Here is a 144,179-nt window from a genome sequence, read left to right as displayed (position 1 = left end):
TGTAAAAATACATCTTTGTTGTATCTCTTAACAAGTTTGTCATTTATTAAGATCTTGGTTCTTGTCTTAAATCCTTCTTTCTCTGATTTCTCTTGACAAATACAATTAAATAGCTCCTATGTGTGGTATTTTGTAGAATCCCTTGAGAGAAATACAAATGTATCTAGCTTAGTTATAAAATATAACACTAATCTTGTTATTATATAGCAAAACAGTCCGGTTACATTGCTTGGGTGATAGAAACGTTTAGTAAGATAGTACTTGTCGTGGTAATTACATGGGCTAGCAGGGTCCATTTTGAGCACAAAAAGAGGAAAGTTCTCATGAAAGCTGAGAGAAAACTGAGAAGTAAGGCATTTCTAGTCCTTCGAGTAAGTATTTTCAATGAGGTAGTCCTCCCACTGTACCAAAAACCTCCTAAACCTTTCTCTATCTAGCAACTTCGGCTCCTTCATGTCTAGAATTTTTCCCTAGCTCCTTCCTCATACTCTTCCTTAGCCTCGAGAATGGGAGATTGTTGATTTCGGTCACTAGCATTCAAGGAAGCAAAGACATTGGCTTGTTCATCTATCTCATCCTTTGCTAAGATAAAGTTTATTGTTGTTGATCTAGGTGGATTGACGGTTGGCCATTGAGAACGAAAATGAGTGGTAAGGGGAGTTCTTGCTTGGGTTGGATTTCTTCCTCTTGCTCCAAGGTTTTTGAATGGTCCCCCTTGATTAGGTGGATTCCGAAGGTTAACAGGGAGGCTTGAATCACTAGGGTCATTTCCTTTAGGGCACTGGGCCTTCTTATGACCAAATTCCAGGCATTCATAGCATTGAATTTTCCTTCCACTCTGAGTGACTGGAAGAGCATTCACACGAACAAAGTGCAGTGGTGATTGGGGTTGGAGAGCTGGTTTTGTTATAAATGGTCCTTTGGTTGCTTGACAGGGTTGACTAGGGTAGGAATGAAATTCTCATTTCCTATTGGTTGTAGTGCCTCTCTGAAAAGGCTCTTATGCTTTGACTTGGCCCGGATTAGAGCGTTTGTGAGTGAGGCAGGTCGGAGGGACTCTACTTCAAGAGCCAAATCTTCTTGTTAGAAGCTGGACACACCCCACGGCATCTAACTACTCGGCGAACTATTATTTTTTGTAATTATTCATTCGTTAAAGAAAACCCGATTTTTCACCTTGTAAATATTGGAACTTACAGAAGTTTCTAGCTTGTATCCCAGTTTTGATAGTTAGATGGAGTAGATGGACGATTTTGGAACTTTAGGGTTTGAGAAGTTGTAAGGTATATATACCACTTTTTGACCTTAATGAAAAACCCCTTTTTGTCATTTTAAAAACGAGTTTAAGTCTGTGAGTGAGCATGATGTGTACGTGAGAGAGAGTGTGAGCTTCGTCTTGACGCTACGTGTGCTACGGTGGTCGGAATCGAGTGCGGAGAAGTGCAACGTGTTGCCCCCGACTAGAGCTACGAGCCGATACCAACATTGCGCGTGTACGGTCCGGCTTTGGGAGCTCCTTCTACGAGCTTCATCGGTTGTTTGGGTGAGCATATGTTATCTGATTTTGCATTGCAGCATATCCACGCGTTCACATTGAGTAGAGCTACACATTAGGCACTTCAAATTTCGGAAACGAAGACCTACAAATTTCGGCCAGACATCCTACGTGTTTCTGCACCGGGTGTTTTGGGTCGTGATTTTGGTTCATAGACCTTAGGGAGAGCGGCCTATAGGTATTAGTAGGGTCTCCTTCAAGTTCTATGGTGTTTCGAAAGTGTTTGATGGGTGTTCGGCTCTAGCGAGCGTTGTAGGAAGAATCCTCTTTTGCACTTTTGAAGACTGTGACTTAGACAATTGGTAGGGACCTCTGTAGGAATTAGTTAGGAGTCGGTCGAGTGTAGGTTGACACCTTATGCTTGCTTCCACGCGCCTGCGGGTCGAGCTTCGTCCTTAGCTGACATTACTTGTTAGGTGAGTTCTCACTGTGCTGACGTCCGTCACGGCGTATCCGTCCAACATTGGCGCCGCTGCCGTGGACGAAAACCTTAGGTAGGTGACCGAGACTAATCCTTGAGTATTGGGATTTTTGGCTCGCTTTACATTTAGATAGGATCAGAGGGTGGAGGACTCTCTAGGTCTTAGAGGGAGTCTAGGAAGCGTGTGTCTGGCTTAGATCCTTCGACTTGGGTAGAGGAGGTAGACTTAGGTAGTTTTAGGTAGTAGTCGAGTTCTAGAGTAGGAGTGGGAGTGGTAGAAGCGGTGAGAGGAGAGCTTGAGAGTCTGGAGAGGCCAAAAAAGCAACCAAAAACACCATTATCACCATTTCTTCATGATAGGTAGGAGTAGAGTAAGTAGAACATCATGATTCAGATCTAGAGCATTTCATGTTTGTACACTTGCTTGGTAGAATCATTACAAGCCTGTAAAAGACGCAAAAGTGTGGTTGAAAGCCTAATTGAAGTTCAAAAGTTACTGTGAGTGTTTCTGATAGGTCTACAGAGCATCAGGAGCATTCCTGTCAGAAAAAAAAAACTTTAATTTTAAGCCAGGAGACATCCTACGCGTAGGATGTCTACAGGCCAATCTGGGAGGAATTTTGGGATTTTGAGTTGACCAGTGTGTTCTGAAGGTAGGGTTTACCCTAATTTCAACTGGAAAGTGGAAATTTGGCCATCTCTTGACAGGATAAGGCCAGAAAGACTGAAATTGCTAGACATCCTACCCAATTAGTGCCAAAACATTAACTTGAAACCAAAACCATAAGATGGTTGCATGAGTGTGTCTTGCATGATATATTGAGTGACTGAAAGGGGTTTCACCTCATTCGGGTAAGAAAATTGGGTTCAAAGTGGACTTTAGCACTTTTGACTGAAAAAGCAAAAACAGCTGAAGTTTGGGACTTTTTGACATCCAAATCAAGATCTAAGCATACCATTGGGATACTGACATCAAGGGGAAGCTGTGGAACAAATCTGGGGTCAAACAGGCCAAAAAGACATCCTATGCGTAGAATGTCTTCTGAGTGATTTGGGACTCCAAATTGAAATCTGAGTATACCAAGGTGATCAGCAGCTCAAGGAGAGCTTAAGTCTTGAGTTTAAAGCCATTCTGATGAAAAAGACATCCTACGCGTAGGATGTCTAATGCAAGAAAATGAAGCCATAATTTGACTTTGAGCAGTGTAAGGTGTTATATAGCCTAAGGCAAGCCTGCTATACAATTTTGGTCCAATTTGGAGTTGATTAGACTGATCAATACCATCAACAAGCAGTTGGAACAGATTTCTGACTCATTGACCAGCTTATAGAAGTCTAAATCAAAAAGTAAAAGCAGTTGTAAGCTCAGCACAACAAGGGGAAACAACAGTGCAAAAATCCAGGCAAAATACAGCAGGAGACATCCTACGTGTAGGATGTCTATTGGTCCATACTCCAGAGAAAATTTGACCTGGCCTAGACAGTGAGGTTCCATTTGGCTTAAGGGTTCCAGAACTTCTTTCAGAAGTGAATTTGAACCTTGGTTGCCCATTTGACAAAGCAAAGACTGAATTCAGACTTTTTCGCGTAAATTGGCCAACATCAGAGAAAAGTACTGTATCATATTAGCAACCTAATCCGGAACATCGGCAGTGTATAAAATACAGTAGTGGTTGAGATTAACTCTCCAGTTATACCAATCATTACTAAGATAACCTCTAGCAGATAAATGCTTTGATTCAATTGCCGAAATTAAAACTCTTCTGTACATGTATATTCAGCAACAAAGCAAGAAGTTGTGCAGAAACTGACCCATTGCCAGGTGAGTGGTTGGAATTGTGCTAAATTTCATTGATAAGTTTGATGAATTTAAGATCAGGAAGATACATTGTTAGAGACCAGAAGGTGGCAGGTGACCAGGGTAGCTTAGTGTCCACCGAAGAGAGTGTAACTCAGGCAAGGTGAGATCCGCTAGCACCGATTATTGAGGAAGGTAGTGATACTGACACTCCGTCAGACAAATCTTTCTTCATGATGGGTAGTCAACGGGCAGGAGGTTTCACCTATGATGGACCTATGTGAGGAGGAAGCACCCCCCAAAATCCTTTGAATGATTCCAGGCTTACGGTGATCTTCTTAGAGGGAACAAACTCAAGAGGAGCCCTAGTCTATTCTGACTATCGAGGCCGCGAGTGCATTTGTATAGAAGAGAGGCCAGCACAAAGATTCGAGATAATCCGAGTGTATGATGATGGAGATAGATTCCGAGACGAAAAGGGGAACCACTATTTAATAGTTAGCAACCCTGAAGATTATAACAAATATGGAGACAATGTGGCTAAAGGGAAAACGGTTTCAGAAACTCAAGAGCCGCCACCAAACATTGATCGACACGGAGCTATTTTTATGTACGATGAGAAAACAATCAGGATTCCAACTTATAACGAGAATGTGGGAATCTACAAACACGAGAGCGAGGGTATTGTCTCTTACTTTCGCAGCAAAGAACCATACGTAGACAAACTAAGCAAAGACAAAGTTCTTTACTTATTCTCTTATGAAACTACTACGGGGAAGGGCATAGTTTTTGTTGATAGATACGGAAGAGAATACCAACGTATTCTCCCACAGGAAGTAGAAAGAGCAACAGGTCCAGGAGCATCAGCATATGCCCCTGAGAAAATGCCGAGAGCCGCCCACACCCCAAGCAAGTCAACGAATCCATTTGCAGATGAGTATGACACTACATCACATTCCACCAGACCGCAAGCATTCAACAACCAAGACCAACTAGCAAACCAGCCATCTTTGCAGGCATGGCTTCGACAAAGTGCAACAATGGAACCAGACCGAAACCGAGATGGTTATCCAGTCGCACGAGGGCTCAGAGATTTGCAAGAACCACCACACTATTCAAGGTATCAAGCAGAGAGTAAGCCAAAGACACAAGGGTCGACCGAGCTTGGAGGACCACCCATGGAACGAGTTCAAAGAGAAGAACCACCTCCAGCGAGAACCGTTAGAAATTATGGCTTAGGAGCACCGTTGGGCGAGGAACCAACCTATTACAGAAGGCCTGAGGAGGTGTATAGACTTGGACGGGGTGATTCAATGATGAGGTTTGTAGACCATCGCAAAATTAGACCTTCTCAAGTGCAAAAATGGGTAAACAAGAAATACACAAGAAACAGAGACCCAAGAGATCATGTAGCAGCCTTTGTGCGTGTAATTAGAGCCGAAGAGGTGTTAGACTTTCCTACCCAATTTGCAAGGTTTTGACTAACCCTAGAGGATGATGCTGCAACTTGGTTTGACTCTGTGGAGCGTAGAGACTTTGAGTCGATGGAGGAAGTGTTTGACGAGTTTATTGAGGAATTCTCTCAAAGGGGAATAGCTCATAATACCGTCTCACAAATCCATAAATTCAAACAAAAAGATGGGGAATCTGTACAGAAGGTAGCCCTAAAACTAAAAATTAACACGGGCCCAAGCCCAAAGAAGGACGAAAGAACCCATAATAGAAGAACCAAAAACAGATGCCCAAAGTTCAGAAACGAAAAATCAGAGAAGCACTTGGAAAGCGAGAAAGGCGCGTAGAAAAGCCAGGAAAGAACGAGAGCAAACAGCCCTATCTGATGAGTTGAAACATACAAAGAACAGATTGGAGCGGTTAGAAGATCTAGCTAGCTTAAGCTCACACACCACAGTAGCCATAGCACCTAAGGAAATGGCAGAGCCCAAAAGTGCAGGATCAGGAGGATCCGTAATGGCAGACAAGGTAAACGTGTAGCTGCATGCGCTTCTAAAAGCTTATGAAGCTCGACTTTAAAAAAACCAAACCCAGGAGCAAAGGTGGATGACATATCCATATGCGGAAATAGAAAAACAAAGGTTGGATATGTGTAAAAAGATGATCGAGACGGCTCAATCATTGATGGAAGACCCATTGGGTAAACCGACAAATTGCCATGACGCACCAGCTCCAACCCCTATCCAACCAACAGTAGAGAGACATGAAGAAAAAAAGAAAAAACTCACTAATGATTATGAGTCCAGAGGAGAGCTTATCATAGTGCCAAATACCACCGACGAGGCAAGTGACGGAGTCCATCCTAAAATATTGGCAGAAATGGGAAAGGACGGTAACGGTCTAGATGATCTGTGGAAGCAAATCCGAGAGGCCAACGAGGCTAATAGGATGAATGACCCATGAATAGCACGAGAAAAGAAAAGAACGTGATCTTACCTCCTATTGAAGAATTTGAGGCAAGATCACAAATGAACTTTGAGAGACATTCACAAGGGGGAGACCAAGGATCTATTAGTTCGGGGCACAGCCAACCAGACTCTTTGAGAACTTTGCCCTCTTACCTAGGAGAATATGAAGCTAAGTCGGAAGTGAGAGCACTCCCAGCTCAAAGACTTTCTTCTAACGAGGTGATGGATTCACAAGGATTGATTGAGCTGTTATCCACCCCGGTGGCATGCACAATCACGTTAGCAGAACTCCTAAGGTTAAGGCCAAACATGTGGACCATAGTAGGAAAATGCCTAGAAAAATTTGGAGTGAAAGACCCCACCTTGAAGCTACAAGAAGGAATCAGGGAGTTGGACAGGCCTAACCTAAACACTAGGCCGGTACCATTGAATAAGGTTGGAGAATATTGTGAGGGAGAAGACGAAAACACGACGCTACCGATAGAATTCCAAGGAGTAGTTTCCAAATCTATTCTTGACAGTGGAGCGGGAGTTGCTATCGCCACCAAGGAAATCTGGAAAAAACGCGGAAAACCAGCTCTGAGGGCTACCAGGATGAAGCTGCGGTTGGCAGATGGGTTCATGGAGAAGCCTCTCGGACTCTTGGAAAAAGTAATTGTCACTTCGTGCGGGATCGAGTATGAGCATACATTTGCAATAGTCGATTTTGACAAAAAGAACAATTATGAGATAATCTTGGGACGACCATTCATGCGACAACTTAAGATGGTCCAAGATTGGGGCTATGACCACATATACCTCAGACATGGTGAGACGACAACTAAAATACACCTAAAAGATCATAGTTACAAAGATGTAAACCAAACACCTGTGGAAGAATTTGATTCGGCTACAATAGCAGGATCAGAACTACCAGCATGGTTAGGGCAACCAAAAGAGCTATGGATGTGCGGAGCTTCACATTGTGGAAGATTAAGAAAAGAGGAATGCGTCTTAGAAAGAGCAATTGAGGACAAAGAGTATATTCCGGAACCTTTCCCTGAAGATGCCTTGGAGCCTCTAGAATGGGAACACATACTGGCAACATTAGATGTCTGTACCATTACCGACAGTCCAACAACAAAATTTTGCGATAAGGATGGCTACAATGTGCTACCCTATTACATGGTAAGCGTTGTGCCAGAAAAAGAGACGGTAGAACCCCCGGCACAAGAAGAGTTTTACAATTCCTCTGAACAATTGGAAGTAAATGATGAGGCAGATAATGAGTGTTCAGACACCTCCAGTGATTGTGGGAATGAAGCCGAGAATATCAAGTTTTATGATTTTGCTAATCAACACCCTAGACGCCAAGAACGCTATAGGAGGAAAAGAGCCGGAAGGCAAGCGAGAGAGAACATGATGCCCAGGATAAAAGGTAAAACTCACTATTTGATGCTTGTAAAAGCAGAGGATTGTGTGAAAGATCAAATATCAGGGAAAATCTCAGAAAATCGAAAAGAACGAACGCGAGAAGAAATAAAACAGGAAAGAAAAGCTAGAATCGAAACAAAATCACAAAAATCTAAAAAAAACAAAAAAAAGAACCAACAAAAGACCAAGAGTGGACCAAACTGGAGCGTAAATAGAAATACCAAGAACTGAAACGGTCTTTGAGAGAGATATGGACTACTGAAGAAGATAGTGATGGTAAAGGGGAGTCAGAACAGGGCAACATGAACATACCACCACACTATAGGAAATTTACTATCCAAGATAGAAAAATCATCATGACACCACCAATCAAGGAGATAACCAACCAAGAATCTTACGATGGGCCTGAAAATGCAAAAAGAATAGACCTCGCAGAACCAGGTGAAAAGCCTCAGCCGGTCTATATAGCTAACGATCTAGAGCCTGAGAAGGAAGCGCAGCTAACACAACTTCTCACGAAGTATAAGGATGTGTTCGCCTGGTCCTATAAAGACCTCAAAGGAGTTGATCCATTGATATGCCAACATACAATTCCTTTAAAATCGGATGCAAAACCTAGCAAACAACGTCCTTATACATATAATGACACATTTGCCAAGCGAATCAAAGAAGAGATTGATAAACTACTGGAAGCAGAGTTCATCTATGAAATTGAACATACAGATTGGGTTTCACCCATTGTGGTAGTTCCCAAGAAGAACGGAAAACTGCGGGTGTGTGTCTCAAAAAGGTGAATGCACCAACCATAAGGGATAATTATCCCTTGCCAATCACAGAACATGTCCTTGAGCGAGTGGCCGGGAAACGGGCTTATTCCTTTCTGGATGGGTTTTCAGGATACAACCAACTGGCAATAGCAAGGGAGGATCAACACAAAACAGCGTTTGCAACAGAATGGGGGATTTATGCATATCGAGTTATGCCATTTAGCTTAACAAATGCACCAGCCACTTTCCAGAGGTTAATGACTCACGCTTTCAAGGAATACCTAAGGATATTCTTAGAAATTTACATGGATGACCTGTGTGTACACTCTCTTCTGCGAGAGGAACATATTGACCATCTGCAAAAGGTCTTTGAAAAGTGCAGAACATATCGAATCTGTCTAAACCCGGAAAAGTGTGTATTTATGGTTAAGCAAGGACGAATCTTAGGACACATTGTCTCAAGAAATGGCATAACCAAAGACCTAGACAAAGTCAAAGTCATAGTAAACCTGCCCAGGCCTACTAATGCGAAACAAGTGCAATCCTTCATGGGGCACTGCGGATATTATCAAAGATTCATATACATGTATGCGGTTATCGCACAACCTCTGTATCGTTTGCTAGTCAATTTTGAATAGACCAATGAGTGTGAAACCTCATTCCAAAGGCTGAAGGAAAACCTTATATCCGCACTTGTATTAAAGGCACCAGATTGGGAAAAGATATTCCATGTGCACATTGATGCTTCAGCATATGCCATTGGAAGTATTCTAGCTCAACTTGGAGACGGAACAATGGATTTTCCGGTCTGCTATGCAAGCCGACAGCTAAACAGTGCAGAAAAGAACTACACAACCACCGAGAGGGAAGGGTTAGGAATGATTTATGTTGTAAAGAAATTTCGACATTATTTTCTTGCAAACAAATTTGTGTTCTTCACGGATCATCAAGCTCTTTTATACCTAGTAAATAAACCTTGCAATACAGGGAGAATCGTACGCTGGTTTATTATATTGCTAGAATTTGACTTCACAGTGGTGGTCAAAAAGGGTAAAACCCATCTGCGAGCTGATCATCTTTCAAGAATACACAACGGGGAAGCTCCTCAAGGGGTAGATGATGACATACCAGATGCTTATCTTTTCAACGTTGAAATGATACCCAAATGGTCTCAGGAAATAGTTAGCATTCTCTCCTTTGGAAGTGAGTTTAATAATACAGGAGGTAGATCCAAACAGCAAACAATTCAACAAACAAAAAACTTTCAGTTGATAGCAGGACGGTTGTATCATCTTGAATCTGACTCAATCCTACGATTATGTATAAATCCGGAAGAATTTGAGTTCTACCTTGAAGAGGCACACGTCCAGGGTTGTGCATTTCATTGTTTAACAGTGAAAACACACCAGAGACTGAAACAGTTAGGGGTTTATTGGACAACTATGTATGTGGATACACATTCTTATGTTACCAATTGTACAGTATGTAGTGCCAAACGACCAGTGGATCACGCAACTTTGTTTCGGGTGAACATAGCACCTGCATGGAGTCGATATATCATTGACTTCCTAACCACTAGAACGTTCCCTGAGAACATTACAAGAGCACGGGAAAAAGCTATAGAGTTGGAAGCTCGTGACTTTCAGTTAATTGGAAATCAACTCTATAAGCGGGGAAAGGACAATCAACTTAGAATCTGTGCAAGTGAAAACGAATACCTGCTGATTCTCGAACATGCACATAGCGGAGTAAGTGGAGGCCACTTTTCGGGCGATAAGACAGCAAAAATTGTCTTAACCGCAGGAATTTGGTGGCCTACATTGCACATGGATGCCGATGAGTTTGTAAAGCGTTGTGATGCATGTCAACGCACCAAGATACCAATCAAAAGAGATGAGATGCCATTAAGGCCAATGATGGGGGCAAGGGCATTTGCAAAATGGGGCATTGATTCTGTGGGACCTATATCACCCCCTGCATATCGCACCCATACCCAATATATCATTGTGGCTACGGACTATCTCACAAAATGGGTTGAAGCCAAAGTACCACAAAAAGCTGATGCACGCACCACGGCTCAATTTTTGTATGAGAATGTTTTTGTACGTTACGGGTTACCAATAGAAATTGTCAGTGACCGTGGAACACACTTCCTCAATGAAGTCATTGAATATCTACTAGAGGAATTCATGGTCATACATAGGAAATCAGCACCATACCATCCACAGGCCAATGGGCAAGCGGAGGCCACGAATAAAACACTATGCACGGTTCTCACTAAAATAGTGTCAGAATCAAGAACCGATTGGGATCAGCAGCTACACTCAACACTATGGGCATACATGGTAGCTTACAAAACCTCAATAGGAACAACACCATATAACATGGTGTTTGGGCTAAATGTTATACTACCCATAGAGTTTTTAATCCCAACTCTACGAGTAGCAACAAGCTTGGAATGGACAGGGCATGAACTCTCTTCAAGAATTAATGATCTTGAAAAGCTAGATGAACTCTGCTTACGAGCTGTCGCTTCGATCTATGCTAAAAAGAGAAGACAAAAGGAATTTTTTTACAAACATGTGCGTACCGAAGAGTTTAAAACAGGTGATTGCGTACTTGTTTATACCTTGAAGCAACATGCAAAGAAAATTAAAAAGCGAGGGATGGGACCATTTGTGATTCATGATCTATCACAAAGTGGAGCTGTCAAGCTTGCTACATTAGCAGGTGAAGAAATGCCAAACTGGATTAGTGGGTGTCGACTAAGGAGATATCATCTACCACTCACACAGGCGATGCTCCAACAAATTCATCAAGGAAAGCAAAGAATGAAGGAAAAAGAGAGAGTACGGGAGGAAGCGCAAACCGAATCACAAGAACGCATTGCAAAAAGACGGCTTCTGCGACAACAACAACAGAGTAAACCATCATTGAAAATCAATGCCATTCGACTGATGAACTTGGAGGAGGAAACAATCGAGCCAATAATTACAGTCAAAGTGGGCAACAATCAAGTTGAATCAACAGCCTTGCTCGATTCGGGTGCTCAAGCAAATTTGATCTCTTACGGATTATACCAACAGCTCAAAGTCACAGATCAACTTCATCCTACTCTCCAAGTGCTAAAAAGTAGCACATCACATCCATTGAAAACATTAGGATGGACTATATTGCATGTACAGCTACATCAATATATTTACCCACACAAATTCTATGTGGTGACAGATGAAAGCACACAACAACCAATGATGCTAGGGCAACCTTGGCAAAAAGCATACAATGTCCAAATAGACTAGAAAGCAGAGGCAGTCAAAATTCAGCACGAACATGAACAACAGGTAATAGCTTTTGCTCAGAAGTACCATCATGATCAACTGCAAGCCATGCAATCACTAGAAACAAAGACAAAAGAACAAACACCATCAAAGAACAACATGAAACCTAAGACCCACAACCAAGTAAAGGCCAACCATGCTAATCACAGACAGCTAAAGTCACCGGCTACACTGCAAAAATCTAGGCTACCAAAACAAGGTAAACAAGTATGGATGCAGAAGGATAGAAAGGCCATGGCAGGAAGGAAACAATGTAACAACCGGATTCCAACAAAGCAGACGGTGCAACCCAAAACCAAGATAACCATGCAGATATGGATCCCAAAGAAAATGCTTAGCCATAACCTAAATGTCACTCACATTTGGATACCAAAGCAAAAGACAAAGGAAATACTTACGGTACAAGCCACAATAGAAAGCAGACATCTGTAGGTCAACAAGGATAACCGTTATATGTGGATGCCGATGACAGACAAATGAATGGCAAAAAAGAAAGTGCCAAACCATCTACAAAAGTTGGCAGCACCAAACTACCAATGGAAAGCCAAGGCCATAAGGCCCATAGCTATCACATCCAGGCCATCTCTTTCCTCAGATACAGATACGACTCCAACAACAATGTCGGTAAAGCAATTGCCTCTTGCCAAAAAGACAATTAAACAGAGAGCAATAGAGTTACAGCAGCTACTTGCAAAGAAAGCAGGAAGCCTCGACGGCGAATGCCAATAAGCATCTTGCTTATTCCCTTCTCTTGCACAGCATTAATTTTTCCATGCATTGACCGAGTATGCATAAAATAGGGCCACATTAATTGGCCAGGCATTAGCATGACTTTTTCAACCTATACACGGCACATACTCCGAGGTGAAACCTTGTCGTCCGGGAGGACTCCAAATAGGAGGGGGGGAGGCATTCTCAATGCGGAACCAATAACAAAAACAACAAAAAAGGGCATGATTTTCGACTATTTTAAGGGTTGACGTTTGATTGCAAAATTTTCTGGAGTAACCCAAGTATATATGCCCTTATACAGCATGAAGCTACAGGTATATAGGGCCAAACACCAAATCAAGCCCCTAGGTGTGTGTATATAAGTAGAAATAGCCATTTTTTCAGGCAAAATATTGGTAAAACGGAGAAATCCGGCCATAAAAATTGCATGTGAGTGTATATAATGTGTTGCGGTGATGTTTGTGATCTATTATGAATTTTGGGGATTTTCTGGGTTTGATTTGCTATTTTCCTTTTAATTTTGCTAATTTTCGGCAGAAAAAATTCAAAAATACAAAAAACAAGTGAAAAACAGTCATAATGAAAAAAAAAATGGGGATGACCAGTGACCAAAGAACAACCTATGGTACAGTGGGGGTGCAATTATGAGATTGGAGCGGAAAGCGTGTTTTGGCCAGGTTTTGACCGAAAAGACAAATTTCTGGTAAACAGAGCAAATGGAGTCCAAATCAAGAAATTTTTAAGCCTAAACTGCATCTTGCAGAAAGATAGGAGCACATGTCAAATTTCATGAAAAATGGTTCGGGGACTTCCATTATAAGAATTTTTCACCCCATTTTTAGCTCATTCTCACTATTGACCTTGTGGAGAGAGCTTCTGCCACCTAGAGCGGATCGACCTTCCAGCAGCTTCTACGACGCGCACATCTACCCGACCAGCTCCAGACATGAGAGGTAGGCTCACCACCTTGAGCTTTTCGCGCATGTTTGTCATTCTGTCACGAAAACTAGCGTAGAGGTCACATACAAAGCGAGCGGTAGAGACCTGCAAGTAGAAACTGTGGCCTAACGGCTAACCCGAAAGCAACAAGACTTCATCGGCAGCTTACCCTAGTCTAGGAGACCAGTCCTGGATAGTCAAAGGCAGTGGGAAACCATTGGGAAAAACCCTAATTCCCAGAAACCCGCAAGAGGCCACCAAATGGGAAATCGGCGAAACGACGACCAAATGCTACCAAAATTTATGGATAGGGGCATCTCGACATGCTCGACAAGTCCATATGACCCGCATGACCAAAAAGTGACCCGAAGCGGCACTAAACCTTAGAAACGGCATCAGACACACAAAGCTTCAAAATGCACTTGTGGCCAAACCGCAAGTCCGTTTGCCACCAAACTTCACAAGCGGCTTTCCTAGACCATCAACAACCAAGTCCTATGGTGGTAGACCACCACAAATCATCAAAGGTATGTAAACGCAACCACGGGCACTTCTAGAGCGACAAATTGCCAATTGGAGCTCCGGTGAAGCCAAAGTCGACAAAAACCATACGGCAAGGATCCCCAAGGGATTGGGAAGCTATGGAGACCAACAGCGAGGAATTTCATCGCCAAAAAGCACTCCAAAAGTCAGAAAACGGCTCGGAGGCTCTGAAGTCCACACAGAGAGTTATACTCTATCCATTTGACTTTTTTGTTGAAATTAGGCTCAAAAGGGACTTAGGGGGGCAAAGGGCAAGCACTGGGAGCACTAACACTGGAAAAATCATCAGGAGACATCCTACGCGTAGGATGTCTCAAGGGCATTTTTTGGCACAAAACCCAACAATTCTTGTCATGCACATGTTCTGAATGACATTTACAAGCCCTACACCAAGTTTCATCACATTTGGATCAGATTTGACCTCATATGCATGGAAAAACGCAAAGTTAGGGCATAAAGGCACTAATGGGCCATTGACCTACCAAATCTTGTCCAAATCTCATGAAACCTGCACAACACATTCACATACACATAAGCTAACTTTCTGTGTGGTAAGGGAGTAAAAATGAGGAATAAGACATCCTACGCGTAGGATGTCTAATTGACCTTCTTGGCATGGGGGGGAAGTTTTGTCATTCCAGATTCAATTACCTCATTAGCTAGAGCCCATATGTCAAGTTTGAAGCTATTCTAATCACTTTTGACCCCCAACACCTTCAAGATACACTTTTTGAGCCCAAAAACACCTCATAGATCCCTACAGGCATCAAATCTTATCCAAATGCAAATCCAAGAACATGGCCATGTTCCATAGGCCAAGGACAACCCACAGAACAAGTTTCATGCAATTCTTATGAAATAGACATCCTACGCGTAGGATGTCTTAAGCTTGAATTTAGCCTTCTGTGCAAGAAATGACATCATAGGAGCCAATACCATGATGCATTGAGCCCATACACCAAGTTTCAACCCATTTGGACATCAATTGCTACCCATGATAGACAATCTACCCAAACCGTGACCTAAAGACTAAATCAGCCCAAAAATCCACTTTTTGACATTCAAATTCAAATCCAAGCTTATAACCATGTTCCATGAGCCTTACACTACCTACATGTCAAGTATGAACCAATTATGAAGAAAAAGACATCCTACGCGTAGGATGTCTAGATGGATTTTTTTGGCCAGATTTGCATTGTGAGCACATGCACAGCTTCACAAGTTCCTTTTAAGCTATAATTTCAATTTTCAAGTCATTTGGATAAGTAAAACTCAGTTTAGCAGCTGATATGGAAAAAATGCCAACTTTGGATTGCTGAGTGCAACAGGATCTATGGTAGCCTCGAAGTCACCGGCAAAGAAGAAGAGAATGACAATCAAAGATTATTTGGACTAGGTGGAACCTTTTGTCATTCCAGAGGGAACACTAAAGCCCACCAGCACCTGGATACAGGAAGATCTGTTAGAGTCAAACGACCTAAAGATCTACCAGGGGGTGTTCAAAGACAATGACGGCAATGTAATAGAGCTGCCAATGCTGCCAAGAGAGCTCAATGAATTTGTCCGAAGCAAAATGGCCGGCTACTTGGAGAAAATTGACCTCCATAACTATTTCGAAGCAATACCAGCAGGAGTGGACGTCAAAAGAGTATGGGAGTTTGTAACAAGCATCAAAGAGGATGGAGTGGCCAAAGTGACAGATTTGCACGGCAGACCCGATACAAAGATCATTATCACGGAGCGGGTTGTAGCCCATGCACTAGATCTTTCCAATCAGGGAGACAGTGTGTCAAAGAGAAGGGATGAAGTCAAGGTGTACAAAGAGAAAAAGGCTAATTACACCTTCGAAGACATCGCCAACCCAAAGGTGGCGATCATGAGCCAATTGTACAACGAGTACTTCCACATGTGCACGAAGAGGCCACAGAAGTACAGGATGCCGCCATGTGCAATTGCCACAACGTTTACTTGGGCAATGACAAAAGGCACCCCAAAGATAATCAACTATGCGGCATACATACATGATAGCTTGGTAAAAATGGGAAACAAAAAGCCAACCTACATAGTGCCAGGAGAAATGATAACCAAGGTAATTTATGCAGCACTACACGCCAAGGGAAGGTGGCCTGACCCCCCATCTCAGAATGATTGGCTAACGGTAAAGGAAGACAAAGAAGACGAGCCACAATGAGCACCAAGAGTGGCTACAAGGTTGAAGAGACGGCTAGAGCCAATTGCAGAGGAGCAACCTAAGCAGAATAAAGGAAAAAAGGAGTCTGCTCAAGTGCCGGCCAAAGAGACAAGATCACAAAAAGCGGCTAGACTCGAGAGGCTAATGGAGAGTTTCCGAGCAGAAAGAGCCCTCAAGGGTGATTTAAACGAATTATGGAAGCCATCTCTCGATTCTATGTCCGGATCATCCAGAAGAGTGTAGAGGGACCACTTTGAAGACTATATCAAGAATTTCGAGATTCTTGATGCTGCAGCGGAAAACATTCCCCATGTCCCTTTCACCGAGGAAGAAGTGGAGCATATAAGGCAGACATTGCTAGATGAACAAGAACACCAAGAAAGGGAAAGAAAAACGAAAGCAGACAGAGACTTTACGGGCAAACCTGCGGCTTTACCAGGTAGCCCAAAACCCAGCCCACAGCCATCACCACCTCCTAGCAGCCCTCCACCAGAAGATAAGGAGGCTGAGGACAATCAAGAAGAACACCAAGCTGAGGAGCAAGAGAAAAGGAAAGAACCTGAGCCCAAAGAAGAGGCCAAGCCTGCGTCTGAGCAAAAAGAACTAGAGGAGGCATATTATGCATTTTTGGACCTGCTAGCTGAAGGTTATACAAGGGAAGAAGCCGCCACAATCGCCTTCGACGTGGCGAGGACAGGGCATAAAGAACAGATGCCAGGCATCCGGCTAGTTGAGCTAAAGGAAATTGCTACCGACACGGTAGACCTGCACCCGCCCTCTAATGATTGGGACGTGGTGATGACAATGCTAGCTGGAATAAGAGCACAATCTGTGGCATCAGACGAAGAATTATTAACTCTAAAGGCCACCGAAGAAAATACCAAGATGGAAAGGGATACTCTGCAGGCACAAAGCCAAGGACAAAAAGAAAGAGAAGCTGACCTCTAGGCCAGCTTGGCCACGGCTCTACAAAACTGCCAAGCAAAGGAAGAAGCAACTGAGGCAGCGGCAAAAAGATTGCAAGCAGCTGAAGAAGAGTGTCTGCAACTCAGCAAGTCATTGCGAGATGCCAAAAAAGAACGGGATAATCTGACACTCCAGCTAGCAGAGGAAACTAAAGAAGTAGAGGCCATGAGGAATGCCAAGGAAAAGGCAGAGATAGAACAAGAAGCAAGCCTGGATGAAGTCCTTGAGCTCAAGGACCAGTTAAAAGTCAAAGATCAAACCATCTAGAGGCTGCGAGCATCACTTGCGAGAGTTAGAGCTACAAGCTCGACTCAAATCATTTCCGAGAGTCAAATATATGAGGAGCAGATGCAAGAACTCCAGAAGGAGTTGACTCTCGAGAAGAAGCAGAGGTTGATGATGGCTGAAGGTTCTATCACAATGCAAACCAGAATGGAGGACAGCCAAAAAGCCCTACAAGAAGAATTGGAGAGCATAAAGATAAAGCTCGAGGAGGCTGAAAAGGTAAATGCTGAACTCAATGACCTCCTCGTGACTATGGGCGGAGAAGCCAAAGCGGAAAAGCAGACACTCCTCAAGCAAATAGAGGAGTTGAAAGGCCAGCAACAAGTAGAAGCAGAGAGCTCAGGGCCAGCTGCCAATGAGGGCATTGACCTCGACAATGTGGCAGATCCTGTGGACACACCCATGCCAGAGGAAAGCATAGCAGGCTCCTCTCAAGAGCCCCAGGATCTAACACAAGAAGAGGAGGAAAAATTGCGTAAAGCAATAGAGGCAGAGCTTAGAGAAAGCACAAAGGAAGCCTTGGAATGGGAACAGAGGGTTTTCAAATCTATGACAATTCAGAAAATCGATGCCAGCAATCTCAGGCGTGAATGGCTTCAACCCTCTCTCCCATATCCATTGCTGAAGTATGAGGCAGCAACAATAAACAAGCGAATCAGTGAAGAGCCAACGGTCCCTCTCTACAATGCAGACACCTCAAGGCCAGAAGGAGTAAAGCTAATAGTGGATTCTCAGCCAAAGTAGAGGAAGGCTTGGCTTACCAAGTACCCGCAATACCTAATACACTTGGTAGAGGCACCTAAACACATCAGAGATAACCTCAGCTTCTGTCCTCTACCAAGGGTTAGGACGTGGAAAGCACAAGAAATCTTACAAAGAAGCCAACACACTTGGCTAAACTACCCAAAGCTGCCAGGCATGAAGGCAGGTGAGAGAATAAGTGTACAATACATGGTGAAAACCCTAATGGGCGCCATAAAGTTGTTCACTGGCTCACCTTACCTTACATGCATTATGATGAGAAAGATCTGCAGAACCATCCTAGCAGTGTTTGAGACCTTTGTTAGTGCCTGATTTATCAGGGCTTTCAGGGCAGTCAGGCTATTACTTTTTGAACTGTAACTAAAACCTTTATCTTTGAACCTTAGGGATAAGTGAACATGGGTATTTTATATTTTGGGGAAGTTAGTTGTGTGTCTCGAAAAATCTCAGGACGAGAAGCAGTTATGTCTATGCCTGTTGATGCAGTTGGCTCTCTCCTGCATTGGTTCTGTGCTTTCTCCTATATTTCTGAATGATGATGATGAATGGCACACTATCTTCTCTTTATCTCTGATGTTACATACCTGTCTTCTTTGCAGTATGGTGTTTGAAGTATGCAGTTTCCTGCTTCCTGTTTGATATGTACTATATGTTAACTGCATTGGTTGTTTGTTATGGCAATGTGTGCCTAACATTTGGCGATCCTGCAATTGGTTCGAATTTCGCCTAAAACCATATGGGTGCTAAGGAATGAATCACAACGGCGACCTGTTCCCAGATAGTGACCATTTGCGGGATTTTGCGAACTGGAAAACACCGGGGGAAGAGTCTGAGGAGTATGCATCACAATTCTTGAAAGAATTCTACCCACAACTGCCCAGCGAAGTCAGAATTCTCATTCTCGAAAAGGTAGTTACAAAACTGTTACCCTTTGGAGCCTGTAATTTACCTTCAAACTACAATGTGCATAATCAAAGAATGCTAGTACAGTATTTTAGACAAGGGAGAAGCAGCAATGCATGAGTAGATCAGGGCAAGGGTCCAATGTTCCACAACATTCATATGGAACAAGGTTTAGACTTAGAAGGGAATTATCTGCAAGGGGGAGACAAGGAGATGAGTTAGATGGTGATGATCAACAAGAACCAGTAGGAGAACTTGCTGCAGGGGCAGAAATTGTTGGGGAGGGGAGTGAACTGCATGAACCTGAAAACAGGCTGCAGGAAACCCTACCTGCAAACCAAGAATGCCAACAAACAACTCATCCCACATCAGACCCACTTTTGGGACCATTGGTCAATGTATTGTTAGCCCAAACAGTTTTGAAGTCTCTGTACAGTTTCTATGCAAATTATGTGCAGTTTGTTGCAGAATGCAGTTTCAATTTTTCAGTTTGCAGAATGCACTTTCAGTCTTTCAGTTTACAGACTACAGTTTCAGGTATTTCAGTTTGCAACGCAGTTTAAGTAGTTTCAGGGTTTAAAGAGGTACAAATGCTCTCTATTCTTTTGATGGGTGATTAATGGCAAAGAAGAAGAAGAAAAAGTGTACTATTTGTCAAAAAGATGGGCACTCTGCAAAGCAATGTCCTTACGTGTGCAAGCCATGTCAAAAGGAAGATGTATGTGTCAAATACTGTATGCATAAACTGTGCAAGAAGTTGTATCGAATTGTCAGATCTTTTCGAGATGCATCAGATCATGAGGAACTATGTGATGCACAAGAGGATTTGGATGATTTTTCTAGTCTTCTTGACAAGGTAGAAGACTGGCATGAAGGTCGTGAAGGAAAAAGAAGAAAGTCGTGCTCTAGTATGCGCAGGATACAGGTGTTGCAAGAAGCGGTTGAAGGTCTTTCAGAGAAGTATGAAGATGAGTTTGATGATTACATTAGTGATGATGATTCCGAATGGTGTTTGCAACAACCTGTTACTGTTTCCAACCTAAAACAACCTCAAGTTGTTGGTTTTCAATTACCAACAATTTTTCAGGCACCAGCAGTTTCAAAAACTGAAGTTTCAAAGCCTGAATTTGAATTTTCAGCACCTGAAGTTTTTCAACCTGATTTTGATGTTCTTGAATATGGGATCAAAGTTGTAGATACTCAGATTATTGAAGAGAAGAAGTTGATTCAGGAAGGAGAGTTTGTTCAATGCAAGGGAGATATAGTCCAAATGATGATGAAGGAAGAAGGAGGAAGCTAGGAGCAACTCATGAGCCAAAGGAGCCAAGAGGATTGCCAGCTATCCCCAAACCTCACATCGAAGAGACTCACCTCTTTGCAGGAAGAGAAGGACAGTTGCCCAAAAGAAGAATTACTAATTGAGAAGAAGGGAATACAATTGGGAGTGAGCGAAAGAAGACACCAATATCCCATACAAACCCATATACCAACATTTGACATCAATTTTGAAGATGTTGAAATTCAGGGAGACATCAGATTTCAGCGTAATGCAATGGAAGAGCTGAAGATAGATAAAGACATAATGTGTGCTAATGATGAGGATGATGTGATGAATCAGTTTTTGATGAATCTTGATGAGGAATATGTGACAGGTGACAGTCCAGAAGGTGTTTGTGTTGATGGAGAAGAGTTTTTTGGAGTTTTGAAGAGTGAAAGCCAATTTCCGAGAGTGGATATGAATTATTCAGGTTGTGAAGACAAGGATCTTCAATTTCAGATCCCTGAATTACCAGTTTTGATACCAAAGGTTCTTGATTTGCAAAGTTTCAGAATTCAGGTCCCTGATCCGCAGATTCTTGATTTGCAAAGAAGTTATGTACTTGAACTTGCTGAATTTCAAAGTCTTTTTCTTTCTCAAGTGAAGATGATCAATAATCTCTCATTCGAGCTAGAGAATGAGAGGCATTCAAGTATGGTTGCGGCAAATGAAGCGCTTTCCAAAATCAGTCAACTTCAAGAAGAGAAGACATCATTGATGGCGGAGATTTCTCAGGTTCAAACTGAAGCCAACTTGCATATTTCTTACTGTTATGAAGTTCATGATGCTCTTAAGCAAGTTGTTTTGAACAAGGATAATCAAATTGAAGACTTGAAGCTTCAACTTACTCAAATCAAGAATGTGGAGTTTTCTTTAAATCTTGATGTTACAGAAGGTTTCTTGAATGATGATGTTGTTATCAATGATCTGTATGATGTTGGTTCTTTTACAAATTCAGTCAAGGATATTGGAAGTTCATCTGTTTTCAAGGAAGTTCACTTTCTTGATGATGTTCTTGATGATTTATACCAAATTTTTGATGTCAATGGTTTTGTTGATGCTGAGGAGATGGTTTTGACTGATGATTATGCAAGTATTTTGGAAGTTCTTGATGATGGTGAAGTGGATTTTCTTGGAGATTGTTCTACATTTCTATGTGACGTTGTTGATGGAGGAGATGATGTTGATATTCTTATATCTCATTGGTTTTATATCTTCATGCTTTATGACATAAGGAAAGTTTTTCAAGGAGCAGAAGTCAAAAGTTTTCAGTTTCAGGGAGATATCACTGATTGGACAGTTTTGCAGCTACTACAAAGTGGATTTCTTTCTATTTTCAAGGAGAAATGGAAATCAATTGATTTGGCATGCGGAGTCTAAATCAGGTCTTCGAGTGTTGCATCTACATGCAGAGATATTGGATGTGTTCAAGAGACAGTGTCTAATGGTTGAAAAGTTTACATCCTACCTTGAATCTTTCTTCATTCTTCTTGAAGGGAAAACTGAACCTGAACGTGAACCTGACCCTGAACCTAAACCTGAACTTGTTACTGAATTTGGATATGTATTTGAATATGAAAATGGGCCTAAAGATCTAAAATCACTTGAAGAAGAGAAGAGTTTTCTATTTTGTAGAAGGTATCTCAATTCAACAGATGTGGAGAAAATGAAGACTGAAGAAATGAGAGATTACATGAAGGGGATCTGGGAGCATATTAAAGTAAAAATGTATGATGTTGTCAGCAAGCCCTACCAAGTGTTTGCAGAAGAGGAAATGAAGGAGGAGAATGTGTTAATGGAGAAGCAGAATTCTGAGCTTAAACAACAATGTACTGACCTGACACAGCAGTTGGAGACTTTGAAGGAAAAGTTGCAGCAGCAAGGAGCAAATCAACCTGACCAGGTGATTATTACTAAAGATTCTGACATGTTTGCAGGGATTAAGGATGCAGCTACCATTCAGGAGCATGTTCCTGAAGATTCAGGGGGAGCAGTAATTGCAAGAAAAGATAAAGTTGTTGAAGTGAAGGATCTGGAGGTTGCTGGAGAGGAGCATAGCTTAAAGGATTCAGTTCAGAACATTGTGGCTGAGATACTTTCTCAGGAGACAGAGAGTGCTAAGGAAGCAGTTACAGTTCAAGTGGAGGAAGATTTTGAAGAGCCTGACAAAGAAGCTGTGACTGCAGCAACAGTTTTACAGGGAAGTGAAGCTAAAGACAACCTCGAGGATGAAATTGCTGATCAAGGGATGGGTTCTCACAAGGTTTGAGAAACCTTGCCCACCAGGTGTGCCAGGTGTTAGTGCCTGATTTATCAGGGCTTTCAGGTCAGTCGGGCTATTACTTTTTGAACTGTAACTAAAACCTTTATCTTTGAACCTTAGGGATAAGTGAACATGGGTATTTTATATTTTGGGAAAGTTAGTTGTGTGTCTCGGAAAATCTCAGGACGAGAAGCAGTTATGTCTATGCCTGTTGATGCAGTTGGCTCTGTCCTGCATTGGTTCTGTGCTTTCTGCTGTATTACTGAATGATGATGATGAATGGCACACTATCTTCTCTTTATCTCTGATGTTACATACCTGTCTTCTTTGCAGTATGGTGTTTGAAGTATGCAGTTTCCTGCTTCCTGTTTGATATGTACTGTATGTTAACTGCATTGGTTGTTTGTTATGGCAATGTGTGCCTAACAACCTTCAAGCCAGGACACGTGACTGACAACATATTCTTCTTCCAGGACAGATACAGATGTGCTTATGATATGTCAGGTCAGCCTTCCAAGGAGGTGATACATACGTTGTATCAAAGAATTATGTTTCTCCCATCCTATCACCTCTAGGCATTTGAGGAAGCATTCTACACGGGGTTCTTCACCATGTATACAGATATCTTTGGCCCAACAATGCTAAATCTACATGCACGGTACGAATCACTGCTAAAGATGCGGGAGACCATAAGATGAAGCAAAGGATCAAGGCCATGTCGGGGACGACATGAACAAGGAGGGGGGGGATGTTACAAGCTGGACACACCCCACGACATCTAACTACTCGACGGACTATTATTTTTTGTAATTATTCATTCGTTAAAGAAAACCCGATTTTTCACCTTGTAAATATTGGAACTTACAGAAGTTTCCAGCTTGTATCCCAGTTTTGATAGTTAGATGGAGTAGATGGATGATTTTGGAACTTTAGGGTTTGAGAAGTTGTAAGGTATATATACCACTTTTTGACCTTAATAAAAAACCCCTTTTTGTCATTTTTAAAAACGAGTTTAAGTCTATGAGTGAGCATGCTCTGTACGTGAGAGAGAGTGTGAGCTTCGTCTTGACGCTACGTGTGCTACGGTGGTCGGAATCGAGTGCGGAGAAGTGCAGCGTGTTGCCCCCGACTAGAGCTACGAGCCGATACCAACATTGCGCGTGTACGGTCCGGCTTTGGGAGCTCCTTCTACGAGCTTCATCGGTTGTTTGGGTGAGCATATGTTATCTGATTTCGCATTGCAGCATATCCACGTGTTCACATTGAGTAGAGCTACACATTAGGTACTTCAGATTTCGAAAACAAAGACCTACAGGTTTCGGCCAGACATCCTACGTGTTTCTGCACCGGGTGTTTTGGGTCGTGATTTTGGTTCATAGAACTTAGGGAGAGCGGCCTATAGGTATTAGTAGGGTCTCCTTCAAGTTCTATGGTGTTTCGAAAGTGTTTGATGGGTGTTCGGCTCTAGCGAGCGTTGTAGGAAGAATCCTCTTTTGCACTTTTGAAGACTGTGACTTAGACAATTGGTAGGGAACTCTGTAGGAATTAGTTAGGAGTCGGTCGAGTGTAGGTTGACACCTTATGCTTGCTTCCACGCGCCTGCGGGTCGAGCTTCGTCCTTAGCTGACATTACTTGTTAGGTGAGTTCTCGCTGTGCTGACGTCCGTCGCGGCGTATCCGTCCAACACTTCTCCAAGTCCAAGGATAAAGCGACATAGCTTTTGTTCCTTTGTCACGAGAGGAGCATATTGGGATAATCAAACAAACTCCTCATAATAAGTTTCGACAGTCCTGCTCCCTAGCTTGTAAGAAAGAAACTCATTCATCCTAGTGTTGGAGTAGTCGAGGGGGAGATATCTCTCCTTGAGATGATGTCATAGCTCTTCTCAAGTCTGGGTCACCTCTAATACTTGGCGAGATTAACAATATAGCTTCCACCATGTTTTCGTTGGTCCTTCCAGTTTGGCTCTCCCCATTATCCCTTGAGCTACTGAATTGTAGCCAGCAAGAGAAAAGTAGTCTTCCATCTAAATCATCCATTCTTCTAGTAAAGTAGGCATATCATCACTCATGACTAGAAATGGATGTAGTTGAACAGTTTTGAGAAGGGCCTTGAGATCCTTGTCATGTCCAAAATCTTCTACAAGTGTTGTAGCAAGCGACATCTGATTTGGTACAAGGACAACTTGAGGTGTAGTGGCACTTGTGTATCAGGAAGCACCAAATCTGAAGTGTTAGCTACAGGCGAGTCCTGAGAAGCTCTATCTCTTGGGGGTTTACGTGGCATATTTTATGGCTATGGCAAACAAAACTACTTCCTCTTAGCGATAGGTTCATAAATATCATAAATACACAAGGATCTCTTAAAAAGTCAAACATTTCAAAAGATGGATTCTCTTTATCACGTCCAAAACTACATTTGGGGAAATAATTAACGATCAATAGAAACACCTCTTTAGCATTTTTTAAAAGCTAAGTTTCCCCATTTCATGCTTTTGAGAGGACTTCCCTTAAATCTCTAGGGTTCACAGTTACCCAAAATGTAATATTATAGACTACGATTAAAAAAATGACTTGCAAGCCCAAATTATAATGCCAATTTTCTTCAAAAAGGGTCCAACAATAATATTTGGAACCTACTTCCAATTTTTTTTTATAAAAGATTCTATCACCATTTCTAGAAAAAAATTGTCCAATTCATAGTCATGGGGTCCAAGGCAATATTCAAGATATATTGTACTGGGTCTCCTATCTTTGCAGATTTCCGATTCCCTCTTTGGTAAGAAAGATAAGGTAGAAAAAGTTCTGTATCATGTCCTCTTTCTTTTATTCTTTATTTTCTACAGTTGTTATCTCCATTTATTCTTACACAAAGTGGCGATCTTTCTCTTCTTAATATTCCCATCTCATTTTTGTCAATACCTCACTCTCTTTTATTGAAAATATTTGTCCTGGCCATGGATAGAAACTACGCTCTAATACCACTTGTGAGAGCCATGCATGGGGACCATCGGTTGTACCATCTCCAAATGGATACATTGTGATCTCCGGCATCCCTCCCGCTTGAGACCGACACCAAGACAGGACTCCTCCTACTCTTTGATGCCAACTCAAGGGGGTGATAACATTCACTTTCTCTCGTATGGATCCCTTAGACCTGAAGCACCATTGCTTACCAATCGAAGTCATTAGACTAAATTCAAGCTCAACCTTTCAGGTCAACTGGTGGGAGTTCTCTAGTTCACCCTTGCTTCAAGGTCACTGACACTTTTTTCTCGGTTATGGTCGAGCACAGCCGTCAGTACATTCCCCTAATATGAGTAGAATTACTAGCTACACAAATCCCTCGTTCCCATGTGTGGTTCCCGCTTCGTAGATCGGATTCCCTTTCCCCATACTTGACTCAACTTACTTGACAGCATAAAATTGGGCTCAACTTTTTGAGAGACAAATTAACCCTCTGGAATCCACCCACCCACTGAACCATTTGATAAATGTGCCCTTTCAAGGTAGTACTATGATACTAAAAAACAATATTCCAAACATGTCAAACCAAGAATACATTTCAAGCATTCAAAAACAGCATGCAAATTGTTGCATACCCTTGCAAGTGTGCATTTATCAAGTCGTTCCCACCTTTTTCTTTTTTAGAATATTTTACTTCCTTTTTCTTTTAGTATTATTAAATTTATCTAGCTATCTCTCAAGCAATCACACATACTTCTCCAGGCATATCTCCGCCACGTGTGGAGGCGACATCTTGACACAATTTCCAATTCTTATTTTTCTTTATCGTGTGTGGAAAAGGCTTACAAAAATATTCTACTCTAGATTCTTTTTGAATCAATAATCCGAGAAGCAGAGCGAAGATCCGGTTGATGAGGACAATTGCGGAATAGCCCATTTAGGTTCCTAGCCTTTCCAAGGTTCCTTTTTACCAGTTAATTTGAAGAGTTCCTTAATTAAATCACATCCTCCTCCCTTCCTGATCTCTTCATGGATCCATTTTCCTTCCTCATTTTTTCGTTGGCATGAGGCCAATCTGGACTAGTCAGATTTCCAGATTCATCCGTGGGTCCCTATCACCCAGCCAGGACTCACTCCCATTCAATCCCATTTCTAGGGTAGTGAATGAACCCAAGCTCAAAACTTAAACCAACGGTTATCAGTCCTAGCCGAAAAGGATCATTCCCCATTGTATCCCACAGGTAAACACTTGCGTCGGTCTTTTCCAAGCATGTAAGACAAAGTTCACACTTAAATCTTCTATGTTATGCTAGGGCTATCCACATCAAATCTTCTCGATAAACTTTTAATCATAGTTTAAATTTAGATTAAATCTTAATCCTAGTTCACACTTAAATCTTCTATGTTATGCTAGGGCTATCCATGTCAAATCTTCTCGGTAAAGTTTTAATCCTAGTTTAAATTTAGATTAAGTTCTTTGAGCTATAATCTCTTACTTCCTAGTTCATTTTAATCTTTAATCAAACAAGACCTTAAGAAACACAACGAGTCTTTTGGGAGTTTAAAGTTTTGTTTCAACGTAAGTTTCAAGTTAACCCTGACTTTGACGAATCCCATTTTGGTCCCTTTGCATCATTTGCCATCCATGGATCATCTCCATGGAAGCAATGGGATTTTTATGTTCAAGCAACACGATCACGACATCTATGAAGCTATCCCCTTACTCCCCCTTCGAATTTGCAAACAAACTTGAAAGTAGAAAAATCTGAAATGAACAATGCACATGCTTTCTACAATGAGTTTTTCTTTGGTATGATCTATGCATGGTAAACACAAAACTTTGAAATGCACCAACTTGTAATCTTGAGACCAATAATCAAAAAACTTCCTTTGAGTGTTTATGCAAGAGTGAAACCCTTTCATGCATGGTAGTGTAAAAGTGAAAATGCGACATTCCTAAGAGTAGACATGCTAGTGTAATGAAAAATGCTCATGTAATAGTGTATGAATGATTAACAAATTCTTCTTTAAGAAGGGATTAGGCATACCTTTGCTACCGTGGAGAGGATTAATTATGTAGCTAGAAGAAGCTTATGGTTTTGGGACTTTCCAATTGATAAGAGGAGAGATAACCTTAATTGGAAGGAAATTTCCACTTCCAAGGAAAAACTCCTTTGATTAAGATAGAGCTACCCTTCAAAACTTAACTCTCCTTGAGAGAATTAGTATTAATTTATTTGTATCACTAAACAAATCTTACACACATGCTCTTTTTCTCTTTGAAATAAGAAAATTCCTATTTCCTATGGTTAAAGAGAGTGCTTTCTACTCTCTCTATGCCATATTAGTCTGGTAATCTAGAGAACTTGAAACAACAGAACTTGAAATAACATCGGAGTTAGTTGTTAGCAACATGGTTAGTTATGATTAGTAATGAACCATAATTAGAGGGAAACAACAAAATTAAGTAGTTATTTCTTCTTCCCAAGCAAAAGGCTTGCTTGCGAAAAAATGAGAGCTTAAGCATAAATTTATGTAAGCATGAAATTAAATTGCTTTCAAGCAAATACAATAGCATAAATAAAACAAGAAAACATTACCTTAGTGTGTGTATGGTCTAGTCTTCTTCTTGCTTTGGATGTAGTCGACTCTTCACTTCGCTTGAAGACCCCCAATTGGCTACTTGGAATGAGAGAATGGTAAGAGGCAAAGGGGATTCAAGCTATGGAAATCTTGAGAATTAGGAGAGAGGAGAGGGAGAGTGTAGTGTTAAGAATAAGATCAAGTTTTTGACAAACTTGATTAGGATTTTGGCCATGGCTTCTCTTGGAGAGATGCATGTGAATGTGTAGGAGGTGTGTGTGAAAGAGGTTTATGAAGGAGAGAAGAAATGAGAAGAGAAGCCCTCTTTTTTATGCACATTTTTTTATAAGTGCTTTCACTTATCTTGATAACTTATCTTCCTGATCTTGATAACTTATCTTTCTTTGATAACTTATCTTACTTATCAAAACTTTCTCAACAAGTTACTTACTCACCTTATCCTTATCTTCTCTTTTCTCTCTTTATATTTTTATTTTTTCTTTTTCTTTTCCCTTATCTTATCTTTTCCTTTATGCTAATTTTTCTCAAAATGAAAAGCTTCCTATGCATTGGTCATGTCCATGTTCCCATGGCATAAGCCGGAAGTGTCTTGTGAGTATACTTTAGTGCTTAAATTGAGTCAAATTTTCTAGAATACTTTTTTTTTCTTTACATTATTTTCTTTTTCTTTTTCTTTTTCTTTTTCATCTTTTAAGTCGGTGGCTTAGATGCGTTGGCCTTGCATAAGGGCTAGGAGAAGGCCTTACATGGTGCTTTTGCAGTTCCTTACCCTACCTATGGATTTGATGGTTGCCTTGTGTTTTTGCCCCTTTAATCCAGATCCAAAGCTGATTTTTGTGTGCTTGGCATAACTCTTTGGCTACCCAAATTTTCTTTGTTGACTTGGTTGGTTGGGGATTTGCTCTAGACCCCACTTCACGAATGCCCTTGCTTCCATCGTAGTGGCATCACATCTCTTTTGATAGGTACCTTGGTATGCTGGCAATCATCACATCGCTTAACATATTCATTCGCATCCATGAGAAATGTAGGCCACCATATTCCCGCAATTAAGACAATCTTCGTTGTCTTATCTTTTGAAAAATGGCCTTCACTAATTCCTTCGTGTACTTAATCTAAGATAGGCAAATATTCGTTTTTTGTTGCACATATTCTGAGTTGGTTATCCTTCCCTCTCTTGTAGAGTTGATTTTCACTTAGCGTGAAGTCTTGAGCTTCCAATCCAATGGCTCTTTGTCTGGCTCGCGTGAAATTTTCAGGGAATGTCCTTGTTGTAAGGTAATATATATTGACTCCATTGAGGAGCGACGACTATTTGAAACAATGTGGAATATTCCATCGATGGATTGTTCTTGGACGTAGCACAATTTAAAACATATCTATATATATCCACATTCATATCAAGCGACCAAACTCCAAGTTTCTTTAGGCACTAGTGTGTCTTCCTTCGAGAACAATGGAAGGATATGTTTTGTACATGAGCTTCCATGAGAGAGCACTCATATTTGTCTAGACTAACGTATAGTCGTGGTATTCCTTCGGAGCCTAGATGGTACAAGCATCCGCCTACAAGCTGAAAGTTTTTAGCTTGCATGATTTTTTGTAGCTTATGGGTTTGTTGTGTATTATCAAACTCGTCACCGTAAGTCAAAAGAGTCACTATCTCTTGAGACTACTTTGGAACCATCTCGATGTTGAATAGGTAAGCATTGGGTATATCATCATCCACTTCTTGGGTGCTTTTCCATTGGGTAACCTAGAGAAATGATCTACTCTGAGGTGTGTTTTCCCCTTTTTTATCACAACCGTAAAATCAAACTCAAGCAATATGATGAACCATCAAACAATTATTCGTGTATTGCAAGGTTTGTTTATCAACTACAAGAGAGCTTGGAGATCTGTGAAGAAGACAATTTTTTTGGCCAAAAGATAATGCCTAAATTCCTTTACGAAATATATCATTCTTAACCCTTCTTGTTTTGTGGTTGTGTAATTCTTTTCCGCAGTGTTCAACTGTCGACTAGCATAGCAGACTGGGAAATATATTGTCCCTTCTCTTGGTTGAGCCAAGATACATCTTATTGCAAATGCCGAGGCATCAATGTTCAACTATCGACTAGCATAGCAAACTGGGACATCCATTGTTCCTTCTCCTGATTGAGCCAAGATACAACCTATTGCAAATGCCGAGGCATCAATGTGAACATGGAATATTCTATCCCACTCTGGTGCTTTTGAGTATTGGTGTTGATATAAGTGCATCCTTAAGTTTTGTGAATGACTCCTCACACTCTTTTGTCCAATCAAAGACAACTATCAACCTATACAAGGGTTGTGCAATAAGTGCATACATGTGTATGAACCTTTGGTAGTATCCTCAGTGTCCCATGAAGGGTTGTACCTGCTTGGCGTTAGTTGTCTTTCACATTTCCACAATCACCTTGATCTTGTCAAGATCCATAGATATACCATTCTCAGAGACAATATGTCCCATGATTCTGCCCTGTCTTACCGTGAAGACATATTTTTCAGGATTTAGATAGATTCTATAAGTTTTGTACTTCTTGAATATTTTTCTAAGATTCTCTATGTGTTTTGCCCTGAGGATAGAGTGAACACAAAGGTCATCCATGTAAATTTCTAAGAATATTCTCAAGTATTCATTGAAAGTGTGCGTCATTAGCCTTTGGAATGTAGCAGGGTGCATTGTTTAAGCTAAAAGGCATTACCCTAAAAGAATAGATTCCCTATTCCGTGGAAAATACCATTTTGTATTGGTCTTCTATCATAATAGTCGATTGGTTGTATCCTGAGAATCCATCTAAAAATGTGTGGGCTTGTTTGCTAGCCACTCGTTCGAGCACATGTTTCGTGATTGGGAAGGGATAGTTATCCCTTATTGTTGTAGCATTCACTTTTTTGAGGTTCACACACACGTACTTTCTCATTTTTCTTGGGAACAACCACAATGGGTGATACCGAATCAGTGTGTTCAATCTCATAAATCTCCTCTTTAATCCTTTTGGCAAATGTGTCATTATAGGTATAGGGATGTCGTCTGCAGGGTTTGGCATCAAGATTCAAGGGAATCGTGTGTTAACATATCAAAAACATCTCTATACTCCTTGAGGAGTTGGATAAGCAGCTCCTCTTCTTTCATGTTCAAATCCGTTGCTATGTAGACAGGTCTTGCAACCTCTCCAGGTTTGCTAGGTCTATTCGTTTTGCGTTTTCTGGGCCATCATAAGATTCATTTCCCTTTTTCTCCCTTATCGGGTGAGTCATCACTATTTTCCTATCATGGATAGTGAATTTTGGATAGTGGGAAGGGACATCCATATTTTCCTTTTCAAAGCTCTCTCCTTCCTCATTTTCTATCTCCATTGTCCATACTTCTTTTAACGTTCTCTTAAGTTCTTGGTATTTCTTTTTACGCTTGACCTTGGTCCATTTTGGTTCTCCAAACTCATCCATCCCTGGTTCTTTTGGTTTCTTTTGTTTCGTTTCTTTTTCAGTCTTTTGATCTTGCTTCCTCAAGCTCCTAATACCCTCTTTTGTTTTTGTGTCCTGTGTTTTTATGAACTAACCTAAGATTTTGTCTTTTACACAATCTTCTGTGTTTACAATCATCAGGAATACCTTTTACTCTTGGCATCAGATTTTCTCTAGCCATGTTTAAGGCTCTTTTCTTCGTATAATGTTGTTGCCGCCTAGGTTTTTGATTTGGAAAGTCATAAAACCTGACATCCGTTATGGTCTCTTCTTGATCGCTAGGGTTGTCAGAGCATTTGTCATCCGCATCATCATTATACTTAAAATGTTTCGAAGAGTTGTAAATAATTTCTCTTCTCCTTCTTCATCTTGCTTTCTTACTTTGGGTTCTTTTGAGGCTTGACTCTCACCCACTTCCTCATCTACATTGACCATGTAATATGGGATCACGCCATAGCCATCCTTGTCATAGAACTTTGTTGTGGGATCGTTAGCCACAATGCACACATCCAAAGTTGTCAAAATGTGTTCCCATCCTAAAGGCTCTCGTTCTTCCTCTGGAAAGGGTTTTGAAATGTAGTCTTTGTCTTCTAAAGCCCTTTCTAAGATGCACTCAAGGTGCTTTAAGCCTCTACAATCTGAAGCTCCACACATCCATAGTTGTTTGGATTGACCCATGTTAGAAGTTCAGATCCGGCTAATGTAGTTGAATCAAACTCCTCAATAGGTGTTCTAGTTACATCCTTGTAACTATGGTCTTTTAAGTTTATCTAGGTTGTTGGTTCCATGTTTCTCAGGTATATATGGTCAAACCCCCAATCTTAGACCATATTTAATTGTCTCATGAATGGTCTTCCAAGTGTGATTTCATAGTTGTTCTTCTTGTCAAAATCGACCATAGCAAATGTATGCTCATATTCAATTCCACAAGAGGTGACAATTACTTTCTCTAGAAGCCCTAGGGGTTTCTCCATATACCCATCTGTGAGTTGTAGTTTCATTATTGTTGATCTTAAAGCAAGTTTTCCATATTCTTTCAAGGTTTCTTTTGTAGAAATGGCTACCCCAGCTCCATTGTTAAGAATTGCCATGGTGGTGGTGACACCTTGAAATTCTACAGGAAGAGTCGTGTTGCCATCTTCCCCTTCACAGTATTCCCCGACTTTATTGAACGGTACTGGCCTAGTGGTGGTAAGGTGAGGCTTTTCGAGTTCTTGGATTCTCTCTTGAATTTGTGTTGATGGGTCTTTCACTCCAAACTTTTGCCAGATAACTTCCTAACACCATCCACATGTTTGGTCGTATTCGTCATAGCTTAGCTAACGTTATTATGCATGTGACTAGTGTTTACAAAATGTCTATCAGACCCTTAGAGTCAATGACTTTCTTGGAAGAGAGTGTTTGGGATGGGACTGCGACCACATCGGATTTGGCCTCATGTTCTCCCATATAGGACGATAGTGCTCTTAGCGAATGGGGTTGATTGTCTATAGATTGAACAGATCCTTAGTCTCCCCAATACGATTGAATCTCTAGATTCATTTGAGATCCAACGTCAAATTCCTCTATCAGCGGAAGAAACACTCCTCTCCCATCGTTGTTCTGATTTACACATTTGATTAGCTCACTAGCTTCATTAGCCTCTCTGACTTTTTTCCATAGTTCATCAAGACCATCTATTTCTCTACACTCCTCTAGTAAACCTAGGTGGAATCCCTTGGAAGAGTTATCCATGGTATTTAACACTATCTTTGGTTCAATGCTTGGTCTTTGAGTCCCGATCAGTGCTCTTGACTAGAATCTGGCTCTATTCGCTCTTGGTTTGGTGGGATATTGGTGGAACAATTATCACATCCTCAGGTTTTTTAACTGGAGGTTCTAGTAAAGCTTGGACTGTTTGAACCATTTTTTGGCACATTTCAAGCCTTTGCTTCTCTAGCTCCGCATACGGATATGTCATCCACCTTTGTTCTTGCATTTGATTATTTTTGAGCTGTGAATCACAAGCTTCAAGGAGGACGTCTAATGGTTTGTTGACCTTTTCTACCAATACAGATCCTCTTGAACTAGTCCTCTTGGGTTTTTCAACTATGCCTGGCTCTGGTACTACCTCAGGGTTTGTTCCCTTTTCCTTGTTTATTCCTCCTTCCAGATTTCTCAGTTTTTCTCTTGTTTGTTTCAGCTCTTTGGCTAAGGATTTCTGTTCGCATTCCTTCCTAGCTTTCATTGTAGCTTTCCACGAGTTTTGCTAACCTATCTTATTCAATGCTAGGTGCATCGGTCTTTGGTTCTTTTATGATGGGTTCGTTTGCCATTTACTAAGCTTGGGCTCTTGTGATCACCTAGATTGGTATCACATTTTTGTTTTCAAACCCACTACTAGATGGTATTGCCTCTAGTATATTCTATGTTACTTTTTCTCCTTTGTTAAGGTTCTTTGGGAAATCAAGGATAAAACGAGTGATCCCACACTCAAGGCAATATGCATTCTCTCTTATGATTTCATTGTGAGAACAATCTCTCATCAGGTGGTCACCACCACACTTATAACAAGGTCCCTTGGGTTGTTGAGGTGCTCCTTGAGTAGCCCTTTGTTGTTGATAAGCAGATCTTGATCCCTCCAATCCCCCATTTGCTATGAACAGAAATGTGCGCTTGTCCAATCTATCTACCTTCTCCTATAGCATGTGCAGCAGTTGGTGGTCCAACCGATCCAATCATGCTTCATGGTTCCAGCGCTTTTGGTTCCTTAGGTGGATAGTACCCCGTTTTGGTCACATATCCACTAGGTTCCTCGTAATACGCTAGGATTGGCACAAGTGCTTGCTCCTCATGCTCTTCTATAGTTGGTGCGTATCTGAATCTTACAGGTCTCGTTCCTGGTAGTGGGTGTTGTTGTCCTAAGACTGGTTATGGTCTTTCAACTCCTACTGGTCTTGAAAGAATTCCCGTTGTGTATCTTGGCATTGGTGGGGCTTGTGCTTGTGCTACTTGGGCTTGTGGGACATAATGTAGTTCCTTTACGTATCCCTTGTTGTAATATTTAGCACTCCTCAGTCGCATGATTGTCGATTTCTTCTCTATTGCACACCACTTAGGCTACTTAACATGCGGCTTAGCAAATGGATTGATCCTCTTGAGCACCTTTCAATGAGCCGTTCTTGATTTAGCGGAGATTCATATTTTTTTATTGCCTTGGCAAATTTTGTTCCACTATGCGGTGACAAGGAATCATCGTCTAAATCCTTGTATTCTTTTTCCTTGTAGACATCACAATTATCTACCAAGTAGAGAGCTTCTTTCATCAACTCATACAATGTTGGGCTCCTTCATGTGTTGGTCTTTCTAGAGATCTGTATTCCTCAGTCCTTGGATAAAAATGAGCATTAACCTTGACTGGGTTGGCAGTTCTTATACTGGATAGAACTTCACGTATCTCTTTAGCCATAAGGATGCTTTTTGTATGGATTCCCCTTCTTTCTGCTTGAATTTGTGGATTTGTGAGATTGTGTTGTGAGCTATCCCTCTTTGAGATATATTTGTCAAAAAACTCCTCAACCGACTCAAAATCCCTACGTTCTACGAAATCAAACAAGGTGGCAACATCCTCTTCAAGCGTTAGTCCAAATCCTACGAATTGCATTGGAAATCTAGGACTTGCTCAGCTCTAATGACACACACAAATACTGCCACATGGTCCCTCGGATCTCTGTTCCTGAAATACTTCTTGTTTACCCATTTTTGGACCTGGGATGGTTTGATCCTACTATGATCTATCAATCTAAACATAAGGTCTCCCAGTCCTCCTCTATGGGCTCTTTTTGGCCTAGGGTATGATAAGTGTTCTTCCCCTAGGGGTGCTCCCAATCCATAATTCCTGGCTGGTCTTGTAGGTGGTCATTCCTCTCCTCATACCCTTTCTTCTCGTTCTTGCTCTATGTGGTGCTTCTATCCTGGTTGGTATTGACATTGTTGTTCTACTCTCACCTTAGTGGTGGTATTGGTGGTGCTCCTAGCCCTGACATGTCTTGATAACCACCTCTGTTTATGTTCTGTTCTGGTGTTGCACACTATTTGATCCATGCTTGAAATGATAGTGGTGTGGCTTGTGGGTTCCGAGGGTTGAGCAGTGGCTGTCCAGTGGTATGTGAGGTCGTGTCATAGTCTTTGAAGAAGGGATTTGTGGATTTGCTAGGGGTATGTGTGGGCTTGTGCTTCTCTTCACAAGCTTGTGTCAATAATTCTGGTGTTATCACTCTTCCTACATCCCTTGGATGGATTGGCTCATATTCTCGTCCGTACTTATCGTCAAAAATGATATTGGTTCTTGTTGTTGTGTTATAAGAGAACAAGTAGAGGAGTGTGTTTTTGCTTAATTGGTTCACATGGGGCTCCATGCAATGGTAGTAAGAGATGACCCTTCCATCCCCGTGCTTGTAAATCCCAATGTTTTCATGAGTTGTAGCCGCTCTTTGACACTCTCTTGTCATGAATCTAAAAGGCTCTAGGAAGGTTAAGTTTAGGAGGTAGTTATTGGGTCTCCATGACCATATTTCCTTTTGCCACGTTGTCTCCATACCAATTGTAGTATTTTGGGTCTCTAATAATGAGGTAGTGGTTCCCCTTTTCATCGCGGAATCTATCACCATCATCGTTTACTAGCATTATTAATCCTCTATCGGGCCGTTGTTCAATACCTATGCATTGCCATCCTTGAGCATCTGCATAAACTAGGGCTCCATGGGTGTTTGTTCCCTCTAAGAATATTCTTGTGTATTTCGGTGTGGTCAAAGGGTTTTGGGAGGTGCTACCTCCTATAGCCCCTTTTTGTTGGAAGCCTCTTAGTTGTTGGTTAGCCATCCAATGATATGATTTGTTGGAAGAGGTGTCAGTATCAGTGCCCTTTTCTATGATTGGAGCTAGGGGATCTATCTTGACTTGGTTTACACTCTCCTTTGTTGACACTAGACTCCCTTAGTCTGTCGTTACTCTACCATCTCTTAGAAGATACCTGCTCAATCTCAAATACATGAAAAAAAACACACACTCTTGCAAAATCCCAACCTCTTTCTTGTGAGGTTAGCTAGCTTCTTGTGTAGCCTTTGCTCTTGGCAACCTGGATACATGTGTACACAAGATCAAGCACTTTGCCTCTTGGCCTTGAGTAATTAGAGCAATTTTCTCTCTGAAATCTTTACTGAAATTCAAAAAATTGCAAAAATTATTAGACTTAAGTCAAGAGTTTGACAAATCAAAGCCTAATATTTAACAAGGTCTTTGAGAGTGATTCTAGAGTTTGTTTGGTTCAACCAAGGTATTTCTAAAAACCAGGCGAGATGGCCTACAAGCTGGTATGGTCTAATTTTCAAGGTGGGCCAAATGGCTACAACCGCGGTTAGTGACACTGGTAAGCTTTTTGAGCCTAGTCAATTCCTATTGGTTGGCCTCTGTTTGTGAGTCTTTTGACACTTTGTATGAAGTGTTTTGACACTTTTCAATGCCTGTTTGGTCAATTATCAGATTTTGGCTTTTGACGTTCAGTTTCTTGGTGATTATAGGGGCTTTTACTTGTCCAAATGAGTAAAGGAGGGCATATTTGGGATCCTTATACTACTAGGAATCAAGTGGTTCCAACCTGGTCCCAATTTGGCAGATATGTCAACTACCACGGTAGTTGGCTTTGGAGTGATTTTTGAATTCCGGCACTTCCAGTGGCTTCCCAATCACATGTATAGTCTTTTGCACCTATGTGTCACCTGTCAAAAGTCAAGTTAACTCCTTGGGCCTGGTCAATTAAGTAGTTTTGGTTGATTCTACCCAATTTTTTCACTTACTCCACCTTCATTATGTTAGAGTTATGGCATCTCTTTGGATTCTTCTATTGATCCCAATTTCTCCCATGGAAAAGTCTTAGGGAAATAAGGCTATTTTGTGGCTGTGCACAACCAAATTGAGGTATTTTTCTCATGTTGGGACATTTTCAGCCATGTGTAGCCCAATGTTTTAGGCTCTTAGTTGCTAGTTAGCCACTTGTAGCCCTAGATGATCTTTCCTCTAGTGTCCCATGAGGCTCACCTGCCTATTTTCCCACTTTTCCTATTTATCCCCATTCATCTAGTTGTGAGGGTTGGGAAAGTGGGTTGTGTAGCCTCCTTGCTAAGGTATATATGCTTATAGATGAGCCTCAGAGGGGGGCACCCTCCCTTGGACGCCCTAGAGGGCATGCAGAGGAGACCAGTGGCTAGCATGCAAAGGGGGGTAGCCTAGAATTTTTGGGCAATCCTAAATTTGTGCTTTTGGCCAGCGAGTCTCATGAGCAATAGACAAAAGGCCTAACAACAGGAGGTCTTCCAATCAAATACTCGAAGGTTCTTCCACGGTGCTATAATTTGTTCTCCATGCACTCAGAGCAGCATTACCAAATTTGATGATCCTCACATACATCTTCCCTTTGCCAGGGGGTGGTCTACATTTGTTGTTCCTCATGCTTGCCTGCTTGGTTCCCATTTGTTTTTGCCAAAGGTCTCATGTGTAGGAGCAGTTGCCAGTGTTAGTAGTAGTAACAAATGTGTGTACCTTGGGTCTATCCATTTGGGCATGTCAAAAACCACATTTGGTTACTTGTTTTGGTAGTTTTTTATCAGCATGGAGAGCCTTTCCTAGATCTCTCTCTCTCTCTCTCTCTCTCTCTCTCTCTCTCTCTCTCTCTCTCTCTCTCTCTCTCTCTCTCTCTCTCTCTCTCTCTCACACACACACACACACACACACACACACACACACATTCTCACACGTCCTCTCTTTCTACCTTAGTGATCTCTCTTCTTCATCATGGCCTTGTTCATGTATGTGGCATTGTAGGTGTTCCCTAGTGTCATAAAATCTTATCGGACTTGAGCCAGATCGGAATCGAGTTGTACACATGATCGGAGACCAATTCTCATGTTCTTTGCATCTTTTGTTGCCACCTTGGATGCTCGCTACTAGTGGAGCCAATGCCATTTTGGACTTGATTGAGAGAGAAGAAGCTTGCCGTTTTTTTCCTGGTTTTTCTCTCGTTTAGGGTTGGTTTGGGTATGTGGAGGATATGGAGCCTCATTTATGACTTCCTTGTATTTTACCCTTGATTACACTGACCTCTCTTCATTGAGGGGAACCCGATGGAGGTTACAAGATGTGAAGGATTACTAGATTGTTCCGGTCTTCCCAGATGGAGGTTTATTTACATGCCTTCTTGCAAGGGGAGCATGCAACGGCCTTTGGATCCATAGGGGAAACCGTTTCATTTCTGGCCTTCTTCTTCAGAGAGAAGCTTTTGAACAATAGTAGGATCTTCTTCAACGCTTCTAGATCAAGTTTTTATGGCTGTGTTTTTTTTCAAGGAGATGGGTTGGTAGATTTGCCTTTTGCAGTTGCATCTCTTTCTTTGAATTGTCGATGGGGTTATCTATTGTGGGTAGCAAGTTGATGATTTGGTTGCACTTTGTACCAGATCGTGGATTATGGATGACAAAGGGGGATCTCTTTCATCCTTGAAGTCAAGGATGCTCTTGAAAATGTTTCTTTTCCATCCAAGGATAGAAGGTTGATTTTGGCTTCAGTTGACACGTGCTCTTCCGGTATGCAACAAAGTAGAGGCATGTTCCAATGCATGTGTTGAAGATGGCTTTGATAGGCAGAGGAGGATTTATCTATCCTCAATACCACTTATTGTATGATAATATGACTTTAGTGGATAAGAATTAGAGGTGGAGATGTATTGCCCGATGCTTACCAACAATGATAAAAATTCAAGGAGGTTTTGTCAGAGTGTTACTTCTATCTCCATCTTCTGTCTTGGTGGTAGTGTGGCCCGATAGATTTAGGCATTCCTTTTGCCCTTTTCTGAGCTTGTCAGTACCAAGTTGTTGAAAAGGTTTGTGATCTCTTATGGGCAATATTCTTGATGATCGACATTTGCATGATAGGTTTGCACATAGTGTCTACTTGGTGAGGACACCTGGTTCCTACTTCTTCGAAGTCAATTTGGATGCTTCTCACATACATCCCTTAGAGAGCTCAAACCTTGGGGCAACGCATTCTAATATTCATTGTCATGTTGTAGTTCCCCTAGGTAATTCCATTACTCTCACCTTGCGTATTCATATTATGTTGTGTATTGAATATTGATTCCACATTTCAATGGTGGATATATTCTCTTTAACACAAGTGGTAAGGACAATCATTAAAGATCTTAAGGAAGCAAGTAACAAAAATGGGAGTATATGTGCTCTTTCAAGTCTGTGTGGAGTTTGGCAAATTGTATTGGATTGTACATGTGGTGGACATGTGATTTGATTAAGGGGAGTTTGCTTGAGTAGGTAGGTCCTATTGGACCTCGACATCTTCTTTGCCAAACATGATCCTCAGGTGGATCTTTCAAGTCCTCCAATTCTTAGTAGTTTGAGTTTATTGATGGTGTGATCCTCTTTGGGTCTCAAGTTTTTTGAGATTCAAGTTTTTTTATTTAGTTACAGAGGAAGTAGTTCTACTCTAGGTTGCCTGATATTTTGTTATGGTGGTACGATTTCTCTTCTCCTAGGATTGAGCCAAAAGAGGGGATAGTGGTCCTTCTTAGACTAGGAGCTACTTACATCTAGCCATGCATTCTTCAAAGTTGGGAGATGTTCTTATTGATTCTCCCAGATTTGGTTGCAGGTTCCACAAGTATGTTTTCTTTCGGATTCACCTACCTTAGGCGATCCAGCTAACAGAGGTAGAGACTATTGGAGAGTTATGGTAGGTATGCATGGCTCTGGTGCTCTCCCTTCAGAGGGGGATGTGGAGTTAGCTTGATGCTTAGTTTTTACGGATGAATTCTTTTTGTTTCTAGTGGTTCCATGTGTAGTAGATAGGATTGATAATCTATTTGGAAGCTTTTCATAGAACCTTGTTCTTCTCTTGCAGAGCTTGGGTGTCAAACAAATTTTTTATGAGATAAAATTTAGTGCTTGCAATCTTACTCTCATAAGTGGTGCATAACTTCTACCATAAACATAGAGTAGTAGCTTCACCAACAATAATGAAATAGAATGACTCCGCAAGGTGCAAACAAATCGTTGACCTTGCTTTTGCATCAAGCATCTTCCACTCTACTTCTGACATGCCATCATTCTCTTCACACTCAAAAAATGGCTCTAATCAACCTTTCTGAATCAAAAAGTCTCGGATTTTATCCTTCCAGATAAAAAATTTTGTGCCATCAAACTTATGAATTTTATAAACATCTTTCTCAAAAGAGAAAGTCATGGATGTCAAAACACAAAACTATGGCAAGATTCTAGAAAAAATTTGGCGAAGTTTTCCCAATAAATGCAACAAAATCGAGACAAATCTCAAATATGAATGAGTCAAAATCAAAGCAAAATCATTGACTAAAGCATAGAGAGTGAGTCACTAACTAAGTGCGAGTGTGTCTGATAACATTTGATCACAAACGACAAGCCAACATGAGCTGTGGAAATTCTTGCTCCTGCTCCTTCTCTGCAAAATCTAAAAATGACTTATTTTCCAAGCTCTACACAAGATGAAAATACATCCCTAAGCTCAAATATGTAATTTAGGCTCCTCTTCCACCGTAATGTGCATGCACACATGCAATGATGTCAAGACTACCTGCCATTGACGTGGCTCCCCTCGAAGTTGGGCTCTGATATGAGAGTGGTGCTCCCCTTTGTGTGTGTGCAAGGGGGGAGAAGAAGATGTAGATACACAAGAGATGGGTGGAGCTTCTCACAACAATGTGATGTGCTCCTTATTCTCTATATTATCCAAAAGAATAAGCGCTTGGGATCCCAATTTAGGATGTGATTCCAACATGGAATGCATTACCTTAGGAGGATGGAATCAATAAGGAGGATCTTGTCGCATTGCATATACTGTAACGCTAAAGAAGGATTGAAGAATTGAGACTATAGTAAAGCGTTTGAAAGAAGGAAGACCAAAGAACAAAGGCATGTTTGATAATAGACACAAATTTAGACTAAACGCCATCGAAGAAAGTGATTGGGTATTGATGTATGACAGTAGCCTTGATAATCAACACACCACAATGCAAAAGTTTTTGAAAAGATGGTTTGGTCCATATTGATGAAGCATTTGCATGAGAATGCTATGTGTACATTGTGTGAGCTTAATGGTGCAGAGATAAAGATACCAATTATATGAAAAAGAATTGAGTTCTTCAAAAGAAGGAGTGAAAATGATCCATTTGATGCACAATATTATCAAGAAGATCCTCCTTGACAATGTGCTAGAAGAGGATTAAGAAAGAGGATGAAATACCACAAAATCTAAGTGATAATGAAAATGAAGTGCATTGTATGTTGACCTTAATAGATTCGCCTTGCAAAGAGGATTCTGTAACACGTACCGCAAGCAGCTTTAGAGGGGGCGGTTTTCCTATCGTGGCATACCCATATTGAGAAATAAAGTGAATATCATCCTTTTAAATGGTTTTGGATGTATGGGAATGGATGCCATAATGTACATAGTATACATGTGCTTGTTAGCAATAGCCTTCTTGGGAGTTGGAGCCTTGGATACACATTGTTGGTGTTTTATGGTTATAGATCATGGATATAGTAGTTTTTGACTGTGCATAAGTGGTTTGCATCATTGTAGTGTACATACCTTGCCTACAAAGGTCGATGCTAGGAAAACTACCGAAAATAGTGATTAGCATGCGCCACCATCACAAATTTGTCAAAGGGTCATGAAAAGTTGAAAAATTAGATTTGAAGTGAATTTGTAGTTCAAAGGAAGTTTCCCACAAATTTATAAAATTTCCTAGCTCGTTTGGCTTTTTAATGCTTTGAATGAACAAAAATTGTATTAAAATTGACGAAAATATCCTTTTTCATGGGAAAGGGCCAAAATTTGACACATCATCAAGGTTGTGGGGAAGCACGAGGAATGCTTGCTTATGGCTACAAAAACATTTCCCCTTTTGGTGTATTCTCTTCATGCATTCTCTAGAGCGCAAGACTTGTCTCTACCATCTTGTGTGCAGATGTGAATTAGGGCATTCTCTTCTCAATTTCATGTGTGGGTTTGATTATTAGAGGTGCCTAAGTCTCCCCACAATCAAAAGATTGAGTGTTCCAATCATCAAATTGACGTTATAATTGTGCAATTAAAACGAGGGCGTAAGATTCCATGATAAAGATTGGGGTTTCAAATGCATTTTTATGCTTAAGTATGTTTGGAGCCTTCATGGATGAGCATAAAGTGTTTGTACTTGTTCTTTAAACAAATTTGATACGTGAGCTAGTGATTTTCTTATCACGAACTCGTTCAACACTACAAGCAGTTTGAGGAAGAGGGTTTGTGACTTCCTGTCACGAACGTTCCTACAATTGGAAGCATCTTTAGGGAGAGGGTATTCACAAACTCTGACAACATTTGAGTGGGATTTTTGTCTTGGGTGTTTTTGGGGAGTGTTTGATTTAGTTTGAATGCTCTAGACCAAAGAGTGTTGGACATTTCAGTGAAAAGGCATCCCTTTGAGGACTTCAATTACCCTTCCGCCTACTATGTACTATTTGATCGATTGATGCTCACCCGTTCAGAGGTTTCCAACATATTGAACTAAGAACCAAAAACCCTATGTTCCACCAAGAAGATGATATGCTGTCTAAACTAGAATTTCTCTATGGCAGAGAGAGAGAGAGAGAGAGAGAGAGAGAGAGAGAGAGAGAGAGAGAGAGAGAGAGAGAGAGAGAGAGAGAGAGAGAGAGAGAGAGAGAGAGAGAGAGAGAGAGAGAGAGAGAGAGAGAGAGAGAGAGAGAGAGAGAGAGAGAGAGAGAAGGACCACAAGTTGATTCATTGCCATTGAGTACCACATCTACTGCTAAGAAGTCGGCAACTTCACATACATCATTATCATTGATCCTGGAAGAATTTCCAAAAGATAACCTGCTAGGTACACCTTGAGATCAAACAAATAGTCGTTGGGGAAAGGGATCAAGATAAAGACAAAGATGATAAAGAAGGTTAAGAACAAAAAAGCAAGGATAAAGCAATTAAAGACAATGAACAAGGCCAAGTGGGAACACTAGCATGTATAAGATCATCTTCTTGGTGGAACAACGGTTTTTGGTTCTTACATTGAACCCACGACATTTGGCAGTGTTCTTTTTTAGGAAAATTACCAAAATACCCCTCTAATTTGTGGAAATTCCCAAAATACCCTTGTATTTATTTTGGTTGGATTGTTCAAGATTTCCTAATCTTTATTCCTTTTTGAAAATTGAGATCCGTTTTTGAGCGCTTGACATGTAGTTTGTCACAAATTATCTGGCAAAAAAAGGCAATTATGTCTAAAAATAATGAAGCAATTCATCTTCAAAGCCTACATAACCAGCTCGAATTCTAGTTTTAGCATCTTGTATGATAGACAATTGTCTTCTTATGAAAAGCTGCAAATTTTTTTATTTTTGGAGAAATCTACTCTCACAACTAGGAAAATTTGAAGGGCATTTTGGGAAAATACGGGGGGAATTTAGGGAATTTATTAAATTTGATGGGTATTTTGGTAATTTTCTCTTTAATTTTTTTTTTGATTTTCGACATGAAGGAAGGCCAGTGAATTCTTTGAAACCTGTTTGAAAACGTCTCTGTGGCGAGCTCTTGTGCCTCTTCTGCTGCTCGTACTAGGCGCGGATCGAAGAGAGAAATGATGGCAACACTGGAGCCTTCCGTGAAGGTTGAATGTGCTTCTTGTGGGAGCACAAATGAGATGTACTTGAGCCCTTGTCGCCACATGAATGTATGCGTTGCGTGCGGCAAACGTATGATAGAGAGTGCCACACCTTGCACCGATTGTGGAGTTCCCCTCACTCGTCTCATTCGCGTAAGTCATTTCAGCTCGGCAGATTACAAAGTTTTCTCTCTCTCTCTCTCTCTCTCTCACACACACACACACACACACACACACAGAGAGAGAGAGAGAGAGAGAGAGAGAGAGAGAGAGAGAGAGAGTTTTTTAAGTTGGCAGGAATATCACACATTCTGTTGGTGTTAAACTCTAGACATTGTTGGGTTTAATGGTAATGACGAAATGACTTACGAGAAGTTTTTGTGCAAAGTCATGATGTCTCCTCTAAATGGACATCACATATCACCATAGAAGGCTAAATGTTGATAGATGTAACATGATTTATCTTGATTCTCAGTGTGTGTAGACTGGGTAGACGGATTGATCTCAGATACAAAACAATTAGAGATGTATTGTGAGCCTTAGTATGTGCTGTTGGCAGAAGGATGGTCTCGTACAAAAGACACTTCTAAGGTGTACGTATATCCAATAATCCAGGGATCATTATTCTTTGAATGTCTTCACAGTGTTATTATGATACAATGCTCAACCATAAGGTGTACATATATCCAATAATCCAGGGATCATTATTGTATGAATGTCTTCATAGTGTCATTATGATACAATGCTCAACTCTAAGGTGTACATATATCCAATAATCCAGGGATCATTATTCTATGAATGTCTTCATCGGCTATTCAAGGGTTGTCTTTCAGAGGACAGACTTCAATCTATATTCCTTTTCTTTCATGCTAAGGGCTAGTTTTGTTAGAGTCTATCACCTACCGGATGGAGCTGTTGATTTGCTCAACTCTAAGGTGTACATATATCCAATAATCCAGGGATCACTATTCTATGTATGAATGTCTTCATCGGCTATTCAAGGGTTGTCTTTCAGAGGACAGACTTCAATCTATATTCCTTTTCTTTCATGCTAAGGGCTAGTTTTGTTAGAGTCTATCACCTACCGGATGGAGCTGTTGATTTGCTACAATAACTCCCAAGCATGTGGCTATGCTGGCTGGCCATGGCAGGTAGTCTTTTCTCACTTAAGCTAGGTGTGCCTGGTGTATGTGTGATGGGAATGTGTGCTGTTATTGGGCAGGACTCTACGCGTTTCATGTGGCAAGAGAGCAGGGATCGTACAGACTTTATATGCCCGCATTGTATCTGACAGTAGAGGTCTAGCCAGCATTTTGGACCGTCTCCTCTTTCTTAATTTCCATTTCTCTCTCAGCTCAGCAGGCTGGTGTGTTATCACCTTCCCTTCTCTCTCTCTCTCTCTCTCTCTCTCTCTCTCTCTCTCTCTCTCTCTGTGACATGGTATTAAAGCTCTGGTGCTGATTAGTCAAGGAGTTTGCAATTGATTGTGGAGGCTACATCCTTGTTTGGCCACCCAATTTTGGGCCAGCCACCCGTTTTATGTTTGTTGCCTGCTTTGGCCCTATTATTTTCTTGGTGCCCCTTTTTATTTTTGTAGGATGGCTGGGTTGTTTTGCCTTACCTCTACGTGTGACCCCTAAATGGGTACCGCGGGAGGTTTAGGGTGGCTATCTGTGGTTGACGGTGGTTATGGGGGCTGGTCGGTGATTAGCCCCCTCTCACATTCCTGGTGCTTTTTGTTTGCTCTCTCTCACTACTCTCCTCTTGACGCTTCCGCACTCGAGCACTCACTCATAGTAGGGCTCTATGGATCCTAGGCCGGGCACACTATTTGGTGACGTGTTTTCTCTGCAAGGGTTAGCTCCACTAGCGTTTTCAGTTCCAGAAAAGGGGAAGAGGGGAGGGGGGCGTCATCAATTGATGCCGTTTTGTCGTAGAGACCTGGTTTCTCTTGCACGTTTGCAAAAGACCTTAGCGTTTTGACTTCCAAACTTAGCCATACTCATTTCTTGGAGCTAGCGTTGGCATTTTGCTTTTCATGTAAGTGCTCTAGGATAGGCCAAGGGCCTTTAAATCATAGTCACATGGGGACGGGGTTGGGTCTCGGGGACGTGCGAGATCCTTGGGATGGGGATGTGACAAAACGAGGAATTGGGGACGGGCCAAGGGACGTGTGTTAAAAAAACACTTCTTTGCAAATTCAATACTTGACAGACTAGACAACACTAAGAGCACAAGATTGCAAAGAAAAAGTGGATTTTGCACTCATAATACCAAAATATGACATGTGGTAAGAATGCGGCGCGCCACGTCTCGTACGTTGACGTGGTGAATCAAAATTACCCAATTCCGCCCCCAACTCCTCTCACCAAAGAGCACTCCCCATCTCAAAGCGAGCTCGTTGTGCATCCGACATGTGACAAATTTCTCCCTTTCCATTCCTATAGACATTAATTTGCTTCCGAATCTCAGTCCTTTCCTTGCGATCGGACACAAGGCGCCCAAGCATTTTGGACCATCTCCTCTTTCTTAATTTCCATTTTTCTCTCAGCTCAGCAGGCTGGTCTGTTATCATCTCTCTCTCTCTCTCTCTCTCTCTCTCTCTCTCTCTCTCTCTCTCACATGGTATCAAAGCTCTGGTGCTGATTAGTCAAGGAGTTTGTAATTGATTGTGGAGGCTACATCCTTGTTTGGCCACCCAATTTTGGGCCGGCCACCCGTTTTATGTTTGTTGCCTGCTTTGGCCCTATTATTTTCTTGGCACCCCTTTTTAGTTTTGTAGGATGGTTGGTTTTTTTTGCGTTACCTCTACGTGTGACCCCTAAATGGGTAGTGTGGGAGGTTTAGGGTTGTTTTGTCAATTGTATCAGTTGCCTATTGGCTATCTGTGGTTGATGGTGGTTATGGGGGGCTGGTTGGTGATTAGTCCCCTCTCACATCCCTGGTGCTTTTTGTTTGCTCTCTCACTACTCTCCTCTTGACGCTTCCGCACTCGAGCACTCACTCATAGTAGGGCTCTATGGATCCTAGGCCGGGCACACTATTTGGCGACGTGTTTTCTCTGCAAGGATTAGCTCCACTAGCGTTTTCAGTTCTAGAAAAGGGGAAGAGGGGCGTCATCAATTGGTGCCGTTTTGTCGCAGAGACCTGGTCTCTCTTGCACGTTTGCAAAAGACCTTAGCGTTTTGGCTTCCAAACTTAGCCTCTCATTTCTTGGAGCAGGCCTAGCGTTTTCAGCATTTGCAGATCAGCCAGCGTTTTGCAGTTGCAGATCAAGCCCTGCATTAGCAGACCCAGCAGAAGCCTAGCGTTTTTGCAACAACCCCAAATTCAGCCCTAGCGTTTTTTGGTTTGCAGATCAGCCTCGGCATTTTGTAGATTCATCGCGACAAGATCACCAATAGCTTCAGCGTTTTCAGCTTTTAGCATCAAAACTCCGCAGCAGAACCCCCGAACCTTGCAAATCTCACCTTCCCGCAGCAGATCCTCGCCGCACTGTCAGATCAACGAGCGTTTATAGTTTCAGCTCGGAAAACACAGATTTCAGCATCTGCGTTTTCAGCGCGTCGTCGTCATCGCCGTCGTCACTGACATAGAGTCAGAATTCAGTAGATAAAGATTTGCAGATTTAAGCCATTAGCGTTTTCAGATTTCAGCCCGTCTCGTCGTCGTCCTCATCGTCGGCAAGTCCATTGCATTGTAGAGATTTGTGCAATCAATAGTAGACCGCTCTCGCCATAGAGAGTGGGGCCTTCGGAGGAGGGTTTGACAACATTCTGGTGTCGTATTCTTCTCTCTCAGTCTCTCAGTCTCAGCACCTTGATTCACAGTGTTTACCACTTTGTTTGTGACCATTTGCACTCTCTCACTAAAGGAACGGAAGGCTCTCCCTTCCGTAAGTAAAAGGAACCTTGAGCAGAGCTCGGAGCACTCATCTTGAGCAACGTTTAGCAATCACTTCCGCTGCACCATACATTGGTATTAGAGCTTTGGCAGTGTTCTGTATCACTCAAGGAAAGAACCACATAATTTTTTTGGCTTGTTGAGGTTGCACGTAACCCAAGTCCTCTTGGACGTGTAGATTACTAATCGTGTTTTTGAAGTGATAGGAAACCCAAGAAAGAAGGGCTTGTCCAATCTCTCCTTGTTTCTCTTTTCACTCATTGAGAGCGGACCGTGCACTTAGTAGCCGGCCAATTGACGTGAGGTGGGAAAAAGCAACTTGGTGTGAGCGCAAGGCCCCCAAGGGTGCGCCTGCGGGAAAGAGAAGAGCTCGGGTAAGAGAAGATCCTTCTCTAACACAGATTGCAAGCTAAAGAAGAACCTCAAGAACCTCAAGGACCCAAGAACCCAAGTTCCTCGTGAACTTAAGAACCCAAACTTCAGTGTATTGTCATTACCCAAAGCGGAATGGATACTTTGCATGGAGGTGATGAGCATGGAAGAGGCAAGTTAGGTTTTCGAGCGAGCTCAACGGAGCGAGCTTTGGAGCGAGTTTTTTTTTTTTTTTGGAGGGCCGTCCTCCCCGTCCTCCCTACTTCCCCTTCCTCCTCTCGCCGCCCATGTGCTTCCTCCTCCTCCTTAGCCTCCTCCGTCTCCTCCACCCCCTCTCTCCATCTACTCCTCTAACTGCCCTCCCTTTCTCCATCTCCTCCTCTAGCAGCCGCCATCCCTTCCTCAAAGTCCTCTTCTCCTAGTCCCTTCTTCCTCTCTCTTTTCTTGTCACTCTATAACCCCTATCCCTCTCCCTCCCCCCCCCCCCCCCCCCCCCCCCCCCCTTCCTCCTATCTCTCTCCCCCACCACCCCTCTCTCTTATTGTCTTCCCTCTCTCCATGTGTGTGTCTCCCACCTGCCACCTCTCTCTCTCTCTCTTCCCTCTCCCTTCCCTTTCCTCCCATCCTAGAGTGAGCTCCAGCCCCCGTTGCCTCTCTCTCTCTCTCTACCCTTGCCACCATGCCCTTCCACTAGTAATTTTGATACGATTTTTTCTAATAAAAAAAATCTCCTCTCCACTAGCTCTCTTTCCCTCTGGTTTATTTTAAAAGAAAACAGACACTCTCCATCTCTCCCCCTCACAATTTTTGCTGCCCCCTTTTCTCTCTCCCTCTCTCTCTCTCCCGTTGGCCCCTCCCTTTCCTCTCTCTCTCTCTCTCTCTCTCTCTCACACACACACACACACACACACACGCACGCACGCACGCACGCTCTCTCTCTCTCTCTCTCTCTCTCTCTCTCTCTCTCTCCTCCTCACTCTTCCCTTCCCTCCCATCCCAGAGTGAGCTCCACCCCTCAGGGTGAGGGGCGACCTTGTGGGGTAGGCGTTAACGCCTAGGTCAGCCCGAGCAAGATCGAGGAGACCTTGCTTCTACACAGAGGCTCACTAGTTCAGCCCGTCAGGTTCTCTCCCTGTCAGCGCTTGTCAGGTTCGTCAACGGCTAGATCTACACAACGCACAAGAGTAAAGCCCGTCAGGCTCTCTGCTCGTCATCGTTTGTCAGATTCGTCATGGCTCAACAAGTTCTGATTTATGTTCGGTCCATGTTTTGAGCCTTAGAGCTCACGACCACAGGCAGTACTCAAGGTACTCTCAATCAAAGGAGGTTCAAGGTGCTCTCAAAACGGGCACTTCGAGCATATTGTGGAGGAACACTTAAAGCAGAGCAAAGTGAGCACAATATGGAGATACTTGGAGCAGAGTCTACTTAGAACAGAGTCTTGAGGCACATTGGAGGAGAATCTATTCGAGTTTAAGGATGACAAATTCTCCGAGGACCCCTCTCAGAGCACGATCGACTTTTGCCACAGTGCTAGCAGCCCCCAGTAAACTCGACTGTATCACTCAACCTCAAGTGGCTCTCGATCGAGTCATGGAAGAAGACCGTGACCTCAAAACTCGCCTTAGCGAGCTAGAGGCACGCTTTGATTCCATGGTCGATCTCGCCAACAACAAGGTCAAGCAATTCGAAGCGAAGGTGTGCCAAGCTCACTCGGCGACCATTGCCAAGGTGCAGACTTGTGTGTCAACGGAACTTCACGAGCAACGACTACAGGAAGGAAGAGAATGTCCTCAAGGTCCGGATCGGTGGGCTACCCTCGCCATGGTGCACCACCAAGGATACACTCGAAGAAGCACTTGTTAAGCTCAATGACATTATTCAACCAGTTAACGTCAAGCTAGAAACCATCTCTTGGATCAATGATACACATAGGCATGTGCCCCCTGAGCATTGTGTTCTCACTTTCAAGGATAAAGAGGAACAGATTAAGTTGCTACGCCAGTCGCACGCCCTCAAAGGAACAAATGTCTGGATCAGTGAGGAACTGACTACAAATCAGCTCAAGTTTAAAAAACAAGAACTCAAGAAAGTGCACGAAGTGCGCAAGCAAGGTAAATGGACCGTCTACAGAGGTGGTAAAGCCATCATCCAAGAGTTTCGAACTCCTAAAGGGACTCCCCCCTCACCTGACTCCCCTTAGGCTTTTCTTTTCTTTTACCCTTCTAGCGGACCTTCGGTCCTTAACTGATATGTATCCGACCAAAACCCCTTCACTTAGAAGGAGACTTTGTTATGTTTTGTATGGTCCCATGGGTCATGTCTGACCTTCGTGGACGATAATTCAATCTCTCTCTCTCTCTCTCTCTCTACCTTTGCCACCATGCCCTTTCCTTCCCTCCCATCCCACAAACAGAGAAAGAGAGGGGGGGGGGGGGGGGGGGGGGGAGAAGGGATCCATTGAAAATTAAAAAAAAAGGACTAGCAGTATCGCTAGTGCCTGTCCTTTTTTGTAAAAGAGGGAGAGCAGGGGAGAGAAAGAGAGAGCGATAGCGGGAGGAAGAGAGAAGGGGGGTGGGATTGGGACCCTCTGCTTCTCGTCACACTGCCACTTGAGTCCCTTCAATTCCAAAGAGAAATGAAATGAAATGGAATAAAAATGTTATATTGATTGTCTTCAAAAGACCAAAATGACCCATGAGACCAAACTTATACAATATTGGTGGATCTAAAACAATGTCTGGGTACAAAATAAAATGTGAGAGAGAGAGAGAGAGAGAGGGAGGGAGGGAGGGAGGGGAGGGAAGGGTTGGTTAGGGGGGAGGGGGGGGGACAAATATTGTGAGAGGGGGAGAGTGAAGTGTGATGTTTTTTTTTCTAAGAGGAAAAGAGAGGGAGTGCAAGGAAGCTTAATAAAAAAAAAGAAAGAAAAAAAAATCCTCAAAGCAATAGCGATATCGCTATTGCTTTGAGGACTTTTTTTTTTCTTTTTGTATTTTAGCTTCCTTGCACTCCCTCTCTTTTCCTCTTAAAAAAAATAAATTGTCACACCTCTCTCCCTCTCACAATCTTTGCCCCCCCCCCCGTTCTCGGCATTATATGAAGACGTGGTTTGGAAGATGGGATGCCTCAATAGACTTCCTATTGAATGAAGCTTTTATACAACACCAATGTATTATGGCCCAGGAGAAATTCGGGGGCTCACGCTTCATGCATTACACCACCTTTATTGTCCCCAACTACAAAACCATATTCTTGCCGAGAGAGGAAATTATACTCACCCTTACATGCTTGATATGATCCCCTTGTCAGCGATACACACTATCGCATCCATTTCAATTAGCTCCCACTCCCTTCAATGCAAGAAAGGGCGTTGGGACAATGGAGAAGAGTCGAATCGAGTCTGCACAAACTTTCCTCTCCCAGCCATAGTGTGGGCTCTCCATTGCGGCTCTCATCACCACAATTTTGGAGCATTGAGAATCACTCATCAGTCACACACATACTACATCACATGTAACGTCATTGGTCATATTTGATGTTCAAAGATGATAATAAAATCTCTCTCTCTATTTCTCTCTCCCCCGCCAACCGCTCCATTCTCTCTCTCTCTCTCTCTCTCTCTCTCTCTCCCCCCTCTTTCTCTCTTTCTCTCTCATGTTATTTTGTACCCATGCATTGTATTAGTCTTTAGATCCACCAAGATTGTATTAGCTTGGTCTCATAGGTCATTTTGGCCTTATGAAAATGCTTAATATAACATTTTATTCCATTTTGGTTAATATAATATTTCATTCCATTTTGGTTAATATAATATTTCATTCCATCTCATTTTATTTCTCTCTAGGATCGGGCGGTGTGGTGGGGGGAGAGAGAGAGAGAGAGAGAGAGAGAGAGAGAGGGAGGGAGGGAGGGAGGGAGGGGGAGCCAATTAAAAAAAGTGAGGCACTAGCGATATTGTTGGGGCCTCTTTTTTTTAGAGAGAAGAAGAAGAGAATTTAACGTCGTAGGGAGACCTTAAAGATCTATCCGACGAGGAGAGTTGAACTCAAGATCTGTTATTCAAGAGGGAAATGGCATAACCAATCTACCACACTTGGGTGATAGAAAGGTGATAAAAAGTTTATAGAGAAGGGGGGGGGGGGAGAGGAAGGGGAAGGGCCAGAGAGAGGGAAGATGGAGGGCCGGACGTAGAGAAAGAGGTGGGGGCCAAAGAGAGAGAGAGAGAGAGAGAGAGAGAGAGAGAGAGAGAGAGAGAGAGAGGGAATGGGTTGGAGGAATCATGAGAGGGAGAGATGGGGAGGGGTGAGGGGGTTTGATAAAAAAAAAACCGAAGGCATTGGCAAAATCGTCAATGCCTTGGGCTTTTGTTTGTGAGAGAGAGAGAGAGAGAGAGAGAGAGAGAGAGAGAGAGAGAGAGAGAGAGGAGGTCCTTGGCTACTCCACTGGAGGGAGGGGTGGCAATGGGTGATGGTGGTAGAGTAGGGGCGGCACATGGTGGTAATAAGCTAGCACCACTAACCACCAATGGTGGGCTAGGGTGGTGTTGGTGATGGTTGCTAAGGGGCAGCAATGGGAGGTAGTGGTGGTGGAATGAAAAAAAAAAAAGCTCGCTCCAAAGCTCGCTTCGTTGAGCTTGCTCCGTAACTGTCCCCGGAAGAGGCGAAGAAGAATTTTCCCCACCAGGAGGTTTTTCTGACCCTCCCCCTTCCCCATCTACGCCAAGGAGTGCACTAACTCCTATGGAGGCTTTCGACAAGATGATGATGGACAAGAAGAAGTTACAACAAGAAGCGCAACGTGCCGCCTTGGAGCGCGAGCGCAAAGAAAGAACAACAGAAAGAATGGCAGCCATAGAGCGTAACTATGAAGAAAGAATAACAGCCATAAAGCGTGAGCGCTAGCAAGCACGCTTGGAAGCCCAAGTACGACAAGCCGAATTGGATCGTGAGCACAAAGAAAGAAAAGCGATGAGCGACCAACAAATGAAAGAGTTGTTGCGACTCTTTTCTAATGTGCAAGCGTAGCTTAAAGAGATTCAGGAGGAGAAGACTCTTAGTTTCTTCTTTTCCAAAGCACGACACACATGATTTGCATGATAATGATAAGCGAGATGATAAGCATGATGATTTGTATGATCAAGATTTGATTATTCACGAGCATGATGATTTGCATGATCAAGATGTGATTACTCACAAGCATGATGAGTTGCAGGATAAAGATGTGATTATTCACAAGGATGATGGTTTAGTTGATACTTTGTCTACTGAAGCTAACCTCATTGCAGATTCGATCAATCAAGAAGAACCGATCTTGGCTCTCGAGTCGAGTTTCCAAGAACCCCCCACAGGAAGTATCATGTGTTCGAATGATTAGTTAGCACGCATTGTTCGAGTGTTTCATTCGTGATGCTTTCTTGTATTTTAATCACCGTCCTTATGTGATCCCTTTTCACAGGCATGCCATCTTGCACGATGAACACGATTTACTCATGAATGAGCATGGATGTATGCGGATTACTCATGAAAAGAGGAAATGTTTGCATTCAAGGAATTCACATTCAATGTCTCTTCCTTAGTATGACACAGTATCTGAAAGAGCACAACAAGGATTGAGCATCAAGCATCGACATTTCCATTATGATTTGCCACAGTTGATTGATTTAGATCAGAAAGATAAGTTTCGATTCCATTGTTTGCGTGTGTTTGATGAACGGTTGGCACTCTGTCTATATGTTCATATACATTGCATGCACAGTCCTTAAAGAAGACTAGAATTTTTCCATTCACTCTACATGGAATGGGTATGTTCATGGCTTTGTGTTGGAAGTGGTTTCAAGAATTTTAATCCTCAAAGATTCTTGAAGAAGGTAGAAGACGCATGACTATAGACGAAGTTGAAGCATTGAAGGAGCCACATATGACTGTGTCGCTTTTGGCGCGGCCCATAGAAGCAAGCGTTGCAGACCTTTATGAAGTTGAAGTATCCATGACCCACGCATCAGAGTGGGCCGGCGAAGAGTCCTTTCTAGGATTCTAGACACTGTTGGCGATCTCCCTCGATGCCATACAGTTCGGTAGCAGTATCTCACTTTGAAAAAGGAGGGGATGTCACGTGCACATCTAACCCTATGTGTACGTGAACAAGCTACTTCATGTCTAGGGTTCAGTTTAGTTAGCTTAGGAAGTGTTTTGGCATTTTTGTGAGTCTGTTTGCAGACCGTGCATGTTCAGGCACTTAGAGTAGATGCATATCCTCTGGTTGCACACAACATGATCATCAGATTACAGTCAGAACCCATCAGGAGCATTTATACAGTGCATAGACCTATTTTCTCTATTTTAGCTATTTTTCAATAATTATTTTGAAGTGACTTTTGTTGGGAACTAGGTACGGCAATTTTGATAGCCAAGTATATAAGAAAACCTAGCGCTAGCATAATCTGGCAGAAGAGGCAGTAGGAACACAGAGTTCAACAATGCACCTTCTCAGCAAGACCCCCCGGCAGGAGACATAGCGTTTTCAGCCATCTAGAAGGCCTAGCGTTTTCAGCATTTGCAGATCAGCCAGCGTTTTGCAGTTGCAGATCAAGCCCGACATTAGTAGACCCAGCAGAAGCCTAGCGTTTTTGCAACAGCCCCAAATTCAGCCCTAGCGTTTTTGGTTTGCAGATTAGCCTCGGCATTTTGCAGATTCATCGTGACAAGATCACCAATAGCATCAGCGTTTTCAGTTTTCAGCATCAGACTCCGCAGTAGAACCCCCGAACCTTGCAGATCTCACCTTCCCGCGATAGATCCTCGCCGCACGGTCATATCAACGAGCGTTTATAGTTTCAGCCCAGAAAACGCAGATTTCAGCATCTGCGTTTTCAGCGCGTCGTCGTCGCATCGTCGTCATCGCCGTCGTCACCGACATAGAGTCAGAATTTAGCAGGTATAGATTGGTAGTTTTCAACCATTAGTGTTTTCAGATTTCAGCCCGTCTCGTCGTCGTCCTCATCGTCTTCGACATTGTCGGCAAGTCCATTGCATTGTAGAGATTTGTGCAATCAGTAGTAGACCACTCTCGCCATAGAGAGTGGGGCCTTCGGAGGAGGGTTTGACAACATTCTGGTGTCGTATTCTTCTCTCTATCTCTTAGTCTCAGAACCTTCATTCACAGTGTTTACCACTTTGTTTGTGATCATTTGCACTCTCTCATTAAAGGAACGGAAGGCTCTCGCTTCCGCAAGTAAAAGGAACCTTGAGCAGAGTTCAGAGCACTCATCTTGAGCAAAGTCCAACAATCACTTCCGCTGCAACTTACACCACCCATCCACAGGAGGGATACCCCATTCTATCTCCATGAAGCCCTTGTGGATGCACATGCCGTCTCCACAATCGTCTCCCTATCAAGAAGAGTGGTGTGCAAGCTCTCCAGAGAGGGAGGCACATATGTGGGTCTAAACTTTCGGATCTTCCGTGCCATTTCTTTACAATAAGGAGACCTATTGTAAAAAGAAAGCATACATTAGTGATGTACATACTACATATGTCACAACCATGAAATGTATCTACTAAAGAGTAAAGACTTAAAACTAGACCTTACTGTGCCGCATTGAAAGCAATATGGTCGTGGTACAAAAATCTTGCGAGGGCCACATCTATCTCATCTTTCAAGGCGGGTTTCCAACTGTCTCCAAGAGTGGCTTGCCGCTTGTGCGGACGAGAATGAGGGAAAGACGAGGATGAAGGGTCGATAGTGGGTGGTCGCCATTGGTGCTGATTGATGCACAAAATGATGCGGAAGAAGGGGATGTTGATGCTCGAATGAAAGCGGTCGTGGTCATCTCCTTCGGATTCATCGTGTGACACTTGTTGCGATTCTTCTTGGCCTCTTTGATCTCCTCAAGAGTCTTCTCAAGGTGTAGGAGCTTTTGCTTCTCCTCATCCGAGACTGTTTGTGAGCTAAATTGAACTTGATGTCCTTTTTTCATGAAGGAAGTGGGCTCGTACCTTCCTCACGGAACCGTTGTGTTCGTAGCCACAACGACGGCACTTCCATGGCTTGCTTCCACCTCCAATACCGGCCTTGGAAGCAATCACCTCATTCCACCATGTCCTTGTGAAGTTGGCGGTGGAAGGGGGTTGAGAAGCCGTGGCTGGGCCGGAGTGAGGAGGAGAAGGAGGGCTTAGAGAAGCTCCAAATCCATCTTGGGATGCAATAGGTATGTAGGCTCTAAACTTTAAAGGAACTTGGAGTCTTGGACAATTGTCAGGTGTAGCTGAATCGAAATGGTGAAGATCAAAGTTTTACACTTCCTCAAATCCCTTTCTTTCTTTCCTTGCGTTAGTGATTCCTTTTAGCTTGAATGATGGTTCCCTTTACTTTTCCTTGAAGAGAGGGAACGAGAAGAGTGCGGTAGAGATGTGTAGAGAAAGAGAGCTAGAGAGAGAAGAGGAGAATGACACCCGATGGGGTCCTAACCAACCCTCTCAAGGGCCCCCCACACCGTTGCCGATGTGGTGTTTGCTTTAGATTGCGTAAATGGAATGTATACACAATGCAATACCTCAAGGGCTGACTCTTTTGACTCGAACGATGATTGTCGCCATTGTAACTCCTCAAGATGAGGCACCTCCGGGGCTGATTTGATGCACCTTTGGATCCTTCTCGATGTGGGATTGCTGACGACCACCAAGGGGTAGATTTGGGACTGAATTGCTCTTCCAATGTGAGGAATGAAGGGCTGAAAACTGGCTGCAAAAAGGCAGATTATAGCGTAAAATGCATCAGATTTCTCGCGTAAAGTAGGGCTGAAAACGCAGATCTCGATGATGCTGATGATGGACAGAATGTGAGCACTCGATGACGGGGAGGGAATGGCCGATGTGAGGCTCAATTGGTTGTCGAAGTATTGGACCGCAACGAGGCTGGCTAGCGATCGCAGATCCGCGCCAATCCGGCGAGGAAAGGGCTGAAAATTGAAAACACTAGGGCTGAAATCTGCAAACGCTGGTTGGTTTCATCCAAAAACGCTAAGGCTGACCTGGATCTAGGAAAACACTAGGGCTTGCTGGTTGAGTGCAGAAACGTTGGCTCTCTTGCAACTGGCGCTATGTGTTAGTGACTGAAATCGCTAGGCCCTTTACTCCCTTTATAGGTGAGATTTGCTGTAAGGTGCAGCGGAATGAGTGTTTGAACTTTGCTCAAGATGAGTGCTCCAAACTGTGCTCAAGGTTCCTTTTGTTCTTATGGAAGGGAGAGCCTTCCGTTCTTAATGAGAGAGTGCTATGATCACAAACAAGTGAATGGACACTGTGCGTGCAAGTGTATGAGACTGAGAGATAGAGAAGAGAATACGACACTAAAGACGACATAAAACCGTCCTCCGAAGGCCCCACTCTCTATTGCGAGAGTGGTCTACTTATGATTGCACAAATCTCTACAATGCTTGGACTTGCCGACGATGTCGACGATGACGAGACGGGCTGAAATCTGAAAACGCTAAGGGCTGAAATCTGCAAATCTTGTATCTGCTGAATTCTGACTCTATGTCGATGACAACGGTGATGACGACGATGCAACGACGACGCGCTGAAAACGCAGATGCTGAATTCTGCGTTTTCCGGGCTGAATCTGCAAACTGCGCTGGATATGACCGTGCGGCGAGGATCTGTTGCGGGAAGGTGAGATTTGCGAGGTTCAGGACTTGCTCTGCAATGTCTAAGGGCTGAAAACTGAAAACGCTGGTCCTATGGTTGATTCTGTCGCGATGATCTGCAAAAACGCTAGGGTTGTTCTGCAAACCAAAAACGCTAGGGCTGAATACTGTACTGCTGTCGCCGGTGGTTCTGCAAATGCAAAACGCTAGGCTGATGTGCTCTGTCGTGATGACGCCGGGGCTGATCTGCTGTAGGTCCTTGTCGCTGAAAATCTGAGGTTCTTAAGGGATGAAACTGTTGGTCTTTCTGGGCTGAATCTGCTACTCTTTAGGGCTGAAGCTTGCTATGACCAAAAACGCTAGGCATGAGGGTTCTGTTGCCGACGACAAGGGCTGAAAATGCTGATGTTTGCAGTTTTGCCTGCGATGGAGCTTTACAAAAACGCTAGGCTTGGGCTTGCTTGCGGTGAAGATCTGCTGATGCAAAAACGCTAAGGCAAGGGACTTGCTGGCGATGATGCAAAGGTTGAAAACGCAAGGCTGATGCAGATGAAGAAAACGCTAGGTTGAGTCTTGCTTGGAGGGGAGAACTGCCAAGGTCTTGTTGGAGAAGTTGCCTGCTGAGCTTGGCTCCTGTTGCCTCTTCTGCCATTTAGTGCTAGTCTAGGTTTGCTTATATACAAACTTACTCAATTTGCCCTACCTACTTTCCAACAAAAGTCACTTATAAATAATAAGTGAAAAATGTCAAAATAGGGAAAATAGGCTAAATGCACTGGAAAATTCCCCTGAAGGATTCTGATGGGAGTGCTTATGATCATGCTGTGTGCAACCAGAGGATATGCATCTATACTAAGTGACCGGACATGCACGGTCTGCGAACAGACTCACAAAAGTGCCAGATCACTTGCTAATCTAGACTGACTGGACTGATTGAACCCTTGTCGTGCTGTAGCTTGTCCACGGACACACAGGGTTGGATGTGTCACGTGACATCCTCTCCTTTTCAAAGTGAGGTACTGGTATCGAACTGTATGGCGTCGAGGGAGATCGCCAACAGCATCCGGAATCCTGGAAGGGACTCTTTGCGGGCCCACTCTGATGTGTGGGTCGTGCGGTACTTAAACTTCATAAAGGTCTGCAACGCTTGCTTCTTTCGGCCGCGCCGAAAGCGACACAAAGTCTTCTGTGGCTTCTTCAATGCTTCAACTTCGTCGAGAGTCATGCTTCTTTCTTCTTCAAGAATCTCCATGGCTGAAAATTCGTGAAACCATTTTCAACACAAAAACATGAACATACCCATTTCATGTAAAGTGACTGGAAAAAATCTTGTCTTCCTAAAAGACTGCATGCAATGTAAATGAACAAAGAGACGGAGTGCCAATACTGGTACGGAACTGTATGGCGTTGAGGGAGATCGTCAACAGCATCCGGAATCCTGGAAGGGACTCTCTGTCGGCCCACTCTGATATGTGGGTCGTGTGGTACTTGAACTTCATAAAGGTCTACAACGCTTGCTTATTTGGACCGCGCCGAAAGCGACACAGTCTTCTGTGGCTCCTTCAATGCTTCAACTTCGTCGAGAGTCATGCTTCTTTCTTCTTCAAGAATCTCTATGGCTGAAAATTAGTGAAACCATTTCCAACACAAAAACATGAACATACCTATTTCATGTAAAGTGACTGGAAAAAATCTCGTCTTCCTAAAAGATTGTGCATGCAATGTAGATGAACAAAGAGACGGAGTGCCAAACCGTTCACCACACACACGCAAACAATGAGATCGAATCTTTCTCTTATGATCTAGAGCAATCAACTGTGGCAATTCACAACGAAAATGCCCATGCATGGTGCTCATACTTTCATGTGCTCTTTCGACAACTGTGTCATGCCAAGGAAGAGACATGGAATATGATTTCCTTGAATGCAAACATTTCATCTTTTCATGAATCATCCGCATACATCCGTGCTCATTCATGAGTGAAACGCGCTCAACGTACAATAGGTCATGCCTAGGAAAAGGAATCACATAAAGACGCTGACTAAAATACAGGAAACGATCACGAATGAAACACTCGTACAATGCGTGCGTATGAATCATGCGAACACATAATACTTCCTGTGAAGGTTCTTTGGACCGAGGCTCGAGAGCCAAGATTGGTTCTTCTTGAAGGGGTTCTTTGGACCTAGGCTCAAGAGCCAAGATCGATCCCTCGTGATTGATCGAATCTGCAACGAGGTTAGCTTCACTAGAAAAAGCATCAACTAACTCATCATCCTTGTGAACAATCACGTCATCTTCATGCAACTCATCATGCTTGTGAGAAATCACATCTCGATCATGCAAATCATGATGCTTGTCATTATCATCCAAATCATCATGCTCATCATTATCTTTCAATTCATCATGCTTCTCATAATCGTACAAATCCTGTGTGTCATGCTTTGGAGAAGAAGAGACTGAGAGAGTCTCTTTCTCCTGAATCCGTTCAATCTTGTCCTGCACATTAGAAATGAGAGAGGAAGAATGAACAACGTTCTTGTGATCCAATTCTGTTTTTCTTTCAGCGTACGTGCGATCAAATTCTTTGGCCTTGAAGTGTAATTGCTCGCGCTCACGCTCCATGGCTGCCATTCTTGCTTCGTGCCACGTTGTCATCATGTCCACCATCGTCTTGCACCAAGCCTCCATCGGATCTGGTACAATCCTTGGCGTAGATGGGAAAGGGGGAGGGTCGGAAAAACCTCCTGGTGGGGAAAATTCTTCTTCGCCTCTCTCATGCTCATCATCTCCAAGGGAAGTATCCATTCCGCTTCGAGTGATGACCATCCATTGAAGTCTTGGGTTCTTGTGATTCTTGAGGGTATTCTTTCGCTTGCAATCTGTGTTTGAGAAGGATCTTCTTTTCACCTGAGTTTTGCTCTTTTTTGCGGGCGCACCCCTTGGCGGCCTTGCGCTCACACCAAGGTTGCTTTTTCCCACCTCACGTCGATTGGCCGGCCGCTAAGTGCACGGTCCGCTCTCAATGAGTGAAAAGAGGCACAAGGGGAGGCTGGACAAGCCCTTCTTTCTTGGGTTTCCTGTCACTCTTCAAAAACACGATTAGGAATCGACACGCCCAAGCGAACTTGGGTTTGTGCGACCTCAACAAGCAAAAAAAATTCTGTGGTTCTTGTGGTTCTTTCCTTGAGTGATACAGAACACTGCCAAAGCTCTGATACCAATGTTAGGTGCAGTGGAATGAGTGTTTGAACTTTGCTCAAGATGAGAGCTCCGAACTGTGCTCAAGGTTCCTTTTGTTCTTATGGAAGGGAGAGCCTTCCGTTCTTAATGAGAGAGTGCTATGATCACAAAGAAGTGAATGGACACTGTGCGTGCAAGTGTGTGAGACTGAGAGATAGAGAAGAGAATACGACACCAGAGGCGACGTAAAACCGTCCTCCGAAGGCCCCACTCTCTATTGCGAGAGAGGTCTACTTATGATTGGACAATCTCTACAATGCTTTGACTTGCCGACGATGTCGACGACGACGAGACGAGTTGAAATCTGAAAACGCTAAGGGCTGAAATCTGCAAATCTTGTATCTGCTGAATTCTGACTCTGATGTCGATGATGATGGCGATGATGATGATGCAACGACGACGCGCTGAAAATGCAGATGCTGAAATCTGCGTTTTCCAGGCTGAATCTACAAACTGCGCTGGATCTGACCGTGGGGCGAGGATCTGTTGCGGGAAGGTGAGATCTGCGAGGTTCGGGACTTGTTCTGCAATGTCTAAGGGCTGAAAACTGAAAACGCTGGTCCTATGGTTGATTCTGTCGCGATGATATGCAAAAACGCTGGGGTTGTTCTGCAAACAAAAAACGCTAGGGCTGAAAACTGTCCTGCTGTCGCCGGTGGTTCTACAAATGCAAAACTCTAGGCTGATCTGCTGAGTTGTGATGACACCGGGGCTGATCTGCTGTAGGTCCTTGTCGCTGAAAATCTGAGGTTCTTAAGGGCTGAAACTGCTAGTCTTTCCGGGCTGAATCTGCTACTCTTTAGGGCTGAAGCTTGCTATGACCAAAAACGATTGGCATGAGGGTTCTGTTGCCGATGACGCGGCTGAAAACGCTGATGTTTGCAGTTTTGCCGGTGATGGAACTCTGCAAAAACGCTAGGCTTGGGCTTGGTTGCGGTGAAGATCTGCTGATGCAAAAACGCTAAGGCAAGGGACTTGTTGGCGATGATGCAAAGGTTGAAAACGCAAGGCTGATGCAGATGAAGAAACGCTAGGTTGAGTCTTGCTTGGAGGGGAGAACTGCCAAGGTCTTGTTGGACAAGTTGCCTGTCACGAGGATGTGGCGATTGTTAACTATGTCACGAGGACGTGGCAACTGCTAACTTTAGTTGTTGGTTTCTTTCCAAGGGGTTTTGTTTTATTTTTGAGACCCTCTTCTTGAAGTAGCAAGCGGTCGGACATTGCATGGCCAATGTGAACGGTAGTTTCACCTGCAGATGGGTAGTGGTCGGCACTGGAATTCGTATGGCAAAAGGATGTCTAGGCTTAGAGCAAGATCATATAGGTCCCCCCGTCGCACTTAGCAAGTTGGTGGATACTAGGAAGTGAACTCAATAAAGGCCTAAAGTCAAGGTGTGACTGCCAACAGAAAGTATCCGACAGTTGTGCCACATTGCACTTTTGGATGCGGTCTCAATGAGGATAGATGGTCAGAAGACCAGTGGGAGCCCAACGGAAGCATCTCCTAAAATTTAGGGAACTGCTATTTTGGGCCGAGAAATGTGTTCGCGTCATTACCTCCGGTATGACTAGGAGAACATTTTACAACTCTGCCGCGAAGTCAACTGGGCGATGAGTTGGGATATTTTTAAGCGGCGAACCCGAAACGGGAAAATGCTTGTAAATGCGCCAAGTGTCACATTTTTGTGCACTTTCCAATGCAAGGAAGAGTTGGCGGTGAATTTAGAGAAGGAAGGCTCATTTTTCAGCTTCTGTCACAGGTTAAGAGCTATGGAGTGCTTCCTTTCCCTCTTATGTACAGTGTGGTGCCAGGAGTGATGCCCTGCACGCTACGTACTACTCTCTCTCCCCCCGACGAGGAGTATGTTATGCCCCACTAGTGGGCTTTTCATTTGACCAATGTACAATTATGTGGGTTCATGCGCGATTGCCGAGGCAAGAGCCTCTTGCACAGGTACTGGATTAGCTAGCTGCTAATCCCCCGTAGTACAGGTGAATTCGGAGAGGTTTCATGCCAGAAATCTCGTCCGATTCAAAGGGCAAGTAGCCCTACAGGTGTGGGAGCTCGAGGTCTTGCTACAGATGCGACCGGCACGCGAAACAGAGCCCAAAACAGGGAATTACAGCCTGCTGTGTATTTTTGCAGGTTTAGGGTTTCGGCCCTAAACGGACCCTAATACCCCCAGGAGGTTCGGGGACGCGAGGGGACTGTTGTACAGGTGAACTGGCGCATTTTCGGGGCAGAAAACAGAAATTCAGCGTGCTGCAGATTCTTGCCAGGTTTTGCAAAGTGTCCGTATGTGTCAGGAAAGTCACCTATTGCGTGGGGATACTGACTGTGAAGCATCCTAGTACAGTTATGCTGCCGAAATCGGGCCAGAACAGGTGTTTCTTAGCCTAGATTGTGCGGGGCATCTTGGAGGAGATCACAGGTTTTGTTCCCTCTGGTAAAGAATAAAGAAATACCGAAAGGGGCGCCAATTTTGGGGCCTACAGGTTGTCGGCGTTTGCTCGGAGCATTCTAGCTTCCGAGCCGTGTGTGTACTTAGGTGTTAATCCCCATTACAGGTTACCTTTGCAAAGTACTCTGTGTGTGTGTCTAAAGTAAAGAGTTTTGGGTGAAAGCCAACGCCTACCGCCCCACGGGCCGGTTTCATGGTTCCATTGCCGGGACATCAATCACTTTTTCCTTAAAGAGTGAGCATGGATTGTTTTGGGTAAAGAGACAGAGTGCAGGAACGCGGGATTAAACTATGGCCGACAAGGGGAAGGGCATTATGGAAGAGGGTTCCTCTTCAAAGGATAGGCAGGAGATCCCTATGGTTTTCGAGATTGGTGAGAGCTCACGGCCACGTCAGTCTGTACCTCGTGTCAATGTGAATGTCCCTCCAGTAGTACAGGGCTTTATGACTGGGCAACTTGAGGATGATGCGTTCAAGACTTAGTTAGTTGCCGCGGTGAATGTCTTTTTGCAGCTGGTGCAGAATCCAAGGTTTATGGAGTTTTTACAAGCGCCACTAGTGCAACAACAAAATAGGCAACCTACGCCGCGTACGGAGCTTGTTGATGCTCAAGCCTAGGTACTTCATGCGGATCAGGAGGAAAGGGAACACTCGCATGTTGCGGAGTCAGGGGCTCCAAAACAGGTTCCTCCTGTGCTTGAACAGGTGGCTAGAACGCCTATTCCACAGGTTATGCCAGTTCAGCCCGCCACCTTCAGAGCCAGCATGCTGTCTTGAATGGACAGGGAGCTGGATACCAGGCAATGCACTCAGTTTTTCCACCACCCACAGTACATCCTGGGTATTTCGGGGGTGGATCAGTGTTCCAAAGTATGGCTGGTTATGCGCCTGGAAGTCAGCCGTACATGCCAGGAATAGTGTTCGGGGGTATGCAAGGCATCATGCCAAACCCCATGTATGGTAGTATCGGCATGCAGCAAGGTTTCCACTGCAACCAAGGCCAATTTGGGGTGCCACAGGGTCATTTTGGCATGGCTGGTTTTTCTGGACAGCAGCCAGATATCGCACCTCTGACGCAAAATGTGAATGGCCAAGATGTGCCGATCATGCCTACTACAGTGCCCATGTTGCAGACCATTCCATATGACAACTTGGGGGCACTAGAGAAGCCGAAGGCTTACAAAGAAGGTGGTGCAGCTGTAAAGTTCAGTACCTTCAGTGGTTTCGAGGACAAGACAAAGGCTCTTACCTTCCTCCAACAGTTTGATACAGCTTATGCGGGAGGGAATTTTACAGAGGCCTCGAAGGTCAGGAAAGCTGCCACTTTCTTAAAGGACAATGCGCTTACATGGTGGACGACATTGTTAATGCAAGGACAGGCACCCGTCACTTGGGTTTACTTTAAGAAAATGTTTGCATCTGCTTGGTTATCAAATGAATTTGAAGCCGACGTCATGACAGATTGGCACCAGCTTACTTCAGCTTCATGCAAGAGCTTGCTGGAGTACAGTAGGAGGTTTTGTAAAGCGTTACTCTTAGTGACCTCCTACAATTTGTGCCATTGACAGAGCAGATAGAGAAGTACTGTTGTGGGTTGCCTAAAGGGCTTCGCGATTACTGTACAAAGAACAGAGTGGCTACCCTCACTCATCTTATGGAAGTTACGAACACTGGTCTTGCCTTGTTGAAAGGAGAGGACAGTGGATTTCCGAGCAATGACAAAGGAGGGCAGCAAAAGAAAAATTCAGCGAAGAAGCCCTTTGTGAAAACGGCTCCTGATGCGTCACAGGGGTCAGAAAAGGCCACCAAAGACAGATTCAGCCGGGACCTCGGGACCTCTGGAGCGCAAGCAAAGAAACAGAAAAGGAAGCCGTTTGTGCGCAAGTCGCTCGAGGAAAAGAAGGTCCTAATGGTTGAAAACAAATGCTTTATATGCGAGCAGCCTGGTCACTTTTCTATCAATTGTCCACAAAGGAAAAGGCCAGCTGACTCAGAGGATAAAGAAGACCAGAAAGGCAAGAAGCCTAAACCCACGGAAGGTTTAGTGCCAAACATGGTGGGTGACACGCCCAGCACAGATGCTAGTGAGTTATGCAAGGCATGGGGTAAAGTTAGGGATCAGACGGCACTCATCTTCTTTGATCAAGGTGCCAAATCCAACTTTATCTCACCAGAGTTAGCTATGAAGCTAGGCATCAGAGCTGAAGAGATGGGGTACACAGCAGAGGCAGGGTTGGCATGTCCTGGCCACTCAGAGTGTGTTACTCCCATCATTGGAAAACTGTGTCTGCATATTTAGTCGTATGTGGACACTGAAGAGTTTTACATCATGCTGCTGGAAGGTTGTGACGCCTTGTTGGGGATCCCGTGGATGTTCCGAGTGCATGGAGTCTTGGATGCCTACAACAAAAAGATCACTGTACAACATAGGGGCAAAACTCACATGGATGTAAAGCTTAAAGGAGAGTCAGTCCCTATTGTATCTACTTCTGCTATCACTTCTGTAATAAAGAATCATCTTTCTGTGTACTTGATTTTTGCACGTGATGTCTCAGATAGTGATCAATCAAATTTATCTGTGTTGGATAAAGAAAGGTCAACATTTTTGCAAAAGTTTAGTGATTGTTTTTCTGATTCATTACCGTCGCAATTGCTGCCAGAGAGACCCGAGGACCATCGGATAGATTTGGTGCCAGGGTGTAGCCCACCAAATAGGCCTCCCTACAGGGTTAGTGCGGCGCAACGGAAAGAGGTTATGAGCCAGGTTGAGGAGTTATTAGAGAAGGGGCTGATTCAGCCTAGTTCTTCACCCTTTTACTCCCCAGTGCTCCTAGTGCAGAAGAAGGATGGCTCATGGCGCATGTGTATTGATTACTGTGCGTTGAATAAGAATACCATCAAGAATAGGTTCCCTATTCCTAGAATTGATGATATTCTCGATCGTTTAGAGGGTGCTGCAATTTTTAGCAGGATAGACCTTAAGAGTGGGTACCATCAGATTCGTATAAGGCCAGAGGATGTGCACAAGACTGCGTTTAGAACGACATTTGGTCTTTATGAGTTTCTAGTGATGCCGTTTGGGCTAACAAATGCTCCTGCCACGTTCAACAGAATGATGGACCGGATTTTCCGCTCGCATCAACAATTTGTTGGAATGTTCTTCGATGACATGATAGTGTATTCGAAGAATAAAGAGGAGCATAGGTGTCACTTGACCATTGTGTTCGAAGAGCTGCGCAGTCACAGGTTACTTGTCAATCCTAAGAAAAGTGAATTCTTCCTTGAAGAGATCCACTTTCTTGGCCACATAGTCTCAAAGGATGGTGTTAGAATGGATCCCGCAAAGGTCGAAGCTATCAAGACATGGCCAGACTTGAAGACTGTGCACGATGTCAGAAGCTTCTTGGGATTGTGTTTCTACTATAGAAGGTTTATCAGAAATTTTGCAGAGATAGCATCGCCTCTTCATGCTTTGCAAAAGAAAGAGGTCACTTTCAGATGGACCCAAAAAGAGATTTCAGCTTTTAGTCTCTTAAAGGAAAAGTTGACTTGAGATCCAGTTATTGTTTTGCCAGATCTCAGGAAGTCATTTGTGGTCCAAGGTGACGCGTGTGGCAATAGCATTGGAGCAGTGCTAATGCAAGATGGACGGGTAGTAGCTTATGAAAGCCGAATTTTGCAAGGGCCAGAGAGGACTATGCAAGTCTATGAGAAAGAGCTCTTGGCCGTGATTCATGCGCTTTCTAGCTGGAAGCACTACCTCTTAGGTGCTGATTTTGTTGTCCAAACAGATCATCGGACCTTGCGATACTTCTTGACACAGTCAAAGTTATCCGAAAAGCATATGCGATGGGCAAACATTCTTTCCATGTTTCACTTCCAGATTATGCATGTGGAAGGTAAGAAGAATGTTGTGGTTGATGCGTTATCAAGAAAGCCACAAATTTCAGCTGTGTCAATTCCTTATCATCATGAGTTAGATGACATGAAGGAACAATACATTGCTGATGAAGATTTTGCAAGGATCTTTGAACAGTTACAAGAGGGGCAACATCACGAGTACTACCTCCTCAGAGATGGTTTTATGATGATGCATGGCAGACTTTGTGTCACTAGGCCACTGCGACATAAGGTCATGGAAGAGAGTCATGTCCCACCGTATGCAGGGCATGGTGGCATTGATGCAACAGTTAAAGCGGTAGAGACATTCTTCTATTGGCCTACCTTGAGGAGAGATGTGGATGCCTTTGTGCGAGCATGCATAGTTTGCCAAAAGGTCAAGTTTGACAGGCAAAAGGCACTAGGGTTGTTACAACCACTGCCGATTCCGGATAAGCAATGGGGAAGCATTGCTATGGACTTTATCTTTGATCTTCCAAGAACGCCAACAGGGAATGATGGTATATGGACCATTATCTGCAGGTTCAGCAAGCAGGCCCATTTTATCTCTGTCAGGAAGAAGATAAAATCTGATCAGATGGCACGCTTGTTCATGTATAATGTGTTTAAGTACCATGGTATGCCACAATCGATTATCAGTGATCGTGATCCTCGCATGACCAGTTTGTTCTGGAGAGGATTGTTTGAGAACATGGGCACTACGCTCAAGTTCTCGTCTTCGTTTCATCCACAAACTGATGGACAGTAAGGAGAGGCTAATTCTACTGTCTTAGATCTGCTGAAATGCTATGTGTCAGATAATAAGGGCAAGTGAGAACAGTATTTGCCTATGCTTGAGTATGCGTACAATAATACGGTGCATTCGTACAATGAGTATGCTTGAGTATGCGTACAATAATACAGTGCATTCGTCTATTGGCAAAGCACCTTTTGAGATTGTTGAAGGCGGCAAAAAGGTTCCTCCCATTTTACATACAAAGGACAAGATCTTTGAGGCAGATCGATATGTTGAGAACATGGATGAGATGTATAAGAAAATTAAAGAAGACTCGGGCAAAGCAGAAAAAGGTTGCTGATCGTCACCATCGTGAATTGCTGTTATCACCCGGTGATTGGGTTCTGTTAAGGTTCGAAAAGGCAATGTTAAAGAAGATGAAGGGCAAGGAATGGCTGTTTCCTAAGCTCAGCATGCGTTACTATGGGCCTTTTCAAGTGCTTGACAAGATCAGCGATGTGGCTTACAGGCTGAAATTGCCTGATGCGTGGAAGATTCATAATGCGTTTCACGTGAGTCTTCTAAGACTCTTCGTGGGTGATGTGCCAGAAGATATGCAAGATGAGGATCAGCTAGAAGTTGAGGAACTTGATGAGATCCTGGTACCTGAGCAAGTTTTGGCACATAAGGACAGAAAAGTTAAAGGACAAGTTGCAAGACGCTATTTGGTGAAGTTCAAGAACTATCCGCCTATCGATGCAAAGTGGATGGAAGAGCATGAATTGTCAGAGTCACCAAATGTATTGCAGCTTTACCTTGAAGCCTTTGGGTTACAGCCTATTTATGCCCCAACCCAACGTGTGCAAAGGAGGGGTAATGATAGAGCTAGTACATCAAATGTACATATGAATTCAGTGTGATAGATGGAAATGACAAAAGTATGAAGGCCTCATTAAGTCATTTGTATCTATATGTTATGACCTTTCTTGCGGATACATGCGATGATAAAAGAGTGTTGATAGCACAAGATCATCAGAGGCGTGTATTTATGGTATGCAATCGAGGACGTTTGCGATTTCAAGAGGGGGGTATGTCACGTGGACGTGGCAACTGTTAACTATGTCACGAGGACGTGGCAACTGCTAACTTTAGTTGTTGGTTTCTTTCCAAGGGGTTTTGTTTTATTTTTGAGACCCTCTTCTTAAAGTAGCAAGCGGTCGGACTTTGCATTTCCAATGTGAACGGTAGTTTCACCCGCAAATGGGTAGTGGTCGGCAATGGAATTCGTATGGTAAAAGGATGTCTAGGCTCAGAGCAAGATCATATAGGTCCCCCCGTCGCACTTAGCAAGTTGGTGGATACTAGGAAGTGAACTCAATAAAGGCCTAAAGTCAAGGTGTGACTGCCAACAGAAAGTATCCGATAGTTGGGCCACATTGCACTTTTGGATGCGGTCTCAATGAGGATAGATGGTCAGAAGACCAGTGGGAGCCCAACGGAAGCATCTCCTAAAATTTAGGGAACTGCTATTTTGGGTCGAGAAATGTGTTCACGTCATTACCTCCGGTATGACTAGGAGAACATTTTACAACTCTGCCGCGAAGTCAACTGGGCTATCAGTTGGGATATTTTTAAGCGGCGAACCCGAAACGGGAAAATGCTTGTAAATGCGTCAAGTGTCACATTTTTGTGCACTTTCCAATGCAAGGAAGAGTTGGCGGTGAATTTAGAGAAGGAAGGCTCATTTTTCAGCTGCTGTCAAACAGGTTAAGAGCTATGGAGTGCTTCCTTTCCCTCTTACGTACAGTGTGGTGCCAGGAGTGATGCCCTGCACGCTACGCACTGCTCTCTCTCTCTCTCCCCTACGAGCAGTATGTTATGCCCCACTAGTGGGATTTTCATTTGACCAATGTACAGTTATGTGGATTCATGCGCGATTGCCGAGGCAAGAGCCTCTTGCACAGGTACTGGATTAGCTAGCGGTTAATCCCCCGCAGATACAGGTGAATTCGGAGAGGTTTCACGCGAGAAATCTCGTCCGGTTCAAAGGGGAAGTAGCCCTACACGTGCGGGAGCTCGAGGTCTTGCTACAGATGCGACCGGCACGCGAAACAGAGCCCAAAACAGGGAATTACAGCCTGCTGTGTATTTTTGCAGGTTTAGGGTTTCGGCCCTAAACGGACCCTAATACCTCCAGGAGGTTCGGGGACACGAGGAGACCGTTGTACAGGTGAACTGGCGCATTTTCGGGGTAGAAAACAGAAATTCAGCGTGCTGCAGATTCTCGCCAGGTTTTGCAAAGTGTCCATATGCGTCGGGAAAGTCACCTATTGCGTGGGGATACTGACTGTGAAGCGTCTTAGTACAGTTATGTTGCCGAAAACGGGCCAGAACAGGTGTTTCTTAGCCTAGATTGTGCGGGGCAGCTTGGAGGAGATCAGAGGTTTTATTCCCTCTGTTAAAGAATAAAGAAATATCGAAAGGGGCGCCAATTTTGCGGCCTTCAGGTTGTCGGCGTTTGCTCGGAGCATTCTAGCTTCCGAGCCGTGTGTGTACTTAGGTGTTAATCCCCATTACAGGTTACCTTTGCAAAGTACTCTGTGTGTGTGTCTAAAGTAAAGATTTTCGGGTGAAAGCCAACGCCTACCGCCCCACGGGCCGGTTTCATTATTCCATTGCCGGGACATCAATCACTTTTTCCTTAAAAGAGTGAGCTTGGATTGTTTTTGGTAAAGAGACAAAGTGTAGGAACGTGGGACTGCGGTACGGAGGCTAACTGCTGAAAATGCAAAACGCTGGTGCAATGATGCTGAACCGTCGCCGGAAATTGCAAACGCTAGGGCTAGTCTGTTGTTCCCAAAACACTAGGGCTGAAAATGTATCCGCTGCAGAAAAGGCTAGGAGATCTGTTGTCGCCAGGCTGACCTATAACTACAAAACGCTGGGCTGATCTGCAAATGCTGAAAACGTTGGCTGGTCTTTGGTGGCTGAAAACGCTAGGTTGCTTGCCGGGGGGTCTTGCTGCGAAGGTGCATTGTCGAACACTTGGTCCCTGCTGCCTCTTCTACTTTTACTGAGTGCCCAATGGGTTTCTTTTATAGATCTTTAGCAATTTGCCCTTACTACTTTTCCAACAAACTTACAAAAAGAATTCTAAAAGTCACTTCTAATAAAATGACTTATAAGAGGTGATTCACGCGGTAAAATGCCTGGATGATGAAATGACTGTTCTTGTGCAAGAGAGGGTATGCAAGTGTGACTGGCCCGGACATGCACGTCCGGCTAGAGGCTCACAAAGGTGCCAAGCTCAGTCCTAAGCTAAGACTCATGCTAGACTATGGCAGAAGCGTGTCCATGTGGCGCAAGTGAAGTGCGCACGTGACATCCCCCACTTTTAAAAGTGAGGCACAACTGAGAATAAGGATTTGCTCGGATCTAGTACTCCGCACACAAACTCAAGGGACACTTTATTCACTTGAAAGAACTGAACTGAACTGAAAGAAAGAGAGAGACGAGAGAGAGAAGAGAGATGACACAGGGATGTCGGGTCCCAACCCTAAAGGGCCCCCTTGCTCTGTTGCCAGAGCAAGTACTTTCTTTATTCTTGCACAATGCTGATACAATGACTAATTGCTGAGATGCTGATGCTAATGGGTACTGATGCTGGGTACTGGGTACTGAGGTACTGAAGGGGTACTGAGGTATTGAGGTTCTATGTGGAAGACAGGGAGGTCGACGACGAGGTCTAAGTCGAAGACGAGGTACTAAGGGTCTTTGTCGATGACGATGAAGTCGACGACGAGGTACTGTGCCGAAGACGGTGAAGTCGACGACGGTTCTGTGTCGAAGACGGTGATGTCGACGACAGGGTCTATGTCGAAGACGATGATGTCGACGACGGGTACCGTTGGTCTATGTCGACGATGATGATGTCGACGAGTTGATGAGATGGTGACTGTGACGATGACGACAATGGTGTCGTCGTCAAGTCTAGGACTGCGATGACGATGACGAAGGTGTTGTCGTTAAGATAGGGATCTGCGATGACGATGTCGACAACGACGATGTTGTCGAGGACGACGGGGTCAAGGCTGAAAACTGAAACGCCAGTGGTAGTGGCTGAAAACACTGATCTTCTTCTTCTTGAGAAAACGCTAGGGCTCCTGTTGAGGTGCTGCCTGACTGTTGGGTGCCTGCCTCCTTATGTCCCTGCTTCTTTTGCTTCTACTGATACTGAGTGCCCAATGGGTTTCTTTTATAGATCTTTAGCAATTTGCCCTACCTACTTTTCCAACAAACTTACAAAAAGAATTCCAAAAGTCACTTTTAATAAAATGAATTATAAGAGGTGGTTCACGTGGTAAAATGCCTGCATGATGAAATGACTGTTCTTGTGCAAGAGAGGGTATGCAAGTGTGACCGGCGTGGGCATGCACGTCCTGCTAGAGGCTCACAAAGGTGCCAGGCTCAGTCCTAAGCTAAGATTTATGCTTGACTATGGCAGAAGTGTGTCCACGTGGTGCAAGTGAAGTGCACACATGACATCCCCCCTGTTAAAAGTGAGGCATAACTGCCCTTCTGTCTGTACTTCTGATGCTGACTTATGAATGCTTATGATGCTGTGGATGCACAAACCAAAGCAGATTCCTCCGAAACCAGGGACTGATGGTACTGCGGGTGCTGTGGGTACTGCTGGCGATGCAAACACCGTGTAAGGGTCACTGTCCAGCCTTACTACGATTGCCAAATATCAGCCCGGGCTTTATACCAGATAGTGCTAACTCTGCTTGTTGTAGTAAGAGCTATTCCCCGAACACTGACTGTGGTGAAAACATTACAGGTGCTGATGGACGGAGGTTTGGTTCCGGAGTTCTTTCCAAAAGTTCAATGACGAGGGAAATGGATGCACGCTACATGCGAATGCGAATGCAGAAAAGGTTAGGGATCCCGTCTCCAACTCCTTCCATATCCGCATACAAGGCTAGGAGATCTTGGTACTCAAGATTTGGGTTCTTGTGTATCCGATGTCGATCTTCCTTCAAAGACATGGCAATGAAGATGGAATCCTGTAAGTCCATGGTCGGGACTCAAAGATTCTTCAGGAAAAAAAAACTGGGAGAGGTTTCTTGGGTTCTCGATGGTTCTTCTTGGGTTCCTTGGGGTTCTTGGTTCTTGAGGTTCTTGATGGTTCTTCCCTTGAGTTCGCGAAGCCGAAGCACGCACAGAGCTCTGATACCAATGTCAGGTGCAGCGGAAGTGAATGTTGAACTTTGCTCAAGATGGCTGCTCCGAACTGTGCTCAAGGGTTCCTTTTAATTACGGAAGGGAGAGCCTTTCGTTCCTTTAGTGAGAGAGTGTAAATGATCACAAACAAAGTGGTAAACATTGTGAATGAAGGTGCTGAGACTGAGAGATAGAGAGAGAAGAATACACCACCAGAATGTTGTCAAACCCTCCTCTGAAGGCCCCACTCTCTATGGCGAGAGCGGTCTACTATTGATTGCACAAATCTCTACAATGCAATGGACTTGCCGACGATGTCAAGGACGATGAGGAGGACGACGAGACGGGCTGAAAACTGGAAACGCTAAGGGCTGAAATCTGCAAATCTTGTATCTATTGAATTCTGCCTCTATGTCGGTGACGACGGCGATGACGACGACGTGCTGAAAACGCAGAGATCTGCGAATAGCAAGCTGAATCTACAAATGATGGCTGATCTGACCGTGCGGCGAGGGTCTGCTGCGGGAAGGTGAGATCTGCGAGGTTTGGGGGACTGCGGTACGGAGGCTAACTGCTGAAAATGCAAAACGTTGGTACAATGATGTTGAACTGTCACTGGAAATTGCAAACGCTAGGACTGGTCTGCTGTTCCCAAAACGCTAGGGCTGAAAATGTATCTGCTGCAGAAAACGCTAGGAGATCTGTTGTCGCCGGGCTGATCTACAACTGCAAAACGCTGGGCTGATTTGCAAATGCTGAAAACGTTGGCTGGTCTTTGGTGGCTGAAAACGCTAGGTTGCGTGCCGGGGGGGTCTTGCTGAGAAGGTGCACCATCGAACACTTGGTCCCTGCTACCTCTTCTACTTCTACTGAGTGCCCAATGCGTTTCTTTTATAGATCTTTAGCAATTTGCCCTACCTACTTTTCCAATAAACTTACAAAAAGAATTCCAAAAGTCACTTTTAATAAAATGACTTATAAGAGGTGGTTCATGCGGTAAAATGCCTGGATGATGAAATGACTGTTCTTGTGCAAGAGAGGGTATGCAAGTGTGACTGTCCTGGACACGCACGTCCTGCTAGAGGCTCACTAAGGTGCCAAGCTCAATCCTAAGCTAAGACTCATGCTAGACTATGGCAGAAGCGTGTCCACGTGGCGCAAGTGAAGTGCGCACGTGACAAGCACCTATTCAAAACACAAGAGAAGGTTGATAAAGCTGAAAAGTGGATCAAGGACGCAAAGAAAGGAAAAGATAAGATGCCTGAAGCCACACCGACATCGACTATCATCAATATGACAATTGAGGAGGAGCAAAAGAGAAAGACTAGAGCCCTTCATGTGCGTGTTACAGGTCTCAAATACACTGGAAAAGTAGAAGAAGAAGTGCAAGAGCTCTTGAAGTGCATGGGTATTTCTGAACCCGCACACACAGGTGCTTGGAGAGTTGGCAACAAGGGAAGTGATGAAAAAGGAAGGCCCAAGGAAAGAGCACTCATTATACGTTTCCCTACACTGGAAGCTAGGAAGGATGTAACAAACTGCTAACGTGTCGACCTACTGAAGACCGGAGCTACCGGCTGAGGGGCTTAAACCCTAGAAGAAGCAGGAACATATTTTCGTAAATTCCGTTGATTGCTGACGTGGCAGAACTGTACAGATTTTCGCTTTTCACGCTGGCAGTGGTGACGTGGCAGAACTGTACGGATTTCCGCTTTTCACGTTGGTAGTGCTGACGTGGCAGGACTGTACGGATTTTCATGATTACGCTGGCAGCTTTTTGGCAATGCTTTTGGATCAAGCTTTTGAGTTTTGAAGGCTTTTCACTGTAACTGCTTTTCAAGCCAAGGGCCTTTAAATATGAGGTTAGGGCTCATTCTCTTGTATGCTTCCTGGAGAAGGTGCAAAGTCTGGAGTACCGGCTTGTACTGAGTTGATGCAATATAGAGATACCGAAAGGGGCGCCAAGGTTTTGGGCCAATACTCTATGGGGTGAATTTCGCCACTCCTTGTCACGTGTCGTCTCTCTCTCTCTCTCTCTCTCTCTCTCTCTCAGTTCAATTGATAATGAAGTGCTATAAGCCTGTTCAATCTGCTCTTTTCTATTGGCACGTGGTGTCCGTCTTGTGACAAAAGGAATTCCTAAAGAAGAGACCAACACTCAAGCAAACTTAGATATTTTTGGGTGATGACCTCACTCTAACACAGGTAGCACACATGCAAGAGCTTATGCCAGAGATCAAGGGGGCGAGGGAGAAAGGAAAAATTGCTTTTTATAGGGGAGGAAGAGTAGTGGTGTTGGAGAACGCATCGCATGATGGCGCGAGACCTACGGGACCAACCTTAAAATGGCAGCATGGAATTGTAATGGATCAATGAAGCTAGATGTAGGCACCTTTGAGGATAGCTTTAAGGGAAGAGACATTATTTTTTACTCGGAAACCCATCAGGTTCTGGCGGCACATTACCCAGAGTGACGGGATACCATTGGGAGACTACTTGTAGGCAAGAAGTGAGATCAATGCATAGAGGACGGGGGTCAGGAGGTGTGGCAGCCCTATTCAGGGAGCTGTTCGGAGGGATGAGCATCCCAGATATATGATATGGGCACTCATTTATCCTATGGGATACGATGTGCTATTGGTCAGATGCGCACATCATCGCATGTTAGGTGCAGCGGAATGAATGTTTGCACTTTGCTCAAGATGAGTGCTCCGAACTGTGCTCAAGGTTCCTTTTGTTCTTATGGAAGGTAGAGCTTTCCGTTCTTAGTGAGAGAATGCTATGATCACAAACAAAGTGAATGGACACTGTGCGTGCAAGTGTATGAGACTGAGAGATAGAGAGAGAAGAGAGATACGACACCAGAGACGTTGTAAAACCCTCCTCCGAAGGCCCCACTTTCGTCGGCGAGAGTGGTCCACTTATGATTGCACAATCTGGTACAAATGGTATGCATGTGAATGATGCAAGTCTAGGCTATGTCGGCGATGACGACGGGGATGACGACACCGGTCTAAAGGCTAAAATCTGCAATCTTTCTACTGCTGTCCAAAAATGCTATGGACCGAAATCTGCGACTAGTCCAAAACGCTGATTTGGGGGGCTGTTTCTGTGGGTCTTTGTCGCTGAAAATCTGCAGGTTTAGGGCTGAAAACTGAGGTTCTTCAAGGCTGAAAACTGATGGTCCTTTCGGGCTGAATCTGCTTCTTCTTAGGGCTGAATCTTACTGGTCTTTCTACTGCTGAAAACGCCTTGCTGAAACTGCCAAAAATGCTAGGTATGCTGGTCTTTGCTGGTGATGGTGGCTGATGCAAAACGCTAGGCAAAGGTTCCAAAAACGCGAGCTGATGGGGGGTTCTATGGCGATGGTTGCTGATGCAAAAACGTCAGGCTTGGGAAAGTCCTCGCGGTGATGCTGAATGTGAAAACGCTAGAGGCAAGGGTTTGATGGTTCTTCTTGCTTGGAGGGGGAAACCGCCAAGCAATCTTGTTGAGAAGTTGCCTGCTGAGCTTAGCTCCTGTTGCCTCTTCTGCCATTTAGTGCTAGTCTAGGTTTGCTTATATACAAACTTACTCAATTTGCCCTACCTACTTTCCAACAAAAGTCACTTAAAAATAATAAGTGAAAAATGTCAAAAATAGGTAAAATAGGTTAAATGCACTGGAAAATTCCCCTGAAGGATTCTGATGGGAATGCTTATGATCATGTTGTGTGCAACCAGAGGATATGCATCTATACTAAGTGACTGGGCATGCAGGGTCTACGAATAGACTCCCAAAAGTGCTAGATCACTTCTAATCTAGACTGTCTGGACTGGACTGAACCCTTGTCGTGCTGTAGCTTGTCCACGGACACATAGGGTTGGATGTGTCAGCTAGAGATTGAGACTGGCAGATTTAGGAGAGTACCAGTATGAGCCAGGATATGCAAGTTATGTCATATAGAGCCAGAGATAGAGTTACATCACATTTATCATTGTCCGATATAATATGAGATACGAGGGCGCTTTCATTGTCTATTCAGAGAGGGCTTTGGACCGTTGGCTAGAGTCATGAGATATCAGGATCAGAGATGCCTCGGGTTGTTTTTGCTAGAGCTGCATAGACACAGGGAAAGTCCCTTGAGGAGACTAGGTAGTGGGAGACATTCACAGAGGGAGATCACTGACTTCTTTAGAGCAGGGACTCAGCAGCTGGATAAGCGTGCTTCATAGCAGACTTTAGAGCTCACCTCTATCAGAGGTATATTAGTGGATAGAGCCACTGAGCTCGGGAGAGCTAGACGCCCACATCTACAGGGGCGACCACGACGTCGATGGAGGCTCCACCAAAGAATCAAGACTATTCTAGCACGAAATGGGAGACACCCAATACGACTATTTACAGAGGCGGACATTGACGAAGCTCTTCAGCGACCGATGCAATACTTTCTCGGACAACACCTGATGCCAGGCATCCTCGGGCTTGGATGATGATGATTTTCAGGCTGACGATTTTAGTCTTTTAGTTTTTAGTCTTTCACTTTACTTCATTTTATTTTTGTACCCAGACATTGGATTAGATCCACAAGGATTGTATCAGTATGGTCTCATAGGTCATTTTGGACTTTTGAAGACGTTTAATATAACAGTTGATTTCATTTCATTTCTCTCTCGTGCATCTTTGCTATCATGGGCGTGTCTTGTGAACACTTATACGTTTTGCAACTCTGACAGAAGCATTAGTCTGCAGTCATCCTTCCAAGGTTTCTCTAAATCCAATGGGGGAAAGTGTTACCAAGCAGCACCCATAGAAACTTGGATAGTGTATCACGAAGGAAAATGAGTACTTGGGACACTGTATATCCTTAAAGCCGTTCTCAAGACATCGGCATAAGAAAGTATTCTGTGCTGCTCTTACATGTTATTCTAAGCATCTGCGTATCACTCTTCAGTGTCGGCAATATTTGCTCATCCTCTTTTTATTTTCAATTGTGTTTAACCTTCTCGACTCTTGTGGCTCTGAGTTTGGGTATGACACCTAAAAAACCACGAGTTTGCTGCTAAATTTGGTGCTGTGTGTTTGCAGTTGTGCTGCAATTTCAGGAGGGGTGGTGGGTGCATCAATGAGTGCAACATTTCACCTCCATTGGGTGCGGGAGTGGTCGCTGAAATTCTGTTTTACAATATTTTGAGCTCTCCCCAGCTGCCTGTGTGTGTGGACAGCATTATAGGCTTTGTTGTGTTGTTGGTACTCGAGTGTCCATGGCACATGTAGCAGGAGTGCCTTGTCGTTATCTTTTACTGCATATCAGATGGACTTTGCTTGTGAACATATAAAGCTCACATACTTGGCAGTTTTGTGCTCGTGAGGGGCTTATGACTTGCGGATTTGTGGTATCTGAGGAGATGAGATGTTGCAAACCTATGGGCTTCCCCTGTTTTGGTGCTCGTGGACTGTTTTTGACCTGTGCTCTGCAAGAACAACACAAATCTGTTCTGTCACCTAATTCTATAGCATTTATGCTCATAATTTAACCTCAAGTAACTGGTGATCTTTGCAGGAATATAATGTCAAGGCCTATCCAACCACCAAACCTTTCTTTGTTAGTAGATTTTTGCAAGGTGTGCCGTCCTTCTCAAAGAAAAAGGGCAGTGATCCAAAATGGACCATGCACCGTGAGGGTTTACAAGGTCGGCAAGTTACAGAGGCTCTTCGGGTATGTTCTTTTTTAACATTTAATTGTAACTTTTATTTTAAATAATGAATTATGGCCTGGGCAGGTTAAGGTGACTGGCTGTTTCGTATAAGAGTCTTCTTCATGAAGTAGTCGATGTTAATGCCTTGCCCATTTTGTATGAATAGGAGAAGTACAAAGGAAAGTCTTGGCTTCTGAATGATGATCAAGGGCAACTATCATTTCAAGGGGCACTGGAGGGTGGACAACAGGCTTCATATTACCTTCTAATGATGCATGGGAGGGACTTTCTTGCCATGCCTGCAGGTGCATGGTATGTTGTAACATTTTGTAGGAAGATTGTGCATGCAGTAGCACTGTTTGTTATGGAATATTTTGAATTTTGGCTGTTCAACCATAACCCAGTTTCAGAAGAACCTACGTGTTCGCTAACTGTGCAAATCTATGCAAAAACTTGTGCTTCCATGATCATTTTTACTAATTCTACAAATTTATGTAAAAAACTCGTGCTTCTCAATCCTGGAAGCCTTACTTCCTGACACACCATGATTATATGTATACAGTATGAACAAAGGGCAACTTCGTTTTTCTGTAGCTGAATTTTTTGCACAATTTTAGTTATACATTTTCTCAGAACGTCCCTTCACTTGGTCTGGGAGCAGTTTGTAAGGAGACATGGAAGCACATGCAGATGTGAAAAGTGGTGTATGGATTTTTTGATCAACCACTTTGAGCCCCAAATGTGATCGCAGGTTGATGCCCTAGGGGGTCGGAGTCAGAGGAGGGAGGGAGAGAGATCGAGAGACAAATAGGTGGTTTGGAACACCTTTTCCCCCTTTTTTTTGGGGGTGGGGGGGCTTTGGGGTTCAGCATCGAGCTTTTGCAATGAAGTTGGTTTGTGTGGCTACATCATGCTTCATTGTGGATTGTTATGAATACTGATGGTAAGCAGTGAGAGGAGAGCTATTCGTAAGGCAGGATGCTTACAAGTGTGCATGATGTCTTTTAAACGTTCTTGAGTTGTGAGCTTTTGTAACATTGTAATCACTTGCGACACGCAATTGTGTAAGACTAAAACAGACAAATTAATGTTCTGTATACAATTTAATGATATAAGAATCAAATATATCCTACTTTTTTTTATTTGAATGTTTTCATAAATGTAATTTTTTGTTCACTACTACATCTGTGAGCAATTAGTGTTTGAGTTTGAAAAGTATGGTCTTCATAGTCCTCATTGTATGAGGATATGTTTGGTGTTTTGAATGTTACACCATCGACGCTATTGCAGTACCAAACTGGTATTATGTGAAAATGTTCAGCTCGTTACCTGCACCTACCAATCTTGGTACTGTGCAGTATCCATTTGGTACTAGACATTACCAAATTCTGAAAATTTTCTGCAATTGAATGTTTCCAGTGGACTGCATCTTACTGCCTTTATGATCGGTAATGAAGACAGATGATATGTACAGTAGGAATCTTATTTGCATAGCTTATAATCATGAAAAGTGGCTACTAGTAAGCATTAACTTTGCTGGTTGGTATGCTTAGTCTCACTTCTGTGTGTTGACACTCCCAAGCGATATGTTGTATTGTGCAACTAAGTAGAGACATTGCAATGTAGAAGACATTAGCTGCTTTACCTACAGGTACAATTTTCACAAAGTTACCAACTACAAGCAGTTAACCCTGGAGGAAGCAGAGGAGCAGATGAAGAATAGACGTAAAACTGCGGATGGCTATCAACGTTGGCTTATGAAAGCTGCTAATACAGGCGCAGCTGCGTTTGGTGAAGTTGAGAAGATAACTGGAGGAGGTGGGGGTCGTGGTGGTTTTAAACGGAGGGCTGATGATGATGATGATGATGATGATCCTGCATTTTCTGACAAAGGGGAAGAGGATGATGAAGAGAAGAGCAGGATAAATAGACTTGAAATGAATAAGAAGGGTGGCGATGAAGATGGAGAGGAACCAGCCAGAGGAGACGATCGCGATTTAGATGATGAAGAACCTGAAAGAGGTTGCCCTGTTTTTTATATAGCTGCTTAAAAAGGCGATGTTTGCAATTTTGGAAATTGTATTATGTAAACAAAGAGGCAATCGTAGACTCTGGAATTGTATTATGTAAACAAAGAGGCATTTGTAGACTCTAGTAGGTCTGATTTAATTTCTGCATCGGTATAGGAGACGACTGGGAACATGAGGAGACTTTTACGGATGATGATGAAGCTGTTGGGAATGACCCAGAAGAGAGAGAAGATAATGGCCCAGAGCTACCCGCTCCTCCTGAGATCAAGCAGGTTAAATTCCAACTTTCAAGCACTGTTACTTCTTCAACAAAAAACTTCACGAAACTCCAACTCAGTTGCCAACGTTGACCATTCAACATCAAATTTTTTGATTTTTTGTAGCTACATGCGTAGTCACCTCTTTGTGTGGGTGGGAATCACCCCTTCCATGTATTCTAAAGCTGCTTACATGCAAAGCGTTGTATGCAGGATAAGATAGGTTACCTCAGGATGTATAACAACTGCACATGGGTATTTGTCTGTAGAGCATGGGTTACTTGTGCCCACGAAGTGCTGAAGGTATTTTGTTACTGGCCAGCGCCACGAGCTAGGTGGTGCAAAACATTAACTAATTGGAAACTGACTACCAGGAGATGACCTCTAAAACTCTTAACACCTTCTAGATGCTCTGATGTGACGCATTAGAAGTATCCGTGCCAGGTGGCCTGCCAGATATTCCCTTCTACAGCCCTCTAGTCATTCCCCTAGAATGACGCAGTAGAAACTATGCATGATGGCTCAAGGGTATTCCAGCTACGATACTCTATGTCGTTCCCCTAATGACACATCCAAAATATTTCTTTCATGTGGATCCACTACTTAACTAACAGCTTCAAATGTGTGCGTATTCAAAAACTAGATTATTCATTAACTAGGACTGTTTAAAAATAGCCACTGTAGCAACAGCTACACTGATTGTAGTTGTGGCACTTACTAGATTAGTATCTTACGTACGTGGCTTTGACAGAGTGAGCAACGGAAGGTGGAGAGAAATGAAATGTTATATTAACGTCTTCAAAAGGCCAAAGTGACCTATGAGACCAGAAAGTTACAATGTGGTGGATCTGATACAAAGTCAGAGTAACAAAATAACAACAACATAACAAAACAAAAAATAATATGGGATCCTAAGCTGGTCGATGTGAACTAAGCAAAATGAGCAGCTGGCTGGGATAGCTAAATCACAGGAGATCTAGCATCGGTTGTTGGCGGATCTCATCAATCTCCTCCATGGCCAGTAGTCTGACTGGGCGTCGTGCATGCCTGGCCCGAGTGCTCCGAATCTTCTGATGTAGCCACCGTCGATGCTGTGTAGTCCTCCGTAGTCATGGGCGCCTGGATTTCCCCAGCTCAATCGCTCGGTCGATCAGTGTGCCTCTGGTGTGAGACGAATGTGAGCTCTGCTGTGGGAGTAGCTCCTGCGGCTGTCCAATGTCTGCTCTAAAGAAATCCTAGCCCCTCCACTCATCAGGCTATCTCTATGTCTACGCAGCTCGAGCAAGAACAAACCCAGGCATCTCTGATCCTCGTATCCCATGACTCTGGAGAGTGGTCCAAAACCCTCTCTGAACAAGCAATGGAAGTGGCCTCGTATCTCGTAGTGGATGGGGCAACGGCACGTGTAGTGCAACTCTGTCTCAGGCTCCATGTCACACAAGGGGCATGTCCTGGCCTCTGTTGGTACTCCGTAGTATCTCCCAGTCTCAATCCGCAGCTGGTGAGAAGATGTGCGTAACTGGCCAATAGCACATTGTATCCCGTGAGACAAGTGGGTGTCCATGTATCTGGAGAAGATGCTCTCTGTAGAAAGCCATCTTCGTGCCCAGCTCCTGTGCTGGCTGTATCCATGTCCTCCTGGTGTCTAGCTGGGTCAGGTCTTGGCGGATGAGCTTGTTGATCTCGGACTGTGTTAGAGTGACTCAATGTAGTCAGAAACCTCATCCACATACATACCGAATAGAGTAGGAGAGAGCGGGCAGCCCTACTTCACCCCAATAGTGGAGTGAACCGGTGTAGATAGTCCCTCAGAGGTGCGCACATGCCCTACTACTGATCTGTACAATGCTACGATCCACCAAATGAGCTCTGTGGGTACTCCCATCTCCTGTAATATGCGCATCAATCTACCTCTGGGTACTGTGTCAAAGGCTTTGCGGAAGTCCACAAAGCTACAATAGATCCGTCTCCCAAGAGATCTACCCTCCTCGATGGTGGCCCTGAGTGTCAAGATATAGTCAAGCGTAGAGAAGCCTCTCTTGAACCCTCTCTGCCCAGCTGCACGCATTCCTTCCCTCTTTGCCCATCTACTCAACTGCTGCTCAAGGACGGATGCGTACAACTGTGCCAGTGTGTATCCAATCATGATAGTGCGATAATTCCCAGGCTCCATAGGGTCTCCTGACTTGAAGATAGGTACAATCGTAGATAGGCTCCAAGTATCAGGCAAGCCCTCACACATGGCACGGTTAAACATAACTGCTAGAAGCTCTGCTAGTAGATCTTTGACATGCATGGAATGCTCAGCCACTAAGCCATCATGATCATATGCTCTCCCAGTCCTCATCATGTCAATGGCTTTCTTCACCATCTCAGCGGTGAAAAAAGCACGTGTGTGTGGGCATGGATCGAGGGGGTCGGGAAGGGGCGGCTGTCCAGGTATTGTGTACAAAGATGATGCGTACTGACCCCAGGTCTCTGTAGAGGTAACGGCAGAGGGGGGGGGACTGCTCATGAAAGAGCCGCCACGCCTCACGCGAGTCCTGACTCAAGAATAGCTGGTATAGATCCTGCTCTAGTCGAGCCAAAAATACCCTCTTCTTTCGCCGCGCCAGGCGTCAAAAGTCAATCTGTGACTATCTGTGAGTGATGTCCCCCAAAAGCACCTCCTTCTGAAGTCTAGCTCTAGTATGGCGGCACTCCTCATCATACCAGCTGTTCCGAGGCATGCTCCCTGAACGGCGTCTCTGCTCAGGCTGGGTGTGTGGGTATGCCTTTGTTGCTTCATCATGTAATGTCTGTGCCAGTATAGTAGTAAGCTCCTCTAGAGGTCACCCTAGTTCCTCAGTGCATAGGCGTTTGTAGATCTCGTCCATGTATTCAGAATCCGTCTCCTGCGTGAAGGTGTAGCGAGTAGGGGCTGCTACCCGTGGCCTGTGTGCTACACTGAACTGGAAGGAGATGGTCATCGACACAAGAGCATGATCCATTGCCACTCTGATCTGGGCCCAACTGTGAGATCCTGGATACTAGAGATGAGACTCGGCTGTGCCATGACATGATCCACTCTGTTGGCTCCATGTCTGTGTGGGAAGCATGTGAAACCTCCCACAGCAGGAAATCTCTGTAGGCCATTCAAGATGGCCAATCCATGTGCAGTGCCCATGTCTATCAGGTGTCGCCCATACTTAGTATATTCCACATCCTGTGATAGTCTGGACAGGCCCGTCTCTACAACATCTAGCTCTCTCAGCATCTCCTCTGAAGTACCATAAAACACTGTCTGATGATGGGCAATCCTAGCATTGAAGTCCCCTAGAATGATAATGTCACCATCTCTAGAGAACTCCCATATGTCATCATCCAAAATAGAAAAGGGGGACTGTCCTCTGGGTGATGTATAGACTGACGTACTCAGTGGAAAGTAGCAAATAGCAATGTAAAGATATCTGCCCGTCTCTGCTCTCAATCTCACCCACATGTACCTAGCCTGCCCATCCCTGTGGGCTATATGTATCAATGGCTGCAAATCCTCTCTAAATAACACTGCCACTCCCCTTGAGCCCCATCCTCTGTGCTCTGATCGTGTCTCTTGTCTGTAAGCTGTCTCCCATCTGTATCCACTGATGTGAGCTAGGGATTGCCCAGGGGCTTGATGTGTCTCACAGTAGAAGATGATGTCTCTTCCAGTAAAACTATCCTCAAAAGCACCCACATCAAGGTGCATAGATCCATTACAATTCCAGGCGACAACTTTGAGTGTGGTCCCGTAAGTCTCGCACCGTCATGTGGAGCGTCGCTCCAGTATTACCACTCTTCCATGTCGGTAAAAGGCAATCTTGTCTTTTTCCCTTGTTACCAGGAGGTGTATTTTTCATGTTGCCTTCCATAAATAAGTGCTAGATATTTTTATTTATTTTTATTTTTACTTGTTTTGCTCGGAACCCTTGAAAAGGTGCAAGTGGACATTGCATGGCCAGTGTGAAATGACTGCGACCGAACAGGTTTCTCGCATCGAGAGTCTAGGTCGGTCAGTCTGGGACTGGTTGGGCCAGTTAGCAGTGAATTCTGATGAGTATGGAAGCCTGTGTGCGCCAAATGAAGTCTGGGCCACTCGGAAAGTCACTTACAACTTTATAAGTCAGTGGGAACTAGGGAATTAACTCAAAAGGGGCAAATTGGACACTTGGCAGGAGGAGATCACTTCTGCAAGACACCTCCGCAAGAGGAGGCGCCCAAGAGAGAGAGGGCTTTGATTTTTGATCATAAGTGACCTAGAGTGTGTGTGTGAGTAGTGGGTGCAGGTCTACAGCTTTAATGGAAAGTTTGCCTTCTCCTCTGTCTCATGTAGCGCGATGATTTGCTCTCGTGCATCTCTCTCCCCTTTGGCATATATGGTAATGCCCCACTAGTTGGGCTACTTAGATGAACATGTACAGTTCTGGGAGTTTATGCGCGTTTGCCAAGGCAAGAGTCTTCTGAACAGGAACCGGATTAGCTAATTGCTAATCCCCCACAGGTACGCACAGTTCCATCGCGAAAGATTGCGAGTTTGGAGAGTTTTCTCGCGTGAAAACTGGTCCAATTCACAGGGGAACTGTCCCATTGTGTGCGGGAGCCCTTGGGACACACGTAGGTGTGTTTGCTCCGCTAATAACGATCCGAAACAGGGAATTACAGCTTGTTGTGTTTTTCTGCAGGCTTATGGTTTCGCACGTAAATTGCAAGGGAACACTAGGGGAGCCTCGTGAGAGCCTTGGGATGCGTGTACAGGCTTTTGGGCACTCGGCAGTGAAAAAGAGAGAATTACAGTCCGCTGAATTTCTGTGACAGCTCACCAGAAAACTTCCAGATAGCGAGGGAATTCGCCCTAGATAGGTACTTTTGACCTACAGGGGTTTTTGTGACGTTATGTTGCCGAAATCAGGTCGAAAACCTGCGTTTTCAGCCCTCGCCAGGTTTGGACAGCTTTGTGAAAGCTTGTGCTAAGTGGTGGGATCGTCTACCTTAAATTAATAAATAAATACCGAAAGGGGCGCCAATCTTTGGGGCCTACAGGGTGTCGGTCTCGTGTGCGCAGTGACATTCTAGTCGCTGGACGCAACTGTGTTCTCTTTCCTTCTCAGTGCTCTGTGTAAAGTTAACAGGTAATTGAAATAGTACCGCCCTCTACGTTGTACAGGCCGGTTATATGGTTCCATTGACGGGATAGTCACTTTTTCTTCAAAAAGTGCGGCGTGGATTGTTGTGGGTGAAAGCAACATAGAGCTTATCGTCATGGCAGAGAAGAGAGACCAAGTACGTGAAGAGGGATCTTCCTCACATGGCACAGAGAAAGTTCCTTCAACGCTTCAAGAAGAGGACATGTTGTTTAGACCTCAACTGCGTTGCTGCATGGACATGTTTCAGCAGTTGGCTAGCAACCCAAGGATGCAGGAGTTCCTACAGGCTCCGACACACGGTTTTCAGCCTTCTACACAGGGTTTTGAGCCTCCTACACAGGGCATGACTGAGCCGTTGCAGAAAAAGGAGATTTCCAATGCGCAGAGGACTCACGATGCTCGAGGGAAAGCCCATGTGGTTGAGCAACTAGCGGTGTCCAATGATCTAAAGCAACTTGCTTTAGCCGGACAGGAACGTTTGTGAATGGTCAAGGGAGTAATGAACAGGCTATGCGTCAGACCCTGCCATTACCTAATACTTATCCTGGTTATTTTGGAGGTGGTTCAGCGTTTGAAGCTATGGCTGGACCTTGCACAAGTTATATGCCAGGGAATGTGTTCGGGACAATGCAAACATGCATGGGTAACCCTATGTACGCGAACAAGGGTGTCCAACCAGGTTTGCAGGGTGCCTATGGCCAGTTTCGAGTGCCTGGAACACAATTTGGTATGCCTGGTTTTTTGTAGCCATACGTACAAAATGCAGATATGACAGGTAAAACAGTTGATGCGAGTGCTGGAATGAACAATCATGGAGCACCACTGTTACAGGCACCTGTTTATGATAATGTGGCTCCTTTGAGTCAGTCTAAGGATTACAAGGAAGGTGGGCAGGAAGTGAAGTTTGAAACTTTCAGAGGAACTGAGGATCAATTGAAGGCTTTGACCTTCATACAACAGTTCGATGTAGCTTAGGAAACTTCACGGAATCTTCAAAGATACGCAAGGCTGCCACTTTCTTGAAAGTGAATGCGCTTCAATGGTGGACTGCATTGTTGAACCAGGGTCAAGCCCCAACAACGTGGTTCCAATTCAAACAGCTTTTTGCGCTTGCATGGCTGACAAACACTTTTGAAGTCGATGTGATGACAGAATGGCACGAGTTGAATGCTAAATAGTGTGCGAATTTGGAAGAGTACAATAAACAGTTTTGGGCCGCACTGTTGCCAGTCACCTCTTACAGTTTTGTGCCATTGTCAGAACAGATTGAGAAGTACTGTTGCGGATTGCCCAAGAAAACCAGGGACTACTGCACAAAGACTACTGTCATGAATATGTTTCAGTTGATTGAGAATGCAAGGGTGGCCAGCAATCTGTCGAAGGGAGATTCCGATGGATGTAATAGCCACAAGAAAGGGTCCCAGGGCAAACAACTTTCAGCCAAGGGCAATGTTGCAGCAAAGCCTTCTGAGCCTCCCACAAAGAAGCCCTCCACTGAAGAAGCTCATACGTCCAAGAAGCAGTCTAAATCTTCTTCGGGACGAGGACAAGGACAAAAAAGGCATTTTTTTCTGGCAAAACCTTTGAAGAAAGGAAAGCTCTTAGGGAGGCCAAGAAATGCTATATTTGTGAACAGGAAGGACATTTTGCAAATGAATGCCCACAGAAGAAGTCGCAGGATAAGGATGACAAGTCAGACCATAAAGGAAAGAAGCCAAAGCCGAGTGTAGGACTTGTCCCAGGTTTGGTCGGAGACCAACCAAACACAGATGCCACGGAGCTGTGCAGAGCTTGGGGCAAAGTTAGAGACCAGACAGTGCTAGTTTTCTTTGATCCAGGAGCTCATGCAAATTTCATATCACTAGAATTGGCATCAAAGTTGGGTATTCGTGCAGAGGAGATGGGTATGATAGGGGAAGCAGGTTTGGCATGCCCAGGTCATTCAGAGCCAGTTACTCCTATTTTGGGGAAGCTTCGTCTGCACATTCAGAACTATGTGGATGCGGAAGAATTTCATATTATGCCACTTGAGGGCTGTGATGTCTTACTGGGTATCCCATGGTGTTACAGGTTGCATGCTATGGTGGATACTTACAACAAAAAGATTACCCTTGTACATAGAGGAAAGACTCATGTCCTTGATGTAAAGCTTAAAGGCGAGTCTGTTCCAGTTGTTTCTGCTTCTGCTATTTCATCTGTAATAAAGAATCATCTTTCTGCGTACTTGATCTTTGCAAAAGAAGTACCTGAAGTTGTATCTAATTTGTCTACCTTAGATAAAGACAGGTCAACTTTTTTGAGTGGTTTCAGTGATTGTTTTTCGGACTCTTTGTCGGGGGAGTTACCTCTTGAGAGACCTGAGGATCATACCATAGATCTTGTGCCAGGTTCTAGTCCACCGAATAGACCACCATACAGGGTTAGTGCAGCGCAGCAGAGAGAGATTATGAGTCAGGTCAACGATCTTTTAGAGAAGGGGCTGATTCAGCCCAGTTCATCCTCTTTTTGTTCACCTGTACTCTTAGTGCAGAAGAAGGATGGTTCATGGCGCATGTGTATTGACTATTGCGCCTTGAATAAGAATACCATCAAGAACAGGTTTCCCATACCGAGGATAGATGACATTCTTGATCAGCTTGAGGGAGCATCATTATTTACAAGGATAGACCTAAAGAGATGGCTACCATCAGATACGCATTAGGCCATAAGATGTCCATAAGACTGCGTTCAGAACAACATTTGGTCTCTATGAGTTTCTTGTCATGCCATTTGGTCTCACAAATGCTCCTGCCACGTTTAATAGAATGATGGACATAATTTTTAGACCACATAGAAACTTCGTGGGTACCTTCTTTGATGACATGATTGCCTATTCAAAGTCCGAAGAGGAGCATAGGGATCACTTGACTGCAATTTTCAATGAGTTATGTAAGAACAGGCTACTCATTAATGCGAAGAAGAGTGAATTCTTTTTGCAAGAGATTCACTTCCTTGGGCACATTGTTTCAAAGGATGGGCAACATAACCGCGAAACGTTTCAAGGCCGAAACGTTTCACTCTGAAAAGCGGCGTTTCACCACGAAACGTTTCAGTCCAAAATGAGAGCACAGTGAAACGTGAGACCGAGACGTGCGTTTAGTGACTTTGAAACTAAACTATGGTAACTTATTGTTAGTGAAACGGCTTGTGTTTCACTTGGTGAGCGAAACGTTTCAAGGCCCGAAACGTTTCACCTGTCCTGACCTATCGAAACGCGTTTCATGGTGACGCTGAGGATGGGGTACGCATGGATCCGGTTAAAGTGGAAGCAATTAGGTCATGGCCAGACTTGAAGTCCGTACATGACATTCGAAGCTTTCTAGGCTTATGTTCCTACTACAGGAGGTTCATCATGCACTGCAAGGAAAAGGAGTTACTTTCAAGTGGACAGCCAAGGAAATTTTAGCGTTCAAACACTTGAAAGAGAAGCTGACTTCAAATCCGGTAATCATTTTGCCAGATCTTTCGAAACCTTTTGTGGTTCAGTGTGATGCGTGTGGTCATAGTCTTGGTGCAGATATAATGCAGAATGGCCGAGTAGTCGCATATGAGAGTAGAATTTTTTTGAAGACTGAAAGGAACTTGCAAGTCTATGAGAAAGAATTGTTGGCAGTAATTCATGCTCTCACTAGTTGGAAACACTATCTGCTAGGGGCTGATTTTGTTGTCCAAACAGATCATCAAACCTTGCGATATTTTCTCACACAGACGAAGTTGTATGAGAAGCACATGCGATGGGCAAACATCTTGTCAATGTTCCATTTTCAGATTGTGCATGTGCGAGGGAAAAAGAACGTGGTGGCTGATGCGTTGTCACGAAAGCCCCAAATTTCAGCAGTGTCAATTCCGTACCATTGTGAACTAGACGAAATGAAGACACAATATGCTGAAGATTCAGATTTTACAAGGATCTATGACCAACTTGTTGATGGGCAACATCATGAGCACTATATGCTTAAGAATGATTTTCTCATGATGCATGGAAAGTTATGCGTTACTAAACAGTTACAGCCAAAGATTTTGATGGAAAGTCATGCTCCACCTTATGCTGGGCAACGTGGAATTGATGCGACAGTGAAAGGGGTTGAGGCATTCTTCTATTGGCCAGCTTTGCGTCAAGATGTTGACACATTTGTAAGATCATGCTTAGTATGCCAAAAAGTCAAATTTGACAGACAAAAGCAATCGGGATTGTTGCAGCCATTGCCGATCCCTGATAGGCCATGGGAAAGCATAGCAATGGACTTTATCTTTGATCTTCCAAGGACGCAAACAGGCAATGATGGGATTTGGACTATCATTTGTAGGTTCAGTAAGCAGACCCATTTCATTCCTGTGAGGAAGAAGATAAAGCCAGAACACATGGTCAAGATATTCATGAGCAATATCTTTAAATACCACGGAATGCCTCAGTCAATTGTCAATGATAGGGATCCACGTATGACGAGTCTTTTCTGGAAAGCATTGTTTGAGAATATGGGCACTACCCTAAAGTTCTCTTCTTCGTTTCATCCGCAAACTGATCGACAGTCAGAAGAGGCAAATTCTATTGTCCTAGAAGAGGCAAATTCTACTGTCCTGGATCTGCTCAAATGTTGTGTGTCAGAGCACAAGGAAACTTGGGAACACCATCTCCCATTGGTTGAATATGCTTACAATAACACTGTGCATACGTCAACACGTAAGGCACCATTTGAGATAGTGGAAGGATGGAAGAAAGTCCCGCCCATTTTGCAGACTAAGGACAAGATATTTGAGGCAGACAAGTATGTGGATGAAACATACAGGAAGATAAAGATTGCTCTTGAGAAGACTCAGGCTAAGCAAAAGAAAGCTGTTGATTGTCACCGTCTCGTAAACTTGGGATTGGGTGCTTTTGCGCTTTGAAAAAGACAGGTTAAGGAAAAGGAAAGGCAAGGAACGTTTGTTTCCTAAGCTCAATATGCGATATTATGGTCCTTTTCAGATTTCGGAAAAGATCAGTGATGTAGCTTACAGGTTGAAGCTACCAGAAGGCTGAAAAATACATAATGCTTTTCATGTCAGCCTTCTAAGACCCTTTGTTGGTGATGTGCCAGAGAATATGCCTGATGAGGAACAACCCGAAGTGGAAGAATTGGATGAGATCCTTGTTCCTGAACAGATATTGGCACATAAAGAAAGAAAGGTTGGAGGAAAGGTTGCAAGATGCTATTTGGATAAGTTCAAGAACTATCCATCGTTGGATGCCAAATGGATGGAAGAGTATGATTTGGTTGATTCACCTCAGCTATTGCAATTGTATCTTGAAGCCTTTCAGATGGAACCCACAGTGACTTGATGTAGCCTTTTTGGAGCAAGGCAAGAGCATGGTTCATGATGCTCAAGAGAGTAGTTAAGCAATTGTATCTACTCTTTCCATACAGAATTTAGCTAGAGAAGTTTGTGCTTGAGAGTACACTAGAAGACTTCTATGCTTGATATATGTGTCGTAGCCAGGTTGGTGGGATTGTTTAATCGTCCAACGCTACATTTCCGGAAGCATGTATATCTTGGATTCCCATCATAGAATATGTGTGATATCAAGAGATACCGCATGTATTATTGGCATGCAAACGAGGTCGCTTGCAGTATTTCAAGGGTGGGATGTGTCACCAGGAGGTGTATTTTTCCTGTTGCCTTCCATAAATAAGTACTAGATATTTTTATTTATTTTTATTTTTAATTGTTTTGCCCGGAACCCTTAAAAAGGTGCAAGTGGACATTGCATGGCCAGTATGAAACGACTGCGGCCGAACAGGTTTCTCGCATCGAGAGTCTAAGTCGGTCAGTCTGGGACTGGTTGGGCCAGTTAGCAGTGAATTCTGATGAGTATGGAAGCCTGTGTGCGCCAAATGAAGTCTGGGCCACTCGGAAAGTCACTTACAACTTTATAAGTCAGTGGGAACTAGGGAATTAACTCAAAAGGGGCAAATTGGACACTTGGTAGGAGGAGATCACTTTTGCAGGACACCTCAGCAAGAGGAGGCGCCCAAGAGAGAGAGGGCTCTGATTTTTGATCATAAGTGACCTATAGTGTGTGTGTGAGTAGTGGGTGCAGGTCTACAGCTTTAATGGAAAGCTTGCCTTCTCCTCTGTCTCATGTAGCGCGATGATTTGCTCTCGTGCATCTCTCTCCCCTTTGGCATATATGGTAATGCCCCACTAGTTGGGCTACTCAGATGAACATGTATAGTTCTGGGGGTTTATGCGCGTTTGCCAAGGCAAGAGTCTTCTGAACAGGAACCGGATTAGCTAATTGCTAATCCCCCATAGGTACGCACAGTTCCATCGCGAAAGATTGCGAGTTTGGAGAGTTTTCTCGTGTGAAAACTGGTCCAATTCACAGGGGAACTGTCCCATTGTGTGCGGGAGCCCTTGGGACACACGTAGGTGTGTTTGCTCCGCTAATAACGATCCGAAACAGGGAATTACAGCTTGTTGTGTTTTTCTACAGGCTTATGGTTTCGCACATAAATTGCAAGGGAACACTAGGGGAGCCTCATGAGAGCCTTGGGATGCGTGTACAGGCTTTTGGGCACTCGGCAGTGAAAAAGAGAGAATTACAGTCCGCTGAATTTCTGTGACAGCTCACCAGAAAACTTCCAGATAGCGAGGGAATTCGCCCTAGACAGGTACTTTTGACCTATAGGGGTTTTGCGACGTTATGTTGCCGAAATCAGGTCGAAAACCTGCGTTTTCAGCCCTCGCCAGGTTTGGACAGCTTTGTGAAAGCTTGTGCTAAGTGGTCGGATCGTCTACCTTAAATTAATAAATAAATACCGAAAGGGGCGCCAGTCTTTGGGGCCTATAGGGTGTCGGTCTCGTGTGTGCAGTGACATTCTAGTCGCTGGACGCAACTGTGTTCTCTTTTCTTCTCAGTGCTCTGTGTAAAGTTAACAGGTAATTGAAATAGGACCGCTCTCTATGTTGTACGTGCCGTTTATACCCCTTGCCACTCTAATCTCCGGCATTACCTCCCGCATATGAGCGATCTGCGAGATCGGAGAGGGTAAGATCATCCCCGAGAAAGATGCCCGTCTCTTTAAGAGTTGGCCTTTTCTTCAAAAAGGTCTTCTTCGCTTCCATGGAGGGAAAACGGAGGATGAGTGCCCTTTCCTTTGAGGTTTCCCCACTGGCTTCATTTTTCTTTATGTTGCCCACTCTCCAAGCTCTTGTGTGCGACGGCTCATGAACCCCCATCAGGGCCATGAGTTCTTTTACCTCTTCGTCCACATTGTCCTTGTCTTTAAGACCGCAAATTTTCACATGTAAAGCGCGCGCACGTCTTCTTTTCTCCTCCTCTAGTGTCAGATTAATGATAATGGGTGTGGACGTGGGCGTTATCTCCTTGCCTTTTCCTTTCTTGGAAACCTCCATCCATTTCTGGGCTTCATCCGCCTTCTATTGAGTTTTTGTAAGAACATCTACCCAAGAAGTCATCATCTCTTTGTGTTGCTCTTCTCCCTGTTTGATGGCCCGTACTTGCTCCTTGATCGTGTTGATTTCTTCGATTATTGAGGGTTGCAATTTGCCCTCTTCCAATGTGTTTCTTGATCGTGCTTCGGCGAGATCCTTCTTGAGTGACGCAATCTCTTCATCTTGAGTAGTCACCCGATCTTCCAGTCCATTTATCTTGCTTTCTTGGATCAACACGCGTCCTTCGAGCATTTTTATTGTGCCCAATAGATTGCGGTTCATCTTGGTAATGGTCTCCGTCATTTCCTCTTTGCACTTTTGAATGGCATCCTCTAAGGGGTCCGCTTTATCATTCAGCTTCCTCATGCTTAATCGCCGCCCGGAAAACGAGAGCCATTAAGCGCACATTTAATTCCACACTATGCATACATTGTCTCCTGCATCAAGCATACATTTTGCGTACCCTTGCAATTTCTGCAAAATCTGCAAAATTTGCAAAAAAGTATGCTATCTGAATTTATGAATTTTGAATTTCCTTGGCTTTTTTGTATTTCTGAAATTCTGTCTGCAGCCTCCGAGGATTTATGAAAATTCCTAAAACTTCTTTATTGCTGGAAAATTACCGGACTTGTACGTGCTCCCGGGGGGGGAGGGGGGATGCAAGGCAAAATCAGAAAATGCAGCGGGGCTGGTTGCAGAAAAGTGCAGGTGAGAGGGGGCTGGCTGCAGAAAATGCAAGGGGCAGCAGGGCACAACGGGGGTGGGTGTGGGTGGTTGGGAGAGGGGGGAGCTGTAGCGCGGATAATGTGTCGTGCTCTCTACAGTGGGTAGTCCTCAGTGCAATGTGCGTGACAATCTCACTCAATGCGATGCACATGACAATCTCACTCAATGCGATGCGCATGACAATCTCACTCAAACAGACTGAACAGGAAGGAACAATAGACGTCGACAGAGCTCGCAAAGACACAACAGCAGACTAGAACATATGACTCGACTATCTCAAAGACTGATACAGACTCTGGCGTGGCAGCACACTCAGCTCCAGCCCAGGACTCACAGGTACAATGGGGGTGTCGAGGCTCAGATGTGCCGGGATGGTGAAGACGTGCTCTGTGTAAAGACCCACTCTAGACGACTACGTACAAGATAATCTGACCAAACGCTACTACTCATATATATCACCATAAAGAGCCACCAACGGCTCATAAATGTCAGCCATGTGGTGACCTGGCCACGAGGTCCACTAGACCACCGTCGGTAGGCACCCTGCCACGTGTCACTCCCGAGACCAGAGGGTCCGTCCAGTGTGACCCAGACCAAGTGTAACCAACTGTCTGTCCTGTGAAGTGACACTGTAGCCCTGCTACAGGTTGCCCGCCACAAGACCGCTCACCGTCTCGGTGAGAGGAATACTGAAAACTGTGAAGGAAAACCACTAGGTACTGCATTCGTAGATCTTTCTTGAAGTAGGTGAAGTAGGTGTTAGGCCCGTGACCATACATACCTCAAAAGTGGAGTTAAAAACAGTACACTGCTTGCAATCGCCTTAAGCCTCTAACTAGGCAAGAACCCAGTATGTATGATTGCATAGCCTAAGAATTCCAATTGGCAAAAGATGAGGCTCTACAGCAAAGCGATAAGCTCAGTTTGATTCCAGCGCATCTTTATCTTCCCTAACCATAGTGATAGGAAAATGACCTGGTTGCAGATGAACCTTGCCACACTTTTTGCAACAACACTCTTCTCGAAAAGAGCTATGACCATAAGCCCGAGTAACACTGCAAATAGGGTTAAGCTCCATCATGATGGCAGAATGAAAAAGCCCTCACAGCAACAGGATGGCAGCCAAGTGAAATCTTGAGAGCCAGTTGATCATGCGGGGGGTGGGGGGGACTTGAGGGGTGGGGAGGGCTAGATAGGGGTAAGTGGAAGGGAGGGGGTGGGTAGGGGCGAGGGGGGGCTAGGTAGGGGCGAGGGCAAGGGAGGGTAGAGGCAAGAGGGGGTGGGTAGGAGGGTAGGGGCGAGAGGGTAAGAGAGGGGGTGGGTAGGGGTGAGGGCAAGAGAGGGTAGGGGAGAGAGGTGATGGAATAGGGGACAAGGGGAGGCAAGGGCGAGGGCGAGGGACTAGGGGCTAGGGGCGAGGGACTAGGGACTAGGGGCTAGGGACTAGGGACTAGGGGCGAGGGACTAGGGACTATGGGCTAGGGGCGAGGGGCGAGGGGCTAGGGACTAGGGGCATGGGGCGAGGGGCGAGGGGTGAGGGGTAGGTAGAGAGGCTAGGGCGAGGGCGAGGGGGTGAGGGTAGGGCGAGGGCGAGTGGGAAGGGGCGAGGAGGTAGGTAGAGGGGCTAGGGCGAGGGTGTAGGTAGGTGGGAGGGGGATGGCGAGGGCGAGGGCGAGGGGTTGGTAGGGAGAGGGCTAGGGGTAGACAAGCGGTCGACAATTCCATCTGCTGAACAACAGAATGCAGGAACCTGCACCAAGGGAGGATTCTGTAGGAGCCAACACCAATGGAGGGCCTGCCGCCAGGAGCCTGCAGTAGCAGTAGCAGGGGAGAACATTAGTGCCTGCTCTCTATTGTTTTGGTGACTCTCATGTAGATGATGGGAACAACAATGTTCGGCGCTCTTGATGATCTCTTTGCCACAACTGTGAACCCGAAGGATGTGGGCATTCTGATTGTGGGTAAGTTCGAGGGGGTAAGGGTAGATAGGTACAAGTAAGGAGCAGATCGCTATCATGAGCAAGACAGCTATCAAGATCTTGGAATTCATCTTGCAGGACGGGCTCTGAGAATGGAGTTTGCTAGACACAGAGGAGAGCTTTCTTCTGGTTGAAGAAGAAAGAGACACCAAAGGGGTTGATGTTTGAGGGGGAGTGAACTCCTGTAGAGGAGATTTCTTCCTGCTTCTCTGCTTCTTCAAAGGCTCAAGTGGCTCATTAAGTTTCGTAACTATGGAAACATTTGAAAAGGGTGTACCTTCAGGCAAACAGTGAATAGAGACTCCATAACAAGGCATAGACTTGGTAGCATCCAACCATTCCAACAGATCCTCATCCGACCCGTCAAGTGGAGTAGGCTGTTCATGTTCAGGATTGGTTTCCATTGACAAAGAAACTTGCTGCACCACGGGATCCATACCTCCTTCTAAGAGAATCGGTTGCATCGGGGAGCCAGAAGTATGTATCCACATTGCATCGTTTCCCCAATCGTGGAGTGCTTTAGTGTGTCGCAACCATGGTCTTCCAATAAGCAAGGGAAATCCGCCCTCAACCTGGGGAAGACGAACCACCACAAAATCCAAGTTAAAAGTAAAGTTTTGTACCTGCAGAGGCACATTGTCCACGATGCCCACTGGGTATACTGTTCGTTGATCGGCCAATGTAACTGTGAAGGGAGCAGGTCGAGTAGGCTGTAGACCTAGAGCTAACATAGTGAACTCGGGCATCAGGTTGATGCCAGATCCACCATCCACTATCACTCCTGAGAAATGTTGACCCAAAATGGACACTGTCAGGCGAGGGCTTCTATAATCCGTGAGTGGAGCAGCAGGATTGGATATCATATAGGACTCTGACGGTCGCACTAGGAGGTGCCCGCCACTAGGACCTGCTCTAGGGTAAAGTGACTGAATAACTGCAAGGGTGTCACTTCTGAAACTCGCATCTAGCCGCAACATGTCATAGAGGGACACTTGTTGGAAAGTGTTCTTCAAGACTGTCTCTGCTGTATGCTTCGCTTTTTCTACCTGTTGTTGTTCCTCTGGTACTTTGATCTTCTGTAGATCGGAAACTGCTTCCAAGAAAGCTTCATCAATATTTGAGAGCAAAGATTTGTATTCTTTCATGGCACTAGGGGATGGCTTGTTAACAACTGCAGGCAGGGTATCCACTGGTGTGACAATGTGTGGGGGAGTTGAACTTGATAGAATGCTAAGACCGAGAGCGGCTCTCTGGGCCCGGGTGAGGACGCTTGATGGCTCCTCTGCCCACTGCGGCGGCTTATTTTGAGGGGTAACCACGTGGGTAGAAGGGGGCGGCTGAGAAACAGTGCTAACTGCTATCAAATTGAGCTTGGGAAAGGCAAACTCAGTCTGGCTTTGACTTGGGTTCGAAGCCGTAGATGCACGAATTTTAGGGCAATCCTTATTGTAGTGATCCTTCATATCAGGGCAATGACAGCAGGGAGGACACCCTTCGGGCAGAGGGCATTTGCTTTGGTAATGACCATATTCCCCGCATCTGTAGCACAAAATGGGCCGATTCACTGGACGAGTCGAAGGACGAGGTGGTCCTTGCTCCATGGAGTTGGAGGTGGAGGCATAGAAGCTGTGAGGTGGTGAGGGGGCATGGGTATGATAAAAGCTCTGAGAGGGAAAAGTGCTCTGCATACCTTGCATAGGAGGGGCTGTCAGCAAAGGTGGCATATGGTGTGGATGGCCACAGGGAGAAACCATGTTGGATGCAGGTGCTGGCCCTTGCTGAAGAGAAGGACCAAGACTTTGCTGTATTTGTCGCAATCCCTTGAGGTAGTAACAATCCTTGTCCTCATGTCCAGATTTTTCACAGAAGTGGCAATAAGCCCGAAGGGGACAGTCCTGTGGAGGATGTCCAGGAGAGCGACAAGAGCTGCACCATACCATAGCTTTAGTCTCGTGCTGAGACCGAAGCTCTTCTAGTTCTCTCTTGATTTGATCCAAAGCCTCAAGGTGCGATGGTTTCTCTTGTCTCAGAGAGATTGATTTCTCTTCTTGGAGGGCGCGTTGTAGTTTGAGGGCTTCGAGTTCCCTGCGCAAGCAAGTCAAAGGATCAGCAGGACTACCTTCTGAGAACACAGAGGGAGTATTTATGTGAGGAGAGTTGTTGAACAGCTTCCTAGCCCCCTCTATTCTAGTAGCAGCTGCGATGAATTCCTCCAGAGTGGCGTCAGGTCGGAGGCTCTCCCGGAGTTTTTGCTTAGAGGTTTTTGGAAGCGCCTTCTCCACCCACTTCTTAACCATGAATTCACCGGGTTGCTGGGGAATCTTGGCAACCAGAGACTTGGTTTTGGTCATAAGCTCCGCAAAAGTCTCCTTTGGCTGGAGCACCATGTTGGCCAACTCATCCAACACTTTCTCTTGGTAGTCGACCGGCCTGAAAGCTGCACAGAATTGTTGTCTTAAGTCTGCCCAAGTTGCAAAATGATTCTCTGCAAACTGGCTGTACCATTTGTCTGCTAAGCTGTCCAAGGTGGATGGAAAAAGTACTGGATAAGCATCTTCCCTGTTAAGACCACGTCCTCTACAGAGAGATACGAACCTCCGTGCATGGTCGTCCGCATCTTCCGAGGAGAGTCCTTTGAAGGTGGGGAACTTGATGTTTACCTTGGCCAACACGCTAGCCAACGCCTCCATGGCCCCTTGTTGACCCTGTTGCTCAATAGCCTGCTGTAGCTGAATAGGAGAGAGCTTTACTGGAGAAGGTGATCTGGAAGATGTGGAACCGGATGAAGGAATGGGAGATGAAGGAATGGGGGATGTCGTATGTGGAGGTAAGGTTGATGAGGTTAATGGACTTCTACTAGATACCACAAGGCGTCTTCTGTTATAGTGCTTCAGAGGGCTCAGTAGTGCGCTTTGACGCTCAACTGACCGCCTTGTATGTGTCATGCAGTGAACAGTGAACAACTCAGGGCTAACATAGAACAAGTGAGGATAGTGACTAGACCACCTGGTCTAGGACTAGTGACTAGACCACCTAGCTGGCAGGACGAGGAGGGCTGGACCAGGGCGAGGACTAGACCAGGACCAAAGACCAAGGACCAGGGACGAGGACTAGGACTTGGACCAGGGCGAGAGAGGACCAAACTTGCAGACTATCTACACAGTGTAAGCAAGTGTGCAGAGTCAGGTAACAACCGATTAGCTTCACGATTTTATCTCCACAAGAGTGAGACTTCCTTTGAGGTCCCACCGTGATCGCCAAAATGAGAGCACTTGTAGCGCGGATAATGTGTCGTGCTCTCTACAGTGGGTAGTCCTCAGTGCAATGTGCGTGACAATCTCACTCAATGCGATGCGCATGACAATCTCACTCAAACAGACTGAATAGGAAGGAACAATAGACGTCGACAGAGCTCGCAAAGACACAACAGCAGACCAGAACATATGACTCGACTATCTCAAAGACTGATACAGACTCTGGCGTGGCAGCACACTCAACTCCAGCCCAGGACTCATAGGTACAATGGGGGTGTCGAGGCTCAGATGTGCCGGGATGGTGAAGACGTGCTCTGTGTAAAGACCCACTCTAGACGACTACGTACAAGATAATCTGACCAAACGCTACTACTCATATATATCACCATAAAGAGCCACCAACGGCTCATAAATGTCAGCCATGTGGTGACCTGGCCACGAGGTCCACTAGACCACCGTCGGTAGGCACTCTGCCACGTGTCACTCTCGAGACCAGAGGGTCCGTCCAGTGTGAACCAGACCAAGTGTAACCAACTGTCCAAGTGTTTGTCCTGTGAAGTGACATTGTAGCCTTGCTACAGGAGCGCGAGGAGGTATGGCAGGGGAGGGGCAACGCGAGGGGCGTGGCAGGTGGGGGCAGCGCGAGGAACGGGGCGGGGTTGGGTTGGGTAGGTGGGGGCAGCGCGAGGGGCGGGGTGGGGCGGGGCAAGCTGGGCAGGTGGGGGCAGCGCATGGGGTGAGGAAGGTGAGGGCAGGGCGAGGGGCGGGGCGGGGCGGGGCGGGGCTGGACAGGTGGGGGCAGCGTGCGGGACGGGACAGGTGACAAGAGAGAGAGAGAGAGAGAGAGAGAGAGAGAGAGAGAGAGAGAGAGAGAGAGAGAGAGAGAGAGAGAGAGAGAGAGAGAGAGAGAGAGAGAGAGAGAGAGAGAGAGAGAGAGAGAGAGAGAGAATGGCGATGGAAACACAAGAGACAGATGGAAAAGGCTGGCAAGCCCCAATAACTCCAGATGGCAAAAACTGCTGTGTACAAGATGGCAAGTTGAATGGGAGAGTGCATCCCCCCCTCCTATATATAGGAGAATAGGGAGTAGGTAGGGCAGACCAGACACCCAATGACCATGCACAAAAATACCCATGAATGTGAAAAAATTGGAAAAGGACCAGAATAGGTCCGGTCGCCGGCCGGGCAAAGTGTTGAGCAAAACCCTAAATGTGTCTGAAGATATCTGTCCAGCAGGTGTACGGACGGCCAACCCACAACCAAGGGCCAGTGCACGTGATGTGTGTGAAGCCTGTAGGCAGGGTAACACCCCCCCTCAATGACAGATGCAGAGTCGCTGAGGAAGAAGATGCAACACGCCTGTCAAATCTGGAGTGTGAAAGAAGCAGCGCCAGCCAAACAAAAAACGACGAACTGTCCAACACCAATGTGATGATGACCAAAGCTAGGTCAGGCTGATCCAGTCGCACAAGGAAGCTGATGGAGAGGCTGTCACGTGCACATCTAATCCTATGTGTACATGGACAAGCTACTTCAGGACATGGGTTCAGTTCAGTTAGCTTAGGAAGTGATCTGGCACTTGTTTGAGTCTGTTCGTAGACCGTGCATATCCAAGCACTTAGGTTAGATGCATATTCTCTAGTTGCACACAGCATGACCATCAGATTTCCATCAGAACCTATCAGGAGCATTTTTACAGTGCATAGACCTATTTTCCCTATTTTTGACATTTTTTCACTTATTATTTTTAAGCGACTTTTGTTGGGAACTAGGTAGGGCAAATTTACTAAGTTTGTATAAATAGAAACCCAGCACTAGCACTTTCTGGCAGAAGAGGCAGCAGGAGCACCTTGCTCAACAGGCAACTTCTCAGCAAGACCAACACCCGCAGTAGACTTAGCGTTTTCAGCCATCTGAGAACCTTGCGTGTTTGCGTCAGATCAGCCAGCGTTTTTGCAATTGGAGATTCTTGGCGACATCAAGACCAGCAGATCCTCTAGCGTTAGCAGATTCCCTCGCGGGACAGAATTCAGCTAGCGTTTGGAGCAGAATACAGATTCAGCCCAGCGTTTTTGCATCTGCAAGACACCTCAACGATTTTGCAGATCTTCGCGACGGAATCAGCCCTGGACTCCGCGTTTTCAGTTTTCAGCAGTTAGAACCCACAGAAGAAGTCCCAAACCTCGTAGATCTCACCTTCCCGCAACAGATCCTCGCCGCATGGTTAGATCCAGCGTAGTTTGCAGATTCAACCCGGAAAACGCAGATTTCAGTATCTGTGTTTTCAGCGCGTCGTCGTCGCATCGTCGCCATCGACATCGTCATCGACATAGAGTCAGAATTCAGCAGATAAAGATTTGCAGATTTCAGCCCTCCGCGTTTTCAGATTTCAGCCCGTCTCGTCGTCGTCCTCATCGTCGTCGACATCGTCGGCAAGTCCAAGCATTGTAGAGATTTGTGCAATCAATAGGAGATCGCTCTCGCCAATAGAGAGTGGGGCCTTCGGAGGAGGGTTTGACAACATTCTGGTGTCGTATTCTTCTCTCTCTATCTCTCAGTCTCATGCACCTTCATTCACAGTGTTCATCCACTTTGTTTGTTTCCATTGCACTCTCTCACTAAAGGAACGGAAGGCTCTCCCTTCCGTAAAAAGGAACCCTTGAGCACAGTTTGGAGCAGTCATCTTGAGCAAAGTTCAACATTCACCACCGTTGCACCTTACATTGGTATCAGAGCTTTGTCAGTGTTTTGTATCACTCAGGAAAGAACCACATAATTTCTTTGCTTGCTGCGGTCGCATGTAACCCAAGTCCTCTTGGGCGTGTCGATTCCTAATCGTGTTTTTGAAGAGTGACAGAAATCCCAAGAAAGAAGGGCTTGTCCAACCTTCCCTTTCTCTCTTCTCACTCATTGCGAGCAGACCGTGCACTTAGCGGCCGGCCAATCAACGCTAGGCAAGAAAAAGCAACCTTGGTGTGAGCGCAAGGCCGCTAAGGGGTGTGCCCGCAAGGAAGAGGATAGCTCGCGTAAGAGAAGATCCTTCTCGAACACAGATTGCAAGCTAAAGAAGAACCTCAAGAACCTCAAGACCCTCAAGAACCCCAAGAACGAAGACCCCCAAGAACCCAAGTTCCTTGTGAACTTAAGAACCCAAGACCACAAGAACCCACAAGAACCCATGACTTCAGTAGATGGTCATCACCCGAAGCGGAATGGATACTTCGCATGGGAGTGGCGAAGAAGAGTTTTCCTTACCAGGAGGTTTTTCAGACCCTCCCACTTCCCCATCTACGCCAAGGATTGCACTAACTCTTATGGAGGCTTTCGACAAGATGATGATGGACATGAAGTTAGAAAGCGACGAAATAATGGCAGCCATAGAGTGTAAGTACCAAGACAGAATGGCAGCCATAGCGAGTGAGCGCGATGAAAGAGAAGCAAAATTTGATCGCGAGAACAAAGAAAGACAAGCAACATTCGGTCGCGAGAACAAGCAAGACAAGAGAAGGGCGACCAACACATGAAAGAGTTGTGGCGACTTTTTTCTATTGTGAAGGCGCAGTTTCCACAGATTCAGGAAAAGGAGACTCTCTCAGTCTCTTCTTCTTCAAAGCATGACACACGTGATTTGCATGATTATGATAAGCATGATGATTTGAATGACAATGACAAGCATGATGATTTGAATGATAATGACAAGCATAATGGATTGCATGATAATGACAAGCATGATGATTTGCATGAAGATGATGTGATTGTTCACAAGGATGATGTGTTAGTTGATACTTTCTCTAGTGAAGCCAACCTCATTACAGAGACGATCAATCAAGAAGAACCGATCTTGGCTCTTGAGCTTATGTCCAAGGAACTCCCTCAGGAAGAACCGATCTTGGCTCTCGAGCCTAGGTCCACAGAACCCCCACAGGAAGTATTATGTGTACGAATGATTCGTCAGTATGCATTGTTCGAGTGTTTCATTCGTGATGCTTTCCTGTATTTTAGTCACCGTCTTTATGTGATCCCTTTTCATAGGCATGACATATTGTACGATGAGCACGATTCACTCATGAATGAGCACGGGTGTATGCGGATGATTCATGAAAAGATGAAATGTTTGCATTCAAGGAATTCACATTCCATGTCTCTTCCTTGGCATGACACCGTATCCGAAAGAGCACAAGAAGGATTGAGCATCAAGCATGGGCATGTCCATTGTGATTTGCCACAGTTGATTGATTTAGATCAGAAACATAAGATTTGATCTCATTGTTTGCGTGTGTGTGGTGAACGGGTTGGTACTCCGTCTATTTGTTCATCTACATTGCATGCACAGTCTTTAGAGCAGACGAGGTTTTTTCCACTCGCTTTACATGGAATGGGTATGTTCATGGTTTTGTGTTGGAAGTGGTTTGAGGAATTGTTAGCCTCGGAGATTCTTGAAGAAGGTAGACGCATGACTATAGATGAAGTTGAAGCATTGAAGGAGTCACAGAAGACTTTGTGTCGCTTTTGGCGCGGCCCAAAGAAGCAAGCGTTGCAAACCTTTATGAAGTTCAAGTATCGCATGACCCACGCATTGGAGTGGGCCGGCGAAGAGTCCTTTCCAGGACTCGAGACACTGTTGGCGATCTCCCTCGACGCCATACAGTTCGGTATCAATACCTCACTTTGAAAAGGAGGGGATGTCACATGCACATCTAACCCTATGCGTACGTGGACAAGCTACTTCAGGACATGGGTTCAGTTTAGCTAGCTTAGGAAGTGATTTGACACTTTTGTGATTGTGAGTCTGTTCGTAGACCGTGCATGTCCAGGCACTTAGATTAGATGCACTCTGGTTGCACACAGGATGACCATCAGATTTCCATCTGAACCCATTAGGAGCATTTTTACTAAGTTTGTATAAATAGAAACCCAGCACTAGCACTTTTTGGCAGAAGAGGCAGCAGGAGCACCTTGCTCAAGAGGCAACTTCTCAGCAAGACCAACACCCGCAGTAGACCTAGCGTTTTCAGCCATCTGAGAACCTAGCGTTTTTGTGTCAAATCAGCCAGCGTTTTTGCAATTGCGGATTCTTGGCGACAACAAGACCAGCAGATCCTCTAGCATTAGTAGATTCCCTCGCAGGACAGAATTCAGCCTAGCGTTTTTGGAGCAGCAGAATACAGATTCACTCCAGCGTTTTTGCATCTGCAAGACACCTAAGCGTTTTTGCAGATCTTCGCGACGGAATCAGCCCTAGTCTCAGCGTTTTCAGTTTTCAGCAGTTAGAACCCGCAGAAGAAGTTCCAAACCTCGCAGATCTCACCTTCCCATAGCAGATCCTCGCCGCATGGTCATATCCAGATTCAGCTCGGAAAACGCAGATTTCAGCATCTGCGTTTTCAGCGCATCGTCGCGATCGACATCGTCACCGACATAGAGTCAGAATTCAGTAGATAAAGATTTGCAGATTTCAGCCCTTAGCGTTTTCAGATTTCAGCCCTTCTCGTCGTTGTCCTCATCGTCGTCGACATTGTCGGCAAGTCCAAGCATTGTAGAGATTTGTGCAATCAATAGGAGACCGTTCTCGCCATAGAGAGTGGGGCCTTCGGAGGAGGGTTTGACAACATTCTGGTGTCGTATTCTTCTCTCTCTATCTCTCAGTCTCATGCACCTTCATTCACAGTGTTCATCCACTTTGTTTGTGTCCATTGCACTCTCTCACTAAAGGAACGGAAGGCTCTTCCTTCCGTAAGTAAAAGGAACCCTTGAGCACAATTCAGAGCACTCATCTTGAGCAAAGTTCAACATTCACTTCCGCTGCACCTTACAGAGGCTAACAATAGAACAAGTCGTTGAAGAGGATATATGAGGGAAAGATGGAAGACGAGCAGGGAGCTCATCGGTGGAGGTCGGCAGAAGAGAGAGAGACGGACTAGAGGGATCACCCCCTGAAGTAGAGCACTCTGACACAAAAGGATAGAAGGCCAAGGTGGAAAATCGACAAACTCCAAGCCAAAAAGTGATCTCGATCATAAGAGGGAAGAAGGAGGTGGATGAAACTAGAGGGTGAAGCCATCGGTCTGTGAAGGGCTAGAGATGGCGGTGACAGACGTCTGTCGAGAAGCCGTTCCATCCTCTGGATCTGAATCCTTCTTGCGGGCCCGCCGTCGTCTATAACATTTTGCTGCATAATGAGCTTTCTTTCCACAATAGGTACAAGTAATGTCAGGGCGAGAAGGTGTACAACCTTTTTCAGAGTGTCCGGGAGCACCACCACCCCTACTGGATGTAGAAACCAATGCAGTAGCACCCGCAGAGGTGTCTGAGGTGGTTCTGTTTTGAATGCGCGAAGCTATCTGCTGCACAGCGGGTAAGAGCTCCTCCCAAGTGATAGGAGTAGGGCGCGTGGAGGTAGTAAGTGACTGGAACAAGAAATCATATAAGTGTCAGGAAGCTTGAGCAGCAACCGAGTTGCCATGCTCTCGGAAGAGATCTGGTATCCACAAGCTGCTAGCTCATCACGGAGCAGAAGCATGCAGGAAATGAAGTCTTGGATAGTCGAAAATGACGAGACCTGTAAGTCCATGAAAGTCTTCTCCAGAGCGAGGATCCTTCTGGGTGTCTTCGCCTCGTACATGTTGCAAAGGAAACCCCATACTTCATGTGCAGTGGTGTGAGAGCGTAAAGACGTCAACACGCTATCCGCACAGTTGACGAGTAAGAAAGAGTAAACTCTGTGATGGTTGAGATTCCACTGATCCACCATAGCCTGTGTAACCACAGTACCTGATCCGCCAGAAGCAGTACCATGAGAAGAAGTAGATGAGGAGCCAGCCGTGTAAGTACAGAAGAAGTGATAGCTGATGATGTCGATGTAGGAGCACCAGATGCAGGAGCAAGGCTGGGACACACGGCATTTGCAGAATCGGTAAGCCAGTGCCAAAGGTCAAACTGCATAAGCATCACCATGATCTTCATCTTCGAGACGACAAAGTTGGAGCCGTCAAGCTTTTCGTCGGGAGGAAAGATGGGCATGGCTGAGAGTGTCGCCATAGGAACATACAAAAAACCAACAGAGAAGTCTCGTGTGTAAAATCAGAAGCAAAGGTGAGTATAGGATTAGAAAACCACGCCGGATAGAACACCAGAAGACCGCGAAGTAGGGGGTACGTGATGGGAGAGGCAAGGGAAACCTGAAGGGATGCTGATGAAGCAAAGTCGAGGTATTGTCCAAACCTGAAATTGCAGCAAAAGGGAGCTCGAAACACCGCGAGAACGCAGGGGTTTGAGCAAAAAACGCTAGGTGATTGAAGGAGTACGAGCGGAAGTGCGACGCAAGAGAGAGTGCGAGAAGAAGAGCACGACGATATGGTGAACTCGCTCTACTGTAATGTGTAGAGCATAGTGAGTTCTTATTAGGTTTTTACAAAAGAATATGTGTACATACCTGGCAGCCCGCCCACTTACCTGGGCGACCACATTGGGCTTTATACCCCAACAACCTCCCACTTAAAGTCCAATGTGGTACTTTAAGTGTGAGAGAAGCTACTATACAAGCTAATATACAAGAGATGTAAAGAAGTGATGTACTACCCTACACCTAACTGCTTGCGAAAATGCGCAAAGCTCTCTGAGGGAAGTCCTTTTGTAAGTAGATCAGCAGGATTTTCTGTGGTGTGAACTTTGACAAGCTGAAGTTGCTTATCCTCGAGCATTTCCCTGATGAAATGATACTTCACATCCACATGCTTTGTCTTGGAGTGATAAACTGGATTGCGAGCCAATTGTATAGCACTTTGACTATCACAATATAACACAGACATCTCTTCTTTGATTCCCAAATCTGTTACTAGTCGATTAAGCCAAATTGATTCTTTGCATGCCTCTGATGCTGCAACATATTCAGCCTCTGTAGTAGACTGAGTAACACAATCTTGTAATCTAGAACGCCATGATACTGCTCCACCAGCCAATGTAAAGACATACCCTGACGTAGACCTTCGGTTGTCTAAGTCACCTGCATAATCTGAGTCTGTAAAACTCTTTACACTTAGCTCCTGACTCCCATAGCATATACGCATACTCTTTGTAGCTTTCAGGTATCTCAATATTCCTTTCACTGCCTCCCAATGTTTCTTGCCTGGGTTTGACATGTATCGACTTACTACTCCCACTGCAAATGCAATGTCTGGGCGAGTAGCAATCATTGCATACATCAAACTACCCATTGCAGACGCATATGGAATCTTATCCATTTCAGCCTGTTCTTCCTCAAACACAGGACAATCTTGTTTGCTAAGTTTCACATATGGTGGCAATGGAACACTCAGTGCCTTTCCCTTCTCCATATTGAAACGTTGCAAAACCTTGTCAATATACTCCGTTTGAGATAACCAAATCAACTTCTTTGATCTGTCTCTCTCAATGCGCATACCAAGTATATGACTTGCCTCACCTATGTCTTTCATGTCAAACGATTTTGCCATCTTTGACTTCAAAGCTGAAATTTCTTCCAAGTGCTTGCCAGCAATCAACATGTCATCCACATACAAAATAAGGATCAGCCAACTACCATCCTTAGCCTTCTTTGTATATAGACAGTGATCGAACTCACTACGTTTGTAGCCTTGAGAAAGCATAAACTTGTGGAATTTATGGTACCATGCCCTCAGTGATTGTTTTAAGCCATAAAGACTCTTTAACAACTGGCATACCCAATCTTCCTTGCCTTTCTCAACAAACCCTTCTGGCTATTGCATGTAAATTTCCACATCTAAATCACCATGCAAGAACGCTGTCTTGACATCCATTTGGTGCAACACCAAATCTAATATGGCAACCAATGCAAGAAAGCATCTCAATGTAGTCATCTTGACCACCGGAGAGAAGACTTTATCAAAGTCAATGCCTTGTTCTTGCTTAAAGCCCTTGGCAACAAGCCTTGCTTTGTACTTTGGCTGACTATCATGAGCGGTGATCTTATACCTGTAAACCCATTTACAAGTTAGAGCCTTTTTGCCCTGTGGTAATTTAACTAGCTTCCATGTCTTGTTTTTATGCAGAGCTGTCATCTTTGACTGCATGGCCAATTGCCAATTCCCGGAGTCCTTCATTTGCACTGCTTCCTTGTAACATAAAGGCTCATTGCAATCAGTCAACATGACATAGTTCATAGATGGAACAAACCTATCAGGAGGTCGCGTGACACGTCCAGATCTACGCACAATAGGTGGCTCAGGCTCAGCCACAACCTGTGGTTCCACTCTATCCTGTCCTTGCTCCTCTTGAGCCATGACATTTTGTCTTGCACGTGCAGGTCCATCTTCTTGGAAGACAACTCTTCTAATCTCCTCAACCCTCTCTGGTTTAGAATGATATTTGGATTCATTAAAGTGAACATCATTGCTGCGGACGACCTTTCTGGATTCGGGATCCCAAAGTCTGTACCCCATCTCACCAGAATTACCATAGCCTAGAAAGATGCACTTTCTACTCTTTGGCTCAAGTTTGTTCCTAAATTCCTTTGGAACGTGAGTATATGCCTCACAGCCAAAGACTCTGAGATGCTTGTATGAGGGCATTTTGCCTGACCATACCATCTCTGGCACTGAATCCTTCTGCAAAACCTTGCTAGGAGATCTATTTACAAGATGAACAGCTGTTGATACAGCTTCAGCCCAAAACCCATTTGGCAGATGTGCATTAGACAACATACTTCTGACCTTCTCTTGTATGGTCCTATTCATCCTCTCAGCAACACCATTTTGAGGAGGATTGTAAGGAGCAGTAAGTTCACGTTTTATACCTTTTGACTCACAAAAGTCCTGAAAGGCCTTTGAAACATACTCTCCACCATTGTCAGTGCGTAAGCATTTAAGCTTCTTGCCACTCTGATTCTCCACAAGTGTCACAAACGTTTTGAAAACACTAAACGCTTCATCCTTGTGCTTGAGAAAGTAAACCCATACTTTCCTCGAGTAATCATCTATAAATGTCATAAAGTAAGAAGCTCCCCCTAGAGATAGGTTAGGCATAGGTCCACACAAATCACTATGAACAAGCGCCAATTGTGTATCTCTTCTACTGCTTCTATGCTTATGTGGCTGCTGTGTTTGCTTACCATACAGACAATGTTCACAGAATTCAAAATCATTAAATAAAAAGCCAGGCAAATAACCAGAACGAGACAAGATTTCCATTCCCTTCTTGGACATATATCCTAACCGGCTATGCCACAAAGAAACGTTCGGCTGCTCGGTTACATTGATTACATTTTTAGAGACATTTGATACATAAATCATGTAAAGTCCTCCAGACTTTACTCCATGTGCTACTGTCATAGAACCCTTGGATATCTTCCACATGTTCTGTCCAAAAGTGGTGACGTAGCCAGCATCATCAAGTAAACCTGTGCTGATCAAGCTCTTTGTAATTGCGGGAACATGTCTCACATTCTTCAGCGTGAAAGAAGAGCCATTCTGAAACTTCAATTGAACATCTCCAACACCTAAGATCTCACATGTCTGCCCATTGCCTAGCCGAACATGATCTTTAGTGGTCACATAAGAAGTAAACCACTCCTTGTTTGGAGACACATGAAGTGATGCTCCTGAGTCTATAATCCAGTCACTCAGTGCATTTCCATCAGATGCTGTAAGAAGAGCTGAGTCCATTGTATTCTTCAAGAAGTAGATGTCTCCTGACACTAGACTGTCATCCTCTGCAACAGTGTTTGTCACATTTATTTCTTGAATCTTCACTGAGGACTTGTTCTTCTCACTATGGTCTTCAGCTTTCTCTTTGCCTTTTTCTGCTTTCCATTCTCTGCAGTCTCTTTTCATGTGACCCTTCTTGCCACAATGGTAGCATTCTATGTCACTCTTGCCTTTAGCACTGCGGGACTTGCTACGAGACTGATTCCTCTTTCTACCTTTGTACTTTTCTTTGGTCCTTCCCCTGACAACTAAGGCTGTTCCTTTGCCTTTGTCCATTGTCTTTCTATTGGTTTCTTCAGTAAGCAGACTTCCTTCTACACCTGCTATGTTCAAACCATCTGGAGGAGCAGAATTACTCAAGGCTGTGCGAAAAGTGTCCCAACTTTCCGGCAATGTGATCAACAGGAACATAGCTCTAACATGTTCATCAAACTTGACACCTTGAGCTGACAACTGACTATAGATTGTGTTGAATTCATTCAGATGATTGGACATAGGTGTCCCTTCTTTCATCTTCAAGTCAACAAGCTTCTTAAGCCAGTATACCTGTGAAGCTGCACTCTGCTTCTCATAAAGATCACTCAGCTTTAACCATGCTTGATAAGCCGACATCTCGTCTGCTACATTGAAGTAAACGCTTTCTGCCAAAGTCAGCATAATGGTAGAAAGTGTCAATTCATCCATTTCGCTCCATTCATCTTCGTCCATATCTTCTGGTTTTATCCCCTTGAGCTTTATAGGTTTTATCTGCTTCTTTTGTACCAACACGTGCCAAATCTGCTTCTTCCACAATGGGAAATTGGTTCCATCCAGCTTCTTGATATTGTAAAGAGCAGTGTCTTGTGATCCAGCCATAGCTACGCTTCACAGTGGTTTACTTTCCTGGGAAAAATTCGGCAAAGTTTCCCTTGTAAACTGACCTTTGAACCAATATCAACCTGTCAAATGAACCAAGAAAGCTTCAGATTCTGCATAAATTTCGGCAAAGTCTCCTTTGTAAAATGGCTCTGGTGTACTAAAAAACAGACCAAAAAACAGCTCAAAAAACGCTGTCTCTCTGACACTGTAAGCTGCGGGTAAACCTGTCCTGCACCTGTACTGTCTCTCACTGTTCTGTAAGCATAGACTGTGACAATGCCTCAACGGCAGTAAAGCAAAGATGCAATCCCAACTGTCTAACTCACAGTCAATACATCCTAGCTGCCTATCTAAGGGTGCTCGAGGGATCGCTCCAAGACGTGTATCACCGAAAGGATCTCAACATTCGAGAATCCCCCAGCTCAATAAAACCTCACTCGACCCTCAACAAAGGCTGCAGTAAATCTGACAGTACATAGACTTCCCACAAAGTCATACATCCACAAATTTCCCACTATATGCTGTAACCGCTGCGGCGGTTGTTTGCTGCGTGACTCACAGCCAGCAAACCCTCAACAAACATACATCATCTCTGACAATACATCCCATGTGGAAGTACCTGCAATGTCAGGATGAAATCTGGAATATCAAGCAGCAAACACAAGCTACCTGATGAACTAGTGGATGTCGCCTACAGTCTGTGTGTAGATGCGTCCGTGTCGTATGTGACACGCCTCCAAGAACTGTGAGCCGTCCTTCGATGTGTAGACAGCCACAAATCAACACTTTGGGAGTGTCGATATCCTCAGCACCTGCAATCGTAGGCCGAAAACCCCAAATTTGCAGAGTCTGATCTGCACCCGCTGAGACCACGTAGTCGAAAATGGCCAACGCAGAACTTTGTCGAAGCCGAACGGTGGCCGAGATGACCTTAGAATGAAATTCTGACAACACCAAGCCCTAAGGGCTTTCCCACGAGATTTGGGGCCGTGTCTTCGCCTGTCGGATTTCACTCCAATCTGAGTTGGTGACTCTAGCCTCCTGCAGTGCTGCCCCGAGCCTCGATCTGAGCTCTGATACCAGTTGAAGGAGTACGAGCGGAAGTGCGACGCAAGAGAGAGTGCGAGAAGAAGAGCACGACGATATGGTGAACTCGCTCTACTGTAATGTGTAGAGCATAGTGAGTTCTTATTAGGTTTTTACAAAAGAATATGTGTACATACCTGGCAGCCCGCCCACTTACCTGGGCGACCACATTGGGCTTTATACCCCAACAGTGATGAACACCGGATGCCGAGGTTGGTAGGTGAGGGCTGTAAATGCACCAAAACAGGTTGGAATCAGCAATTGAGAGGTCGGGAAATCGCCGGAAATAGTCACAATTGTTCAGCTTCCAAGCGGGAAGACCAAGGGGCAAGGAGCGGGGCTCCGGTTGTCCAAGATTGGCAAGCAAGAAAACGCTGAAGTAGAGGGTAAAAAACGATGGTCGAATGGTGTCCAGGTTGCCACAAAAAACGCTAGGAATGTTGGTTGCTGTTCTGCCCAAAAACGCTAAAAACGCTAGATCCACATGTTGGCTGAAAAAAAAACTGATGTAAGGGAGTCCCTCCTGCAAAAAATGCTAGGCCAAGGATGCATTGCATTAAGGACAATCTACTTACATGACTTCATCAGGCTCAATATGGTTTCATTCCACGTTGTCAGATCATGGACAATTTGGCTAATGTTATGATTGGCATGGAGTATGCTAAGTACACTCAACAAGATGTGCTGGTTATGCAAGTTGACATTGAAAAGGCCTTTGACGTTGTGCAATGGGACTTCATTGCTGCCACGATGAGGTGTTTAGGGTTGGTCCTAAATTTGTAGTACGTCTTCGGGGATCCTAGAAGGTGAATTGACGGAATCTTGGCCACTTGGTTGTTCGGTCAGGCAAGGTTGCCCCCTTAGTGCTTTGTTGTATGCTATTGCCACTCACCCTTGTTGATGATCTTGATCACTTGACCTCTCTGGAGCGTCTTCATGGTTTGCAGTTACCCTTGGGTCATATTTTTATTGGGCAGGCTTATGCGGATGACTAATTTATGCCTTGCAATCAACAAGATGATGTCCAAGTGATTATTGGAAGCTTTGGAATTGATTGGGATTGTGGTTGGTCTTAAAGTTAACTTTTGTAAATCAATGCTTCTTCCACTTTGTTCTTGCGATCGGCATAGTCTATTGTGGCCAGGTGAGATTGTTCCTCCAAATGTGATCACCAGGCATTTGGGGTATCCAATTGGATGGAGGTCACTCACACTTAGAAAGTGGATTGGGTTATGCAACGCTTGAATGTCAAACTGCATTACTGGAAGCTATCCACTTGGCCACTACATGTTCGCTTGCGAAGCGTTCAGAGTAACGTGATGGCATATGTTCAGCTCTTCTTGCCATTGTTGCACTGGCCTTGCCACTGTCATGATTCTCTTATGTCAGCCATTTTGTCCCATTTATGGCGAACTCATGCTCACAAGAAAGGCTTGCGTTTGATTTCGATGGAGAAGCTTTGCACACCTAAACGTTTCGGTGGTCTAAATATCTTGGACCTGCATAGGCATGTTTTGGCTAGGAAGCTATGCTATTGCCTATGCTTGCACAACGCATACTTGAGTTAGCATGCTGTTACTACAATCATGTATTTGGGAGGTTGTATTTGGTGGTAAGGAGGGGCATATTTCCGGATGTCCTGTTGCTTCCACTTTGCTCTCTGCTTGGAAAGAGGATATGATTCATCTATCGTGGAATGCTCCGCGGGAAGGAAATTCGCTCCGTTTGGAGAGTCTTTATTGGAGCTGGGCTTTCTCTCTTACTTTGGTTGACCGCTTGCCTCGCTAGGCGTACTTCCTCTCTTGTCGTGGCATTCGGGCGGTCGAGGATGTGGTGGATGCAATTGGATTCACTTTTGAGTTTCCCTTTGCTGCTCGCCGATTGGGATTGGGCATGCATTACCGTCAATTTTGGAGAGAGATGCAGCAAATGTTGGTTGATTTTTTACCCATTTCACCTTTTCCTGATGGTGATTGCATGTTTTATTGGAATCATCGAGAAACGCCTTTTCAAGATATTTCTGCCAGTCGAGTTTATGCTCTTCTTCTACCGCAACCTTGGCTTGCTGATCATTGTAATGCTCTTTGGCACATGCATAAATCTGATTCTAGTGGAGGAAGCTTCTGTTTGCCTTGTGGAAAAGCCATTTTCCTTTGAAGGAGCGGTTGTTTGCTTGGTGTGTGAGAGGTGCAGCGGAAGTGAATGTTGAACTTTACTCAAGATGAGTGCTCCGAACTGTGCTCAAGGGTTCCTTTTACTTATGCAAGGGAGAGCCTTCCGTTCCTTTAGTGAGAGAGTGCAATGGACACAAACAAAATGGTAAACATTGTGAATGAAGGTACTGAGACTGAGAGAAAGAGAAAGAGAAGAATACGACACCAGAATGTTGTCAAAACCCTCCTTCGAAGGCCCCACTCTCTATGGCGAGAGCGGTCTACTATTGATTGCACAAATCTCTACAATGCTTTGGACTTGCTGACGATGTCGACGACGATGAGGAGGACGACGACGAGACGGCGGGCTGAAATCTGAAAATGCTAAGGGTTGAAATCTGCAAATCTTTATTTGCTGAATTCTGACTCTATGTTGGTGACGGTGTCGATGGCCACGATCCGACGACGACGCGCTGAAAACGCAGAAGCTGAAATCTGGATTTTCAGGGCTGAAACTGCAAACGACGCTGGATCTGAACGTGCGGCGAGGACCTGTTTCGGGAAGGTGAGATCTATGAGGTTTGGGACTTGTTCTGTTGTGAGTCTATGCTGAAAACTGAAAACGCTGGTGTTCTTGTTGGTTCTGTCCCGAAGATCTGCAAAAACGTTGGTTGGTCTTGCTGATCCAAAAACGCTAGGCTGAATTCTGTGCTTGCGGTGGAAATTTGCTAACGCTAGGTCTGATCTACTGTCATGCTGTGGAATCTGCTAACGCTGGGGCTGATTCGCAATGCAAAAACACTGGAGGCTGATCTTGATGCAAAAACGTTGGGCCTTCTGATGGCTGAAAACGCTAGGTTTACCACCGGTGGGGGATCTTGTTGAGAAGGTGCCTATTGAACGCGAAGTTCCTGCTGCCTCTTCTGCTAGAAAGTGCTAGCGTTGGGTTTCTTATATACTTGGCTATCAAAATTGCCCTACCTAGTTCCCAACAAAAGTCACTTAAAAATAATAAGTGAAAAATGTCTAAAATAGGGAAAATAGGTCTATGCACTGTAAAAATGCTACCAATGGTAATCTGATGATCATGCTGTGTGCAACCAGAGGATATGCATCTAATTTAAGTGCCTGGACATGCACGGTTTGCGAATAGACTCACAAAAGTGCCAGATCCTTTCTAATCTAGGGTGACTGAACTGAACCCATATCATGAAGTAGCTTGTCCACGTGCACATAATGTTAGATGTGTCACGTGATATCCTCTGCTTTTCAAAGTGAGGTACTGGTACCGAAGTGTGTGGCGTCGAGGGAGATCGCCAACAATTGCGGAATCCTGGAAAGGACTCTTCGCCGGCCCACCCTGATGCGTGGGTCATGTGATACTTAAAATTCATAAAGGTCTGCAACGCTGGCTTCTTTGGGCCGCGCTGAAAGCGACACAAAGTCATTTGAGGCTCCTTCAATCATGCGTCTACCTTCTTCAAGAATCTCTGAGGATGAAAATTCTTGAAACCACTTCCAACACAAAAACATGAACATATCCATTCCATGTAAAGTGACTGGAAAAATACTATTCCTTCGAAAAAACTGTGCATGCAATGGAGATGAACATAGAGATGGAGTGCCAAACCGTTCATCAAACACACGCAAACAATGGGGGTCGAATCTTGACTTTCTGATCTAAATCTATCAACTGTGGCAAATCACAATGGAAATGCTGATGTTTGATACTCAATCTTTCTTGTGCTCTTTCTGATACGGTGTCATGCCAAGGAAGAGACATGGAATGTGAATTTCTTGAATGCAAACATTTACATCCGTGCTCATTCATGAGTGAATCGTGCTCAGCGTACAATATGTCATGCTTGTGAATAAGGATCACATAAGGACAATGATTAAAATACAGGAAAGCATCACGAACGAAACACTCGAACAATGCGTGCTGACTAATCATTCGTACACATAATACTTCCTGAGAGGGTCCTATGGACCTAGGCTCCAGAGCCAAGATCGGTGCTTCGTGATTGATCGTCTCTGCAATGAGGTTAGCTTCACTAGAGAAAATATCAACTAACACATTATCCTTGTGAACAATCACATCATCTTCATGCAAATCATCATGCTTGTCATTATCATGCAATTCATCATACTTATCATTGGCATTCAAATCATCATGCTTATCATAATCATGCAAATCATGTGTGTCATGCTGTGGAGAAGAACAGACTGAGAGAGTCTCCTTTTCCCGAATCTCTTGTATCTGTGCCTGCACTTGAGAAAAGAGTCGCAACATCTCTTTCATGTGTCGGTCGTTCATTGCTTTTCTTGCTTTGTTCGCGCGATCAAATGCTGCTTCTCTTACTTCGCGTTCACGATCCAATTCGGCTCGTCTTTCCTTGGCTTCCAAGCGTGCTTGCTCACTCTCACGCGGTATGACTGCCATTCTTTCTTGGTACTTATGATCAATTTCTGCCATTCTTTTTGCTATTCGTGCTTCGCGTTCTAACTTCGTTGCTTCGCGTTCTAACTTCCTGTCCATCATCATCTTGTTGAAAGTCTCCATAGGAGTTAGTGCAATCCTCAGATGGGGAAGGGGAGGGTCGGAAAAACCACCTGGTGGGGAAAATTCGTCTTAAGCACCCTCATGCTCATCACCTCCATGCGAAGTATCTATCCCGCTTCGGGTAGTGACCATCCACTGAAGTCGTGGGTTTTTAAGTTCACGAGGAACTTGGGTTCTTGTGGGTCTTGGGGTTCTTGGGTTCTTGAGTTCTTGAGTTCTTGAGGGTCTTGAGGTTCTTCTTTAGCTTGCAATCTGTGTTAGAGAAGGATCTTCTCTTTACCTGAGCTCTTCTCTTTTCCACGGGCGCACCCCTTGGCGGCCTTGCGCTCACACCAAGGTTGCTTTTTCCCACCTCACGTCGATTGGCCGGCCGCTAAGTGCACGGTCTGCTCTCAATGAGTGAAAAGAGGCACAAGGGGAGAGTGGACAAGCCCTTCTTTCTTGGGTTTCTTGTCACTCTTCAAAAACACGATTAGGAATCGACACGCCCAAGAGGTCTTGGGTTACGTGCGACCGCAACAAGCAAAAAAAATATGTGGTTCTTGTGGTGCTTTCCTTGAGTGATACAGAACACTGCCAAAGCTCTGATACCAATGTAAGGTGCAGCGGAAGTGAATTTTGAACTTTGCTAAAGATAAGTGCTCTGATCTGTGCTCAAGGGTTCCTTTTACTTATGGAAGGGAAAGCCTTCCGTTCCTTTAGTGAGAGAGTGCAATGGACACAAACAAAGTGGCGAACACTGTAAATGAAGGTACTGAGACTGAGAGGAAGAGAGAAGAATACGACACCAGAACGCTGTCAAAACCCTCCTCCGAAGGCCCCACTCTCCATGGCGAGAGTGGTCTACTATTGATTGCACAAATCTCTACAATACTTTGGACTTACCGACGATGTCGACGACGATGAGGACAATGACGAGACGGACTGAAATCTGAAAATGCTAAGGGCTGAAATCTGCAAATCTTTATCTGCTGAATTCTGACTCTATGTCGGTGACGATGTCGATGGCGACGATGCGATGACGATGGGTTGAAAACACAAATGCTGAAATCTGCGTTTTCTGGGCTGAAACGGCAAACTACGTTGGATCTGACCGTGCGGCGAGGATCTGCTGCGAGAAGGTGAGATCTGCAAGGTTTGGGACTTGTTTTACTGTGAGTCTATGCTGAAAACTGAAAACGCTGGTGTTCTTGTTGGTTCTGTCACGAAGATCTGCAAAAACGCTGGTTGGTCTTGCTGATCCAAAAACGCTAGGCTGAATTTTGTGCTTGCGGTGGAAATCTGCTAACGCTAGGTCTGATCTGTTGTCATGCTGTGGAATCTGCTAACGCTAGGGCTGATCTGCTGTCGTGTTGTGGCCGGGGCTGATCTGCAATGCAAAAACGCGGGGCCTTCTGATGGTTGAAAACGCTAGGTTTACCGCTGCTGGGGGATCTTGTTGAGAAGGTGCATGTTGAACGCGAAGTTCCTGTTGCCTCTTCTGCTAGAAAGTGCTAGCGTTAGGTTTTCTTATATACTTGGCTATCAAAATTGCCCTACCTAGTTCCCCACAAAAGTCACTTAAAAATAATAAGTGAAAAATGTATAAAATAGGGAAAATAGGTCTATGCAGTGTAAAAATGCTACTGATGGGTTCTGATGGTAATCTGATGATCATGCTGTGTGCAACCAGAGGATATGCATCTAATCTAAGTGCCTGGACGTGCATGGTCTGCGAACAGACTCACAAAAGTGCCAGATCACTTCCTAATCTAGGCTGACTGAACTGAACTGAACCCCATATCATGAAGTAGCTTGTCCACGTGCACGTAGGGTTAGATGTGTGGTGTGCTCCCGGTGGACACTTTTCTTAGGACACATCATATCCACCTTTCTTCTTGTGTCCGTTGCTTGACTGCGGAAGGGAATGTTTGTCACTTGTTGTGGGATTGTTGCATTACTATAGATTTCCTTCACCGCGTATCGGCGTGCATGCGGCTCCATTTTCCAGCAACGGTTTTCCATAAAGGTTTTGGGCATTGCAGCGCTTCGCGGTCTTCTTCATGTGGGTCAGATTTTGGGCTTACTGGACCCTATGGCGACAACGTAATGGCTATATGTTCCATCGCATTCATGCAGATCCCTTCCCGTTCTTCAAGCTCTCATATAGGCAATCTTTACAGTTCGCCTTGGAAGTTGGTGATATCACGGCAGAGATACATCAGCTTTCCTATGAATGCTTTTAGCCATATTGTACAGCCGAACACTTCTGTGTTCCTTCCCTTGTATATGATCCTTTCGGTGGGTTTTCCTCGCTTTGAGGTTTCCCACCATTGATTTGATCAAACTGATTTACCCAAAAAACAAAAAGTGTGTGTGTGTGTGTGAAATAACACGATTGATTGGGGTCCCATCTATGTAACAGCATTGAATGAGGATAAGAGAGATTCCAGAAAGGCTCTTGTTTTTGTCGGTGGCATCGTTAATGAATGGTGTTTCGTACAGGAGGAGGAAGACGAGGAAGTGGAACAAGAGGATGGCCAACAGGAAAAGGGTGGGTTAAGTGAGTCTGGTTTGGAGCTAAAGAAACTACTCGGTAAAAGTGCTGGTTTAGATAATTCAGCAGATGAAGAATCTTCAGATGATGATGTAAGGAGCACTTTCAATTTCTACATGCTTTGCATTTCACTTCTTTGACAGTTACTTTCTCAATTGTGTTTGTTTGTATCTCAGAATGATTTAGACAATGAAGACAGTTCCCCTGTTCTTGCACCGAAGCGCAAAGAGGGCCCAAAGGAAGAGCCTCTAGAATCTACTCCAGTGAAACCAAGCAGTGCAACACCTGGACGAACAACTCCTGCAAACAATGCTGTCTCCAAAGGAAAACGAAAGGCTGGCACTGATGACTCAAAGCCAAGTCCATCAGCAAGTTCAAAAAAGGTCAAAACAGAATCTCAAGAGGTTTGTTTCCCAACATTGTCAAAAACTGCTTTGGTCATCTGTCTGTTACTTACACATGGCAACGAAAAAGTCCTCTCTGATTCAATAAAGCTCCACTGAATTTGGAACAAACAAGAGCTCGCTCTCTCAATCTGGAGCAATCACAGAATTTTCGAGCTGATTGTCACACATCTTCATGAGATGAAGAAAGCGTGGTTGTGGCTCAAAACACACCTATAGAACATGGTTCAATGACGAGGTTTATGCCCAAAACCTTGTTGAGGGTCTAAGATGAGCTGCTAATTTCTTAACATAATCCACCTGCAACTTGCAAAACAAGAGATCAACCTTTAAGCTTTTTCTCTCTGAACACACTTTCATGGTGAGAACTACCCATTCAAGATTTGAAGGGTTTTTGTGAAATTTACAGACAACCAACAACACAACAGAAACAAGAACAAAGTCACCTCCAAGGCCAAATGGTGGGCCATCTCGAGCAAAAGGCAATGCACAGGGTACGGGAGCTGTGACAGAGGACGATGTGAAGGCTGTGCTCAAGCAAGGACCTATCAAAAGTCACGATCTTGTGAACAAATTTAAAAGTCGTCTAGCAACTCGAGAGGTATCTCTTTATTTACTTCCTGCCTTGTACCTTCCTTGTCCTGCCCTTGCACTGTCCTGTTGACTTGTGTTGACCGAACAGGATAAATCAGCTTTTGCTGCTGTGCTTAAGAACATCTCAAGAATTCACAAGACAGATGCAGGGAACTTTATTGTGTTACGTGAGAAGTGAATAGCATCAGCAACTGCTTGCTGTAAAAACAACTTAGACACAATCGCAAGGGAAAGATAGAGCTTGACCTAGAGTACATTGTATCTAATGTAGCAGATGTAATGACATGCCTCTCTTACTGCAGCTTGCGGCATGCTTGTACCCTAAGGTAGGGTGCACTGGCACACTGCATAGATGGATCACTTGTCATAGATGACATCCAGTTTTGTACAGTCATTCTGTCCATGACACAAGTAGACATGGATATTGTGTATATTGACTTGTCTTATAGGTAACAGATAAGTTCCCTTTGCGTTTTGGGAAAATTTTTATTGCTCTTAATAAGCTTGTGATTGCATTCTGTAGAGCCCATTGAGCTTAAACTTTGAAACCCAACTTCTTATGGGGGGTATTGAAATTGTTGTTGCCATTTGCTTGTCCAAAATAGATGCTCTGCTGATTTTAACCGAAAACAGTAAGGTCTTTGGATGAAACCCATGTGTAGGACATCATAAGAATTCTTCGGTCACTATTATAATTTCTTCTGAAGTGATATGGCATAACATAAAATCATTGAAGCCTCACCTTCGGACAAAGAGAGTGGAAAATAATATCATTGCTAGTATGCCAACTTTCAGTGTGTTTCCTTCTGGCACTGAAGATATGTTTTAATGATAGAGTTGGTCCTTCACGCTCAAAAATCGTCATGGACAGATGTAAAGAACTGCCTTCCACAATTTGACTGTTGCAATCCCTTATAAAGCTTATCTACGCTGCTCTCCATCAAATAAAGTGTGAAACAAATAGAATTATAGAATCTTAGGACTTCCTCTGACTCCATGTGGGATTCTTGCTCTCGTAGAACTTGGTAAGTAAAGGACCATAGACTTCAAATTTTGTTACATGTGTACATTTCTGTGCTGCCATTCTTGAGCACATTTTAGAACAAAAATTGATGCTTTGAATTTTTAAAGAGACTCATTACAGGGTTTTGCCATTATGTCCTACATGTGTGGATGTTTTGCATGGCCTAGATGGGGTCGATGATGGTAGTGAATGGTGAATATTAGCTGTGTAGGGAAGGGCGAGCATTCCTGAATTCTCAATCTTGCGTGAGGTTTGTTGTTGTATTTGCTAAGAAGGGAAACCTTGTTCCTGTTTAAAATGGCCGATTTGTGCTGGATTGCATCAAGTTTAACGAAAAATCTAATGCACTTTGTATAGAGCTGAACAATGTGAAAATAGTTGACAAATTTGACCATCTTTTTTGATATTTGATCAGAGACAAATTTGGATGGAAGCTGTAGATCATATATTTTGATTAATTTGTCTAAAAGGGCATGTTATTTAGTAAATCCTCAAAACTTATTTCTCTATAACTATAACTTTTTTTATAACTATTTTTCGTTTTGCTTATTTATATGATTCTATAACTATTTTTCCTTTTGCTTATTTGTCTCATAGTATCTATTTATCTAATTGTCTATTCTAAATATCTACGTGCCCACCCGCCCACCCACCCACCCACCCACCCATTTATCTATATTTAATTGTATACAATCATAATTTTTGTTGTAAAGTGCAAGTCATTGCTTTTGTTGGAATGGTTCCCAATGACACGTCACGTTGTTCAAAGCTAAGAAGAAAAGAAACATTAGCCCAAGTACATGTCTATAGCTTGAACATGGAAGAAATTTCATGGCAAGCATTTCTTAGTAAGTGCTTTTTGGGAGTCCTCGAGGACATTCCCAAACGATGCTCTCCCTCCCCTCCTTTCTCTCTCTCTCTCTCCTCTTGGGATACTTTCCCACGATGTTAAAAATTCTCTTCTCTCTCTCTCTCTCTCTCTCTCTCTCTCTACACACACACACACACACACACACACACACACATGGTCTCTCCCCCCCCCCCCCCCCCCCCCCCCCCCCCCGCCCCAACACGTGCACACACACACACACACACACACAGAGGATCACTTTAACTTGGCTTGGATTGCTACATCTGGCTACAATCTGTTGGTTTCTTTTGTCCATTAATGCAATGTTTTTGAGTAAATGCTTTTGCTTGCTATCCTGCAATTTTTGTAGTTAGTTTTCAATATGCTTGTTAGAGATGATGGTTATACTGTCTTGTGGGTAATTACCATGGGTATTTACCTTGCTTTTATCTCAATAGGAGAATGCAGCTCTAATAGAGTTGATGTGTATATTGTTCTGTGATTACCATAACCTTATGGGAGTTTGCTTGTCATTTACTAATCCTGCTTGATTACTTATCACTAATACTTCTCTCTCTCTCTCTCTCTCTCTCTCTCTCTCTCTCTCTCTCTCTCACACACACACACACACACACACACCCAACTCACCCCCATCTCATGTTCCTATTGCTCTCCCCTCCTACCTTGATTAATAAAAGCTTTAGCCACATTGGGAGCTATCAATCAACTCCTTTTCCAAAAAATTACCCACTTGTAGTGGGTGCATACTGTTGGAATTAGCGTTGCAAGAAAACACACAGCTTGGAGAAGACGAAGGAAGCTCAAGACACACGATACAAAGTATATTAGTGTGCAATGGAAAGATAAGATAGCCCTATAGTGATGGGTGTATATACAATGCACGGGGAAAAAAAACCTCTTAGTGAGGGAAAAATGCCCGGACAATCCTAAGTGTGTTCACACACATCACTACCACATGTATATGGTAACAAATCTCCCGTGGGAGTGATGCGGTGAATGAGAGATGGCACCTAGAGTAGAGGGAAGTGCCATGCCCTGTGATGACATGATCAGTCCACAAAGGGGAGCAAGCCCAAAGCTTTGCGGAAAGCTTCGAACTTATCATGAGACAATGCCTTTGTGAAAAGATCTGCAAGGTTGTCCTGTGCTGGCACATAAGCCAAGCTGGTCTCTCATGCTGAGAGCCTCTCCATGACATAGTGGTAATGCACCTTAATGTGCTTTGTGCGAACATGAAAAACTAGGTTTCTCTGACAACGGTCAATGCGCTATGTCTATCAGTGTAGATAGTGTTGGCAATGTCATGTCCAACACCCAAATAAGCCATAAGGCGTCTGAGCTATACACACTCAACCGTATTTGTGAAGATTGCCATGTACTCCGTCTCACAACTACAAGCGGACATAGTAGGTTGCTTCTTGCTCAACCATGATGTACATGAACCACCAAGCATGAAACAAAAACCACTTGTGGACACTCACGTGTCCACCCAGCCCAATCTGAGTCAAAAAAGCATGTAAGTCTGACGGTAATGATCCCCCCTTGGGATAAAACAAGCCAAGATGTAAGTGCCACTCAAGTAGCGAACAATCCTCTTGACACCTTGCCAATGCTTAGACCTTGGGCTATGTATAAATCTGCTGACCTGTGGATTGAAAACTGAATATCCGATCTTGTGTTGTATACATAAATGAGGCATTCAACAATAGTTTGGTAAAGAGTGACATCTGCAGGATCACCAGCATCATGAAGACTCAATTTCAAACCTGTTTTCATGGGAGTGGCAATAGGTTTGCAATCCTCAAGTCCAAACTTACATAGCACTGACACAAAGCAATACCACCATCACACTACTTGAACTGTATACCCAAGTAATGATACAACAATCCTAAATCTTTCTCTTGAAAGTAGCATTCAAATCAGCCTTAAATTCAACAATATGTCTCTCATTTGGTCCAATGATTAGCAAATCATCCACATAAAGAACCACAATGAGAAGTACATCAACCTCATGCTTTACATACAATGTGCTTTCTATTGGACTGTTACGAAATCCTCATTTGACCAAATGAGTGTCAACCTTCTCATACCAAGCACGAGGAGATTGCTTCAACCCATACAAGCTTTCTTACATTTGCACACTTTATCTTCCTGCCCTTTAATGACAAAACTGCGAGGCTACGTTACACAAACTTTCTCAAATATTCACCATTCAAGAAAGTAGTAACAATTTCTGATCGATGTACATCCCAACCAAAACGAGCCAATGGACATATAAAACACACAGTAGTCATACGACAAGTGGGAGCAAAAGTCTCTTCATAATCTATGCCTTTTTGCTATGCATAACCCTTTGCAACAAGTCAAGCCTTAGAGCGATCAATTTCACCATCCGGCTTGCATTTTAACTTGTAAACCCACTTAGTACCAATGGCCTTTTTGCCAGGAGGCAAATCACATAAAGTTCATGTGTCATTTTCTATAAGTGCATCATATTCTGATTGCATGGCAGCCATTCAATTTTTTGAATTTTGTGCTTCATCAAAAGATAGAGGTTCCTCAACATCATGTAAGCTAAACACAGCCAAAGCATAACAATCTGATGCATAAGATGCATGGCGAGAACCTGAACAAGTACAACTAGAGAAAGATGCATCCAATTTACTGTCACACAAAGAATGCACCATCCATTTAGGCATACCTCTAGCCTGCTTATTCTCAGTCCTTTCCTCATCAAGTACATCATGTACATTTGCATCAGTAATAGGCTGATCTGTAACATTTTCAGAAAACCCCATAGGCTGTACATTTGCCTCATTGGAATTTACATTGGAGCTTCCACCACCGAAAAGAGGCAACAAAGTGTCATAAATGTCATGTGAGCTCATTATTGTCTCTAGTACATGACAACAAGGGTTGAACAGAATCTTCCACAAACATAACATCCTGTGAGACCAAGGTATGCTTTATTTGCGGATGATACAACCTGCTTTCAACACTATAACCAACAAAAATACATTTGACAGCCTTATCATCCAATTTTCTACGCTATGTTTGTGGCACTAAAGCATATGCCAAACAACCATAAACACGCATGTGCTCAATAGAAGGCTTTCTATCATGCCATGATTCATATGGAGTAATAGACTGCAAAGCTTTTGTAGGACAACTATTAAGTACATAAGTGACACACATGATGGCCTCAAGCCAAAATATTGAATGTGGAAAATCTTGACTTTTGACCATACACCTTGCCATTTTCGTAAGTGACCTGTTTTTCCTCTCAACAACACCTTTTTGCTGAGGCGTATAAGGCACTACGACTAGCCAGAAATGAATTAAATTCATGAGACATATACTTCCCTCCTCGATCGGAATGGAGGGTGCCCATAATACATTTTGAGACATTTTCAGCCATAATGAGAAATTGTTTAAAGCACATGAATACTTCGGAATTTGCTTTAAGCAGAAATACCCATGCATGCCTGAAGTAATCATCAATGAAAGTCACAAAGTAAAGGTAATTGCCCAAGGGCGGAGTTTGCATAGGCCCACAAACATCACTATGCACAAGCTGCAACCTGCATGTGGCCCTAACTGAACCATCCTTTGGAAACTTTGAACTTTGGATCTTACCCAAAATACAGCCTTCACAAACATGTTTCACAGGTGCTTCAAGAAATGGCAAAGAAGTAACCATATCAGATTTCTTCAAACGCAGCAAACTGACAAAATTCAGAGTCCAAAACGTGCATGCCAAAGTTTAACATTTGAAATAGCCTTTGAGTCCACAACTGCATTTGCAAAATTCTGACCACACTTGTCATACAAAGTGAGCTTTTATAACCCATGACATAAAATGCCAGATGCAACAATTTCATCATTGAAATTGAGATCATGTACTATACATCTGTCATCCACAAATTTGACTACGAGTTTGAGTCTAGCAAGTGCAAATACAAACAAAAGATTCTAATTGGATAAGAGAAATTGTTGGCACAAGTAACTGAATCCCCATGAGGGACAGACCCAAGAGAGGTGAACAAATCACGATGTGAGGTAATGTGCTTTGTAGCACCGCTGTCAAAATACCACACATGTGATTTTGCAGCAACTGACATGCATGCATCATGGAGAACAGGATTATAAGTGCACTCTGCACTAAAAGCCCGTTCTGCATCAACATCATCATCACACTCTCCTTTCACAGACGACTCAAGAATAGCTGTATTTGTAGTGGAACCAGCATTTGCAGTGGAACCAACCTCTTTCTTCTTTACCTCTTTGGCCTTTAACTTAGGACACTGCTCGATCAAGTGATCATTAGCTTTACAATAATGGCAACGCATCTTCTTTTTGACCTTATTACCAGAATTTCTAGACGAATTGTTGCCAGCAAAAGCATTAGGAACAGGTGATTTTCCACTCGCAGAAGAACCATAATAAGTGTTTTCATTGTTGTTACCACCTTTTCTTTGAGCAACAATAAAGGCTTGTTCAACTGCATGCTGTCTAGTTCATTTTTTTTTGGAAAGCGAATCTTGCAACAACAATGTGCATAATGCATCAAGCTTGACAACTTCATGATTTCCTTGGGTCATAAGTCTCCAAGTACAAGCAAAAGTATGGTAAGAATCTGACAAGGCATCAAGGGCAGTCTGCACAAGGAAAATGACTGAAATGACTTCTCCTGCAGAAATAAGTTGCTCATTGATATCCTTGACATCAGCAAGGACAATGTCCATGTCATCTTCCTTCGTGCATAATCTATCTTGCCAAGCCCACAATATTGAAAGCATATAGATATTTAGTTAGGACCAAGAGTCAAAAAGCTTTGAAAATCAAAGCATCACTTAATGAACAGTATATAGATGCATATCATGTAAGTATGCTTATATCTTTTTGCCATCAAATCCATAACCTTAGAGGGTCAAGAATCCCATCATGAAACCATCCAAAACTAAGAGAAATTATGATCCAGCACTAAGCCAAGAGCCAATCATAATATATTTTAAATTTTCTTAATTTCTACTTCTAGAAATCAAAGCAAGGAACCATCTTGGGGGTTAGGAAATCCATCATAAGATCAAGTTGAACCATTATGCTAAAAAATACAATAAGTGATCGATATCTAAGTCAATATCAGAGAAAAAGCCCACTAACTTGCCATTTCCAAAATATTGAAAGCATATAATGATTTAGTTAGAGCCAAGAGTTAAAAGATCTTAAATCAAAGCATCAACTAATGACCAGTATTTTAGCTGCAAAACAGGTAAGTAAGTATGGTTATAACTTTTTGCCATCAAGTCCACATTCTTAGAGGGTCAAAGATCCCATCATGAAACCCTATCAAACCATTATGCTAAAAAATATATACCATAATTGCCCTATGTCTCGGTCGATACCAATAAGAATCAAAGACAAGTAAGGATCATGTGTTTAAATCCAAACAATATAATGCTAGAAGCATCTAAGTGAAGCAACCTCTATAAATTAGTCAATCAACCAAGACCCATTAAATTATATCTAGTGTTCGCAATCAAAATTCAAAAATCTTTCCACATTCCACAAACCATCACTTGGAAAGATCCAATCCTTCAAATTATTGAGTATTATTTACACTTAGCCTCAAACTAGCTAAACAATCATGGCATAATTGTAATTTCTACATGTCTAACCAAGATATTTTCAAAGGCCAAGATTCCTAGGGTTTCGAGATAAAGCCAAAGTAAGAAGTTACATTTCAGCAAATTTCACCACAATAAGTGCCAAAAATTATGTGGGTAGTTTTTATGTTCCATTTATTTGTAAATTAGAAAAATTGAGCAGCCCTCGCCCTACATCAAAGTGACTTCAAAAAATAACCAATTTTGATATTCATTCGGCAATTTGCAGGTCCCACTTTGCCAACCATCAATAAGTTACGATTATTATAGACAAAATGCAAGTATACATAGTTCAAGTGCTAGTTATGTAATAATTTCCAAACCGGCGATGATCACAAAACTAAGAAAGTTACTAAAACTCAGCAGCGGGTAATCCTTATTAGGTGATGATTAGTGCAAAAAAAGAACACCTGAGAAGCAACATGAAGTAGGTTTTTCCACAATGTCCCTGGCAACACAATTGTTTATCAGAGCAGAGATGGCACACTGTTCCTCATTCATACACTTTTTCTTTGAAAAAAACCAGTACTGCAAGGCTAAGTGAGGGAGACAAAGATCCCTCACTTGTCTAAATAGGTTGCACACCCGCGAGAGGTTTCCAACAGTACCCTCGATATTTGCATTGAGATCGAACTAGCCAGCTACAAAATCTCCTCCACAACTTACTATCTAAGAGTCATAAGTCTATAGTCTTTAGTAGGATGCTTCAAAGAGCATAGATTCATGCCGGCACCGGGACACACACACAAAGAGAGAGAGAGAGAGAGAGAGAGAGAGAGAGAGAGAGAGAGAGAGAGAGAGAGAGAGAGAGAGAGAGAGAGAGAGAGAGATAGATTTTATTATCGTCTTCGGAGGTCAAATATGACCTATGGGACCAAAGTTACATGTGATGTAGTATGTGTATGGCTGATGAGTGACTCTCGATGCTCCAAAATTGTAGTGATGAGAGTCGCAATGGAGAGCCCACACTTTGGATGGGAGAGGAAAGTGTGTAGGTCTAAGTTATGGCTGAAAATGTGAGAGAAGCAAGTTCGGATGTGATCAAAAGCTGAGCACTCTAGTAGTGTGTGGTACTCAGACTCTCGAACTTGCAGTGAGCATAATGTGCACAATCGATTTGACTCTTTTCCATTTCCCCAACGCCCTATCTCGCATCGAAGGAAATGGGAGCTAAGCCGAATTGCTGCGATAGTGCATATCGCGGACAAGGGAATAGGCTCAAGCATGTAAGTGTGAGTACGGTTTCCTCTCTCAATGAAGAACATGGATTTGTAGTTGGGGGCAATATAGGTGGTGTAATGTATGAAGCATGACCCACCGGATTTCTCCCAAGTCGTAATACATTGGCGTTGTAGAAAAGCTTCATTCACTTGAGAGTCAATTGAAGCATCATGTAGCAAGTGTAATGCATCCCATCTCCCAAACCACTTCTTTATGTTTTGCATCCATCCCGTGCTCAAGATCTTGCTTTTATGCGTCTTTTGAACTTTTTTGCTTGCTTCCCATGCAATTGTAGGAAGTCGATGTGAGGGGTTTTGACGCATCTTTATCATGTACTCCACAACCCTTTCCATGCCCATAACCTCAATTGGAAGAGATCCCGACTCAAGAAGTAGGAGCATATATGGTGTTTGTGTCTTAACTTGGAGAAATTTTGTAAGAAAACGCTTTTGGACATTCTCAAACTCTTTCCAAGTAGACTTTGAGATGCTCCCGCCCCACACTTCAACTCCATAAAGAAGAACCGGTGTCACCAATGCATCAAAAAGATACTTCTTGAGAACCCAACACTTGATGTTTCTCGCATTACACATGTTCTCAAATGCATAATATGCTCTCTTTCCCGCTTCCAAACGACGCATAGCACATTCATGCCACTTGTGATTGGATGGAACCTCAAGGCCAAGGTACTTAAAGCTCTCAACAACTTCAAGTGTCTCGTTGTTGTACACAATGCATGGCTTCTCCTTATGGTTGGTTTTCACAAGCATAACCTTTGTTTTGGATTCATTTACAATCAGCCCTCTATGCAAGCAAAAGTTCTCAAGGACAACCATAAGCTTTTGTGCATCTTCTAAAGTGTGTGCTAGAAGCACTACATCATCCGCATACAACAAAAGCATGATTACCGCATTGCAAATAGTGACCTCTTCAATGCATTCTTCTTGCATAAAGTCAAGTACCATTTGTTCCAATTGATCGATGCATAGACCAAAGAGAGTTGGTGACAATGGACATCCTTGTTTAACCCCAATAGTGCTTACAAAAATTTCTGAAATTTCTCTTCCCATGCGCAATTGACAAATCACCTTCTCATAGATTCGAGAAACCGCAAGCATAAACTCACTTGGCACTTGGAGTTCTTCCATCCTTCTCCACAAATTGTTACGTGGAATCATATCAAAGGCTTTCTTAAAGTCCACAAAACAACAATACAATCGCTTGCCTTTCAACCGACTTTCCTCCATAAAAACACGAAGAGTGACAAGATGATCAATGGTGCTATGGCATCAACGAAAACCCGCTTGTCCCTTTGCATGCTTGTCATTCTCTTCAACCCAATCACTCAATTTCATCTCCATTATACACCCAAACAACTTTGCCATAAGAGACCCAATCATTATAGTCTGGTAGTTGCTTACATTCTTTACATCCCCTCCTTTATGCAAAGGCTTAACCCAATTAGTACTCCAATCATAAGGCATACCATGTTGAAGTGCAAGGTTGAACATATCACACATCCACTCATGGGTAAAATCTCCCGTCCATTTGATCATCTCCGGCTTGATACCTTGAAGATCTCCCGCTTTGCGAGTGGCCAACTTTTCAAGCCCACCGCATACATCCTCAATAGTAAAAGAAGACGGCATACATGGGAGTGAACCATAAAATGGCATTTTTTCAGTATTTGCTTGCTCATATAATTGCCTACAATGTGTGTACATATCCACTAGACTCAAGTTACCAAAATTCTCAACCCGCTTGCCTCTCAAGTTTCTCCAAAATCTTCCACATGCATGTGCCTTTTCTTGGACTTGAAATTCTTGTTGCTTTACTTCCCATCTTCTTCTCTTCTTTTGAATCAATGCCTTGTATGTATGCAAATGACTTTGATAGTTGTCTTTGTCCATAGTTGCATCAAGCTTTATCAAGGACTTTCGAGCATCTTGACATTCTTTATCAAACCACCTTTTGCGTGATCTATCTTTGTTGATACCATGGAGATGCTTTATGACAAAGCATTCTTCCGCACAAGAACAAATAGCTTTCTTGAAAGCTTCCCATTTAGTTTCCAATGGTGCATCACATTGAAGCTTTGTCATCCATAATTTTTGCTCAACCATTTCAATGTACATTGGTGCCCATTTGAAATCCATACATAGTGATAACTTCTCTTTCCTTTGGTTGAGATTATCATGCTTAGTTGCTTCTCCACATGAAAGGTCAATACATAAGGTGCGATGGTCGGATTCCGGGGTCCATTGACCAAACATAAAACTCTTTATGCGATACATGATGGCTTCAGAGAGTAGCATATAGTCAATCACACTATCCCCATTATGTGTCCTACATGTAAATCCATTGGTTCCACTCCACAAAGATACACCATTGGCAATGAGCATACCCGTGTTATTACACATGTGTAAAAGTAACTTTCCATAGTGATCCGGCTCTTTCTCATCCATTGAAGTACGATCATACAAGTGAACTTCCTCCAACTCCCTTGAAATGTATGGCATATCAAATTGTTGAGTATTATGTTGCAATGTTTTTGTGCGAGCATTCATATCCCCAAATACAATAACATCACCTTCACCTTTGAAATAAGCAATGTCCTCTTCCAAATCAGAAAATGGTTGATCTCTATCCATGCAAGCATAAAAGGGAGAATCATGATGAGGAATGTAGCAACCGGCTACAAAAATGGGTGCTCTTTTTGGTGTCATAATTTTCAGCCATACATAACGTTTGTACTTGTCATCTTTCACAATTGATACAAAATCTTCCAATCCTTTCTTAACCATACATGCTAACCCTCCTTGTCCTCTTCGTTGCTTGAGATTCTTTGACCACATCAATGAATGTACATTGTAATCCTCCAAGCCGTTAATCCTTTGTGTATCATGCTCCCAAGTTTCAACAAGAAGTACAACATCGGCTTTGCTTGTTAGTTCATCAATGCCAACCCCCGCATTCCATGGGTATCCATTACAATTCCAAAAGCATATTTTCAATTGTAACTCGGTCTCATAGGTCACGCATCCCTATTTGCTTGAGAGACTTGCCTCTTCCTTGGGCACCTTTTCTTCATAAGAGATCTCCTTGTTTTTATTATTCTTTTCCTCATATGCCTTGCGACGCATATTTTGTTGCTTAATAGTGCGATCTTCACATACAAAACATTTTGTATCCCTCAAATAGATCCAACTATTATCAAGGATAATCTTTCGCTTGGTCTCATCTGGCATGGTGCATACAATTGGCCGTTCTCCCGAGCGAGGAGCTCCTTGCTTCCCCACTCTATGTGCTCCATAGACCATAACTCCGGACATGCCAAAGTGGGTTTTGAAGAAATCTTCAATAACAATGGCAAGAGAAGGAGGTGTCTCTAACTTCTCTTCGGGAATTCCACGAATAACAATGTTCTTGGAACGTCGCTCCCGTTCCTTCAACTCCTCCACATCCACATTCTCAACATTCTTTGTTTGAACCATAGCTTGCATGAGTGAGGAATTAGAAACCACATTGCTACCACATACATCAGCCCAAGACTCATTTGTGCATACATTTTTCATGTCGCATACATCCCGGCTCATAGTGTTAAATTTCTCCTCTTTCAATACATGGTCATGCTCTACTTTGCTCATCCACTCCTTCAAAGCATTCAAGTCCACAAGAGAGCGTTTACATTCCTTGACTTCCTCTTCAAGTTGCATCAAACGTGTTGTTTGCATCTCAAGTGTCCTCTTGAGATTCTCATTCTCAACCACAAGTACCCTTAGTGTGCCATTCTCCATTGCAAGTGCTCGTAAGTCTTCGCCTTGTTTGTTTACGGTCTCTTGCAATGATACCAAGTACGCCATGATCATGGTTTTCGATGTCGTTGGTTGGGTGGTTGTGTTGCTATCTCCACACTTAGGAGATTTTGGATCATTTTCCACAATGGTTGTGGACCTTGTTGAAGAAGAAGAACCCTTGCGAGTGCCGGAAGACATTGTATGTAAAATAGAAGATGAGAATCAATTTTGTTGAACCTGTTCACTTCGGAAATGCTGCTACAGAAACGCCTTCCATAACTCTGAAAATTTTTGTCTTTACATCAATGCGTAGAGGACTTCGTGCTCTTCGATTGAGGCTATAGATCACCCAAATCGGAGTTTGGATGAAGAAGTTATGATCAAAAGAGTGAGAAAGAGAGAGGAAAGTAGAACTTTCACAGTGTAAAATGCTTAATAGGGTAAGATATGCAATCTATGCAACGAGCGCAGAGGGGCACAACACCATTTCAGTGTTGGGGGAGGAAAAAAAATTACATTTGATTGGATGTAGAAACAAATAGTACTCCCACTTAATTGCAATGGATGGTGAGGGAGTTCCCATAGAAAGAGAAAAAAGGTACTTTATCCACATGTTAATACGGTATGTGTTACAAAATACATGTGGTAGTGATGTGTGTGAACACATTTAGGACTACCGGGGCATTTTTCCCTCACTAAGAGGTTTTTTCCCTCAATACAATGTATATACACCCATCACTCTAGGGCTATCTTATCTTTCCATTGCACACTAAGCAATATACTCTCTGTTGTGTGCCTTGATCTTCTTTCATCTTCTCCAAGCTGTGTGTGTTTTCTTGAAACCCTAAGTCCAACAATTGGTATTAGAGCAGGTTGCATCTCGGGCTCAATCGCCAGTAGCTCCAACACACGCCTGCCAATTTCTCCAAATTTTGTGAGCTTTGGCGAGTGTTCACAGGTCGGTAAATATTCTAGGCGAGCTCAAAGAGCTCGGTTTGCTCAGACTTCTGATTCGAACTCATTTCGATCTCCATTTCTACTACAGGCGCAGTACTGCATAGGCTATTTTGTCATCTTGTGGAAAATTTTTATCAGTGCCGTTTTTTGCATAACAGGTCCCTTATAGTCTTCTATGGTTTGTGCTATATAGCAGTGTTGTTCCCGCTTTCCTTCACCTCTTTTTGGATAGTTTTCACATCAGGTGCATCATTTACCATGGCTGACAACAACACAAATGTGTTCAAGATGTTTGCTGCTGAGGACATATTGGATGGGGACAATTACCCTACGTGGGCTTCTATGATGCAACATGTTCTTGTATCAAAGGGCGTTTGGAACATTGTGCAGGGCATTGATGTACGTCATGGTTCTGAGGATACATGCAATGTTGAGGATGTTGCAGGTCTTGCTGCAAGGATTGTTGATAGAGTTTTTTTGCCTACATCAGAACAAGCTCCTTGGGATGTAAAATATGCACAGGTTCATGCATTGATTGTGTTGTTTGTGAAGCGCACTATTTCTCCTCACATTTGTTCAGCAAAATGTGCAAAACAGGCTTGGGATGTTAGTGTTGGGATTCAGGCCAACTGGTCGGACATCCCACTTACTACTAACCCATCTACTAACTTAACCATGTATACACTTATTCTTCAATACAACAGAATAAGGAGCTGCCAACAGGATAACGTTGCTGTGCGCTCCACCCAAAGCAGGTCTCTCTCTCTCTCTGCTCTCGCACTTGCACTTGCACACGCTTCCCGCGGCACCTTCAACTGGTATTAGAGCAGGGTTTGTGCTTGCCATTTTCGCGTCCGCATGCGCACTTTGAAAAGTGCAAAAAGGTTTTCGATTTTGGCATCGACAAATTCAACGTTACGAGAGCTTTTCCAGCAAGTGTCCTACAGTTTTACCCCCCTTTCAAAGCTATTCGTGCAGTCGAAAGCTTCATCTGAGCTACACTTCAAGAGTTGTATTTTTCAACTCCACTTTTGCCTACAGGTAGAGGTACAGGACACAGGTGCCGGTTGCTCAGAGACTATTTTGAGATGGTATATAGCCGTTTTATGGCTATTATGTGCTATTGAGACGGTGCTTATGGGCTGATTAGGAGCACTTTTTGGCATCGACATTGTCTTGGGTTTTTTAGGCATCCATCTCCTCACAGGTTCTTGCGTACATACAAGACACCCAGGTTTCTTACAGGTTGCAGTGTTTAGCATCAGCACAAATTTCAGTGGAAGTATTTGATGCGGATATACATTGTTTTGGCACTTTTGATAGTGCTCGAGCTGTTTTGAGAGCGGTTTTACTCCTCGCAGGGATTTGTTTACTGCTTGGACATTTTGTTTGGCGCCTGTTTGAGCGCGTATACTGCACCTTGCAGTATTGTTGACAGTGGATGTACGTTACTATGCTGCAAAGTCAACTGATGTACCAGTTAAGAGATTTTAAAGCAAGAAGCCCAATGCGGGGAAATGGCATGTATGAGTGCCAAGTGGCACTTTTTGGCCAATTTACCAAGTCTAGGAGAAGAGAGCTCGTAACTGACTCTTTGGAGCCGTTTTGGAGGCTGATAACTCTGATTTTCAGCCATTTCTCTCCATTTTTGAGCTTCCCATGACTTCACCTAGGACCAAGGAGCTCATTTTCAGCATTAGAAGGCTTCAGATGCGTGTTTAGAGGACTGTTTTGCTGCATTTTCAGCGATACGCAGGTTTTGGCAGCCATGGAAATCTTCTTCTTTTTGCATCTATTTGTTCACAGATGCATTATAGGTCAAGCGCAGAAGAGGGGAGCTTGATTTATGCTGGGGGGGATACTTCATTGAGAACCTATCACACAGGTTAAGAGCTAAGGAGTGCTTTATTTCCCTCTCATGTACAGGTGGTGCTAGGAGTGATGCCTTGCACACAACACACTGCTCTCTCTCTCTCTCTCTCTCTCCCCTACGTGCAGTTATGTGATGCCCCACAAGAGGGCTCTTTATTTGACTGATGTAGAGTTGTGTGGGTTCATGCTTTTGTGCTGAGGCAAGAGCCTCCTTGAGTAGGAACAAGGGTAGCTAACTGCTACTCCAAAGCAGACACCAATGAGGGTCATAACCTCACCATACAGGTGCGTTTTTAGCACTGTGTATGCGCTGTCAATTGACTATTTTTCAGCCATACGGACGCTAGAACCATTGAGAATCACGCCCCAATGGCAGAGGACAGTTAGGGGACTGTTTGGGGCTGAAAACAGGGCAAAAACGAGTAAATATAGCGTGCTCAATTTATTGTTTTTGGGTAAGAATCAGAGGGTTTATGCCGGTCGAAGAGAGTTCCAGCAGGGGAATTGGTTTCACGCAAGTTTTGGGGTTGTTATACTGCTAAAATTTGGCCAAAACAAGTGGTATCTAGCTTGATACAGATAAAGGATTCCCATGACTCTTCTTTGTAATTTACCCTCCTAAAGAATAAAGAAATACCGAAAGGGGCGCCAATTTTGGGGCCTACAGGTTGTCGGCGTTTGCTCGGGGCATTCTAGCTTTCGAGCCGTGTGTGTATTTAAGTGTTAAATCCTGTCGTAGGTTTCCTTTGCAAAGTGCTCTCTGTGTGTGTCTAAAGTAAGAATTCTGGGTGAAAGCCAACGCCTACTGTCCCACGGACCGGTTTCAAGGTTCCGTTGGCCGGGACAGAATCACTTTTTCCTCAAGAAGTGAGATAAAAGCTCTAGAAAATGACATTCAAGTTATCTGAGTTAGCTTGCTGCTAACATTCTCCCCCTCCTTGACTGTGTCGTCCCTTGATATAGCTTCATGGACTGAAGTAGTCTTTGGGTTGACAGCTGGCGAGGCGGTCTTTAAGTGCATGTAAAGCTTCTCATATTTGATTCTTCTCTCTTTGTCAAGAACGTGCAAGAACTGCATGGTGACTCTGTTTTTAAGCTCAATAGCTGAATAGCCAAAAAATCTGGATGTGAGGTTGCTTATCACTGGCCCAAATATCTTTGTTCACCAAGTGAAGAAACCAATATAGAAAGCTTCCTCAAACGCCAACATATTGCTAGAGGGCAAAAACATGCATTGGGCGTAGAAGCCGTAAAGGACTTCTTCGGAACGCTGGCCTCTTAGGTCACAACAGAGACCCTTATTGCCTTCAAGGAACGACATCCATGGTGCGCTTGCTTCATCTGGCTCGTGAAAAGCTTGAATACATGTGAGCAACATTCTACAAATCTTATATAGCATGGCACGTGAGAGGTCAGGAAGGCTCTTGAAGAAATTAAGGGCACCCGTTAGGGTTTTCACCATGTATTGCTCTGTTCCCGGTCCCTGCTCTGGAGCTGGCAATCGTGGGTAGTTCAACCATGTCGGCCTCTTCTTTTTCAGTGCTTCAAATGCTTGCCATGTCCTTACCCATGGTACAGAACAGAATGTTGGGTCTTTTTGTAATGCTGCAGGTGCTCTTGTGAACAAAATAAGATATCTCGGATTCTTGTTTAACCAGATTTTTCTCCACTTGGGGTTGACATCCTCTGATCTTTCTTCCTGCATATCTTTATATAGTCCAAAAAATGTTTTTACAATAAAAGCTTTGAAAAATGACATTTGAGTTATCCAAGTTATCTTCCTACTAACACACTCTCACACCAGATGAGACAAACCATAACCATGACTTGAAGACTTTAAGAAATCTGCACGAATATATTGACAAACATTGAAAATAATTTACCGTTTTCTCACCAACTTTCTCCAAGTCAAGACTCAAAAACCCTACATGATCTTACTTCTTGAGTCCGAATTGCTCCTCATTGAGTTCTTGGGCATGCAAAGGGTTGTGGAGTACATGCTTAAGACACAACGTAGCCCTTTGTATTGACTTCCTAGAATTGCATATGAAGCAAGTCAAAAGGTCCAAAAGACGACAAGAGAAAAATACTAAGTTCGGGGTGGATGCTTGACATCAACAAATGGTTTGGAAGATGGGATGCATGTCACTTGGTCAAGGATGCATCGATCGACTCCCAAGTTAATGAGGCCTTCTTACAACGCCAATGTATCACGACTTGGGAGAAATCTGGAGGTTCTCGCTTCAACCATTACACCACCCATGTTACCCCAAACTACAAATCTCTCTTCTTCTCCGAACGATGTAGCCAAACCCATCCCTACATCCTTGAGCCCATCTTATTCAGTGCGATCCGCACCATTGCCTCCATTTGTCTTAGCTCCCATTCTCTATGCTGGGAGACACGACGTTGAGGCACTGGCAAGGAGTCTCATCGCCTTTGCACCTTATGCCCTCATCAAGTGCGAGAGAGTGAGTACCACCCACTACTTGAGTGCTCAGCTTTTGACCACATTAGGTCCTCTTTTATCCATATATTCAGGGATGAGCTCTCCCTACATACCTTCCTCTCCCAACCACGATGTGGAATCTCTATTGCGACACTCATTTCACCCATTTTTGAGCATCGAGAGTCACTTATGACATCCACTCACACCACGTGACATGTTCATTTGGTCCCATAGGTCATATTTGACCTCCGAGGACGATAATAGAACTTTGTCTCTCTCCCTCCCTCCCTCCCCCCCCCCCCCCCCCCCCCCCCCCTCTCTCTCTCTCTCTCTATATATATATATATATATATATATGTATATATATATATATATATATATATATATATGTATATATATATATATACACATACATATAATATATATATATCTATCTATCTCTCTATTTCTCTATCTCCCCCCCTCTATCTCTATCTCTCTCTTGTTCCCTTTCTCTCTATTTCTCTCTCTCTCTCTCAGTCTCTCTCTCTATTTCTCTCTCTCTCTCTCTCTCTCTCTCTCTCTCTCTCTCTCTCTCTCTCTCTCTCTCTCTCTCTCTCTCTCTCTCTCTCTCTCTCTCTATCTATCTATCTATCTTTCCCTCTATCCCTCTCTTCGTCTCTATTTCTACATGTCACTTGGTCAAGGATGCGTCGATCGACTCCCAAGTTAATGAGGCCTTCTTACAACGCCAATGTATCACGGCTTGGGAGAAATCCGGAGGTTCTCGCTTCAGCCATTACACCACACACGTTGCCCCAAACTACAAATCTCTCTTCTTCTCGGAACGAGGTAACCGAACCCATTCCTACATCCTTGAGCCCATCCCGTTGAGTGCGATCCGCACCATTGCCTCCATTCGTCTTAGCTCCCATTCTCTACACTGCGAGACAGGACGTTGGGGCACTGGCGAGGAGTGTCATCGACTTTGCACCTTATGCCCTCGTCAAGTGCGAGAGAGTGAGTACCACACACTACTTGAGTGCTCAGCTTTTGACCACATTAGGTCTTCTTTTCCCCATATATTCAGCCATGATCTCTCCCTACATACCTTCCTCTCCCAACCACGATGTGGACTCTCTATTGCGACACTCATTTCAGCCATTTTTGAGCATCGAGAGTCACTTATGAACTCCACTCACACCACGTGACATGTTCATTTGGTCCCATAGGTCATATTTGACCTCCCAGGACGATAATATAACTATCTATCTATCTATCTATCTATCTCTCTCCCCCTTCTCTATCTCGATCTCTCTGTCTCACTTTCCCTCCCTCTCTTTCCCTCTTTCTCTCTTTTTCTCTCTCTCTTTCTCTCTTTCACTTTCTCTCTTTTCCCCTCTCTCTCTCTCTCTCTCTCTCTCTCTCTCTCTCTCTCTCTCTCTCTCTCTCTCTCTCTCTCTCTCTCTCTCTACCCTATCAAAGGGATGCACAAAATTAAAATGTAAACTTAGTTGTGAACTTGAATAAAAATTCCATATAATACATAAAGAAATGCAATGAATATGGTCCCACGTAAATTTGGTAACAGATGGTTTTTTAGCAAAAGATAACTGCACCAAATGACCTCTACATGGCTAAGTATCACTTTGGAAGTATATGGACTTTGAAAAACTAAACTTAAAGCACCAAATAGCTGTGCATGCGATACAGAGAGTATAAACGATCCGAATTTTTCTCTCTTCTCCTGCGCAAAAACTCAAAAGCTCTCTGCTGAGATTTTTTTACGCACTGGATATCACTACCTGGTTTCACACACACAAACCTTTTTTCTCTCTCTCTCTCTCACACACACACACACACACACACACACACACACACACACACACACACACACACACACACACACACACACACACACACACACACACACACACACACACACACACACACACACACACAGCCGCATACACTCCACAAATTTGATTTCAGCTACAAAGTGGATGACCTTCCCTGATGTACTCCATTATATCTCCGAGTAGCTGCTTAACGCCTTCCCAATTGACTTATTCCCTATAGCTATTTTGGGTACGGATTCTTAATCATCCCAGACTTTGCCACATGATTTTTTGGGCTTTTTCCTGCGGGTTTATATGTATGCTTGATCATGCTCATGTAATTAAACAACAAGTTGGTTTCCCCCTCCCTGTTAGTCTATTTGTGTGTATGACTGTTCCTAGGCTATCTTAAGCCAACACATAAGATTGGTTTTTAATAGTAGCAGGTACATCTGACAAATAACAATCGTGTACGCAGTACACATCACAAACTCTACAAGCATCAACACTCATGGTAACCTCTTCCAACCACCAGGTAAATTCACGGAATTTACTGAGATGTGTCTATATAGATTCTTAACAATATACAAAAAAGGAAAAAAAGGTTAATACATGGCTGAAAATGAGTTATGAATCCTACTTGAGTAAAAATCACACACACAAAAGAAACACACATATGGTAGGAATTTCCCTAGTTTCCTTGGTATAATTTTGCTAGGATTGTTGGCGTGGGATATTGATACTGGAAATAAGAGATACCATTGGACTATACTGGTAATGGTACTGGTACACACACACACACATGACTGGTTATTGCTTGTTGCCATTTCCCTGGTATAATTTGTTGGAATGGTTGGCCTAAAAAACCTTTAGTACTGAATAAGTACTAATGGACTACAGTGGTATTGGTAATGGCACTATACACTACTGATGTTGATACTACTATATTGTTACACTCGTACTGGTATTGTATATATTGGTACTGGTACACACACACACACACACACACACACACACACACACACACACACACACACACACACACGAACACACGACTGATTTTTCGTGTCTCCATTTACAAAGTATAATTCACGGAATTTATTGAGAGGTGTCTATATAGATTCTTCACAATGCACAAAAGGGAAAAAATAGTTAATACATGACTGGAAATGAGTAACCGATCTAACTTGAGTAGAAATCACACAACAGACACACACACACACACACACACACACACACACACACACACACACACACACACACACACACACACACACACACACACACACACACACACACACACACACACACACACACACATGGATGATTATAGCGTGTTGCTAGCTCCTTGGTATAAATTTGCTAGGATTGTTGGCCTGAGGTTCTGGTACTGGTACATACTGATAGTACTGGACTACACTGGTACCGGTACTGACACACACACATGGTTGGGTTTTGCATGTTTCCATTTCCCTGGTATAATTTGCTGGAAAGGTTGGCCTACAATACCTTTGATACTATTGGACTATACTAACACTGGTAATGGCACTATACAATATTGATGCTGATACTGCTATAATGCTATACTCGTAATAGTGCTGACTGGTACAGGTAATGTATATACTGGGAGTGGTACATATGCACACAAGGCTGTTATTGTGTGTCTCTATTTACCTAGTATAATTCACTAGAACCGTTGCCTGGGGTAACATTGGTATTGATTGGTACGGCTGGACTATAGTGGCACTAGTAATGGCACTATACACTACAGATACTGATACCTCTATACTGCTATACTTGTTCTGATAGTATTGGTTGTCCTATTACTGATACTTACTGGTAATATTAGACTATATTGGTACTGGTACTGGTACACACACACACACACACGCACGCACAGTCATGTGCTAGTTCTACATATTGCCACTTCCTTGATATAATTCACTAGAACTGTTGGCCTGGGATACCTTTGGTACTGATTGGTACTACTAAACTATATTAGTACTACTAGTGTCACTAGACACTATTGATATTGATACTGCTATACTACTATACTACTATACTACTATACTAACATTGGTATTGACTGATTGTACTAGTACTGTATATACTGGTACCGATACACACACACACATGGCTGGTTATTGTGTGTTTCCATCTCCTTGATATAAATTGCTAGAACTATTGGCCTCGGATACCTTGGTATTGACTAGTACAACTGAACTATATTGTTACTGGTAATGGCCCTCTACACTACATATACTGATACTGCTATAATGCTAGACTTGTATTGGTAGTACTGGTTGTACTGGTACGGGTACTTATTAGTACTACTGGACTATATTGTTAATGGTACTGGTACACACACACACACACACACACACACACACACACACACACACTCATATGGCTAGCTTTTTTGTGTTGCCATTTCCTTGGTATAATTCACTAGATTTTCTAGAAGGTTGTAGCATGAATCAGGCCAATCATATCAACCAATCATCATATGTAAAGAATGTGCACCCTTTACCCACCATTATGTATGAACATAATACCCACAAATCTCTGCCTATGAAAGCCAAAAATATTTTTTACCAAAAACACGTATTCAAATGAGGGAGAGTATGAGAGAGTTCTAGTGATGTGTGACAGCGATAACAAGCGGGAAAAGCCGCTTGGATGCCTGTCACACATTCACTGAGGGTCAGTTCTTATGGTTGGTTGACAAGTATAGGTTTTTTCCCCTTCACAAAGCTAGGAGTGTCTCATCCGTTCCCCCCCCCCCCCCCCCCGAGTGGTTTGTAATTCCAATTAGATGAATAAAATGATTATAATTGACAATTGTACTTGTAATTTTGAAATTCAAAAACCCAAAATATGGTTCATAATTGAGGGGATTTTTATATTATGCACTCTCTCTCTCTGTTTCCATGGTCACCTTTGGTCGGGTAATCATCATATTTTGGGTTTTTATCTTTGATCTTGTATCTTTTAACATCATATACACTAATTGTTTCCTTAACAAGGTTGCTTGGATTGCATCAGTCACCCATCTAGGTTATGGAACTGACAGTGACATCCCAATTACCCCTCTAGGAACTCAATGTATTCTCTCTTGTTTTAAAGGCATTGACGTTCACAAAAGATTGCTAGATCATGAAAGGGAAGCCGT

At 43.9% G+C, this 144,179-nt stretch overlaps 1 protein-coding gene and 1 pseudogene across 2 annotated transcripts; both read left to right on the top strand.

The window, feature by feature from the left end:
- The first annotated feature begins 44,299 nt into the window (after positions 1–44,299).
- LOC147466217 (transcription initiation factor IIF subunit alpha-like) lies at positions 44,300–121,860 on the top strand. Of its 2 annotated transcripts, XM_086524631.1 has the most exons (10): positions 44,477–44,566; positions 78,945–79,008; positions 79,420–79,575; positions 79,722–79,867; positions 81,207–81,577; positions 81,742–81,857; positions 120,284–120,427; positions 120,512–120,739; positions 121,149–121,340; positions 121,422–121,860. In XM_086524631.1, exons 2-10 carry the CDS (start codon positions 78,982–78,984, stop codon positions 121,509–121,511), a joined length of 1,470 nt encoding a protein of 489 aa, XP_086380757.1. In that variant the 5' UTR covers positions 44,477–44,566; positions 78,945–78,981; the 3' UTR covers positions 121,512–121,860. The 2 variants fall into 2 exon arrangements, with proteins under 2 accessions (XP_086380756.1, XP_086380757.1); XM_086524630.1 differs by lacking the exon at positions 78,945–79,008 and having other exon boundaries at positions 44,300–44,566.
- LOC147466218 (uncharacterized) lies at positions 49,654–50,891 on the top strand (annotated as a pseudogene).
- Positions 121,861–144,179: the final 22,319 nt, after the last annotated feature.

Source organism: Adiantum capillus-veneris, chromosome 1 (assembly GCF_014529385.1).
Source record: "Adiantum capillus-veneris isolate H3 chromosome 1, ASM1452938v2, whole genome shotgun sequence".
NCBI classification, from domain to species: Eukaryota; Viridiplantae; Streptophyta; class Polypodiopsida; order Polypodiales; family Pteridaceae; genus Adiantum; species Adiantum capillus-veneris.
The sequence above is the reverse complement of the archived record's forward strand: the minus strand, read 5'-3'. Positions and strand labels throughout refer to the sequence as shown.

Excerpts from the sequence above, each read along its gene's own strand:
- LOC147466217 (XM_086524630.1), top strand. The coding sequence starts at position 44,390 with ATGATGGCAACACTGGAGCCTTCCGTGAAGGTTGAATGTGCTTCTTGT. Across the intron at positions 120,428-120,511 it reads AAGAATCTTCAGATGATGAT|AATGATTTAGACAATGAAGA; the intron begins GTAAGGAGCACT and ends TTTGTATCTCAG. Across the intron at positions 120,740-121,148 it reads TCAAAACAGAATCTCAAGAG|ACAACCAACAACACAACAGA; the intron begins GTTTGTTTCCCA and ends TGAAATTTACAG.